The sequence below is a fragment of the Diospyros lotus genome, chromosome 8 (genome assembly GCF_014633365.1).
Source record: "Diospyros lotus cultivar Yz01 chromosome 8, ASM1463336v1, whole genome shotgun sequence".
Taxonomy (NCBI): domain Eukaryota; kingdom Viridiplantae; phylum Streptophyta; class Magnoliopsida; order Ericales; family Ebenaceae; genus Diospyros; species Diospyros lotus.
Window position 1 is genome coordinate 6,070,128 of NC_068345.1, and position 144,179 is coordinate 6,214,306.

General features: G+C 36.6%; 5 protein-coding genes and 1 pseudogene across 11 annotated transcripts; 3 read left to right on the top strand and 3 right to left on the bottom strand.

The window, feature by feature from the left end:
• The first annotated feature begins 3,443 nt into the window (after positions 1-3,443).
• Positions 3,444-64,833, top strand: LOC127808852 (uncharacterized). Of its 3 annotated transcripts, none has more exons than XR_008024988.1 (18): positions 3,444-3,783; positions 3,917-3,959; positions 4,380-4,501; positions 26,893-27,000; positions 30,008-30,152; positions 30,246-30,337; positions 32,553-32,646; positions 32,751-33,243; positions 33,852-33,994; positions 34,186-34,529; positions 47,291-47,458; positions 62,551-62,841; positions 62,930-63,346; positions 63,427-63,471; positions 63,563-63,648; positions 63,951-64,041; positions 64,234-64,365; positions 64,469-64,833. XR_008024988.1 is itself a non-coding variant. In XM_052347517.1 (18 exons), exons 1-17 carry the CDS (start codon positions 3,526-3,528, stop codon positions 64,309-64,311), a joined length of 3,018 nt encoding a protein of 1,005 aa, XP_052203477.1. In that variant the 5' UTR covers positions 3,444-3,525; the 3' UTR covers positions 64,312-64,320; positions 64,469-64,833. The 3 variants fall into 3 exon arrangements, 1 of the variants encoding a protein (XP_052203477.1); XM_052347517.1 differs by having other exon boundaries at positions 64,234-64,320; XR_008024989.1 differs by lacking the exons at positions 63,427-63,471; positions 64,469-64,833 and having other exon boundaries at positions 63,558-63,648; positions 64,234-64,291.
• A 455-nt stretch (positions 64,834-65,288) lies between these two features.
• Positions 65,289-83,269, bottom strand: LOC127808853 (auxilin-related protein 2-like). Its single transcript, XM_052347520.1, has 7 exons — positions 82,902-83,269; positions 82,683-82,818; positions 82,443-82,543; positions 71,650-71,715; positions 71,253-71,342; positions 68,785-68,961; positions 65,289-65,702 (listed from the first exon to the last, which is right to left on the bottom strand). Exons 1-7 carry the CDS (start codon positions 83,046-83,048, stop codon positions 65,655-65,657), a joined length of 765 nt encoding a protein of 254 aa, XP_052203480.1. The 5' UTR covers positions 83,049-83,269; the 3' UTR covers positions 65,289-65,654.
• Positions 83,270-85,041: 1,772 nt separating this feature from the next.
• On the bottom strand, positions 85,042-87,674 carry LOC127807742 (auxilin-related protein 2-like). The gene is made up of 2 exons (XM_052345796.1): positions 86,697-87,674; positions 85,042-85,076 (listed from the first exon to the last, which is right to left on the bottom strand). Exons 1-2 carry the CDS (start codon positions 87,337-87,339, stop codon positions 85,042-85,044), a joined length of 678 nt encoding a protein of 225 aa, XP_052201756.1. The 5' UTR covers positions 87,340-87,674.
• A 4,690-nt stretch (positions 87,675-92,364) lies between these two features.
• On the top strand, positions 92,365-102,489 carry LOC127807743 (receptor-like protein kinase 5; annotated as a pseudogene).
• A 1,873-nt stretch (positions 102,490-104,362) lies between these two features.
• Positions 104,363-108,799, top strand: LOC127807150 (pentatricopeptide repeat-containing protein At1g77360, mitochondrial). 5 transcript variants are annotated; one of them, XM_052344800.1, is made up of 6 exons: positions 104,363-104,469; positions 105,083-105,220; positions 105,640-105,709; positions 105,785-107,265; positions 108,069-108,145; positions 108,477-108,799. In XM_052344800.1, exon 4 carries the CDS (start codon positions 105,849-105,851, stop codon positions 107,166-107,168), a length of 1,320 nt encoding a protein of 439 aa, XP_052200760.1. In that variant the 5' UTR covers positions 104,363-104,469; positions 105,083-105,220; positions 105,640-105,709; positions 105,785-105,848; the 3' UTR covers positions 107,169-107,265; positions 108,069-108,145; positions 108,477-108,799. The 5 variants fall into 5 exon arrangements, with proteins under 5 accessions (XP_052200760.1, XP_052200756.1, XP_052200758.1 ...); XM_052344796.1 differs by having other exon boundaries at positions 105,640-107,265; XM_052344801.1 differs by lacking the exon at positions 105,083-105,220 and having other exon boundaries at positions 104,455-104,469.
• A 1,132-nt stretch (positions 108,800-109,931) lies between these two features.
• LOC127808151 (uncharacterized) lies at positions 109,932-124,171 on the bottom strand. The gene is made up of 5 exons (XM_052346556.1): positions 124,044-124,171; positions 123,170-123,328; positions 116,631-116,682; positions 115,004-115,070; positions 109,932-110,467 (listed from the first exon to the last, which is right to left on the bottom strand). The coding sequence occupies exons 2-5, from the start codon at positions 123,323-123,325 to the stop codon at positions 110,377-110,379; spliced, it is 366 nt and encodes a 121-aa protein (XP_052202516.1). The 5' UTR covers positions 123,326-123,328; positions 124,044-124,171; the 3' UTR covers positions 109,932-110,376.
• Between the last annotated feature and the right edge of the window lie 20,008 nt (positions 124,172-144,179).

Below are 144,179 nucleotides of genomic sequence, written 5' to 3' on the forward strand. Positions count from 1 at the left end.
CAGCTCCTGTACCTATGCGGTAAGGCTATGTTTCCTAATCTTGGATTATGATGCTTTTTATTTAATTTTCATTGGCATGCATTTCAAATAGATTATAATGAAGTAAGATTACTGTTAAAAGGCATGCCTACTGTTAGTTCTACTGTGATCTGTTCCAATGGCTATGGGTGAAATTTCTCAAGAAAACAGCAACCATGCCTTTTGCCTCGTGTTTAAATGCTGCCCAAGTTACTGTTTCTTTATGGGCATCTGAGATTATGTCCCTCATTGCATTAAACACAGCCATTGCAACTGTTTTTGGTTAGAAGGCATAGTCACTGAATTTCATCGTCTATTAGATCATTACACTTTGATGGAATGCTCGCAAGCTAGTAATACATGTGCCATTGATGTGTTTCACCATACGATTAATTGGATGCATTACACCATGGTTTTGGTGCTGCATTTGGCATGTAAAGATTTAAGCATTTCATCCACTGTTTGATCTGATATGATATGTGCTTTTGAAGATTTTTCCTTTTTTTAACTCCTAAGTAATAATTGTTGGTCCAACTATTTTTTTTTTTTTTGTTTTATGTTTTTTTTAAAAACCGCTAGTTAAAATTGCGACTTTATATTAACGTTATTAATAACTACTATTGGTTCAACCTGTGATTTTATATTAATGTAGAATTATTAAATAAGCGAGTATTATAAATTTAGAAATTTTTCATAACTAGATTTAGTTTAAAAAAATCAACTTTGGATTAGGAATATTTTGAAATATAAATATTCAAAATATAAAAATATTTCAAATATATTTTATTTTTTAAATATAAAAATAAATAGTGTCTTCACTAAAATACACATTGTTAGTTATACACTCCCATTAAATTTTTTTTCTATTTGTATTCAAAATATATACATTTAAGCAATATATCTCATTATTTGGTAAGCATATTTTTGCTTAAGGAATATTTTATGTATTTTTAAGTAGATAAATAACGAAATAACAAAAGACCTAATACTATAATGGATACATATGATTTTATGTCAAAATTAACTTCCATACTCAAACTAAAAATGACTTGGCAAAGTTTTCTAAATAACCTTTTAATGTGAACGTGTATGTTGAAAAAATAATTTTTTTATCTAAATATCAAAAATATATAAGACTGTGTTTTTTTTACTTTTTAATTTTCAGTTTTGAGTTTTGAATTCATTTTCAATTTTCTGTTTTAGTAGTCAGATTTTAAAAAATTGAAAACGCGTTCTCTTTATCATTTTAAAAAATTATTTTTCAAAACAGAAAATTAGAAAACGCGTTTTTTTTAAAATTTTGAAAATATTTTTTTAATAATATTTTATTCAATAAATTTGATTATTAAGTAAATTATAAATATTTAATATTAATATATTATTAAAAAAATATATACATTTTAAAGTCAATAAATTTTATAATATTTTTTTCATTACAATAATAAAATATGAATAAATAAATAAATAAATATGTTTTGAATTTTGAGTTTGTTTTGGATAAAAACACTCAAAATAATTTTTTTTTTATTTTTAGTTCTCTTTACAATTTTTTTTTTATTTTTAAAAACAGTAAAGAGAACGCGTTTTTAATATTTTAAAAAATTAAAAACTAAAATGACTTGAAAAGAGTAAAGAGAACATAACTTAATATTTTATATGAAAATAAATAAATCCTTTTAAAATAATAGTAATAACTTCATAAATCTGTTTTAATGGCATCAATTTAGTATATTTTTGATAAAAATGACAAAACATTTATACTAGTATCATTTGCATTAAAGTCTATGTTATCAAGTAACATTTTTATCACCGATTACACTAAAAATTTAGAAATGTGGCACTTTTAAGAAAATGACACTAAAAAGTGAGTAATTCTCATCATTTAGTGACGTTTTTATAAAATTAGAATTAGTGATATTTTTCAAGAAAATGACATTAAATAATATAGTCAATTATTTAAAAAATGAAATTATAAAATGGGTAACTTTCTAATGGCATGCCTAAGAAAACGCCTCTATAATTTTTTCAAAACATATAAAAAAATGTTTTCTTATCTAATTTATAAAATTTTATTTTTTATGAGTTTCTCTGAGAATATTTTTTCATAAAGATAAATATCATTTTTTCTGTAAATTATAAATATCATTTTTAAGGTCAGACCATGGATATATATTCTTTTAGCAAATTTATTTAATCAAATGTTCGGAAATATCTTATATCTATTTTTGAAAATATTAATAAGGATAATAATTTTAAAATTGTCAATTATGATATAAAACAGTAATTTCAAAACTATCAATTTAGCGTATGAAATAAAATCATAAAAGCAATTTTACCAATAATAATTTACAATAAGCTGGGGCTTTTCTTATAAACCAAAAATGTCAAAAGTTATTAAGATATACAATATTCAAATGATTAGATCATATAAATTAATATAATGAAAAATATAGATGAAATATGACGTATTTGTGTTTGCCATTAAATTGGATTTTGTACTATTTGATTTTACATTGAATCACAATCACGACAACTGATATCAAATTAAAATGATTTTAGACCCTAAGATTTTCTTCTTATATGGGTAGCTATTCAATGGGACAAGCATATAACGCATAAGATAAAAAATAAATAAAAAATTTGACGCCATTGTTTAAAGTAGTGGAGGGAATATATTGGTAAAAAAAATATTTGCCTAATAATCTTTGTATTACAAGTTAACAAGATAATGACTTACACTCTAGTTTAATGTCAGGCCTAAATTTAAAACCTCATATGCACATTTCACTAATAATTAATTAAATCACAAAAAATAACAACAAGGTTGTGCATGTTTCTTAGAAGATAATTGACCATATTATTAGAGATGTCATTGTCTTTTTTAGTATTTTAACTGTTGAGACATTTTTATTTTTTTAACTATGGTGCGAATAAATATAATAGCATCTAGGAGCATATTATTTGATGAAAAATGTTATTGATACACCTTTGTGTGCATCTTGGGCTACATAAAAGTGTACCAATGACAAAAAAGTCCTTCGTGAAGCGTATAGAGGCGCGTGAGGTGCATGTGAGGCAGAGCCAGTCCTAGGTGTTTTAGGGCCCTGGGCAAATTTTTTTTAAGTGTGCCATTTAGCAATGAAATTTTATTTTGATAAGATTTCTTTTATTAATTTTTTATACCCATATACATATACCTTAAAAAAAATTTGGGCCCCCCTCAATTGTGGGCCTTGGGCTGGACCCTGATAGCCCTAGGACAGGACCGGTTCTGATATGAGGTGAGGGATATTTTGATCATAATACTCTCTTATATAATTCAAGAGGTACAAAAAATCATGTATCTAAGCATTATTCTTATTTTATATTGATGTGATGAAATTCGCTATAGTAAATAAATGTGTTAGGAATTGTGCCAACGCTCCAATGGCTAGTCTTCAGTCTCCACTTGCCCTTGTGTGTTGTTTTTCCGGGTAAATGGCATAGGGATGCAAAGTGGGGAATTTGATGCGCTTGCGCTTCCCGCTTCCATCTTCCTCTTTCCAAATACAAAACCTAGCGTCTCTCTCTCTCCCCAACATCATGATGATGATGTCGAAGACGTTCAAAGGATCGAACGTGTTCCTGTCCCGGAGCCTGGTTCCGCCGGAGATCTTCGACACCCTTCACGACGCTCTCAAGCACAATGGCGCCGACGTTTTCCTCTGCTGCGACCCTTCCAGAAACGGCCCCAACGATTTCCATGTCATCTCCTCCAACCAACACGTAATCCCGCTCGTCCATCTGTTCCTTCAATTCTACTCCCTTCAATTCCAGTTATTTCAGTCCAATTTTCCAGTTCCAGTTTAATTTCCCATTAAGTTCTCTCTCTACAACTCGCGTTCTTTTTTCCTTGCAGGAAAAGTTCGACGATCTCCAGAAAAAGGGCTGTCGTTTGCTTGGTACCCTTCCAGTCTGCTCGCTGATTTTCTATATACTAGTGAACTTCTGTTTCGTTAAAGTGAATGTGTGTATGAGTTCTTAATATTGCAATAACCGATTTTAGCCGCTTGCAATTTTCGTATGTATGGGCTGGTTAGTCTAAAAAATCTCCATGGATTCCAGTCAATTGTTTTATTATTTAAGCTTGGGATATAATTTCTTATTCATATGGGTGGTCCTCTCTTGTCAATTTGGTGCAGAAACATAAATTAAAATGGACAACTGACTTTAGATGGGAATTTTAGTTGTCTGAGTGGACAACATTTTCATGTTATCACGGTATATGCGACCGTGATTCTGCAATTTGGTCATAGAAAAAAACAAGTTATTGATGTTCATATCTAAGACATTGAGTTTAATTTCTAATTATGAGTTCTCAGGTCCTCAATGCGTGCTTTCTTGTGCAAAAGAACACAGACCTCTTCCTACTCATGGGTTCTCTTGTTGCCTTGCATTGGATGGGGTCAAAGTACTGGCATCTGGTTTTGAGATGGATGAAAAGGTATTGGCTTGCATTGCATAAAATTTATTTTATGTTATTTCTGCTACCTTGGAAAATGCCTGGAAAAACATTCTGAAAATACGAGCAGAAGAACAGACAAGTTGGAAGTGTCAAAATATTTGTAAGATGATGTCTATGTCTATGTTTCTACAGTTTGTATATGTCTTGATAGCTACACCTCTCTTTGCATGAGGGGGCAAGTATGTACTTTGGAAGTAAATTTACCGTGCGCTATCTCATTATAACGTAGTCAATTTACCAAGTACAATATATACAATTTTGAATATGCATTAGGTTTCAAGCAAATAAGCCTCACAAGATTACAAATACATCAATATCTAATTCAAGTTTTCCAATTTCTGGGGTTCACCTCCTTGAATTGCCTTTCTTCAAAATCACTAATTATCATTTGTAAAAGGGATCATAACATGGGGGAAGTCCTTTGTGCAAAATGAATATACTCCATGTTTCCCTGAGACTAGTTCTTAGTCATGTTTGATGCACAATTTCCTTTTATTGTTTTTGTTATAACAAATTCACACAAAAAATATAACATTTCAGTTATATTCTTCAGCTCATTCAGTAATTTCATAAAATATATTGTTTAATATCTATTTCAGCTTAATTTAACTTAATATGTTAACATATTTATTCTACATGTTCCACTTTTGTTCATCCATGGAAGCAAAATAGACTTTGCAATAATATACCAATGAAGGAGTAGGGTGACTCAATACATGGAAGCTTTATTATTGGCATGAATAAAGTACTAATGGAAAAGGTTTTTTTCTATAAGTGAGAGATTCATAGAATACAAATCAAAGCTGAAACGGCTACAAGCCAATGCCAAGGCATACCCCAGACCGACAAAAAACTAGGGGCATGAACATAACAACGATCACCCACTGGGCCAAAAGAAGAAAAATAAGCTAAAAATAAGAAAAACATAGGAAGAAGCAAAATAAAAGACAATATGTACAGAAAATAAACAAAAGCCTGGAAGTGATCGAAAGCAACAGTCCATCACGGAAGAACAAGCCTGCTGACTGTCGTACTAATCACGAGCATGAAAACTGCAAACGAAGCGAGCCCCAACTGGAGAGGCAGCATCAAACACAAGGCACCGAAGGGATTGGCGCTGAACAAGATCACAAAAGCCAACCTTCAGCAACAAGCAAGCAGCAACTCAATGGGGAGGGAGAACTTGGGCCTATGCCAATGGACTCTGACGACCACATGAGCTAGAATACACTCTGAGCTAGAATACACTCTGACGACCACATGAGCCTATGCCAATGGACCCAGGGGCGCTGATCTTGGAAGTCCTTAAGAGCAGCCCTAACTGAAAAAATACTGTTCGCAGCTGGGAGCCAAGAATTCTCGTCTCGGCGTTGAACGTAGGGGAGACTAGGAAGGTGATTCCTAATAAGATCGTACGCCAGACAAGGGAAAAGGTCAGGCCAATTCCAAGAGCCATTCTCAATGAAATCAGAGACTTTGGCCAAGGTATGGATGCCTAATTGTCGAGGCAATTGGCGAGAGAAACGATTAATGAGTACACCCAAAGGGTGCCATTGATCATGCCAAAGGAACACGTTACGACCGTCCCCAATTTTGCACCCCACTCTAGGATGCACAACTCCCCTGAGCGAGAGCGTCTTCCTCCAGTACCATGGACAAGTGTACGACACTTTAAAGAGCCAGAAACACGCCCCCTTAACTCGATAGGTATGCACCCACTTCACCTAGAAAGACTCCCCATTGCCTGAGAGCAAATGCTAGATTAGCTTGGCGACAAGGGCTTGATTCCAGACAGAAAGGCTTGAGACCCAGACCCCCTTGCACCTTGGGGCAACATATCTCCTGCCAAGCCACTTTAGCTCTATGGGGGTTAGCGTTATCACCACTCCATAAGAAATTACGAATTTGATTGCTCAATCTCATGGATCACCTATTTCGGCAAAATAAACATAGATGCCCAATACACATAGATAGTGGAAAGAACATGATGAGCTAACTGAAGGCGACCCCCAAAGGACAGCAACCTACTCCGCCAAGAGCAAATCTTATTCTTAACCTGATCAATGATAGGCCGGCAATCCCCATAAGATAACTTGGTCGAAAGAAGAGGCATCCCTAAGTATCGCATAGGCAACACACCTCTCTGGAAACCCGCAACAGTCAAAATATTCTCCCTTAAGGACTCATCTCTACAAGAGACGAAGCAACTGCTTTTTAAGGCATTGGCCTTGAGGCCAAACAAACTAGAAAATCTCTCCAAGCAAGATTTCAAGATACCCATCGAAGCAGGATCGCCATGGGAGAACAAAAGGAGATCGTCTGCAAACATGAGCATCACTAGCCGAGTCTGCTCACATTTCTAGTGAAACTGAAAATCTGGAGACCTTGTCTGGTGGCTAACAATGCCATGCAGGATCTGCATCACAAGGACGAAGAGATAAGGAGATAGAGGGTCCCCTTGCCTAAGGTCTCGACCACCAGGGAAGAATCCGTTTAACTACCCATTGATTTTAACTACCCGTTTAACTTTACTAGTTACCCATCCGTTTAACTGCCCACTGATTTATGTTCATACTTAGTGTTTGTAATTTGTTATGAAAACACTGTAGTAAAGTTTTGTGCCTTTAGAATCTTAGGAATTTGGATTGCAATACAATTGTATGGTGCTTGGCTGGCTAGGAGAAAGCTTCAAGAAAATGGAGTGAAACACTGAATTTGAGACAGCTTCAGTGTTCTGGCCAAGGATTTGCACTTTAATACGTGATTGAACATATTATTATTCTGTTGAAAAGAAAAGTTAAAGATCTACAACCTTGTGTTCCCTGAAGATTTCAAAATTCTAATATCTTCTAGGTTAGAGATGGTTACATAGATATTATGAATGATCTTGGACTTTGTACAACAATTTGTTTTATGCTTTTTTTGAAGTTTGGGAGTTACACTTGTCTGTATAAAGGAAGATGTCTAAGGCATATCTTGCATTTGGTAATTGGTCATCACCAAAAACTAATTCATATAGAGTTTTACAAAGATCATCAAACTACATGTGATGCGGTCACCAATCAAGACTCGGCCCAAGGCTGACCCAACTAAATCGGAATAGTATCACCAAAATAGTAGTGCCATAATGTTATTTTAATACTTCTTAAGTTTTAGAATTCTACTTGATTTAGGATTCTATTTTATATTTCTACTTGATTTAGGATTCTATTTCATGTTTCTACTTGATTTAGGATTCTACTTCATGTTTGATTAGAATTTTATTTTTATTAGGATTCTAGTTGACTTTTATTTAGGATTTATTTCTATTAGAATTTTAGTTGGATTTTGTTTTTCAAATATTAGATGGATTTGGATTAGCCAAACACTATAAATATACCTAGGATCTAGAGATTGTAATCAAGTTTTTCTTAATCAAATTTCAACAACCTATTTGGGTTTTCTTAGCAAAACAGTCTTGTTTTTGCGTCTTCTTGAAAGCCAAGCTTCGGCCATTGAAGTTTGCTCTTTCAAGTGTTTATTTTGGTGTGTTTTCTTCACACTCGCGCTACACGCTGCGTCAGGTGGTATCAAAGCGGTTAATCAACCAATCAGATGGCCAATCTTGAAGGTAACGGTAGCAACCAGCCTCGTGACGATGATTAGGGGTTGTCCGCAGTTTGGAGAGCAATCGAAGAACAGCGGGAAGTAACTCGTACTATCCAGCAACGATTGGAGCAACATAGCAACCAATTGGGTACCTTACTACGAGTTGATGATGACAGGAACCTGAATAATGGGGTGAATCAAGCCGGAGCGGGAAGACCACCCATTAATCATGTCCTTGTTAATCCTAGAAGACCAATGATTGAAGATAGCGATGAAGAGGATGATTTTGGTCGAGCAATAGCTAACCCTGGTGGTAGAGGGGTTAGGAGGAATGCGCATCAGCACAACCACTGGGGCAATGATGAGTATAAACTAAAAGTTGATATTCCCACCTTTAGTGGAGATCTTGATATTGAGGGGTTCCTGGATTGGATCACTAAGGTTGACCGTTTTTTCGAATACATGGAGATCCCAGATGAACGACAAGTAAAGTTAGTGGCTTACAGATTGAAGGGCGGTGCATCTGTTTGGTGGGAGTGATTAAGAGAAACGAGATCGAGGGAAGGCCGACAACCAATTCAGACATGGAGACGAATGAAACAACTGTTAAGAGGTAGGTTTTTGCCGTCTGACTATGAACAATATATGTTTGAAGCTTATCAAAGATGTGCACAGGGAATGAAGAGTGTGAATGAATATACCTCTGAGTTTTTACGATTAGCGGAGAGAAACCAATTGTCAGAAAGTGACAATCAACAAGCAGCTCGTTACTTGAATGGATTGAAGCCTGCTATTCATGATAAAATTGGGGTTCAGATGGTTCTGAGTGTGCAAGAAGCAAGGAACTTAGCTTTAAAGGCTGAGTTAATGTTGAGTGAGAGATCTCGTAATGACAACTATCGTCGGTATAGTGGGAATGGAAATAAACAATCAGCTTTTGATAAAGGCAAGTCGGTTCAAGGAGCGCAACCCTCAAATCCACCCCATACAATCAACCCTAATAAGGCTACAATGGGGGGAAACATTCGAGGTACTACTTCTAATCTTCCAATATCCCCTAATCCTTATGCAAAGCCTATTCTTTTAAAATGTTTCAAGTGCAATGAGGTTGGGCATCGATCTAGTGATTGTCTAAGGAGGAAAACAGTTAACATTGTAGAAAAGGAAGAGGAAGTATATTGCGGGCTTGATGGGGAGGATGACGAAGAAGATTATGGACATGGGCAATATATTTGTGTAGTGAGGAAGTTAATGCTATCTCAAAAGAATGAAGATACTACTCAACGGCATAAGCTTTTTCGCACAAGGTGTACGGTGAAAGGAAAAATCTTTGAGTTGATTATTGATAGTGGAAGTCAGGAGAACATTATAGAAAGAGACGTGGTGGCAAAGATGCAGTTAACTCCTGAAAAACATCCAAGCCCTTACATGATTGGATGAATCAAAGAAGTTGGTGGCATACATGTGGATGAACGTTGCAGGGTGCCTTTCTCTATTGGTAAGTACTCCGACGAAGTCTATTGTGATATTGTTGATATGGATGCTTGCCATATTTTATTTGGGAGGCCTTGGCAATTTGATGTGGATGCTACGCACTCGGGTAGGAAGAACACATATCAGCTTGAGAAAGAAGGTGTGCGTTATACTTTGTTACCCATAGTGGAAAAGAATCAAACCAAAGCTTCTAAAGTGGAGCTTGATTTCGAAGATTATGTTGTCCCAGCAACCTTAACGTTTGCAAACTCAGGTCTGATTTATGTTGCTAACATGATAGAAACTCCAAGGTTATCGACTCATACTGGGGTATTTTCTAGTCCCGATGGCTCAAGCATTGCTTCGCAACCCAATGATGGTGGTGTTTCCTCTGATTGACTTGCTACTGTAAACGAGATGGAGGTCATGGTAGCAAATCCTTCTACAGTTTATTCAAGATCTGGCATGGTTGAATCGAAGGCAATAAGATCTACTAGATTAGAGAAGCGCTCAAGATGGAAGGTTCAACGTCCTCAATCTAACAGTAATAATGCAATGGAGGCAGAAGGCAACAAACATGGCGATGATTGGACCCATGCCAATGTTGATATGGCTAAGAAGGGGAGGAATGTCTTTGCTCATGTTCCCTTAGCAGAAAAGTTCAAGCGGTTCAGGAAGATGTCAAGCAAAAGTTACACAAATAAGAAATACAAGGCGACAACTGACAAGCATAGGAAGCACAAGGTATTTGAGGTTGGAGATGAAGTCATGATATTCTTGAAGAATGAACAAATTCCAGCAGGAAAGCAGAACAAGTTCAAGCCAAAGAAGTATGGTCCTTACAAGATTCAAAGAAGACCAATGACAATGCTTATGTGGTGGATTTGCCTAATCATATGGGTATTTCTAAACATTCAAAGTGGCTAATCTCTCTTCGTACTTATCGGATGTGGATTTGTCCAAACAGGATCAAAATTCGAGGTCGAATTTTTTTTCAAGTGAAGGTGAATGATGCGGTCACCAATCAAGACTCGGTCCAAGGCTGACCCAACTAAACCGGAATAGTATCACCAAAATAGTAGTGCCATAATGTTATTTTAATACTTCTTAAGTTTTAGAATTCTACTTGATTTAGGATTCTATTTTATATTTCTACTTGATTTAGGATTCTATTTCATGTTTCTACTTGATTTAGGATTCTACTTCATGTTTGATTAGAATTTTATTTTTATTAGGATTCTAGTTGACTTTTATTTAGGATTTATTTCTATTAGAATTTTAGTTGGATTTTGTTTTCCAAATATTAGATGGATTTGGATTAGCCAAACACTATAAATATACCTAGGATCTAGAGATTGTAATCAGGTTTTTCTTAATCAAATTTCAACAACCTATTTGGGTTTTCTTAGCAAAACAGTCTTGTTTTTGCGTCTTCTTGAAAGCCAAGTTTCGGCCATTGAAGTTTGCTCTTTCAAGTGTTTATTTTGGTGTGTTTTCTTCACACTCGCGCTATACGCTGCGTCAACATGCCAGGCTTGTAGGTAGGATAAGGGACAAGCACAATGCTTGGGGCTCTCCTGTGCTTGCGTAGGGGTAGGTAGCACTACTTTACATATTTACTTGTCCTGCATCAGGAATTTATCATCTTGTATAAGGGGCTGATGCCTATAAATAATCCACTTGCTTGTAAACTAATTGATACTTGCCACATAAAAGAGCTATATTTCAGCATACTCTGTGTGTGTGCACGTGCGCGTGTTCGTGCGTGTGTCTTTTCTTTTAGTTATTCTTTGAGGCTCCCTTCCTAGTTAAGGGGAATACACTTATTGGTAAATATATAGTAAATTGACTTAGACTTGTCTTGAGTAATTTGGGTTCCTAAAGTCACTTAGATTGGGGCCTAATGTCACAAACCCAAATGTGATAATGTAATCCGCTCTCTAATTCAATATGAATTAGAGAGGTCGGTCAGGAATCTTAGAAGAAGATGAAGAAGGTAAGAGAGATTAGAAAGGGAGGAAGAAGAGAGAGAGAGAGAACAGAGAGAAGATGACAGAGAAAGGATAGAATTCGTTTATGATATTTTGTGCCGTTACAAGTTGAGTCTAGGGTATATAAATCTCTAGCAAGGGTGTTGCCATAGCAGATCCCACCCCCAATAACCAACTCTTTTGTCTTTTTTTCCAGACCCTTTTACACGTGGACCTCCCCTTAAAATATCCTATCCCCTTGTAGCTGTAATATCCAAACTAATACCAATGCATAAAGTAAATAAAACATAACAATATAACATAAAGGAAATGATTAAGAAGCAGTTCAAATTTGCCAATAAACGGTCGATGTCGCGCCAAGACCATAATGTGTGACAATTGCCCCTCCCTTGAAACATTTATTGTCCTCAAGAAATGCCGAGGAGGTTGGCTGCCCTTGGGAATCGCTGAAGGAGGCTTGGCAAATATTTCGAGGTGCTACTCCCCTTGTCCTCGTCTTGCCACTTGACAAGTACCTGAATAAGAGGGACCCCATGGTTATGGATCACCCTCCGATCCAATATTGCTTCTAGTTCTTCTGCCCTTTTCTTTTCCTTAGACAATGATGGTAGCTCGGGATTGACTTGCTCCTTTCCTGATGACTTTTTAGGAGAGACACATGGAAGATGGGATGCATTTAGGATCCTTCTGGGAGTTGCAACTGGTAGGCTACCTTTCCAACCTTAGCTATGATAGGGAACGAACCAAAATACTGGGGGGTTAGCTTAGTAACCGATCCTTGAGTAATGGACTTCAAATGGGGTTGCCTCAGCCTCAAATAAACCTTCTCCCCAACCTCCAATTCTCTGTCACTTCTCCTCAAGTCTGCATATTGCTTTATTCTATTTTGGGCCGAGTCAATTCCTGTTTGAGCTGTCTAAGTACCTCCCTCCTTTGCTGCAAATACTCTTCTATTGAGGCAGCTGTAGCCTGCCCTCCGATGGTTGGTAACCACCATTTCTTAGAGTATAACCACCAGTTCCTTGTGATCCCACAGCCAGTCCTTGTATGGGTTCCTGCACCCTCTCATCCCCTTCATAACTATCCACCACTTCCTTACACCACTCCGGTACTATCATGGTAATGGCTGCCAAATTCTCATCCTCTTGACACCTTGAGAGGGCATCTGCTGCCACATTCTCCTTGCCCTTCCGATATTGTATTGAATAATCCAATCCCATTAATTTAGCCATCCCCTTCTTTTGTAGTTGAGTTTGCAATTTTTGTTGTAACAAAAATTTCAAACTCTCATGATCTACCTTAATTATAAATTTCCCTCATTCCAAGTAATGACGCCATTTATCCACTGCCATCAAAACTGCTAAGAATTCATTTTCATATATACTTAGGCCCATATGTCTACCACTTAGAGCTTGGCTTAAGAAGGCTAAGGGTCTTCCTTTCTGGGACAATACCGCCCCAATGCCACTCCCACAAGCATCTATTTCTACCACAAATGGTTGGCTAAAGTCGAGTAGCCCCAAAACTAGAACCTTACCCACTGCCTTCTTTAACTTTTCAAAGGATGTCTCAGCCTCCTGCCCCTAACTAAAGCTTCCCTTTTTTAAGAGATCTGTTAGAGGTTTACTTATGGTCCCATATCCTTTAACAAATCGACGATAATAGCCCATTAGCCCAAGGAATCCTCTCAAGGCCCTCACTATGGTGGGTTTGGGCCAAGCCAACATGGCTTCCACTTTTTAGGGTCTGTGCTAACCCTTGCCCCAGAAATTAAATGCCCTAAATACTTCACTTGATTCTGTTGAAATGCATATTTTGACTTTTTGATGAAAAGTTAGTTAGCTCTAAGCACCTCAAGGGTGGTTTTAAGATGAGATATATGTTGGTCCAAGGTGGGGTTATATGCAAGGATGTCATCAAAGAACACCAGGACAAATTTCCTTAGGTAAGGCTAAAAAATCTGGTTCATTAGGGATTGAAATATAGTTGGGGCATTGGTGAGCCCGAATGGCATCACCAAAAATTCAAAATGGCTGTGGTGTGTCCTAAAAGCGGTTTTATGGACATCTTTGAGCTTCATTTTGATATGATGGTAGTCGGACCTAAGGTCAAGTCCTCTACTAAGGGTATAGGGAATTTATCTTTAATGGTCAAGGTATTCAATTTACGGTAGTCAATACAAAAACGTCAAGATCTATCTTTCTTTTTAACTAGGAGGATTGGCGAGGCAAAAGGGCTTTGGCTATGTCTTATAAAAGATTGGTTTAACATATCCTTCACCATCTTTTCAATTTCGGTTTTCTGGGTTGGGGAGTACCTATAGGACCTGATGTTGATGGGTTCAGCATTAGGCTTCAGGTTTAAGGAGTGATCAAAGGTTTGGGTAGGAGGTGAGGTTGTGGGTTCAACAAATAAGTCCTTGTAATTATCCAACAGTTCATCAATTAGGTGCTGAGAATGTACTTGGTCAAGCTTTCGGGGCTGAGATGTGACTATCAAGTGCACCTCCCCTTGCAGCTCTTTCTCGAGCCCTCCCTCCATTGTCATAAGTGAACCTTCCCCCACAGCCACCAATAAGAACAATTGGGACAATTGACACCATTTGTTCTCGAGCATTTTGTGCAATTTTTTTCCCGAAATCATCTTGCAGGATCTTGCTTCCCTTTCCCCAATTAGTGTCATTTTCCTTCCTCCCTTGTCAAAGGAAACCTTCATTCTATTGAAGTCAAAATTGATGGGGCTTACCCCCCCAACACCACATCACATCCCCCTAATTGTAGTAGCCTTAAATCCGCCTCAAATTTCTCTCCTTGCATCTCCCACGTAAACTCGTGGCCTACTGATTTGCTAAGCACCCTATTGCTATTTGCTACTATTACACTTAGGGGTTGAGTTCCCTGAAGCAGGCATTTTAGCCTCTTAGTTGTCCCTTCATCAAGGAAGCTATGTGTGCTTCCACTATCTATTAGGATCAATAAGTTATGATTCTTCATACTCCCTGCTACCTTAATTATCTTGTTGTTAGTCATTCTTTTGAGTGCATGCAATGAAATTTCTCCATTGTTTTCTTCTTTTGATTCACCACTCTCTACTACTTCCTCTTTTGACCTCTTAGCTTCATCCTCCTCTTCTCCTTCCAGTAATAAAATTTGCCTCCTACATTGATGCCCGAATTGGTACTTATCCCCACATCTAAAACAAAGGTAGGCCAATCTTCTTTGCTCTCTTAATTACTCCCCATAAGGCACTGTGTTAGGCCTTGTCCCCTGTTTCGTACTTCCTCTACTCTTGCCAACTTCTCTGTTAACATACTTGACTCCCCCATTGGCTGATCCCACCGTTAACCCCTTGTGTTGTTGCCTATGCTTTTTCATAAGTGCTTCTACAATCATTTCTTGTAACCTTGCATTTTCAGCCGCTTGTTCTACGGTTTGGGGCCTAATTATCTTTACCATTGGCCTTATGTCCTTGCTAAGCCCACTCAAGAAGCTTGATACGAAATAAGCTTCAGTAAGGTGTGGGTTTTCTTGAGTCATATAGGACTTCAATTCCTCAAATCTCTTTAAGTACATTTCTACACTTCCAGCTTGTTTTAGCTTGTTGAACTCCTCAATGGTGTCTACCCTATTTCTTTCTCCAAATCTTTCACATAATTTGGCCACAAACTCATCCCAGGTGAATTCGTTCTACATGCTTACACACCCCTGGAACCAGGCATCAACAACCTCATTAAAGTAGGTTGCAGCGAGTGTTACTCGCTACCTCACTGGTATATTGTTCCACACGAAGACCCTCTCACATTTCCTTATCCACCACCGGGGGTTGACCCCCTCGAAGATAGGAATTTCCATTTGGGGCATGGTGAACCCCGGGTGTTGCCCATTAAGTGCCGCTGAGTACCGATTAGGCCATAATCCTGGCACCTCAGCGGCCACCTAGGCCGATTTTTAGAACACTGGGAAGGAGTGGTTGGACGCATGAAACGCTTGGGCTGATTATGGCCTAATCGACCGTGACGCAGCGCGTAGCGCGAGTGTGAAGAAAACACACCAAAATAAACCCTTGAAAGAACAAACTTCAATGGCAGAAACTTGGCTTTTATGAAAATGCAAAACAAGATTGTTTTGCTAAGAAAACCCAAATATGTTACTTAAATTTGTATTTAGAAAAACTTGATTACAAACTCTAGATCCTAGGCATATTTATAGTATTTTGGCTAATCCAAATTCATCTAATATTTGTAAACAAAATCCAAGTAAAATTCTAGTAGAAATAAATCCTAAGTAAAAGTTAACTAGAATTCTAATAAAAAAAAAATCTTAATCAAATATAAAGTAGAATCCTAAATCAAGTAGAAACATGAAGTAAAATCCTAAATCAAGTAGAAACATGAAGTAAAATCCTAAATCAAGTAGAATCATGAAATAGAATCCTAAATCATATGAAGTATTAAAATACTATTTTGGCGATACTGTTCCGATTTGGTTGGGTTGGCTTTGGGTCGAGTCTTGATTGGTGATCGCATCATTCACCTCCACTTGAGAAAAAATTTGACCTCGAATTTTGATTCGGGTAGGACAAATCCACGTCTGGTAAGTACAAAGAGAGATTAGCCACATTGAATGTTTGGAAATACCCATATGATTAGGCAAATCCACAACATAAGCATTATCATTGATCTTCTTTGTAATCTTGTAAGGATCATACTTCTTTGGCTTGAGCTTGTTCTGTTGTCCTGCTGGAATCCGTTCCTTTTTCAAGAATATCATGACTTCATCTCGAATCTCAAATACCTTGTGCTTCCTATGCTTGTCAGCTATCGCCTTGTACTTCTTATTTGTGCAACTTTTGCTTGGCATCTTCTTGAACCGCTTGAACTTTTTTGCTAAGAGAGCATGAGCAAAGACACTCCTCCCCCTCTTAGGCTTATCTTCGTTGGCATGGATCCAATCATCGCCATGTTTGTTGCCTTCTGCCTCCATTGTATTATTACTGTTAGATTGAGGACGTTGAACATTCCATCTTGAGCGCTTCTCTAATCTGGTAGATCTTATCACAAGTCCTCCAGTTTCATTAGCTTTCTTGATTTTGACTCCTCAACAGCTTCCGAATTCATTTGTAGATTTTTCTTGCCTAGAGAAGCATTCTTTTGCAACTGTTTCGAATAAATGCTTATTCCATGACTACCAACAGTCTCTCAATCACTTAAAATATTGATGTTTGAATCTTCCTCTAGTCTAAGCACTTGATCAGCTATAGCAACAACTGTTACAGCATTCTTAGTTTCGGAATCTAATTTCAGATTAATATCAAAAGCAGTTGCACTACCTGAGTTGACTAGCCTGGGAGATCCAACACCCTTGTCCACAAAGAGACCTTTGTGACCATCTTGCTTCTGCAATCGCAAAGGTGAATATGTTCCTATTGCCTTCGATTCAACCATGCCAGAGCTTGAATAAATTGTAGAAGGATTTGCTACCATGGTCTCCATCTTCTTTACAGTCGCAAGCCAATCAGAAAAAACATCACCATCCTTGGATTGCAAAATAATGCCTGAGCCCTCGGGACTGGAAAATACCCCAGTATGAGTCAATAACCTTAGAGTTTCTGTCATGTTAGCAGCATAAATCTGACTTGAGTTTGCAAACGTTGAGGTTGTTGGGACAACATAATGTTCAAGATCAAGCTCCAAACTCATCGAAAAGCCATTCTTTCGTTTATACTCATTGTTTCCCCAATGGTTGTGTTGCTACGCATTCCTCCTAACCCCTTTACGACTAGGGTTGACTATCATACGACTAAGATCATTCTCATTGTCGCGATTAATGAGGATAGAATTAATGGTTGGTCTTCCCAGTTTAATGTAGCCGGCTTGATTCACGCCATTAGTTCGGTTCTGATTATCCTTAACTCGTTGTAAAACGCCCAATTGGTTGCTGATTCGCTCCAATTGCTGCTGCATTGTACGAGTTATTTTTCGTTGTTCTTCGATTGCTCTCCAAACCGCGGGCAGCCCCTGATCATCGTCATGAGACTACTGTTACTTTCAAGATTGACTATCTGATTGGTTGATGAACCGCTCTAATACCACCTGACGCAGTGTGTAGCACGAGTATAAAGAAAACACACCAAAATAAACCCTTGAAAGAACAAATTTCAATGGCTGAACCTTGGCTTTCAAGAAGACGTAAAAACAAGATTATTTTGCTAAGAAAACCCAAATAAGATACTTAAATTTGTATTGAGAAAAACTTAATTACAAACTCTAGATCTTAGGCATATTTATAGTATTTGGCTAATCCAAATCCATCTAATATTTGTAAACAAAATCCAACTAAAATTCTAATAGAAATAAATCATAAGTAAAAGTCAATTAGAATTCTAATAAAAATAAAACCTTAATCAAACATGAAGTAGAATCCTAAATTAAGTAGAAACATGAAGTAGAATCCTAAATCATATGAAGTATTAAAATACTATTCTGACGCTACTATTCTGGTGATATTGTTTCGATTTGGTTGGGTTGGCCTTGGGCTGAGTCTTGATTAGTGACTGCATCAGACCGCACAATCCATTTTGTATGCTAGGTGTTAACCTAGATCTCACCCTTTATATGATCACTCAAACACTCAAATGAAATCTCTCCTTAATTCGCAAATGACCAGCAATCAGAAAACAAATCAAGAACCACACAACACACAAGAATTTACCTTGGTTCGGTCTCAAAGAAGACTTACATCCAGTTTGGCTTTCGCCCCTAATTTCTCCACTATCTTGAATGTTAATACAAGATTACAAAGCACTCAAACTCAACTCTCACCTAGCCCATAAACCTGAAAGCTATATAGAGTTGATACAAGAAAAATATACACTCTTTCTCACTGCTCAATCTTATCCCAAGACAGATCACTAATCCGAGAAAGAAAGCCACCCCTAAAAGCCTTCCCCTCCGCCTTTATATATAAGAAACTAAACAGAGAAAAGCCTCCTGACCGACTGCCCAAAACTGGCAATTACAACCAACTTGGTCAGCCCTAGAAAAATAATAAAAACCTTCTAGAAACACAGCAGAAACATTACATGAAAAATATCCCTATCATTACAAGCCCTAATCTAGAACAAATGCTTTAACAAATTCTCCACCCATTTGACTTGATTAGGCTTCTCCCAAATCCAACAAACTTCAGTTTCCTGCTTGCCCCAGCTGAAGAATCTTCAAACAATGATGAAGCTTGGCTGTTGGAACTGATTTTGTAAACATATCTGCTGCATTATTTTCACCTGCCACTTTGGATAAGAAAACGGATTTATTTTCAATCATTTCTCTTATAAAATGAAATCTAACATCTATGTGCTTTGTCCTTTCATGGTGAGCCTTATTTTTAGATAAATGTATGGCACTTTGACTGTCACATAGCAAGGTTGCTTTAACATCTAAACCTAGGAGTTCACTAACTAAACCCTTAAGCCATATAGCCTCTTTAAAAGCTTCCGAAAGGGCTATATATTCTGCCTCGGTTGTAAACAAAGCTACAACATGTTGGAGACTTGATTTCCAACTAATTGTAGAGTTCCATAATCTAAATATCCAACAAGATGTGGACCTCCTCTTGTCTATATCAGCAGCATAATCTGCATCTGAATAACCTAGAATACTAGGTTGAACTCCTACCTTAGCACCACCATATGGTAGGACATGATTTAGGGTTCCAGCTAGATATTTAAGCATCCATTTCACTGCATTCCACTGAACTTTCCCTGGATTTGCCATAAACCGGCTCACAACACTCATAGGATGAGCTAAATTTGGCCGAGTACATACCATACTATACATTAGGCTTCCTACCGCACTAGAGTATGGGATATGGCTCATTTCCTTCCTATCTTCCTCACTTTTAGGGGACTGGTCTAAAGACAATTTAAAATGAGGTGCAAAAGGCACACCAACTGCCTTTGCATTTGACATTTTAAACTTGGATAAAACCTTGGCTAAATAGGACTTTTGAGATAGGTGTATCTTCCTATGTTGAGTGTCTCTAGAAATTTCTATTCCTAGAATTTTTCTAGCTTCACCTAATTCTTTCATTTCAAATTCAGCTTTTAATCTTTGTTTTAAAAGCTGGATTTCTTGATGGGATTGACTTGCAATGAGCATGTCATCCACATATAGGAGTAAATACACTGAAATGTTAGGGGAAACATGCTTATAATACACACAACTATCATAGGAACTTCTCAAATACCCTTGGTTAATCATAACTGTGTCAAATTTTCGGTACCATTGCCTTGGGGACTGCTTAAGTCCATATAAGGACTTCTTAAGCAAACATACCTTCTCCACCTCTCCTTTAGCTTCAAAACCCTTAGGTTGATCCATTAGAATCTTCTCTTCTAAGTCCCCATGGAGGAAAGCAGTGGTAACATCCATCTGCTCTAAAATCAGATTTAAGTGGGCTGTTATGGCTAAAAGAACCCTTATAGATGTATGCCTCACAACAGGAGAGAAAACTTCATTAAAATCAATACCTTGAACTTGGGTAAACCCCCTAGCAACTAGCCTAGCCTTGTACCTAGGTTTAGGGTTCATTCCTACCCCTTCCTTGATTTTAAACAGCCACTTGCAGCCTACTATGCGCTGCCCCTTTGGTTTTTCAACCAATTCCCAAGTCTGATTCTTATTTAAAGAATCTATTTTAGACTTCATGGCTTCTTGCCATTTTCCAGCATCCTTAGAAGACATTGCCTCTTCAAAAGTGAGAGGTTCTTCCCTTCCTATTTCGATTGCACTGGTAAATGCATAAGCTACCAGATTAGAATAACCGAATCTCTTGGGAGGTTTTCGGACCCTAGGTTGCCTATCCCTAGCAACACTATATCTGTCCAAATTTGGTTTATCACCTAAGCTGGAATCTGCATCACTGTCTTCCTCATCTTCATCATGATGGGAAGGTTTTGGGGCTTGATCAATAGTCTGATCATTTTCAAGGTTACTTTCTTGAAACTCGTATGCAGTTTCAGATTGTTCTGGGGTATCTTTTGGGCTAACACCTGTGATTTCAACTTGGACAGCTTCTTTATCCTTTTCTAGACTATGCTGAGATTTAAGGTTGCTAAACTTAATGGTAGAAGACTCATCAAATGTCACATCTCTTGTGATTATAGTCCTAGGACCATCTAACTCTAGATTCCAGAGCTTATAACCCTTAACACCTAAGGGATAACTTATAAATAGGCATTTCTTGGCTCTTGGCTCTAGTTTCCCTTGTTTCACATGGGCGTATGCTAAACATCCAATGATTTTAAGGTGTGATAGGCTCGGTTTGTGTTCTGTCCACATTTCATATGGAGTTTGGAAGTTAATGGCTGTAGAGGGTGATCTATTAATGATATGGGCTGCTGTAGACAGCCTCACCCCGAAATGCTTTTGGCAAATTTGCATGAAAGAGCATACATCTTACTCTCTCTAGCAAGGTGCGGTTCATCCTCTCAGCCAACCCGTTTTATTTAGGGTTTTCGGGGGTTGTTAAATGTCTAACTATGCCTCCCTCCTTACACATTTGATCAAAGTCCCTATTGCAAAACTCTAGCCCATTATCAGTCCTAATAACTTTTACTTTTCTGCTAACTTGATTTTCTACCATTTTCCTCCAAGTCTTAAAGGATTCAAAGGTATTATCCTTAGACTTTAGAACATATACCCAAAGCATTTTTGAGAAATCGTCTATAATGGATAGGAAGTATCAGGAGCCCCCATGAGTCATGGTTTGAGCTGGGCCCCATAGGTCTGAATGAATGTAATCTAGGGGTGCCTTTGATGAGTGGATGGCTGTTTTGCTAAATTTAATCTTGGCTGCCTTCCCATAAATGCAGGATTCAGATTTGCCTAGGTCTAGGGACTGACCTATCTCTAATATCCCTTGTTTGGCAAGTTCCTTGAGCCCTTGCTCACTAACATGTGACATCCTTAGATGCCACAACTTTGCCTTATCATGAGAATTAAAACTTACACTGGCAGCTTCACCACTTAGAGTGGTTGCCTGTAGAAAATAAATTCCATTTCTTAAAGCAGCCTTCATGCATACTAGGGAGCCTTTATGTATTTTAATTACTCCACCCTTACCCTTGTATTTATATCCGCATCTATTCAATTCCCCAAGAGAAACCAAGTTTCTCTTAAGTTTTGGGACATACCTTACTGCAGTGAGGGTTCTATGTGTCCCATCATGCATATTTAATTTCACATCTCCTACCCCTTGGACCTTACATTCAAAATCATTTCCTAACAGAACCTTTCCCCCATTAATTTCCTTGAAGTTTTGGATCCATTGCTTTCTAGGAGTCATATGGAAAGAACAGCCTGAGTCCAAGACCCAATCTTGGCTATCATAATTGTCACTAACAGTTAGTGCATCAGCACTATCATAACCGGTATCACATACATTTACCCCGCCATCAGATTTTTCCTTTTCGGCGTAGTCCTTCTTCCTCTTAGGATAATGCCTCTTAATGTGACCCTCTTGTTGACAATAATAGCACTTAATTGGCCCTTTTCCATTCTTAGATTTAGATCTCGATTTACCTTTGTTCTTAGAGTCTTTCTTAGGATTTCTAGACCTTGCAGTTAGAGCATCTGCTGGAGATGATTTACCATCCATCTTTATCCTCAAATCTTTAGAATTTAAAGCTCCTATAACATCTTCTAAAGATAGTTTATCCCTACCATGCTGAAGAATATCTACAAAATTTTCATAGGACTTGGGTAAAGAATATAGGAGAACTAAGGCTTTGTCTTCTTCTTCATACTTAACATCTATGTTCTCTAGGTCTAAACATAGCTTGTTAAAGTCATCTAAATGATCCTGGAGTTTCTGGTTTTCATGCATCTTGAAATTAAAAAACCTGGCTTTGAGAAATAACCGGTTGGAGAGGGTCTTCTTGAGGTATAGATCCTCCAATTTCTTCCAAACTTCTGCCATAGACTTTAGCCTAGATACCTCCCTGAGCACTTTATCTCCAAGGCTCAGAATAAGAAGGCTATAGGCCTTCTTCTTAATCTGCACCCGTGCCTCACTCTGTTCTGCGGTTAGGGCTTGAAGTTCTTTCCCGGTTGATTCTCCCTTTTCTGCTTCTTCTTGTTCCAGCGCCTTTTCCAGTCCGAGACTGCAGAGCAGTGCCTCCATCTTGATTCTCCATAGGCCGAAATCATTGCTTCCATCGAACTTGTCAATATCTGACCGAGAGGCAATCGGCGCCATTTCTTGATTTTCCTGAGATTGCCTTTTGCGACTTGAGATTCTTGAGGCGTTGATCCAATCCAGAGGTGACCAGCTCTGATACCAAGTTGTTAACTTAGATTTCACCCTTTATATGATCACTCAAACACTCAAATGAAATCTCTCCTTAATTCGCAAATGACCAGCAATCAGAAAACAAATCAAGAACCACACAACACACAAGAATTTACCCTGGTTCGGTCTCAAAGAAGACCTACATCCAGCTTGGCTTTCGCCCCTACTTTCTCCACTATCTTGAATGTTAATACAAGATTACAAAGCACTCAAACCCAACTCTCACCTAGCCCATAAACCTGAAAGCTATATAGAGTTGATATAAGAAAGATATACACTCTTCCTCACTGCTCAATCTTATCCCAAGACAGATCACTAATCCGAGAAAGAAAGCCACCCCTAAAAGCCTTCCCCTCCTCCTCTATGTATAAGAAACTAAACAGAGAAAAGCCTTCTGACCGACTGCCCAAAACTGGCAGTTACAACCAACTCGGTCAGCCCTAGAAAAATAATAAAAACCTTCTAGAAACACAGCAGAAACATTACATGAAAAATATCCCTATCATTACAAGCCCTAATCTAGAACAAATGCTTTAACACTAGGTTTTTTGTTTCCCCTTACCCCTTCTCTCTCTTGTCGCTTTCCCTTTCTCTCTCTCGCGCATCGTCGCCAATTGTCTCTTGCGGAGTCGTTGTAGCCGCTTGCCCTTTCTGTCTTAACCTCTCTCATCGCACGCCGCCAGTCATCTTTCTTGGCCCCTTGGCTGTTGCCGCCAGTCGTCTATCTTGGCCCCTTGGTCGCCACGGGCAAACGTCTCTCTCGCAGCTGTTCTTCCTCCGCTCTCCGGTAATAGCCATCACCCGTTTATATATATATAATATCAGTTTATAATGTATATATATATCAATTTATATATAATATAAGTTTATATATATATTAAGTTATATATATATAAACTTATATTATATATATGATCTGTTTATATATATTAAAAATTAAAAAAAAAAAAACCAGTCCGTTTAAGCGGCCTTGGCGCTAGGCTCCAACCTGGGGCCCGACTAGCGCCTAGTGTGTTTTAGAACACTGCTCCTTTCAACGTTTCTTCTAGATCAACCTCTATTTCTGCATTGGCACGACCCCTATCTCCCCCATTTCTATGCAATATAGATTTCTATCTCTAGAGGGAAAGTTTTCATCCATCCTTACCTGGTTTTGGCGTGTGAACATTACCATAAATTGCTGCATGTTATCTCACAGCCTTGCCATTGACCCATCTAGCCTTTGTCCCATTCCTTCCAGGGTGCCTTCCATCCGACTAGCCATAGCTCGAATTGCCTCTCGATTTTGGGCTTCTCCTGGCTCCATTTGGTCCATCCTATTCTAGAGCTCGGTCATCGTCGAGCTAACTTGTTGCAGTTGCGTCTCAAAATTCCTCATACGGGTTCTGTCTGCCATCCTTGCTTCTATTGTTATGCCTAGGACCGGAGCTCTGATACCAGTTGTCACAAACCCAAATGTGACAATGTAATCTGCCCTCTAATTCATCTAGTCGGGAATCTTAGAAGAAGATGAAGAAGGTAAGAGAGATTAGAAAGGGAGGAAGAAGAGAGAGAGAGAGCAGAGAGAAGATGACAGAGAAATGATAGAATTCGTTTATGATATTTGGTGTCGTTACAAGCTGAGTCTAGGGGTATATAAACCTCTAGCAGGGGTGCTGCCATAGCAGATCCCAGCCCCAATAACCAACTCTTTTGTCTTTTTCCCCAGGCCCCTTTACACGCGGACCTCCCCTTAAAATATCCTATCCCCTTACAGCTGTAATATCCAAATTAATACCAATGCATAAAGTAAATAAAACATAACAATATAACATAAAGGAAATGATTAAGAAGACAGTTCAAATTTGCCAATAAATGGTTGATGTCGTGCCAAGACCATAATGTGCGGCACCTAATTGGGGCCTAATTTTTTCGTCTGTGATGGTGTCAAAGTAGGTTTGCTTGTGGGAGTTTGAGTGTGTTTGGGGTTGTCCTAGGAGTATGGCTTCTAATATGTTAATATACTTATCTTGTGTAGTCTATAAATAGTCATGGCCATCAGTGTGTATTCATACAATCCAATTCGATACATCCTTTATTATTTGCTTTCCTGTATTTCTTCTAATAAAAATTAAATAAAAATTTGGTTCTTGCTTAATCTTGTTGCTTCTCCTTCATTAAATAACTGATGCATTGTGAAGTGGGCTAATGCACATCTTGAATGTGATGAAATTGCATAGTTTTAGCCTTTTCTCTTCATGTATTGAGATGTTCATAACTTTTGCTAGCTGATCAACTAAGTAATTCATCCACCATCAGGGTCTTGCACATTCATTGTTGAAAAATTATGCATGCATATTAAGGAAGAAACTTGGGGCACATTGAAACTCACTGGCAATTCATCCCTTACTTATCTAATCTTGTAAAATTTCACACAAATACATGAAATACTTATGTTAATTTTATTATAATCAATATGCTTTCATTTTGTTTGCATTTATTGTTTTTGGAATTGAAAAGCAGAAAACTTTCATATAATTTTCATTTTTCTCTCTCAATGATTTTTGGAATTAGTGAAAATGCATTCTTTTTTGTTCTCTAAAATGGGTTTTGTGAGACAAATTGTATGAAACAGTTTTCAGAATCCATTAACCTGCACTTTCTCCTTCATTTTATCTGGTTTCATAACTACGAAAGAGTTTAAGGAACCACAATAAAAAGATCTTTCTGAGGAAATTCTTTTTGCCATATTCCATGATGTTCTCAGTCCTCCAACCTTGTTAGGGAGTCTAGCAGTGATGCACATGCATGTCCTGTTTGATAGCTTGCAATGTTTAATGGAAAAAAGATAGGTGTGTAATTACAAGATATGCCTTTTCATAATAATAAATATTGCAAATATATCTTTTGGTGAAAAGATATAATTTTTATGTAAAGGCATCTTTTGGTGAAGTAACCTAAAGGATATCTTTTCTTGAAATAAGTGGCCACTTGTATAATATGTGTCTTTGGGCTAAATGACATGTAATAGACATGAGTCATTTCTCTTGAATCTAAAAGAGAGAGATATGTCTCTTTGATTGTAATTCAGAAGGTATGTCTCTTGACTTTTAAACAAAGGGATATAACTATTTACAAATGGTGTCTTTTGGTGGAAAGGTGTGTATAAGTTTATAACCACCCAACATCTATAGATAGATGGATTTGTGTCATTTTACACATTGTTTTTGAATTTTTCACTCTTTCTTCCAGTCTCTCATACTTTCTCTCCAAGAATTTTTGTACACATTGTTGAATCCTGGGGCAATTAAATTGCCTAAGGACAGTGTTTATCAAACACCCATCAAAGCTTTCATTCCCCATTCTTCACATTATCCTTTATAACTTGTCCTTGGTCTATTGATCACAACTATATTTTAACCCAAAAGATTCTCTAAAAAAGTTACGGAGGTAATTCTCTTTCTCCCTCTCTCATAGTTGTAACTTGTACCTTTGGTAATTTCTTGCATTTTTATGGTTTATTTTGTGAACCGTTTTATAAGTACATGTCTAAAAGAAATCCTCTACTTGAAAATCTGATTTTGTATTAATGTGCTAAATGGTGTTTTGTGGCTCTCTTCTTGTTACCTTTGTTTAAATTACTGATACATCCTATTTTCTATTTTGGGATTTACTGATCTTGCCATTTTGACATTACTATTTTTGCATTTAGATAATTATTTTAGATGATTTTAAGGGAAGACGTCTACTAGCTGGAATTGTGTTATACATGTATTGCTCATGTAATAACTAATAACTAGGAAGAGTTGCTCTGCTTCTGAAAGAACATGTATAGTATTTTAAGTAACCATCTTGGAGATGTATTAAAACATTGTTAACATCGATTACATAGAATTTCTTTATATTTGTTGATAGATGAACTAAAATGTTGCCCCACCTCTCTGGCTCTAATCTGGGTGGTAACTTTTTTGTGCTTATAAATGTATTGCAGTCTGAGATTGGAAAGATGGTGGCCGCTATGGGTGGAGTGTTACATAATAAAGCTTCCATGGATCTCAGTTTTGTTATTGTAAAGAATGTTTTGGCTGCAAAGTATAAGGTTTTAGATTTCCCTCATCCTTTTTAGGTCCAGCATTCTATTTTTCCTACTCTCTCAATTCACACTGACAGGTTATATGGGTGTTTTGGCTTTTGGTATTAGGGAAGATGGTTTCCAAATATCAGCAGTTCTCTAACATGAATTTTATTGGCTGGCATTTTGTATTCCACCTCACAATTCTGTAGTGTTACTATGTTGCCAGAAAATACAAATTTTAAAGCTGACTTTTATTGTGATTAATTGAAAAATATTACTGGACTAATGTGTTTGTAGGGTATGCCTAGGGATGTAAATGGGGCCCCATTTAACCCCACTTACGTGCATGTTTTGATAAATTTTCAAATGAGCCTTGTACCTATACTCATTTTTAAATGGGGTTAATTGGGACCCAATGGGGACCCATTTACATCCTAGGCATGCCCTCCAAAATCATCCCTTTTTCTCCTATTATCCAGTCAAGTGTTTACTGCTTAGTAGGGAAGTGTATAAAATATAAATTGTCATGGGTCCTTTTATTTTGCTGACACTCTATTTGTGTTGAAAGGATTTAACCATCATCTTTGAATATGGTTTATATTTATGTACACTTCTGCTTTGGAACAGTTCCTCAAGTTTGGCTATAAGAAATTAGTACACCATCACACCATTGGAATCTCTTGTAGACAACAGTCTTGGGACCTGGTGATGTAGCTAAGCTACAGTTTGAGAAAGAATGGTGAAAAGAGTTATGTAATACTCTGTATAACCCTCGTTAAAGCTCGAGTAAGCTTTCAATTTGAGATAAATAACTGATATATTCTGCTTCAAAAGTTGCAGTACATTAGTTTTATAGACTAAGTCAGCTATTCAACCTTCACTCATAAATGTATTCTAGCTCCAAAGGTAACTACATGGATCTGGAGCAGAATATGACCAGCACCTTAGATTCCAAAGACAGGCTTAATGTAAAACAAGCTCCACAATGCTAAGAAACTCCAACCACCACTCCAAAAGACAATAGAGAATATCTCCAGAAAATTTTAGAAATCATTCTAGAAGCTTCTAGACTGATGCATCACCTGGTCTTATGATTTTGTCATCTTGTTTTTTGTTTTCCTTTTGCTTATTGTTTTGGTAACTCCGGTCGTTGTAAGTTCCAAACAGCCTTTTTGTTTTCCTTATTAAATCTAAATTCTAGGCTGACAACTCTATTTATGTTCTTTCTTCCTCTCTGCCACCATCTTGGTTTCTCATGTTTGTTATCTCATTCATCTTCTCTTGTTATCTTCCATTGATTTTTTTCCGTTTGGTCCTCCTAAGTTCCATTTATATACTTTTTTCTCCTTAATTGAGTTCTTGTCTGATAATTCCAGCTGTTCTCATCCTCTCTGCCGGCTCCCCCAGTTGGTGCAGTTTATTGTCTGTATATGTTCTTTTCTATTTTATTTTATTTTACTTCATCTTTTTGGGGACTTTGTTTTTAAATTATATCATTTATTTGTTTATTCTTTTAACTTTATCAACTTTAGTTGTTTTTTTTTACTGTCTATATAACCTAGGACTCTCACAACTTAAAACCAACTCACATCATGGAAATGGAAGAAAAGAATACATTTATTAACCCCCCCGGCCCCAAAGTATTTCTAGATCATTACATAGAAGCTAGATGAACCATATCTTTTAGTCTGGAAGCTAAATATCATGCTAAACAAAATTAATAAAAGGTTAACCATTGAATTAAGGTTTAGCCAAAGTATATAATTCCATGAAATGTTAAAGAGTGTTTCACTGGGAAAACATTATATCATTTTCAAATGAAATTTGGATGAAGGGAATTAAACTTTATTTTAAATTTCATCCCTGGGATGCAGCTTGCATTCCTGTAGAAACTGTAATGATTTTCATATATTTACAGTATGGTCAATCACCCTTTATATACAATAGAATAATTACAGAATAGGAAAGAATAAAATAGGAAACTATGAAATAGGAAGCAAAACAACTGGAATCAAATCTGTACAAGGGTCAAACCATAATTATAGGAATAATCCCACAATCATGGGAAGCAAGATGATTAATTGATTGATTGATATGATTCTAACACTCCCCCTCAAGCTGGAGAGTATATGTTGATCATTCCCAGCTTGCATGTAATCTCCTGAAATCTTGCTGGTGGAAGACCTTTAGTTAAATATCTGCTAATTGGTTTTCTGTTGGCATGTAAGGAGTGGCATCTAACCATAGACTATCCTCTCAATATCAAGCCTTTCTTACCTCGTTGGACACTATAGAAATCCCATTCCTTACATTTATATGTACCTGGAGTAAGCCATAATAGTTTTTTGATATTAAACCAATATCTCAAAGAATGGCCATGAAGCTGGTGGTAGGAACAAGGTAGTCCAGGTGGTATAACACATGGATAAATTTGTTAATTTCCTGTGAATTGTAGGTTACTGGCACCATGCTAAGAGAATTTGTTACGACAATTATTCATATACAAGATGGTGCTTGCAGTTGTGCTGGAGCTCACAAGGTGCTGGAGGTGGAAATAGAGACCTTGTGGGCAATAGGATATTGACGTAAGCCTGGCCATTTCTTTGCTGTAGATGTTTTGGAATTAATTCTCTAAATTGGATAGCCAACCCACCTAGTGGGATGAAGGCTTGATACGATGTTGTTACTGCTCTAAATGGGAACTTAAACAAAGCACTTTGGCCTCCAAATTCCCTACATGAAATTTGAAAACCCACGAGAAACTTTCAACAATATTCTGACATCTCTAATGGTTCAAAGAAGAAATTTATATTCCCAACCTCTGAAATTTTTCCAAAAATGTATCCTAAAAATTTGACTTACAATGGTTTCTTCACCATGCAGAAAAAATACTAAGGTGTACTTGTGCATTCTATGACCTATCACCTCTATTTTACTTTTTATTTTTTTTTTCTATTTTTCATTCTTGTAAATATATGCTACCTGTTATTTATTAGGATTCACTAACTTTACATTTTTTTTGTTGCTGTAGTGGGCTTTAAATGTTCTAAAAAAACCAATTGTCACATTAAGCTGGTTACACCAGTGTTGGAAGGAACATCGTGTCGTTCCTCAGGAGTCATACAGGGTTCTTCCATTTTCTGGATTGACAATTTGTGTTACCAGAATTCCTGCAGGTTGACAATTTTGGATAATAGTTTTCAACCTATTGGTGCTGCTTAATGTATTATGCTATTTCAATCTACTGGTATGTGTTTGTTTACCCTCAGATGAGCGGAGGCAGGTGGAGAAGCTTGTGGTGCAAAATGGTGGAAAATATTCTGCTGAATTGACCAAGAAGTGTACTCATTTAATTTGTCAGATATCCTATTTTTATTTTTTTTAAGAATTACTCTTTTTCCTGTATCAGTATTTTCATACATCAACTTATTGCATTCTTGATCTTGACAGTTTGCTTCAATTGCATGTAGTTGGCTTCTATTCAGTTGTCCCCTTCATTGCTATTGAATCCCCAAGAGAGCATTTTTTACCACCATTGCTCATACTGTCGTTTCACTTTGATACTTCTTATACAAATTCATAAAGTTTTATTGTGGTACACCAAAAAAATGATTAGCTTGGTCTTAATAATTAATAAGCTCTCTGTTGGATAGTATTTACTTGTGGACCTGATCCATGAGAATTGGTTATTCTGTACCTTCTACAACAGCCAGGATGCTGCCAAATTGTAATTTGATGGCCAAACTTGGTCCTTTTCCAGTTACATATAGTTGACTGAATTTTCAAGAGACGAAATTCATTTGACTTTCTTCCATTCCTAACTACCTCTGATTCATAAACCTGGTAGTGATAACAATCCAAGGTCATTATATAAAGATCTTTTTAAAGATCTTTTTTGTTCAAGCATGTCATTTCCCCAGAGGGAAAAAGTAAATGAAAAAAAAAAAAAAAAGAAACTCTTCTGCAGTAGGGAAGTAATCTTTATGATTTCTTACTGCACCTGAATCCCCCATCTGGCATATATTTGACAAGGATATATTGATTTCCTTTATTGTGTCATGAAATATATTTGAGCTGCAATGCTATATTTTGAAAGGAATGTTACTTAAAGACAAAATTTTCTTCAGTCAAGTTTTAAAAGTTGTGGTTTGAGTGAATGATTTTGTCCTTCTGTTGTGGTCAGCATCTACTCTAGATAAATGAAATTCTAGTAAAAGTAGCCTGGATTTGCAGGCATTATAGCCCTTCTTTTAAGCAAATATGAACAGGAGTGCAATTCACATTTATTATGCTATACTTTTTATTTTCCCTGCTTGACCTAACTTGGACGGTAATGAATATTGATTTCTTAGTTGCTTTTTGGTCTGTACGTCACTTTTTGGGGAAATTTGGATGTAAATCTTAAAAAAAGTTTGCTCTTGTAAAGTGGCTATTTTGGCTTTCAAGGACAGAATGAAATTAACTTATCTTGATCACAAATTCAGGGAAGCTCAGTAAATTGTTCACACTAGTGATGAGTTTGTAGGACCCTCGCAGAATCTGAATTTCGGTATGAATGTGCTGTGGCTAGTTATCCTGTTGACAGTGTTCTGAACAATATTTCACTGTTTACAAAATTAATTTCTTTTAGAATTTCTTCTCTATTATTGATGCAGCATGTAGCGTGAGTGTGAAGAAAACACACCAAAATAAACCTTTGAAAGAACAAACTTCAATGGCCGAAGCTTGGCTTTCAAGAAAACGCAAAAACAAGATTGTTTTGCTAAGAAAACCCAAATAGGTTGCTGAAATTGTATTGAGAAAACTTTTATTACAAAATCTAGATTCTAGGCATATTTATAGTGTTTGGCTAATCCAAATCCATCTAATATTTATAAACAAAATTTAACTAGAATTCTAATAGAAATAAATCCTAAGTAAAAATCAACTAGAATCCTAATAAAAATAAAACCCTTATCAAATATGAAGTAGAATCCTAAATCAAGTAGAAACATGAAGTAGAATCCTAAATCAAGTAGAATCCTAACACATGTGAAGTATTAAAATATTGTTCTGGTGCTATTGCTCCAGTGTGGTCGGCTTGGCCTTGGCTTGGGCTGGGTCTTGATCAATGTCCGCATCAATTATATATATTTTTTGATTTTTTGTGACTATTGCTATCTCTAGTCAGGTTCACAATTGTATTATTATATTTTCACCACTTACCCGATGGCTAAGTTACTGTTTTTCCTATTCTTTTGTTATGCTGAACTTTAGATGCCCTTTTGATTTGTAGTTATATATTAAAGGATATGCATTCTTTCTAAATCTAGCACTCCTCAGATTGGCATAGGGAAAGTTGTCTGCAATTTGCTTTGCTCTTTTTGAAGTATCTTTAACTTTGTTCCCATACTAACAGCTGTCCCTCCTTAAAACAAGAATAAAAGAGAGAGAAAGTTGAAAGGAGGAAAGAGAAGTATACTTCTTAATTTTGAAGTATTGTTATTGGTCAAGTACCTACCTTTTGTAGCTGTAATGCTATGTGCTTCTGAAAGTTTATATAAATTGGACATGCATTTCTCCTTGACTGTTGGTAAGCCGCTGAAGGAGACAAATACAAAGTAGCTAGAAGATGGGGTCACATTCATATAGTTACACAGAAATGGCTTGATCAATCTGTAGCTAGAAGAGGTATTTATGGTGTTTTTGTAACATGTGGATTTACCCTTTTTTTCCCCGTAAGCAATCATGTCTGACCTTAAAATTGTTTTATTGTTTTTCCTTTGGATGAGTAGCGTGTCTTAATGAGGAGTCCTATCCTGTTCAAGGTGGGCCAACATCTTCAATCAATGGTATAAGGGTTTGTTTGTCAGCACAGCACAGTGAAGACAGAGGTGGAGGGAATTCACAGTGTGCCCCATCCTCGGTGGCTGGAGATACAAGGCTGGAAGCTGGTTTATCTGCTGGGATTACAGATCAAGATTTAGAGGCTACTCTCTCACAGAACATATCCACTGCATGTTCAGATGGTCCTGTCTGTGTGAAGGAGGAGAGTGGAGCGCCTCCTATCCAGACTGGAAGTGATACAAATTTTGATGATGGTGTTGCTGATGACTCTCAAACCGAAGACAACGATCTGTACTTGTCAGAGTGCAGAATTCTACTGGTTGGTTTTGATGCCTCTGAAATGCGTAAACTAGTCAACATGGTTCGCCGAGGTGGTGGATCTCGTTATATGTCATCCAATGAAAAATTGACCCATATAGTTGTTGGAACTCCTTCAGAGATGTAAGATCTTTTTTTCCTTTTTCTATGTTGTATTTGCATTTCAAATATTTGCCATAGGTGATTTGTGGAGTTGTTGAAACACCTTAATATGCTCATGAACTCAACATGATGTCTCTTTCATTTTTCAGTTATTCCTATTTTTGAACAAAATTCTTGGTTAATGTGTTGGATTCTTCTGCAGTTGAAATTTCTGGAAGTATGACTTTTCAGATTTCTTGTGTGTGCTTTTCTTGTTTGTGATTCACATCTAGAACTGAAATAATGGATAGCATGCCAATTGCTATATTTCTTGGTAAATTGCTTCCCGTGCTACTGCTAAATTTTGTGATCATTAGCATGGTAGAAGTTTATCTAGAATTCAATTTACCTGGTTCAATCAAATTAGCAAATACAATATGTAGTGGCCAACAATGTAGAACATAAGTTATTCCCCGAATTTATGTATTTCTGCATCTAAAATCCCCATCAAAGATTGACTCTGGATCTTCTATTATTTGTTCACAAATCTATATTTTTTTGTAACTTAGTAGTATTGTACTTGTAAATGAGATTATGTGTGCTTCTGAAGGTTAAGAAATGCTGTGTTCTTCATGATTGATATTTTGCAGTGAAAAAAAGGATATCAGGGGGCTTGCAGCTTTGGGTGTTATTTATGTGGTCCGGACCTTGTGGCTTGAAGATTGTGTTCGTGAAAAGAAAGAAGTGCCTGTACTCAGGAGGCACATGGCTTATGATTTAATTCTTCCAAATGGTTTGATTACTTTTGGTTTAATGTATCATCAGTTGGTTTGTTAAGTTGCATGATGTTTTTCCATTCACCTTCCAATTTTGCGCTGCATTTTTGTGAATAACAGTTTTGTGGCATGGAGTTGCTTGTGGTCAATAAGCCTTTAAGCCTTTCATCCAGCACTTTATCTTATTTTCAACTGCATTTCTTAACAGAACCTGTATGCTCTAATAAAGGAGTTACAATGAGCATTGCTGGCATGAAACAGTGGAAAGCTGCTAGTCCTCATTCTAGTTTACCGGGTGATCTGTTACCAGGGGCTACAAATTCAAATTTAATGGGTAAAAGCAATGAAATAGAGGTTAATATAAATGAGAAGAGCTCTTTCAGGGCAAGGACAAGAACTGATACACAAAGCCAATTTAGTGCTTTTAATGGTAAGGACAAGGATCAACAAAAGATACAACTTGATACATTCAATGAAGTTCAGGACATGAAGTCATCGAGTGTATTCAGGGGGAAGCTATTTCGGTTTGCAAGTTCCTTTCCTCATGACAGGGTAAGCTTCTTTAACCTCCTCCACGGACAGTGTGTTATTCATATCAAATTTAGTTAGCTGAAATATTAATGTGAAGCTATTCTTTATTGACACTCCTTTTACCACTTGATATCTATGGTTTTTGGAACCTTTTGAGGATTTAAAAGATATTCACGAGTTGGAAGTCAATTTTATAGGACATCAGCTTGTAATATGTGGACAAATAAAATTCTAGAATGTTAGTTCCATCTTCAATTTTTGCAAATGAAAGTTTGTGACTCTGGAGAACTGTAATTTTAGATGGCAAACATGGTTGCTTCTGGGAACTTGTGATACATCCATATATTACATTTGGATTTGGGTGTTAGTATGTGGTATATGAAGGATAGGTTTTTCCATCTATACATAATTAAGGTGTGATTTGAATATTAATATGAGAGAATACCTTCAGTTAAGCAAGCAAACAAAGAAGCAGAATAATCTAGATCTTTAATCTAGACACTAATGCCTCTATACATAATTAAGGTGTGATTTGAATATTAATATGAGAGAATACCTTCAGTTAAGCAATCAAACAAAGAAGCAGAGTAATCTAGAACTTTAACCTATACAATAATGCCTCTATATCCTTGGAGAGGGGAACTGCTACTATAGTGCACTGAATTCCATAATAATGCTTCCAAAACTGCTGGATCCAATGTGGGGGGGTGATCCTTTTTAGCATATTGCACCTTTTGCTACTACTATTATAATTATTTTCAGCATCATCATTACTAACGTTTTGTGCTTACTGTCTTCTATTTTATTGAAAGATTGGCCTTGGAGCAGCACTAAAGGTTGCTTCTGAAGAAGGGATTAATGTTGAGTAGTTTGATTTACACCAGTAATTAGTTATGCGGCTGTATTGCTATTGTATTTAGGTGACTATGTTAGTTAAGTTAAGGCAATTGTTGCAAGTTGTAATAGTTGTTAGTAAGGATAGCTGGCGTATATATATATATATATCTAGTTATGCCTCATTTCTTGATTGATTATTTGATTCTTCTAAGGTTCATTTTCACGACTTCTTCTTCTCGTTTCTTTGTGTCCCTTTTCTGTTTTACAACTTGAAGCTCTCGCTTTACACGGTATCAGAGCCCTAGACCAGCGTCCATGGCTGCTAATCTTGAATCCAGTTCTTCTTCCTTGCCTCATCCTTCCTCCTCTCTATCGTCGGAATTGCATTCTGATTTCTCCTTGGTTGCAAAGGCCTTTAACTTCATTCCGATCAAGCTGGACGCCAACAATTACCTCTTTTGGAAGGCGCAAATTTTAGCGACAAACCAGGCGTTCAACTTGTTGCCGTTCATCAACAAGTCTCCACTACCATTGAAATACATTCTAGATCCTACATGCGATGGATCTGGTTTGCCGATAGTCAATCCTGCCTACACCAATTGGATCCAATCAGATCAATTGTTGCTAGGGTGGCTCTTATAGATAAGGAGGTACTCGCATAGGTGATTCATTATGAATCATCTGCGGAGCAACGGAGGTATAGTCTTTACTTGAAAATCTCTATTTGTAGCAAACGATAGCAAAGTCTTTTTAGTTGAAGCAATAATTATGGTCAATTAAGAAGTATTCTATTTCTGTTAATGAGTATATTCTGAATGTGAAAATAATTATGAGAGAAAAACCTAAGAGATTAGCCTCTCTTAGCTTGTTATTTATAATAGGCATAATAGGCCTTAAACACCTACGGGCTTAACCTATGGGCTTAATCTAATTACAAATAAAACACACACATACAATAATTATAATACGTACAATTATACTAATAATTCTAACACTCCCCCTCAAGCTAGAGCATAGATATCATATGCACCAAGTTTGTTACAAATATATTTCACTCGAGGACCTTTTAGAGACTTAGTAAAGACATCTGCAAGTTGATCATTGGAGTTAACAAACTCTGTAATAATAACATCTCCAATTAGCTTTTCTCTAATAAAGTGACAGTTTATTTCAATATGCTTAGTTTGCTCATGTAACACTGGATTGGAAGCAATGTGTAAGGCAACCTGATTAATAGTTTATTTCAATATGCTTAGTCTGTTCATGTAACACTAGATTGGAAGCAATGTGTAAGGCAACCTGATTAATAGTTTATTTCAATATGCTTAGTCTGCTCATGTAACACTAGATTGGAAGCAATGTGTAAGGCAACCTGAATATCACAAACAAGCTTCATAGGGGACATGACACTTCACAAAAACTTGAGTTCCTGCTGGAGTTGTTTAAACTAGATAAGCTCACAAGTTGCATTAGTTATAGCTTGATACTCTGCCTCTGCACTAGATCTAACTACTACATTATGTTTCTTACTTTTTCAAGAAATCATATTTCCTCTCACAAGAACACAATACCCAGAGGTTGACTGACGATTAGAAGGAGATTTTGCCCAATCTACATCTGCATAACAACAAATATTTCCGTGTCCCTTATCCTCACAGAGTAGTCCTTTTCCTGGCGCTCTTTTGATATATCTCAGAATTCGGATAACATCCCTGTGAGAATTACATGGAGAACTGAGGAACTGACTAACTACACTCACAACAAAAGCAATGTCGGGATGAGTAACTGTGAGATAGTTCAACTTGCCTACTAGTCTCCTATACCTTCCAGGATTTGAATAAAGCTCTTCCTATCCCGGCAAGAGTCGGATATTCAGATCCATTGGGGTGTCAAGTAGTTTGCAGTTCACCATATCAGTTTCTTCTAAGATGTCAAGGGCATACTTCCTCTGAGAAATTGAGATACCATCTCCTGATTGAGCAACTTCAATAACTAAGAAATACCGAAGTCGACCTAGGTCTTTGGTCTAAAAATGTTGATGTAGATGTTCATTCAGCTTCTGTATTCCAACCTGATCACTCCCTGTGATAACAATGTCATTTACATAACAACAAGGTAGATACATAAGGAAGAATAATGGTGATAGAAAACCGAATGATCAGCTTCATTTTGAGTGAGACCAAATGCTTGAACCATAGTGCTGAACCTGCCAAACCACACATGTGGAGATTGTTTCAGATCATAGAGAGACTTCTTAAGTTTGCAGACTACATTGGACTCCCCCGGAGTAACAAAACCAGGTGGTTGCTCCATGTATACCTCTTCCTGCAAATCACTATGAAGAAAGACATTTTTAATATCGAGCTGATAGGGTGACCAATGATGTGTGGCAGCTAGAGAGAGAAAGAGGCAAACATAGGCCATGTTCGCAACAGGAGAGAAAGTATCACTATAATCCAGCCCATAGATCTGTGTAAAGCCTTTGGCAACCATGCGAGCCTTAAGACGTTCCAGTTGTCCATCAGGATCCACTTTGGGAGTGAATACCCACCGGTAACCAACGGGAGTTTTTACTGGTGGTAAAAGCACCAAATCCCAAGTACCATTTGAATGTAAGGCGTCAATCTCATCTAACATAGCCTGACGCCAACCAGGATGGGATAGAGCTTCACTTGTGGTTTTAGGAATAGAAACAAAGGAAAGACTCGAAATAAAGGCACTATACGAAGGAGAGAAACAGTCATAGCATAAAAAGTTATAAATAGGATGGGGATTATGAGTAGATCATGTACTTTTGCGAAGAGCAAGAGGGAGATTGTTGGGCTCAGGATTCGGGGCAGAAGGGACCACAAACGAAGAGAGCGAGTCAGGAGAGTCCTGGGCTGGAGGAATGCTGGCGTCAGTAGCGGGATGAGGACGACGGTGATATATAAGAAGTGGATGAGCCGTGGAAGGTGGACTAGAAAATGGTAGGGTAGGCGCCACAGAGGAGGAGACAGACGAACCCGATGAGGACAATAGAAGAAAAGAAAAAGAAACAGGCAAAACCTAGTGAAAACTCTGTGAATCAAGCTGAGCAACCGAAAAGAAAGATTGTTGTTCAAAGAATATGACATCAACAGACATAAAATAGCGGTTCAGCTCAGGAGAGTAACACCTATAACCTTTTTGCAACTGGGAATAGCTGAGGAAGATACACTTGAGAGATTTTGTAGCAAGTTTATCCTGTCCAGGTGAAAAAGAATGCACAAAACAGATACATCCAAAAACACGAAGATGAACAGAATAAAGTAGTTGTGTAGGGAACAAAAGGGAATAAGGAATTTGGTCCTATAACGCTGAAGATGGCATGTGATTTATTAAATAACATGCAGCTAGAACATCTCCCCAAAATTTGGTGGGAAGATTTGCATGCAAAAGGAGCATCCGTGCAGTCTTAATAAGATGGTGATTTTTATGCTCAACAATACCATTTTGTTGAGGTGTGTAAGGACAAGAGGATTGATGCAGAATGCCATTAGCAATCATAAAGGTAGTAAATTGAAAAGAAAAGTACTCAGGGGCATTATCACTATGTAAGGCACATATAGAAACTCCAAACTGTGTTTTTATTTCAGCAGTAAATGTCTGAAAGATAGAAAACCATTCGGACCGACTCTTCATAAGAAACAATTAGGTGCAACGAGAAAAGTCGTTAATGAAAGTAACAAAATATGAAAAACTAAGAGTATAATTGACGCGACTGGGCCCCCATACATTAGAGTGTACAAGGGAAAAGGGAGCCTCAACCCTATTATTGACCCGACGAGAAAAAGAATTACGAGTGTGTTACCACACTGACACGACTCACAATTAAACATGGACAATGACGACAAACTAGGAATTAATTTATTTACTTTGGGGAGGCTGGGATGACTGAGACGATAGTGGAGAAGATCTGGGGAAGCGGCACTGGTGCAAGCTATCGGCGAACTAGGCATAGTAAGATGATAGTGACCCTATAACTCACGCCCGACACTAATCGTCCGCCCCGTATCCTAGTCTTGAACACAAACAGAGGTAGGAGTAAAGATAACAAAACAATTAAGGGTTTTGGTGAGTTGGCTAACTAAAATCAAATTAAAAGACTATCAAGAACATATAAAACATAATTTAATGAGAAAGACGAGGTGGGTGTGATTTGACCGATCCCTTTAACTGCAGTTTTGGTACCATCAGCTAGGGTAACAGTAGGCAAGGTATCAGAACAGGTAAGTGAGGAGAAAAGAAGTTCATTACCACACATATAGTCAATGGCGCCAAAATCTATAATCCAAGGACCAACAGATGAGCCTTGAGCAACATAAGCAACGGGATTACCAGGATGAGACTGCTGGGTGGCCTGAAACTTCAGGAAGGCATCATACTCAACTGCAGACATAGGTACCAATTGCGAACTTGGTGGAGATTGAGCAGGATTAGGATCGCTCTGAAATACTTGAGCTACATTAGTAGATGATGTAGGTGGAGCAGTTGGCCAACCATGTTTTTTCCAACATTTGTCCTTAAGATGACCAAATTTCTTACAAAAGGTACATCGTGGACGTGAGCGACTATTATTGCGTCATCTATTTTATCAACTCCCGAGGATTTGACTTAGAATTCCTTCGTCCAGTGGACTGTTCGAAGGAGAAGGAATGAAGATAGGGGGAGAAATTAGGGAGGAAGAGAGAACAGAGAGAGAGAGAGAGAGAGAGAGAATGTCAGAATTCTGTTAGAATATTTCATACCCATCCGTGGCAAGGATCAGCTGAATATATAGCTGGATTCCTTGCCCATGTGCGGTTAACTGCTTACAGCTAAGGGAATGTACAACCTGCCTAAGCAGCAACAAACATGTACCCCCCTTACAGCATACTCTACTGCCTATATGCTAATAGCTATTCCTCCCTTCCTATTACATTTAATTACTCTATCTCCCCCTTCTTGCTACGGGATCATGACATATTTCCTCCTAAGGTGGAAGCCTGAGACACAAGAGCTGAAGATTCGACTTAGAGGAACAACATGAGAAGAAGAGGACATACCATGCGCACCTATCATATTCAATAACCTTTTAAAAGAGTCATTCATGGTAGGACTAGCGAAGCTGGTCAAGATTTGATGTCTGATGGTGTCAAACTCTGGTTTTAGGCTGGAGAGAGCAATAACCATAAAAAACTTCTCTCGTAGAGCAATTTGTTCAGTGCGGGTCGTAGTAAGTGGAATAAGAGCATCAAATTCTCGCATGAGAGCCCGAATCTGCCCCAAATAAGATTCCATGGGCGACTCCTGCTTGAGATTCTTGATATTAGAGAGCACAATATACAAGCGTTAGATGTCATTTGTATAACACTCTTCAGCTTTCTTCCACACATCAACACAAGTTTCAAAGGGGCAAAAGAGCTACATGATGGACGGATCAATAGATTGCCATAGGAGGCTACAAAACTAGGCATCAACTTGTTCCCATCTAGCTCGATTAGCTTCTGGCACACTGTCAACCTTTGTGGTAAGATGATTCGCTTGGTCCTTATCCTTTGAATGACATTTTGACAGAGGCTGCCCATGAGAGATAATTGACAGACCCTATCAACTTGACAGTGGTAATATTGGCTGTCTCAAAATTGGAGACAGTAAAGGATTGAGAGGCAGCAGGGGTAACAGATGCCGGAGCAGGATGTCACAACCCAAGGGTAATTAGAAGGGCAATAATGTAATTAGATACCTTAGTTTGTTAGGAGCTATTTTTGTTATTTTGTTACAGCACATGGAGCTATTATTCTAGATGTTTCTTTCAGTTGTATAGCCTATAAATAGGCTCAAGTATGTAGAGAAGAGTATACTTGAATTGATATTGAATAGTTTGATTTTCCTTCCTCTAAATTATCTCTCTCTCTCTCGATCTTTCCCTATCGCACTTTCTGTTCTTCTGATTTCCCCAATTTTTCTTCTAAATTCCCCCTTAGAATTAGTCTATTCTGATTTGTGGGACTTTCTCCTATTATTTCTACTAAAGGGTACATATATAACATAATCTTTGTTGATGCTCACACTAGGTACACATGGCTATACCTATTGAAACTCAAATCTAATGCCTTAGCCACCTTTGTAACTTTTCACAAATTTGTTGAATTACAATACAACTCCAAACTCAAAGCCCTCCAAATTGATAATGGTGGGGAATTTAAAGCCTTTTTACCTTATCTTCAAAGTTGTGGTATTCAGTGTCGTTTTGCATATCCCCATACACACCAACAAAATGATGTTGTTGAAAGAAAACACAAACATATAGCTGAGATGGGCCTTACATTATTTTCCCTTGCTCATTTGCCATTGAAGTTTTAGGTAGAAGCCTTCCAAACTGTTGTCTACACCACCAACCTTTCACCTTCTTTACCTTGGCAGTTTCATTCTCCGTTTGAACTACTTTACCATAACGGCCTAACTATATGCAGTTGCAACCCTTTGAACGTGCTTGTTTTCCCTATCGTAGACCCTATAACAAGCATAAATTTGATTTCCATTCTACCAAATGTGTGTTTCTTGGTTATAGCCATGTACAAGTAGGGTATAAATGTTTGCATCCCTCGGGCAGAATCTATGTTTCTAGACATGTACAATTCAATCCGAATGAATATCCTTATCCTCTTTTGTTTTCACCTTCCTCTTGTTCTTCCTCTCAAACTCAGTTTGTTCCCACTGGTCCTTCTACTACTCTTTTTCATTCCCTTCCTACTTTCTCTTCTAATTCCTCATCTCCTCAAGTAGCACAGTCCTCTGCTCCTATCTTATCCACTTCTATCTCTGCTGGTCCTGCTTCTTCTTCTGGTCATCCTTTAAAGCCCACTTTGGATTAGCATCCTTGTGAACCCATTCAACACTCTCTACCTAAACCTAGGGTTGCTCCAACTCCCGTAGTTCATCCTATGGTCACCAGTCCAAAGCTGAACAGCTTGTTGTTACCTCTCCTCATGCCCTAGTGAGTACCCTAGAACCTAGTTCAGTCCATGAAGCTCTCTTAGATACTTGTTGGCATAAGGCCATGGCAGAAGAGTTTTCAGCACTGCAGCGTAATCACACATGGGATCTTGTTCCTTTTTCGTTTGATATGAACATCATTGGCTGCAAGTGGGTGTTTAGAATCAAGTATAATTCTGATGGGTCGGTTCTTAAGTATAAGGTCTAGTTTGTAGCTAAGGGTTTTCTTCAAACTCCTAGGATTGATTATGCTGAGACATTTAGTCTTGTAATTAAGGCTCCTACCATTTGAGTTTTATTCTCCTTGGTTGTCACTTTTGGTTGGGACATTCAACAAGTAGATGTTAACAATGTATTTCTTAATGGAGACTTAATTGAAGAAGTTTATATGTCATAGCCTAAAGGCTTGAAAATTCTTAGTTTCCTTTCATGTGTGTAAACTAAAAAAGTCACTTTATGGCCTTAAACAAGCTCCTTGAGCTTGGTACACAAAGTTGAGAACAGCCTTGCAGAATTGGGGATTTATAAGGGCTGTTTCTAATGCATCTCTATTTATTAAAAGGATTGTTAAGTATGTGCTAATCATATTGGTATATGTTGATGATATACTTGTTACGGGTTCTGACCCTATAGCTCTTTGAGCTTGCATTCAGGATTTGGACACACATTTTGCACTCAAAACCTTGGGATCTGTCAACTATTTTCTAGGTTTTAAAGCTTATAGAGATGCTAATGGTATAAATCTCACTCAATCAAAATATACCTTAGATCTATTGAAAAAGGAAGCCATGCAAGATTGCAAACCTTGCATTACCCCTATGAACTTGGGAGTATCATTGACTAATGAGGGTGATTCCTTTTTTGATCATTCTCTTTATAGAACTATCATTAGATCTCTCCAATACCTGACATATGCTCGACCAGATATAGCTTTTGTGGTGAACAAGTTAAGTTAGTTCTTGTCATCCCCAAAATTGCAACATTGGCTAGCTTGCAAACGGTTGGTTCGGTATCTTAAGGGAACTATTGGTTTGGGATTGTTATTTGCTCTTCTAGAGATTTGTCCCTAATAATTTATATGGATGCCGACCATGCTGGTTGCAAAGTTACTAGCCTACAAGTGGGTCGTGTGTTTTTCTTAGTCAGAATTTATTGGTTTGGAGCTCACGGAAACAATCTGTAGTGGCCAGGTTTGTTGGAGAGGCTGAGTATTGAGCAATGGCATAGGGAGTGACTAAAATCTTGTGGCTCAAGTCTTTATTTTCTGAGATAGGATGTCCTTGTGGTCATATTCCCATTTTATGGTGTGATAACCTAGCAACAAAAAGTATAGCAGAGAATCCAGTATTTCATTCTTGTATTAAGCACATTGATATAGATGTGCACTTTGTTCGTGAGAAGATAGAGAATTGAGAGATTGAAATTAGATATGTTCCCACACTTCATCAGGTTGTTGATATTTTTACCAAGGGTTTGTCAAGGGACAAATTTTCCTTCTTGTGTGATAAGCTGGGACTAAAATTGTCACCTATGCACACCTTATTTACTGCAGCATCAGTTGATCCTAAACTCAAGTCTTCTACTCCTTCCAGGAGGTCTACTTTGAGGGGGAATGTAGAAGGGATTAATGTTGAGTAGTTTGATTTACACGAGTAATTAAATATGCTGCTGTATTGTTGTTGTATTTAGGTGACTATGTTAGTTAAGTTGTTAAGGCAATTGCTGCAAGTTGTAATAGTTGTTAGTAAGGATAGCTGGCATATATATATATCCAGCTATGCCTCATTTCTTGATTGATTAATTCATTCTTCTGAGGTTCATTTTCACGACTTCTTCTTCTCATTTCTTTGTTTTCCTTTTCTGTTTTACAACTTGAAGCTCTCGCTTTACAGCTTTAGTGGTACAACCTTATACACCAAGTAAATGTTACTTGGTTCATGGTTTGTTATGGTATGGGATACAAGTTTGAACTGGAAATGCAAGATTTTTCTTGGTATATGACTTGATGGGGTGGGTTTAGTTGGAGAGTTGTTTGAGGTTGCAGTTTTCGTGGAAGCAGGCTGATTGTAATGTATAGATGTCATAAATTTTTTCTAGTAATTAGAATGGGAACGAATTGGTAACTTTTCAACTTTGACCTAGCTTTATTTTGGATCCCTAGCTTAATATTGCTTTTGATTTGGGAACCTAAAATTGTCCACTTTCCTAAAATCAGGAATGGTCTCTGATCCTCTGTTGCAATTTGGTGCAAGAATGCATTGTGATTGTCAATGTGGTTCCTTTGCTGACGTTGTCACTTAAATTTAAGCAATTTCTTTGAAAAAAATGAGATAAAAGAGAACATAATAGGTAGCTAGACACTAGTGTAAGTAAAATGAGAACATGGAACAGAAGCTAGTTATTGGAGCTTGACGATTTGGTGTGAGGACAAAGTCGTTTTTGAAGATTTGTCTCAAATTGTTTTGAGAGGTAAAGGTAAAATTTTAATTTCTTTGAAGATAGGACACAATAATTCATCTCCAATGTCTAATGTGTTACTATTTTGAAATATAACATTTCAAGTCTTGGACAACTGCTTGAAGAAGGCTATGAAGCCCCAATAGTTGGACATAAGCAGTTGGTTAACAAAAAATCGTTATAAAGTTAAAAAAAAAAAAAAAAAAGATGAGAAAAAATAACTATAAGAGGAAAATAAATCTCTGAAAGAATTTGGAAGGCAGGATGAGCTGACTATCAGCTGACTCTAGCAAAGTGTTAACTCAACTTGCATTATCTTAGATTTTGCATTTTATTGAAGGCATGTCTGTGAACTATTTGAAAGGTTCAAGGCTGCTACAGATTGAATGTCAATTCTTTGGTAGCCTACTTATTACCATTGAAGTCCTTTAGAAGTTCAGTGAATTGACATGTCTCTATGTGTACAATATTGCAAATATTTAAAGTCATTGTATCCGTCTGAGCTTCTGTGCAGCACGAGATTGAACATTGTTGTATAAGGTCTTGGAGTTGCATTGAAAAACTTAATATGGAGGAAAACAAAAGGTGGGAGATTACAATAAGATCACTGTGTATGAGAATTCTTCCCTTTGAGGATTTCTAGTAACTGCTTTTTCTGATCTTAATTCAACATTTGTATGAAGCTTTAAATCTCTTCGTTGAAATCTCTATTCAATTCTTTTTCGTGTGTGAATTGGACATATGAACTTTTAATTGTTCAATGTCAAATATATTGACCTGAGAGCAGTAAATCCAAACAAATGTTGTAGATAATGTGCATTGAATTGGAAAAATCACAAATAGAAGAGAAAATAATATTAATTGTCAATACCTGAACGCCAAGTAGTTGTGGGCAAGGTTTAAGAAATATTTTTTATACAGTTTTTCATTTTCAATCAATATTGTATCACATGGTAGCTGGATAATGCTCCAAGTTGTAATAATTTTGAATTTCATGTATAGAAAATCCATCTATGACAATTACAGGCCTGCATACAGATGTGGGGTACATTGTATAGCTAGTAAAACCCCAACAAATGGCACCATTGTATGCCTCTATGTTAGGAATTGTAACCCATAGTTAAAAGGGACGTGGCATGGGAACAGTTACGGGGTATGTTAGTATGCCAATTTTATGGTTTGAAGAGGATAATCTTAATTGGTTTGGTATTTTGGGTTGCAGTACGTTTTATAGTTGTACTCGAGTTGAAATTAGTTGGATTGATGCCTCACTATTATAGAAGCTGGTTTGTTTGTTTTGTTTTGAATTCCTTTTTATGTTCTTTTACAACTTATGCATTGAAGAATCCTATGCAAACAAAGTCAGGTTTGAATATATAATTCAAAAATATAATAGAATATACAAGAAAGTGAGGCAGATGAGCTTTCTTTTCTTTGATTTTCTTTGAAAATTATTCTGACTTTAAGTTTCTTCCTAGTGTTAAATTGTTTTAACTGATTCCATGCATTGCTTGGGATCCCCATTCTTGAGGACTTCCTGGTGATCCAGAGATGCAAAAGACCACAATCTGGAACATGTTTTCTGGATCATGGTTTCAAGGGGGTAGGAAGGGAACCTGGTAACTATGTTTTAAACTCCTGGGAAAGTTGATTGAAATTCAATGCCACAAAATTTCCGAAGAATCTTGGTTTTGCATTGTTATTACATATAGGACTTCTGGTATTAAATCTCTGATTGAGGTCCAAGGGGGTAGGTGGGAACCTGGTAATGAATTTGCACACAGGGAAAGACACTTTTGATAGTAAATTTGAAAGGTAAAGAAATCAAGAGGTCAGCATGGTTGCAAGTGTTAGTGAAAAATTGGTAGCAAATCAGGCTAGGTTTTGATATAAGTGCAAGTAACCAAATCTAATAGAATTATCTTTTCTCAAGTCTATATTGCATCCTTTATTGTATTTTTTCTCTTTAACGTATTGTTATTTTGCCTATCAAAAAGGATTTTTTTTTTTTTTTTTTTCCACTTCTTGGCAGGGTGGGAGAAAAAGGGGGGGGGGGGGGGGGGGGATGCTGGGAGTTATGAGGTAATTAATTCATCATTTTTGCACAGCTATCTCAGCATCTTGACTGAACATTTGATATTTTTAACCATCAAATGTAATGATATTTGCTAGATATTAGCAATTGGATTTTGCATATCTGTTAGGATGTCTATGGATACTTGGGACACTGAATATTTGATAGTTTGATCTTAAATTCTTGAACTGGTTACTGGGCTGCCTCACTGAGTGTTTTTAAGTATATCAAGAGGATGCTGTTTCATTTTTCTATTTTGTTGTCTTACTCTCCCTTTCTCCAATACTTGTTTCACTTTTGACTGTCAGAGCATGCTGTTCCCATTTTGTCATCTTATCCCTTTCTCTCAATGGTTGGTTTTTTACTTTCTGTTTGTTATCTACTTATGTTTGAGCTGGATTCTTTATCTGGCCAGAGATCAGAAGTTATTCAATGGGTTAATCAAGGGGGAGGGGAGGTTGTGGATGTTCAGAGTGAACAGAATGTGCACTTTACTGTTGATTGCCATGGTGTGGTACCGGAACCTCGTAATGCATTGAGAACAATGAGTGTATCCAGTCACTGGATTCGATCTTGTTTAGAGGTAAAACGATCAACTCCTCACCATGCATGCTTGTCTTATATTTTTATGTCTATTTAGTGGTTTCAACTGTTTATGCAGGCTGATCACAGACATATTAGATAGCTTGCATGAAGCTTTAAATGCCTTGCTTACAGTGGGATAACCCATTTTTATGTTACCTAAGATCATCCCTATGTTTAAAGACCTTTTTATGGTTTTTAATTTTTTCTGGTTTCTGTTTCAGATATTTATACTTAAGCTGACTTTTTGGTCATTACTTATTGGCTAATGGGGACACGTTTCTTTTTTGTTTTCTCCTCTTTACTCTAGGGTTCACTATAGGCAATCCACATCTTTAGAGAATAGAAGATTTCATGTTATTGGAGTATCCATACAGTGGCATTACTGGAGTGATACCATTTTGTGGTCTTTCATGTTTTTTTATTTTTATTATCTCATTTAAGCTTCAATGTGAAAATTTGAGGTTTAAGTGTTGCATAGTTTATGTCATGCTGAAGTCACTATTCACGTGAGTCATAAATTTTCCTCTAGAAAACTCATTTTGAAGTCTTATAAACTTGACCACTGGAACTGGTTTAATTTTGAATGTCATGGACAATTAATCTGAAACTTCAAAATTTGAGAGCTCAATTTTTTTTCTTTTCTCTTTTTACTATTTTTGAGTCTTACGTCTTCTAGTGCTTATTGTTACTTTTTGGACTGAATATATTCTTAGTCAACTTTGCTTCTTTCGTGTTTCCCAGCTTGTCTTTTATGTTGCTAGTTTCTGTGGAATGAGGAGCACATGAGAAGTGATTAGTGATCTTAAGGGCCTCTTTGTTGAATGAGAAGCTTATAGAAGTACTGAAATTCCAAATGCATATGACAAACAATATTGAATAGTTACAGACCAAAGGTAATAAAATCAGTAATATGAAATGAGACCATCAAGATAGATAATTGGTGTAGATGTCCAGATTCCACAAATCATCTATTTTAGGTTATGTTTAATTAGGATACTCAATTAAGGGGGTCACAGCTAGGAGGAGATTTTCTGTTTTTTAAATTGTTTCCTTTTTATTTGATTGCTGATTCTTAGGATAATCACAATTTGTTAGAGGTGTGATTGAGGATCCCCTTGTGTATATAAATATATCAATTATGTACAGCAAGTGTGTGAATAAGATTTCAATTTTACCACATGGGTATCAGAGCCATAATCATCGGTGACCCATCTGAGATTGAGCTGCTGCTTGGTCGCGAGGTACCCCCTACTCCACTATAATGTCAGTCGCAACCTCTTCGGTCCCATCCCTCGTCGTTGTACCTGTCGTCCATCACCATAATCATCCTTATCTGAACCCAAGCCTTGTTCGTGCAAACCTAGCCTTTGTCCAGGACAACCATGGCTACTGCAGCGGATGTCATCCCGAGTCATATAGGAGCCACCAACAGCTCCTCATTCACCATCACTAGCCATAAGTTGAATGGTCACAAGTACCTCTAGTGGTCGCATCCAGTCTGGATCCTCATCTCTGGGAAAGGGCGAGATGAATACCTCATTGGTGAAGCTGCGCAACCCAAGAAGGAGGATCCAAAATATCGATCATGGAAGACGGAAAACAATCTCGTTATGTCTTGGCTTCTTAACTCCATGACAAAAGAAATTGGCAAAAACTTCCTCCTGTATGACACGGCTGCAGAAATTTGGACTGTTGCGTAGGAGGCCTATTCTCACGTGGAAAACACATCAGAATTGTTCGAGATAGAGTGCATCCTCCATGACCAGTGGCAAGGAGATTTGACGGTCACTCAGTACTTCAACACTTTTGAATTGACACTGGCAGCAGTTGGATATGTTCACAGACACACTAGTGGAAGTGCCCGGAAGATGACCAGTACTACAGGAAGATTATTGAACAGCAGCGGCTGTAAAAATTCTTGATCAGCTTAAACTCACTTGGATGATGTTCGGGGTAGAATCTTATCTACAAGACCCACTCCAAGTCTCCAAGAAGCCTTTGCTGAAGTCAGACGTGGAGAAAGTCGAAAGAAGGTTATGCTGGGAACTCAGAATTCTTCTCCTGAAACTGCTGCACTTGCTGCCCCTGGAAACCACCCCTCATCAAATCACAGCAAACAGAAGCGGGAGTGGCCAAAATGTGAATTCTGTCACAAACTTGGCCATACTGAGGATAAATGCTGGGATTTACCCCAGCAACCAGCAGACACGAAACCTTCAAACCGAAGGGAAAATAGAGGGAATGTGGTCAATTCAGAGGAACGGAATCCCTCCCCTGAACCAGCACTTTTCAGCAAAGAACAATTGGAGTTCTGCAGCAGATTTTTGGGCAGTCCCAAAGCAGTACTTCCTCCTCCGTCATTGCAGCTGGCACAATAGCTCACAAAGGTAATATCCTTCATGCTTTCGGCGTTAAAAGCAATCTTTCAAATGTACGGATTGTAGACTCCGGGGCCCCATATCATATGACCGGAAATTCATGGCTATTCTCTCAAATCTGCCCTTGTAAAGAAAGATGGACTGTTCGGATTGCTGATGGTACTCAATCCCAAGTAGCCGGTGTGGGAACAGTGAAGTTGACTGAGACTTTTCATCTACAATCTGTGTTATTTGTTCCTGATTTGAGCTGCAACTTATTATCTGTCAGCAAAATCTCTCAGGATTATAACTGCATCACTAAGTTTTCCAAAAATCTGTGTGAATTTTAGGATTTGGATACGGGGAGGACGATTGGCAGTGTTAGGCAGTACTTGGGGTTATACCTTCTCTCAAGCACTAACTCTCCACATGGCTGAAATTTGCATGTTGGTAATTTAAGTTGAAGTAGTATCTCTTTTAATGTTTCTATTCCCAGCTCTAATAATCAGGCCATGCTTTGGCATTTTCGATTAGGCCATCCGAAATTTACATATCTTGAGAAATTGTTCCCATTGTTATTCAAGAATAAAAATTCAAGCTTACTCCAATGTGAAGTGTGTCAATTATCAAAACATACTCGCAGTTCCTTTTGACCTCAACCATATAAACCATCTCGTCCATTTTCCATGTTTCATAGTGACGTATGGGGACCCTCCTGCATAAGACATGTTTTGGGATTTCGTTGGTTTGTGTCTTTCATTGATGACCACACTCACTTAAGTTGGGTATTCCTTCTAAAAGAAAAATCTAAGGTTGCTCAAGTTTTCAAAATTTTCAATACTATGATTCAAACTCAGTTTCATACCGAAATCCAAATTTTGAGAACCGACAATACCAAGGAGTACTTCAGCTTTGTCTTGGGGGATTATCTTTTACAACAAGAGATTATCCATCAAAGTTCTTGTGTTGATAGTCCTTAGCAAAATGGTATTGCTAAACGGAAAAATCATCACATCCTTGAAGTTGCCCGGTCTCTCATGTTTTCCACTAATGTTCTAGCACATTTTTGGGGGGATGCCATTCTCACAGCTACTTATCTCATTAATTGAATGCCTTCTCAAGTCTTTTAGTTCCAAACTCCTTTCCAAGCCCTCCTCATAACCCATACCCATTCTCGATTTGTGTCCATCATTCCTTTGAAAGTGTTCGGATGCTTGGTATTTGTCCATCTTCATCCTCATAATCGTGGCAAGTTTGATCTCCGGGCCATCAAGTGTATTTTATTGGGCTACTCTCCTAACCAGAAAGGGTATAAGTGATTTTCTCCTTCCATGCGCAAGTATTATTACTCAATGGACGTCACTTTCTTTGAACAATCCATTTTATCTCAATCCTTCCATTTAAGAGGAGAGTGTCTTTACCAAGGAATGTCAGTCCCCGCTCTGAATATTTTTGCGTCTAATCCGAATTCAATGAATGAAGGTAACACTATTCTTGACAATTCACCTAGTGAGGCACCTAAGAATGATCTGGATTAGCCTATTACTCTCAGGAAGGGAGTAAGATTATGCACAAAGCACCCTCTTCATAATTACATTTCATATAAGGGTCTCTCATCAAAATTCCGAGTATTTGTTACCAGTTTGGATACAATCTAGGTTCCCACCAACATCCAAGAGGCCCTGGTAGATCCCTCATGGAAGGTTGCAGTTTAGATGATATACGTGCATTAGAGAAGAACCATACATGGGAGATCACTAATCTGCCTTTAGGGAAAAATCCGGTTGGATGCAAATAGATCTTCACTGTGAAGTATAAAGAAGATGGAAGTATTACCAGGTATAAAGCCCACCTCATTGCAAAAGCTTTCGCTCAATCTTATGGCGTGAACTACCAAGAAACTTTTGCACTGGTTTCCAAACTCAATACCATTCGGGTTCTCCTATCTCTAGCAACAAACTTAGATTGGCCATTGCTTCAACTTGATGTGAAGAATGCGTTTCTAAATGGTGACTTAGAGGAAGAGGTATACATAAAGATTCCCTCGAAGTTTGAGACTCAGACTACGAAGAATCAAGTATGCATGTTGAAAAGATCTCTATATGGTCTTAAACAGTCACTAAGAGCATGGTTCAATAGGTTCACAAGAGTGGTCAAGTCTCATGGTTACTCTCAATGTCAAGCCGATCATACTCTATTTGTGAAGAGGTCGTCAGAAGGTAAAATATCTATCTTGATTGTATATGCTGATGATATCATTGTCACAGGTGATTTCATAAAAAAAATGGATGGATGGTCTAAAGAAAATCATTGCCAAAGAGTTTGAGATCAAAGATGTAGGAAATCTTTGATATTTCTTAAGAATGGAGGTGGCAAGATCTAGCAGTGGAATCTTTGTGTCTTAGAGAAAATACGTTTTGGACCTGCTAAAGGAATGTGGGATGCTTGGGTGTAAACCTATCGATACCCCAATAGAAGCCACCACCAAGCTTAGAAGGGGAGAGAAAAGTGCTCTAGTTGATAAGGGTTGATATCAAAAGTTAGTTGGAAAACTCATATATCTTTTTCACACCAGACTGGATATTGGTTTTGCAGTTAGTGTTGTGAACCAGTTCATGAGTGATCCAAGGGAAGAACATATGGAGACAGTCTACAAAGTCTTGAGATATTTAAAACTATAAAAATAGTAGCAACTAGGTTTTGAAACTGTAGGCAAAGACACCTTACCCCTTTGGATTATTCTCTATTTATCACCTCATAATTTAAAACTTAGGAATCTTAAACAAAAGGAAATAATACATAAGGAAAGAATACAAAAGGAAATAATATACAAGAATCCTCCTAATTACAACTCATATACATTCACGATTTTTTAGATTTGATTGCTTTGTTGTCTTCCTTGATAATCTCTATATAATCTTTCCTTTACAATCTTGCACCACAAAGGTCAACCTTTCCATAATAACCATATGTTTATAGCTATAATAGTTGTCTTGCCAACCCTCTTTTATCCGAAATTCCAACACTCCCCCTTAAGATGATGTATGGATATCCTCCATGCCCATCTTAGATATCAGTCATGAATTCCTTGTTGTGTAAAGCCTTGGTTAAGGTATCTGCCAACTAATGCCTTGATTGAACAAAAGAGATGCACAATTGTCCATTGACTAGTTTCTCCTTTATGAAGTATCTATCAATCTCAATGTGTTTAGTCCTATCATGTTGAACAGGATTGTTAGCAATGCTAATTGCAGCTTTGCTATCACTATATAGTAAGAGTGATTCTTTTTTATGCAATCCTAGCTCTGTCATAACCTTATTCACCCATAATAATTCACATACGCCTAGAGCCATTGCCATATACTCAGCTTCAACACTTGATCTAGCCACAACTGATTGTTTCTTACTCCTCCATGTGACTAGATTACCTCAAACAAAGGTGCAATAACCTAAGGTTGAGCTTCTATCATCTAGGGATCCAGCCCAATCTGCTTCCATGTATCCCTCTACATTCAAATGGTTATGTTTAAAAAATAGTAAACCCTTCCCAGGAGTTGTTTTTAGATACCTTAAAATCTTGTAGACAACCTCCATGTGAATTAACTTAGGGTTTTGCATGAATTAACTTACAACCCCTACTGCATACGCAATATTTGGCCTTGTATGGGACTAGTATATCAGCTTCCCGACCAGTCTTTGATACCTTCTCTTGTCGGCCTTCTCTCCTTTATCAGCTCTAAGTCTGTGATTTACTTCAATGGGTGAATCTGCAGGCTTCATCCTAGCATACCTATTTCAGTCAATAAATCTAAAACATATTCTTTTTGGGAAATAAAGATGCCTTATCTAATCTGACTACTTAAAAATTCCCAAGAATTACCTTAGCTGCCCAAGATTCTTGATCTCAAATTCTTCCCCCAAGTATTCCTTCATGGTCATTCCCTATCACCACTATGTCATCAACGTAAACAATAAGAATAGTTAGCTTGTGTTTGTTTCTTTTAAAGAACATGGTGTGATCAATATTACTTTGTTGGTAACCAAGTCTTATTACAACCCTGCTAAGCCTATCAAAGCAAGCCTTGGGGGATTGCTTAAGACCATATAGGGCCTTCTGTAACTTGCAAGCTCTCCCTTGCTTCTCTGAATTGTTGAAACTTGGTGGAATTTCCATGCATACCTCTTCTTCCAGCCCTCTATGTAGAAATGCATTCTTTACATCCAACCGATGTAAGTCCCAGTCTAGAATAGCTACACATGATAGAAGAATTCATATTGTGTTCGCTTTTGCTACTGGGGCAAAAGTTTTTTCATAGTCCACTCCATAGGTTTGAGTAAACCCCTTAGCCATCAACCTTGCCTTGTATCTTTCAATTGTTCCATTTGCCTTGTACTTAACAGTGAAAACCCACTTACATCCAACTGGTTTCTTATCAGGTGGTAGTTTAGTGATTTCCCATGTGTTATTCGTCATTACGGCTCTCATTTCCTCTTCCGTAGCATGTTTCCAACATGGTTTATTGATAGCATGCTTCCAATCTATGGGTACTGTTAGAGATTCTAAAGAGGATAGAAAATTCTTATAGGTGACAGACAAAGAATCATAAGTAACAGATTTGGAGATAAGATGTTGTGTACAACTCCTAACTCATTTTTCTAATAGGTATAGGAAGGTACAAATCAAAGAGTTTAAATGAAGAGTCTGAATCAGGTTTAGCTTAAAAAATTGTAGCATCAAGATTAGCAAGATTAGGGTTAGTCGCTGGAAATTGGAAGTTGTTCAGATTCAGTGGAGTGTTTACCTGGATCAGTGAGGTCTTGAGAATTTTCTTGGCTAGGTAGACTTTGTTAATAGGCTTGTTTTCTCCAGAAATAAGTCAAACCCTCTCTATTCCCAAGTCTGTTTGGTCCTTGTTGTCGATTAACATTTCCTGGATCTTCCTCTTGCCTGAGTTTACCAAAATTAGCTGAATTATAAAATCTATTAGCAACCTCTCCTTCTGCCCTCAAATCAACAGCAGTATCAGTCCACTGCACAAACACCTTTTCCTGTACCTTGTGATTGATATTCTCCACTTGAAGAGGTGAGAGGTTGGACTAAAAATAACCTTCATCCTCTCTAAATGTGACGTCCATACTAACAAAGAACTTTCGAGTAGGTGGATGGTAGCCCTTGTACCCTTTCTATGTAGCAGAATACCCAATGAAAATACATTTGAGAGCTTGAGGGTCTGATTTGTTGATTCTAGGAGAGTAATTTCTTACATAGTAGGTGCAACCAAACACCTTAGGAGGGATAGTATAGGAAGAAACTCCTATTAGAAGTTCCAAAGGTGTTTTGAAATTGAAAGTTGTAAGCGGCATCCTATTGATTAAATAGGCAGCAATAAGAACTGCATCACCCCAGTAAACTTTGGGAACATGCATAGCAAAGAGCATAGACCTGGTGACCTCCGAAAGATGTATGTTTTTCCTTTCTGCTACACCATTTTGAGTAGTGGTATCAACATAGCTGGTTTGGTGTATGATTCCTTGATCTTGGAGGTAGTCTTGGAAAGTAGCATCCTTATATTCTAAGCCATTATCTCTTCTGAGAACTTAGATTCTTGTATTGAATTGAGTAGTTACTAAAAGAATTAGTTAGGAGAATGGTTAATTTTTTCACCGTACCAACTTCATTGATTTAGGAAGACATATATACAGAAAAAAACCTAAAAAAGCTCCTACAAACTCTCTTATTTTACAGGAATAGATAACAACATTTAACTAATTTAATTTACAAATTTGGATTAGTATATCTTGGATATCCTTAGCTGATTCCAAGATTGCTTTCATCCTTATTCTTTTTTATTTGTTGTGATTTCTTAGTCACTCTTGATCCTTATCCATTTGGCCTCTTTCTTATCTCTTTCTTCTTCCAATAGTTACCATTTTGTGAAATGACTTGAAACAATGACCAGCCTCACTTTTATGTGTCATAAGATAAACCCAAGTTGTTCGACTAAAACAATCTATAAAGGTAATGAACCACTTGTATCTAGCAAGTGTTTTAACCCTACTAGGTTCCCAAACATTTGAATGGACAATCATGAAAGGCTTAGGACTCCTTTTATTAAGTGTAGGGTAAGTAGCTTCACAAAATATACTAGTACATTGTTTATGCACACTCGGAATAATCTTCCCTATCACTAAAAAGAAGGATGACCTAATCTTTGATGCCATTGCATTAGCTCCTTCTCAGATGAGGTTAGTTGGTTAACATTTAGGGCTTGATCTTCAGGCTAAGAGAATGATTTATTATGTAGCAAGTACAAGCCATCAACTAGTCTACTAGAGCCAATCATTTTCCTTGTGCTCACCTCCTGGAAAACACAATGGATAGGGGAAAAGGTAATTTTACAGTTTAGGGAATTTGTGATAGAACTTATAGATAACAAGTTATTTGCAAAATTAGGAACATGAAGAACAGATGACAGGTTGAGATTTTTGTTGCAGTTAATAGTCCCTTTTCCAGAAATAGGGGAGAGAGTACCATATACAATTCTAACCTTTTTCTTGCTAGAACATGGGGTGTAGGTCAAGTAGGAATTAGATAAACCAGTCATGTGGGTTGAAGCCCGCCCCAGAATCTATGATCCAAGTTGGTTGTTCTACAGAATTTGAGGAATAGAATGCTATAACAGTACCTTGAGTAGGAGCACTACCAGCGGTACCCTTCTTGGGCATAGTGTGATGCAGAAGGGGTATTTGAGTCTATCTTTATCTTATTCATCAGTTGTTGTATGAGAACTAGTTCTTCCCTTGAGAGACTAGCCTTTTCAGGTTTTGGTTGTGGCCCCCCATCAATTTGGACAGCTTTTGACAGATGACCTTGATGACATCCCTCCTGCCTTTTATCCTTTCCCTTAGTAGGTCTACCATGTAAAGACTAGCAAGTCTCCTTTGTATGCTTAGGTTTTCCACAATATTCACACCTTAGCTGATTCTTATTGATGCTTCCATGGCTAGTAGGGGTTCTATTAAGTGATGGTTTCACCATCATGGCTAATCTATTTGTTGCAGCAGGCTGGAGCATAACACTCTTTATGCTCTCTTCTTGATGAACGTAGGAATAAGCCTGCTTCAAGGTAGGAAAAGGCTCCCTTCCTAATATTTGAACCCTTATTTGGTCAAACTCTATATTTAACCCCATCTAAAAAATCAAATACCCTCTCTTTATCAATCATTTTTTGGATCTTAGAAGCATTATTAGAACATTCCGCCTAGAAATCTTGATAATAATCCAACTCTTGCTTTAGACTGTTTAATTCATCATAGTACTAAGAAATTGACCACTCACCTTGTTTAGTTTCATGTACCTTTTTTCGGATCTCGTAAATTTGTGCATCATGTCCGATTTGAAAGTAGGTTTGTGATGCAGTATTCCAGATCTTCCCTGCTATATCTAGCAGTAGATACCCCTTGGCAATGTTTGGCTGCATTGAATTGATCAGCCGAGACATCACGAGGGAGTTCTCTATCTCCCATTGTTGAGCTTGTACATCTCCAGCAGCAGGTTTTTAAGTTTTCATGCCAGTGATATAGTCTTCCAATCCTTAGGCTTTGATGATCAATTTGCAAGAGCAGGACCAGGCTAGATAGTTACTGCCATTTAGTTTTACTGGACTAATAAGCAAGGATGGATGATCTAACCTCCTTTTGGGACAATTTCGCTCAAACTATTGTCTTTTCTGTGCCTAGCCTAGTTGTGGCTTTGATACCATGTTAAAATAGTAGCAACTAGGTTTTGAAACTGTAGACAAAGACACCTCGCCCTTTTGGATTATTCTCTATTTATATCACCTCATAATTTACAACTTAGGAATCTTAAACAAAATGAAAGAATACAAAAGGAAAGAATATACAAGAATCATCCTAATTACAACTCATATACATTCACGATTTTTTTTTTTTGTCTTCTTTGATTACCCCCATAGAATTTGACCTTTACAATCTTGCACCTCAAATGTCAACCATTCCATAATAACCACATGCTTACAGCTATAAGAGTTGTCTTGATAGCCCTTTTTTACCTGAGATTCCAACAAAAACTAACTCCAGATAAATGTCTCTTCTTTAAGAAAGGTTCAAGTCAAGGGGTGGAAATCCACAATGACACAGATTGGGCCAGTTCAGTCGCATATCGAAGGTTTACCTCTAGATATTGCACCTATGTGTGGGACAACTTGTTACTTGGAGAAGCATGAAACAACCAGTGGTCTCTCTAGAGCAATGCAAAAGCAGAATTTCACGTTGTGGCTCATCGCATTTGTGAAGGGTTGTGGATAAAAAGATTACTCGACGAACTTGGAGTCAAGACCAAGGGCCTGATGAAACTCTTTTGTGACAATCAATCTACCTTCAGCATTGCCAAGAACCCTATACATCATGACATGATTAAGCATGTGGAAATTGACTGTCACTTCATCAAGGAGAAAATTGAAGGGAAGATTATCAATATAGTCTATACTCCAACAAGATTGCAAGTTGCTGATATCCTAACTAAAGCTTTGCCTCGAAAATGCTTCGAAGACCTAAGTTCAAAGGTTGAGATGATTGATATCTTCACCCTAGCTTGAGGGGGAGTGTAGATGTTCGGATTCCACAAATCATCTATTTTAGGAAGAGGGTTGTGTTAGGTAGCCGACAGCCAACGTAAAACTTAGTCGGATCCAAAACATGAACTCTAGACAAATTATGAAAAATCGTTTGGGCGTGGGTGTAACCCTTCATAGTGACGTGCTACACTACCCGTGTGTAGTGTCAAGTGAGTTAGGGCCGCTGCATCGGCGCCCGGATGTAGTGACAAATGAGCAAGGGTTCCCGCATTTGCTTGGACGGGTGTGGATAAAGAAGCTAGTCCAAAATCAAAATCAAAACCAAAACCAAAATCAAAATCAAAGTCAGGCCAAAAACAAAATCAAATTCAAAGTCAAGGCCAAAAACAAAATCATAGATTAAGGATTGGGTCATGGAACATAGGAACATTAACAGGCAAAGCTATGGAAGTGGTAGATGTGATGATTAGGAGAAAAATTAATATTATGTGCCTTCAAGAGACGAGATGGATAGGGTAAAAAGCAAAAACTTTGTCAGAAACTGGATATAAAATATGGTACACAGGAAATGATCGAGCGAAAAATGGAGTGGGGATTATTATGGATAAAAACTTAGTAGATGAGGTAGTGGATGTAAAGAGAATATGGGATATAATTATTATGATGAAGGTTAGTCTAGGAAGAATGACTATGAATATCTTTAGTACATATGCACCACAAGCAGGGTTAGGTGATGAGATAAAAGCAAAATTCTGGGAGGATCTAGAGGGACTCATACAAATGATATCAAGAGGAGAGAAGTGATTATAGGAGGTGACTTAAATGGGCACGTGGGTAGAGACGGAAACGGTTATAGAGAGGTACATGGAGGGTATGGATTCGGGGAAATTAATAATAAGAGTAAGTCTATTCTATATTTTGCTATGGCATATGGGCTCATCATAACCAATACTAGGTTCAAAAAACGGGACGAACACTTAATCACATATAAAAATATCACATCAAGCACCCAAATAGATTACTTCCTCATGAGACAAGAGGATCGGTTATGTTGTAGGGTTTGTAAGGTGATACCGAGAGAGTGTTTGACTACTCAACATAGACTTCTAATACTTGATGTCCAAGTAAGAAATTGGAAGAGAAAAAATCACATAAAACAAAATCCAAGAATTAGGTGGTGGGATTTAAAAGGGGAGAAACAACTAATCTTCAAAGAAAAATTAAGGGGTAAAAGGGAATGGAATGGAGAAGGATAGACAAACCAAATGTGTAAAGAAATGGCTAACGCCCTGAGAAGCACAGCAAAGATAGTCCTTGGAGAGACAAATGGTATAGCTCCTAACCTTAAGGAGTCTTGGTGGTGGAATGAAGAGGTACAATTGAAAATTAAAAATAAGAAAACTTACTATAAGGCTGTATATCAATGCAACAATGAAGAAAATCAAAAAAGTTATAAAGAAGCAAAAAGGCAACAAAAAGAGCTGTTAGTGAAGTAAGGTCAAAAGCATATGAGAATCTATATAAACGACTTGATACAAAAGATGGGGAAATGAATATATATAAATTAGCTAAAGCAAGAGAAAGAAAAACACGGGATTTAAATCAAGTGAAATGCATAAAAGATGAAAATCACAATGTATTAGTGAATGAGGGAGCGATTAAGGAGAGATGGAATGAGTATTTCACAAAATTATTCAATGATGGTGGCGACACAAGAGTTAGGTTGGGACATCTTAGTAACTCCGAAGGAAACGTGAGCTATACATTTTATCGACGCATAAGTTCAAATGAAATAAGGCAAGCATTAAAAAAGATAAAAAATCATAAGGCGGTGGGACCAGATAATATACCAATAGAGGCATGGAAATGCATGAGAGAAGAGGGCATCTTCTGACTAACGCAATTATTTAACGCGATCCTTAAATAAAAAAAGATGCCAGATGAGTGGATGAAGAGTACTTTGGTTCCTATATACAAGAACAAAGGAGATGTTCAAAACTGTGAAAATTACAGAGGAATTAAGTTAATGAGCCATACCATGAAACTCTGAGAGAGAGTAATAGAGCAGAGGCTCAGAAAAGAAACAAAGGTCTCGGAAAATCAGTTTGGTTTCATGCCTGGTAGGTCAACAATGGAAGCTATATACCTATTGAGCACCTACATATGGTGTTTATAGATCTAGAAAAGACCTATGATAGGGTCCCTAGAGAAGTATTATGGAGGGTTTTAGAGAAGAAAGGAGTCAGAATAGCCTATATACAAGCCCTTAAGAACATATATTACGGTGTAGAGACAAGGGTCAGAACATGCGGAGGGGATACTAAACCGTTTACAACTACAATAGGACTGCATCAAGGTTCTGCACTAAGTCCATACTTATTTGCTCTAGTAATGGATGAACTCACTAAAGATATTCAAATAGAGGTGCCATGGTGTATGCTATTTGCAGACTATATAATATTGGTGGATGAAACAAAAGGAGTGAACACTAAGTTTGAGTTGTGGAGAAACAATTTAGAATCTAAGAGATTTAAATTAAGTAGAAAGAAAACATAATATATGGAATGTAAATTTAGTAAGAATGCAAGAGTGGATGATGTTATAATAAAACTGGAAGACCAAATCTTACAAAGAAAAGACCATTTTCGATATTTGGGATCAGTGATTCAAAAAGATGGAGAAATTCACGAGGATGTCGCACATAGAATTAAGGCAGGTTGGCAAAAATGGAGAAATGCATCGAGAGTGTTATGTGATGGTAAAATCCTATTAAAACTGAAAAGAAAATTCTATAGGACAGCTATAAGACTAGTCTTGATATATGGCTTAGAATGTTGGGCAATCAAATATCAGCATGAGCAAAAGACGAGTGTAGCGGAGATGAGGATATTAAGATGGATGTGCGGCCATACAAGAAATGATAAAATTAGAAATGAAGTTATTCGTAATAAGGTAGGAGTAGTGCCAATAGAGGAGAAGATGAGAGAGACTAGACTAAGATGGTTTGGTCATGTGAGAAGGAGACCAAGAGACGCTCCTGTAAGGAAAGTTGATGAAATTGAACAATTAGTCAAAAAAAGAGGTAGAGGCAGATCTAAGAAGACTTTGGGAGAGACATTAAAGTTTGATATGAAGTGTATGGATTTAAATGAAGATATGACAAAAGACAGAAATACATGGAAGTCTAGAATTCATGTAGCCGACCCCACATAGTGGGATAAAGGCTGGATATGTTGTTATTGTTGTTGTTGTTAATTTGTTTCCTTTTTTGTTTGATTGCTGATTCTTAGGATAATCACAATCTGTTAGAGATGTGATTGAGGATCCCCTTGTGTATATAAATATATCAATTATGTACAGCAAGTGTGAATAAGATTTCAATTTTACCACAATTGGTGTTATAAGGAAAAATGGTGTAGGAATAGATGAATTATAGGAGACTGGAAGTGCAGACAAAACTTTGGAAGAACTATTTGGAATGGTATAGTCACGTGCCTCTAATATGCTGTTAGCAAGAGTATCTGACAAGATTGAGAGTGCTAAGAAATAGGACCAAGAAATATGCAAGTTGAGTTGGGTTTCCAACATATACTTGAGGTATGTCACCACTATGTCAAGTCATTATCCTTTTCTTCCACTTCTCAGTAAATTACTCAGGCTTGGAACTATTTTCTATGCTTTGTCTCTATACAATTCTGAGCCTCAAGACCTAATGAGAAAATTTTATTTCTTGGGATTCATTTGTTGTTATTGCTGGATGTATCCTGACATGCATTTGCACATTTAAACTTCCAAATGTGCATAATTTTTAAAGGTTGTAGAAGTTAATGGCTTGAGGAGAAACAGAATAAATTGTTTAAAATCGAGCTTGGGAAAATGGACTGATCCATCTTCTATCAATTTTGACATTGAAAGTAGCTTTTCAGTCTTTTGTATGCCAGCACAGGAATTATGTTTTCCTCTTAAATTGTTCTGCAATTTGGACGACCATCTAATATGACAATGACAGGCTTTTATTTTATCAATATTTTTCTACTTTGTTTATGCGTATCTTCTTTGTTTCCCCCTCTCCCCTGCATTGTACAGAAGGCTTTCCTATAGGCAAATGCTAATTGAATTATAAATTGCTATTGAAGGATGGCTGCTTGCTGGATGTTGACAGTCATATTCTCTATTCTCCACTGCCATGCCGGATTCCTTTGCCTGGATTCGAAAATTTTCGTTTCTGTGTTTCACAGTATGCTGAGAAGGACAGACTGCTACTTAGAAATTTGTGCTTTGTTCTTGGAGCCAAATTTGTTGAAAAATTGACTAAAAAAGTCACCCATTTATTATGCAAGTTTACCGGTGGTCCAAAATATGAGGCTTCTTGTAAATGGGGGATTCAGTCAGTTACATGCGAGTGGATTTATGAGTGTGTTAAGCAGGTTGGTATCTGTTTTTTCTGTATCTGAAGTTCTTCTGCTAATACTTTTGCTTCATATTCATCAAGTTTTTGTACATCTGGTGGGGCAGAATGGAGTTATTGCACCAGGTCCATTTTGTCCAAAGGAAGTTACTTCTCAAGACCAAGAGGCTGGGCTCTGTACTTCAACCCAATATCCCACCCAAGCCACTAGAATGACATCTGCAGATTGTGCATCTGAGGTTCCAAGTCAGTCTCAGGACCTGAGCAATTTACAGAATCAAGCTATTTGTAGAAGCAACAATGGCAGGGAAGACACTGTACTTTCAAGCAAAAGTTGTAAAAGGTTAAGGATTCTTGAAGGTGATGGTAGTGAGGTTCTTATATCTTCTAGATTGAATCAAACTGCTCCTACCACCACGATGGCTTCCACAAAAAACAGCTTAATTCAAAATAGCAGGGAAGTGCCTCTTCCTGTACCTGATGTAGCTGCAGCTATTGAGGATCTGTTAGAGCAAACTACAAAGGTGAATCAGACAGTTTAATTTACTGAATTAATCATAGTTAATGTTCTTTGATTTCTAACTTTTGTGCTCTGGTCTACTAGATTCACGATCTGAAGTCCCCAAGAAATACTGGATGTGATAAAAGCGTATCCTTAAATTCCTTCAAGTCTCATTTGATCTTTGCCTTGCCTATTGCTATTAGAAAGTCAATTAGTTTAATCCTTGATTGCAGAAAAGCTTTTCTCGTCTGATTGTTCAATACTTGGTCAAGAACATGCAGATCCTCACTCTGCCTTTGGGTTGGCCAAGCATTGGTTAAATAGGTTAGTTTTTTGCATTCTTTCTTCTAGTGCAACAAATGTACTGAATATTTTTTCCAAGCATTTATATGAAATTATAATTGGTATTGCCGTTTTCTCCCTCTCAACTTAAAGGAAGCAAGCTTATCTGAATTTACAATGTTTAATCCATATTTGTTCTTGGAAGTTGCCACAAGCATTATAAAAAATGAGTAACTGAACAATGAAATAATTTTGAGTGGGCATCGAGATGAGTTGTCCCAATTGATTGATGCAAACAAGTGCTTTATTCAGTGCTTTCTTAATTTGATCTTTATTTCCTTCAGGGATGACAGAAAGGAGGATATCTGCAATCCTCCTGGAGACGCAAATGTGGGCATGTATGATGGCTTTAGTGAAACACAGACGGAGTCTCAGGTTTGAACTCTTCATCCCATGCAATTGCCATCATGACTAAATTTTTGGGGTTGTCAGCCTGTTTGTATTGTTATTATTATTTGGTAATGGGTTGACTCGTGAGCTATTTAAAGCTCAACATTCAGCATTAGCTGGTTTTATCTCTACCTAAATGATGCGTTTATGATGAGCTGATGTACGCTGCAACTACAGGTTGTTGGTTATGAAGAAGATTTATCCGGCAGGCAAATGATAATAGATAGAGTCCGAACAAGGAGTAGCATGATTTGAATCAATTGGGTAGGTCCAACAACATGCTGAATTCAGGGTTCAAGAAATTGAACAGTAAATTGAGTTCTCTATCGCTCTCGACTTTGATAATTACATGCTAGTTTTGTTTCTCCAGTTGAATCCGTTCACTGGTGTTTTTTTGTGTTCATCTTGCTAGATACTGCCATACTGGATGAAGTTATCCGGTCGCCAACATGCTTGAAGTTGAGGACACCATATTGTAGAGGAAAGATGAAGATACAGCATCAGCTCTATTGCTTTTGGGTTCATGTATTTTGTATTTTGTATTTTGTAGGAACCTTAGTGTTTAAGATCTTGAAACACGTCATAATGAAAATAAACTGTAGTCCAATACCGTCCGCCCTTTGATCTTAAGCAAGTTGGAGATCGAACCATGTTAATTACTGGCTACAGATTTTCATGCACAGGCTTCATCTGGGAGGCAATCAGAGTTGTCCCCTCGATTGTGATCCTGTACAAATGGATTTCACCAAATTTAGTGCAAGACATATAATTACTAAACTATGCTTCTATCGTGCATGTGGCTTCATTTGAGATCTCAGGTGCAAGTATGGCATTCGACAATTGTTTATGCAGTAGTTTGCCGCAAGATTTAAGGGTGTTGTTTTGGATCACTTTAACAAGGGTTTTTCCAAATGTCATGGATGACTAGTATGCTGTTTTTCACTGGGTTAGGAGGCAATGCACTTGTGCATGTAATTTCAGGAAAATTGAATGTGATGTTACACTCTCTTACAACAAATGACATGATACTCTACTCGGTTACTAAAACAGAACAGATTACTGTACGGAACATGATGCCACGTGTGAGTAACACTTTTGAGAATCAATTACAAAAATAGCTTGAGAGCGACAGTGAGGGACTCAATTTAAAGTCAAAAGGTTTGGACTCGAGATGCATCGAATTAATGTCCAGCAATATGCTTCTGCCTAAGTAAGAACGTTAGACAAGGAGAGACAACAGGGAAAGCTAATTCACAGAAAGAAAGAAAAGGCAATGTACACGTGACAGGCGATTTCTGTCCTAACTACATTTAAAACACGAAGGCATAAATTCAACAAATGCAAACTATTTATATTCCGTGGCCCAGGAAACTTCTTGGGCGATTCCATTGCTATACAACAACCACTCACTCCAATACACATCTAACGGGTCATTCTACGCCGTCTGGCAGCAATGACCTCCAAGCCCCTCAATTGAAAAGAAAGACTTGACGCAACATTAAGCTCATTGCATTCGGGAGTTGCATTACGACATTTCAGCAGGCATTTCCTGCATGGCCTGGATTCAATAAAGCTTGTGGTTTGACAGTGGAAGGAGCTCAACCACTGTACTTAAGCTCCTCTGAGTTGAATTTGTTCCAAGCTTCCTGTTTCAATATCAAATAGATCAAATGTAAACAAACTATAGAAATCAGTGAAAGATAATTTTGGGGGCCCAACATAATAACATGGTACATTGTTTTCATTTTCAGGAATCCACAAAACAATACCCTAGGATGTTTGCTTCCAGAGGAAAAATCAAGACCAAAAGTGATTTATCTTAGTCCTAGAAATGCAACTCACAGAGGAAAACCTGCCAGAGAGAAGCTTTGTATTTATTGGGGTTCAAAACCTGCCATCAATCATCTCTACCCATGGCTATATAAGGCTGTTGCATCTCATTTTTTTGTCTAGAAGTTTTCTACCCAATTTTCTTTGGTCTTTCTCTACCTTTTTTGTTACTTTTTCTTTCCATCCACTCTCCTTGCAAAGGCATTTATCAGTCTTCTTCTCATGTATTAAAAATATCTTAATCACATCTTGTGCATTTCATCTTCAATAGTTTTTATCACAAATAATCTGATACCTATTTTTGCATTTTCTCATATGGCCTCGCATCTTTTCATCTCAGTTACACTCATATTTTGCACATTGTCAATGGCTACAATATTGAGTTAATTGATAGCTGTAACTGTGTTATTATTAGTCTTGATGTACTATTTCCTTATTTGGAGTAATAGCATAAATAGAAGGGGTGTAGAGTTGTAACTACCTACAACCTTTTCTTCATCATTCTTCCTTCTGCAACCTTGCTGTAAAATTTTCATTAGTTTCACTTTTCAATTTGGTACCAGAACGTTATTGATTTTATTTTCATAAAACAGTGGCATCATATTGATATCAACATGATGCTACCTTACTGATAAGCCATCTAACAACACCAATGACAGCCTCTCCTTCCTGCGACCAAGAAATCTGGAAGCCCCATCTTGATCTGACAAGGTTTCGCTGTCCTATTTTCTTTGATCAGGCTTTTTTTTCTAGCAAAAATCAAATCAGGTATTTTTTGGGGGGGGATCCAACACTCAATATCAAGCCCAAGGGTATCATATCAGTTACTTATGATTAAGAGCCTCCTTATATATATTACATGCCCTGAAGACCACCATTTGTAGGATGTTTGATTCCTTATAAACCCATGTGCAAACCCAAGAGTTTTTCTCCTTTGTTGATCCAAACCCCGTTCTTTTGATAGGTATGACTCTCCTTTGAGCCCTTTTGACATAGGACAGAAAAGTAGATACTAGGAATTAATATTTATTTGTTTTATTTCTGTTTGTTTCCTAATTTCATTTGATTCCTTTAGTTAGTAGGTTCCATTCAAACCCTAATCAGAGTGGGGATTATGCAATCCTAGTCAGAGCATAACTATAGTTATTAGTTTCCTCTATATAGGTTATAATTGAAGTTAGTTTTGATGACTGATATTGATTATTGGGTTTTCAGTTTATTCTTGTGTCCTTTGTTTGCGGTTCTGCATCAGGTAGTTATTTGACAACCATGTGCATTTGAGGATAGAGGCCTACACCAATTTTAATTGGTAAAGTTCCCCAGATAATAGGACCACAACAGGCTATTGGATGTTCATAAGCGGCAATTTGGTTTCTTGGAGAAGCAAGAAGCAACAGTGGTAGCTTGATCAAGTGTTGAGGTAGAATATAAAGTGATGGCTCATGGTGTCTGAACTTTTGTGGCTTGAGACGATCATGACAGAATTAATTAATGACAAACCTCTCATCCTATTTTGTGACAATAAGGCTAAGATGATTTTGCAAATAACCCAACTCAGGCATGATAGGACAAAACACATTGAGATTGATAGACATTTAATCAAGGAACAGTTAGATGATATTCAGCTGTGCATACCTTTTGTGAAGTCCGAAGTTGGTTGGCTGACATCTACCAAGGGTCTTAGTGGTAAATGTTCTCATTCTAGTATGCACAAGATGGGCATCAGAAATCTCTATGCACTGTCTTGAGAGGGAGTGTTGATTGCTACAAACTTGGGATGATTAATAGCTACAACTTTCATTGATTGATTTATTGATGACTATAATCTTGAGCTGATTAATAGCTGTCTATTATTGATTATGATGTAAATCTTATTTTAAATAATAGCATTGGGTGTAGAGTTGGCGACAAAATAACTACCTACAATCCTTTCTTCATCATTCTTCCTTCTAGAACCTTTCTACAAATTTTGATTAGCTTTACTTTTCAACTCACATTTTTGTACTTACAACCCAACATTCCATGTCATAAAACAAGATAGTCTTATAGCCAATTGACAAAACTTTTCTTTTAGCTTTAAAAGAATTTTACAATTACATGAAACCTTGCCATAACATTCTCAATAATTCCCCATTCATTTCAAAAAAACTAATCCAAGATATCTGAATTGATGCTCGTTAGGAATAACTCGACGTTTACGTCTCACCATGATATCATACACACTTCTATTTTTCCTAAAGTTGCATTCATGTATTTGATTCCCGGCTTGCTCAACTTGAAGCCCGTAAATTCCCAGGTATCATTCCATAATTCAAGCTTTATATTCACCAAGGGTATATCATTTGTAAATAAAATACACCAAGACACCTCTTCTTGGATTTATTTTGTGAGTTCATCCATTTTTAAGATGGCAAGTTGCTAATCTGCTCGATAGCTGAAAAGCCTTTTGGTCTGGATGGTTTTTTAGTATGCTTTCTTCAGTGAATGCAATTGGACAATGTCAAGAAAAGTTAAAAATCTTAAGTTAAAATGGGAATGTAAATGTGAAGTGAAAGAACACAAACAAAACATTCCTAGTAGGTTTTTAATGCTGGATGTAGCTTCTATATGTGTATGTGTAATCATTCTGCTTGGCCTGCCTTGCCTGACAAGCCCCAATTTATAAAAAGTAAAATGATTAGCCCATAGCATCCAGATAAAGCATTGTGAACAATGACCTAAACTATCCAATCATTTTTCCTTGAGAATTCTATTCTAACATATTTTTCATTGCAATAACTCTTTCTCATGAAACTAGAAGGTCAAGAGAATATTGGCTGTGAAGGTGGAAGACGCATTTTTAAGTCATAGGAGAAAGTCATCAATTTCATATATTACATCAGAAAGACAGCAAAATACCTTGAGAAGATCAAAAACCTTCTCAGCAATGAACTTCTGTTGAACGTTGGCACCTCTTTGTTGGACCTTATCAGGATGGACACATAAGGTAGCTTTATAATAAACCTTTTTCACAGAGACAGAAGTAATCAAATCTGTCAATGAAACTGGCTGCCAGCCGCATTCAGGCCATAAAACCTGGTCATCATTCCACAGATAAAAGAGGATTATTCCATTTTATAACAAATTGCCCACATGTAGAGACCATATGATGACAAACAAAGACAAACACAAAAAAAAAAGTTGTTTTGCGCTCCAAATTCAAAGAAGTTACTCAATGGAAAGGTGTTTGTAGAAATAAGTAAACATCTCATTTCCATACTAGAAGTAATATCTTACAAGGTCTTAAGCTAAAATGTCCAGCGCCCCAATCATGTTGAATCTCTTTCAGGCATCATCTGATCTGTGGCATGGTGCTGAGAAGGGTTTTACTTTTAAACTAATTCTTGAAACTTTTTATGCCCATGAAACTTAGCTTCAAAACTATCTGTTTCTGTTTACAATCACCCCAAACTGTAGAAGAATCCGAATTCTTCTGAGAAATATTAGAATCACTTTTTTTCGCACAATCTATCATGCTCCATTCCAAGCTACCATATCTTGTCATTGTAGATGCTCTATTCATGGTTCACTACTCTGAGATCATGTAATGCACATAATCTATTTGTCTTTTGACCAAATTTTTAAGTAATAAATAGAATGCCTTTTGTGTTATATTGTCAAGTGTGCTTCACTTTATCCATATATTCTTAAAAAAGGTGGCATTCCCAATTCTAAGGCTCCTGGCTTTACAAGGTTGGAAAAGAGTTGTTCCTGTTCATAACCTTACTCTTGTTAAAGAGATTGTTACAACTCAAACCCATGACCTCCCAGTCACTTGTTTCTTTATCTATGTTGGATTCTCAGGTAAACAGCTGGTACAGCCGTGTGTATGTGGCTATTACAGAAAGGTTGACTTTGTGGTGCAAGGCTGTAAATGGAAGATTCTACGGCATAAATCACGGAAGACAAAAAGGAAGATAGCAATCAATCTAAATGACAGTTATTGTATATTAGCTGCAATTAGGAGAATGTTTCTAAGTATATTCTTTCCTTTTCTAGATTTGTAAACTGTAAATTCTAGAGTTATAAATAAGGGAGAGCCAAAGAGGTAGGTGTCTTGTCCTACCCTTTCAAAGCCTAATTGCCTGCTGTTTTTACAATCCATTTATGCTTCTTTAAATAAAAAAGATAACTAAATTTAATTTCTTTCATATATTCCTGTTATATATATATATATGTGTGTGTGTGTGTGTGTGTGTATAAAACAAAATATTTTAAGTAGATGAAAAATAGACTATGCTAGCTTAACTCAACTAAGCTTTTCACCAACACCTTGGTTCGGTTTTATGGATCACTGTTCTCAAGTAATGGACTAATCTGGGAAAAGGAAAAATAATTGTTCTCACAAAAGGTAAATAAAGAGGATAATACTCAGTATTTGACTTTAATGAAGTGGATGACTTGATTATTTATTCATAAAATTAACTCATAAATTCTACAAATATCAAAATTTGTTGTTGACCCTAAAAAGATTCTAGGTATTCAATTCAGTTAAGGAAAGAATATATTGCAGTAAATATGAAAGTATCACAGCTGATATAAAAAATACAAGTAATATGACAGCAAAAACAGCAAGACGAGGCTAATTACACCATCTTCAGATATAATTAAGCTTTGACCTATAGAAGCACTTGTGAGATGAGCGGAAGAAATGAAGGAAATTTGTAGCAAAAAAGGGAGAGGAAGACAAAAGAAAACTTGGTAGGAAACTCCTTATACATGAACTAGGATATAATGACCTCATAGAGAATATGGCCATGGTTTTGTACATGAAATCAATCAAGATGAAATCCAGAATATTATTTACCCACCATTTCTTCAAAAACAGTCTTGAAGTCCAAGCAACAACAAACCCTATTGTTTCTCTGAAGGCTGAGTAAAGGTAATAGGTATCTATGCTGTCAACTCAATGTTTGTGACGACAACCAACAAAAAGAAAAGTTTAAATAACTAAATTGCAGCTATGAATATGTGGTCATGCAGTCACGATGAGACAACTTCTGTCAAGCATAGAGGTAAAGGTCCCTTATCATTTTGTTCATACCTTTGAATCTACCTTTATTTTTCATTCACTTCACTCAAGAAGTATCTAACTTTGGAGGTGAAATCTTTGTTTCATTGAGTAGAGTGAGTATTGAAAATAGAAAGATTAATATTCTCTTTATTCTTCATAATATTTTAAAACCAAAATTACTTTACTAAGAAAGAGAATTGAACATATGATGTAAGAAAGTAAGACTAGACTGCAACCTGATGATGTTATGCAACTCAAAATGCTACAAGAAATAAAGCAAAGAATTAAAACAGAGTAAACAGTAGAAACACACATATTGCAATGAAGACAACAGTGCACGCAAGTTCCCTTCCTTCCCTGCAGCCCAACGCTTTATATCGTCACTGAGAGTTTCAGCAATCCTCTGAAATGCAAGGGCAAAGAAAGATCAATCAACTTAAGAATTTTCAGTTGCTATTATGTCTTACTATGCCAAAAGGAGAGAATAGCACAAACAGTATATGCTCGTTATCAGAAATCAGTTACCCAAAAATTCAACATCTTGTAATCTCATAGAAAGATCAACTAACTTAAGAATCTTTCAGTTGGTACTATGTCTTACTATGCTGAAAGAAGGGGCAGAATAAGACAAACAGCAGATGCTCATTGCCACAAATCCGTGATCCAGAAATTCAATTTGTAATATCATCACTTTTAATGAAAATACTTACATGTCTCTCTTGTTGCTCCTGCTGAGTCTGATAGTCTCGTTGATTCTTTTCTGCCAACGCTTTTGCCTAATAAACAGTCCCAAAAAGGTCAGGCTGGTATTCATAACTACCAATTCTGTTGCGTACTCCTCTAAATTCTAATACTAGCAGAGTTGGACACGTGGATTGTGCAATGAGACATATCTTGACACTTTAGATGGATATGCACCAAGCAAATATGTTTAAGAAGTTACCATAAAATATAAATAAAAAGCTCTTTGTTAGTTTGTGAACACCATTTCATCTTAAACAAATGAAGTGTGTTACAAATATGAAATTAGCCCTGTCCTCGTTAGAGTGTTGTCTCAAGAAATCCAGCATATAGGCAGTAAGAATGCATCGGAATTTAGAGGGCATAGATAGGCGGTTACCAACTTGTATTTATAATTAAGTTGGGGGGTCAAAACCGGTAATGTCTATACCGGTTATAAGGGTCCTAGAAGTTAACATCCTATTATTCTATAAATAGGACAGTGGTCTAGGCATGGATGAGTATCATTCTCATGAGAAAGTAGAAGAGAAAAGGCTGTGTAATAGAATAGTCCTTTGTAATCTTTAAGGCTTGTAATCGTGAGGGTTTGTACTGATCGCATTCTGGTAACCAAAGGAGGCTGCTCTCGGGAGGTTTTAGAGGCTGGATGTAGGATTGCATATTGCAATCTGAACCAGGATAAATCTGTTGTCTTGTGTTTGTGGTTTGCGTTTCTTATTTCTATTCTGTTTTGATTGCATTTATTTTCTGTTGTGATGTTTGTGTCCAAACCAAGAGGATTGAGAGAGTGTTTAAGAATGAACATATTTGTTGGTTCTTAGGGTGATTTCTTGGACTGCCAGTGCTCCCAATTATAACAGTCCTAGTGGCAATAAAGATGATAATTTAATAAAATCCGATAGACAAAAATCCACACCCAAACAATACCATTCATGTTGCATGGACTACCATTTAGTTGTATAATTGCACTTTAGGTGAAGCAACTAAGCGTACAAAAAAACAGAAACTATTACTTGGAATTGTTTCCACTTCGGTTTATGATGCAAAACTATGGTTCTTGTAGAATAAGTAATTAATATTTACTTCTAGCAATATATATATATATATAAATATATATACATATATATTTACAGAAACCTACCTAAGATTTTCATAATATTCACTTTCCATTAAACTTACTGTAACCTTACAGAGACCTACTTGGACCATTTTTAACCTAACAAAGACCTAAAGTCTAGATCTATGTGGAGGAAAATTCGCAAAAAATAGTCCACACTTCAAAGGGTAGAGAAAACTGTCAGTAAAAGTTGAAAGTCAAGAGGGGGGGGGGGGGTGTAAAAGTCAACTACAGGGAAAGCTTTAGAGCTGTTTCAAATGAAAAAAGTTTATAAGCCAGAAGTGGTCTTAGAGGCCTCGGAAAAATCTGTGGAAGAAATCTATACAAATAGCATATAAATCTCAAATGTGATTTTAGAGCTGCTAGCATGGTTTTGTCAGGAACCTGGACCTGACAGTGTAAATTCTCAGCCAATGGCAAGAATTAGGGTAGAAAGTGGCAAGAATTAAGGCAGAAATTAGGGAGAATTTAAGAAGAAAATTGGGAGAGAGAAGAACAGAAGCATGCGAGAAAGAGAAAATGATTGAGAGAGAGAGAGAGAGAGAATAGAGAAACTAAATTTTAGTAATTCATTAAATGCCTCCGAACAGCTTGATTAGCTTTATATATAGCTAATCAATCACTGTTACAATTCAGTTACAAGTTGTAACTGTGCTCTATAGAATTAATATGCTATAACTGATATGCAAATCAAATTGCTACATCCTACAGAAACCCTACGAACTTGACATTTTTCTGCTCTTGAAAATTTTCTTGTCCTCAAGAAAAACAAAGAAGCAGAGCAGCACGGGAAACTGATTGCACAAATCTTGAAATTTCCAGCTGTAGTTAGTTGAGGTAAAGTAGAACTGGAAGTAGTAACAGGACCATTATATCAGACCAATAGAGTATGGGTTCCATGGAATTTCCCATAATTTCACACCAAAGCTGTATACGTCTGCCTTCTCATTGGATGATTCATCACGGGGAACTTCTAGAGCCATCCATTCAGGATTTTCTTGCTGTTGATTTTGTAGAAAGAAATGTGCTAGCTTTTAAGCGGAATAAGCCAAAATCACAAACCTTTACTGTATACTTCTTGTCAACCAAAAGATTTGGAGACTTCAATTCCCATGAAAAGAACAATATTTGGATAACGTCGGTGTTTCATAATTGTGACCTCCCTCAAAAATTGTCGCAATCGCTCTAGGTGGAAATCTTGATACATAAGAATCTTTACAGCAACATCCGAGCATTACCAATCAGCATGATGGACAACACCAAAGAAACCTGATCCGATTCTCTCTTTCAGAGCCAGATCACTCCTTGGGATATCCAAATCTTCCACCTCAAGTGAAAGATTTTGAGTTGGTTTAGTTGGAAAATTTTGATCTTCCTTGACAAACCTAAAATCACCTTGGGCTGTAATGTCCTATGGATAAAACATGCCTACAAGTGGCTGGACTTTTCCATGACCAAGTAAAGGGTGATGCTTTAGAGGAAGAGGATCTTTGACTATGTTCATTGAGCTTGTGACGGAGGCAAGGTCAAATGATTTGAACATATTCAAATCCTAGTCAAGAACACTTTGATGCTGCTTGAACTAGGCACCTTGCCGTATTCATCCATAGATTGAAGGACACGTCATGTTAGTAGCATCACCACCAATAACTTCCAGAATTTGATCAGCCTTCTCCTTCAACAGAAAGTCCTCCAGCAAGTTGAATTGTGGAATTCTATGAATCACTCCATTTCCTGGTAGGAGTGGATTTGGTCTTTCCTTAGGAGGAAAATCATAAGGAAGACTTACTTGATACAATTTTGAAGACATCATCATAAATTCATCTAACCTCCTATTAATTCCATCCACAGAGGCTTTCAACTTTCTGTCCAACGCACTGATGGCCTCATGGTTCTGGCTGGTCGCCTCATGATTCCAGTTGGATCCTGCTTCCAAATAAGCCACTCGAATCTGCAGATCAGAGACTGTTGCATTCATCTATTGCAACTGAGACTCAAACTGTTTTATACAAGTTCCATCCGCCATAACTAATTTCCAGAAGGAGCTAAATTGGTGGCCAAGGAACAACTCTGATACCAATTTATCAGGAACCTGGACCTAACAGTGTAAATTCTCAGCCAATGGCGAGAATTAGGGAGGAAAGTGGAGAGAATTAAGGCAGAAAATAGGGAGAATTTGAGAAGAAAATTGAGAGAGATAGAAGAATAGAAAGATGAGAGAGAGAGAGAGAGAAATAGAGAATTCCGAATTTCTGAGAGAGAGATTGAGAGAGAGAGAGAGAGAGAGAGAGAATTGAGAAACTCAAATTTTAGTAATTCATTGAATGCCTACAAACAACGTGATTAGCTTTTATATATAGCTAATCAATCACTATTACAATTCAGTTACAAGTTGTAACTGCTCTCTACATAATTAATATGCTACAGCTGATATGCAAATCAAATTGCTACGTCCTACTAAAACCCTAAGAACCTGACAGGTTTCATAATAGAAAGAATGAGGATTGACACATTAGGTAGGTCTTTATTAAATCAAAGGCAACCTGCTCCACACATCCTGTTGTTTGGACATTTTTCCCAAACACACCCTATGGTTTTCATTTTTTACTTAGACAACCCCTCTGTTAGTTTTGGCAATAACAATGTCAATTTAACTGAAGTTGGGTTAGATTTAACCAGAGTAGAGCTTAGTGTTTTAAATTTAATTGCAAAAAAAAACAGTGGCTGGCAAAGGGGGAAGAAACACAAATCTAATCAAAGAAAGCCCCAGATCAATGAAAACACAAAGACACAATAAGCTGGTGTTGAGGTCATTGGCAATGGCAGTGTAAGGAGAGAGATATTGCTACAAATTGATATTGATTAACTTAACACGAGTTGATATATACAGACATAAATGTATGTTGATAGGCCCCTGGTTCACTGGACTTATCAAAGAAGGTCCAAGGGGTAGGGGCAGGGTTGTAAATTGGCTGGTTGGCAAAACAACCAGCCATGTGCGTAGGGGTAGAAGGGAGAAATCACCGGGTTGTGTAACAACCCAACAAGTGCAAAACAAAATTCGGTTGAGGAAGAGGGAGGAGAATATGTAGAGGGGGGAGAAATTGGTAGAGGGTAAGAAAGAATTTTGCATTGAGTTCTTAGGGAGAGTTAAGAGCCTCTCAAATGCCCAATTTTTTCTTGTAACCTGATTGAAGTTGGTGAAATTGAATTCAGTCTCTGTGATTTTCTTTGGGTTCCCAGCATTTTGGTATCAAAGCATCACCGATCCTGATGGTGAACCTGACAGACTGAGTAGGTTAATTGGAAGGGAGGATGGAAGGCATGCAATGGAGAGTTGATGCCATGAGGGGTGAGGTTCAATCGGTGGAGAAGAATGTCGCGAACTTGCTGGAGCAGTTTGCGTGGATGAGAACGAGGTGGGAAGAGTAGGAACAAGAGCGGTAGAACAAGGAGAAGCTGGGAGGCCAGCCTTTGAAATTCATTCAGGATTCCGAGGCGATGCCGGAAGTAGGAGTACAGCACACCAAAACAGTTCCGAGGGGGATTGGCGATTGAAAGTCCGAGGGCGACAGTTGGAGATGCCCCTCTTCAAAGGCGAAGATCCGGATGGCTGGATATTCCGAGTCGAACGGTATTTTGCAGTGATTGGGATGACTGATGAGGAGAAGTTAGATGCAGCAGCACTGTGTTTGGAGGGTGTTGCTCTGTCATGGTTCCAATGGGAGGAAAAACGACGAAGGGTGAGGGATTGGGAGGACTTCAAGTTCCTGTTGAGAAGTCGCTTCCGACCCACCCAAGAAGACTCCGTTGAAGAGAGGTTTCTAGCCCTCCAGCAAAAGGGAATTGTCATGGAGTATCGCCAATGCTTTGAGACATTGGCATCGCCTCTTGAAAACTTGTCGGAAACCATGCTGGAAGGGCATTTCATTAATGGTTTAAAACCTAATATCAAGGTTGAGTTGAGGGTGTTGAGGCCAAGGGGTTTGGAGCAGATGATGGACTTAGCTCAACGTATAGAGGAGCGGAATCAGGTGGTTCAAGGAGGTGCAATTGGATTAGGTTTGAACAAAGGACAGGCCATGTTGAACCCAATTTCGACTTACCAGCGAGGGGGAATTCTTCCACCCTCACAACAACCCCCAAAATCGACGACGGTCAATCCTCCTAACCCATATCGACCATAGGCCAATGGGAGAGAGAGAGTAACCCACCCTTCAAACGGCTTAGCGAGGCTAAGTGGAAGGCAAAACGGGATAAGGGCCTATGTTTTCGATGTGATGAGAAGTATACCATAGGCCATAAGTGCAGAAATAAAGAGCTGCAAGCAATGATGATATATGATGAAGAGGTAGAAGAGGGAGAAACGTTGGAAGAGGTAGTAAGAGAGTCGGGGCAAGGTGGGGAGGTCATTGAGCTCTCCATGAATTTTGTAGTTGAATTGACTACACCACAAACTATGAAGCTCAAGGGAGACATAGAGGGGCAGCCGGTAGTGGTGCTTATCGATGGAGGGGCGACTCATAACTTTATAGCAACCGAGCTAGTGCAGCAATTGGCTTTACCAAGGGAGGAGAAAACGAGATATGGGGTAGTTATGGGAACTGGAATGGCAGTGCAAGGGGCTGGAATTTGCGAGTGAAGCTTAATCTCCAAAATTTACAAATTGTAGAGGATTTTTTATCTCTAGACTTGGGGAGCTCAAATGTGATTTTGGGAATGAAGTGGCTAGCAGCAGTTGGAAGAATGAATGTGGATTGGAAGGCGCCCTCACAATGAAATTTAAAATAGGAGGCATAACAGTAACATTGCAAGGGGACCCTAGCATGAGTAAGACCTTGGTGTCCTTGAAGGCGATGGTGAAGGCCTTTAAGGAGAATGGGGAAGGAATGTTGTTAGAGTTGGGAACCATGGTGGCAGAGATCAAAGAAGCTCATAAGGAAGCTCCAATGATGCTGAGGGACCGTGTTGGCTGAGTTTGAGAGGGTTTTCTCTACACTGGAGGGGCTGCCACCTTGCAGGAGGAAGGATCACACCATCAATCTTGTTTCAGGAACCACACCGGTTAGTGTAAGGCCCTATCGATACCCCTATTTGCAAAAACATGAAATTGAGAAGTTGGAGGGGGAGATGTTGGTTGCTGGAATTATATAGCCTAGTTCTAACCCATTTTCGAGTTCGATGTTGTTGGTTAAAAAAAAGGATGGAGGGTAGCGTTTTTGTGTGGACGATAAGGTCTTGAACAAAATCACTATACCGGATAAATTTTCCATTCCTGTGATAGAGGAGTTACTTGATGAGTTGCATGGTACCAAGGTCTTCTCCAAGCTCGATTTGAAATCTGGTTACCATCAGATTAGAGTCAAGTCGGAGGATGTTTCCAAGACAGCTTTCAGGACTCATGAAGGGCATTACGAGTTCCTAGTAATGCCATTCAAGTTGACGAATGCTCCAACCACCTTCCAATCATTGATGAATGATGTTTTCAGAGAATATTTGCGGTGTTTTGTGTTGGTGTTCTTCGATAACATATTGGTGTATAGTAGGGATTTTGAACAGCACACACAACATTTATATTGTGTCTTAAATGTACTAGCAAACACCAGGCTCTTTGCCAACGGGAAGAAGCATTGTTGTTAAAATCCCGATTTTACTCGTACGATTTTACGCTTCGGAGACCCCCAAACAATTCAAATCCCATGTAAAATCTTATTTGGGATAAAATCCTATAAAATCCCGATTTTAGGTGTACAATTTTACAATTTTACGCTTCAGAGACCCCCAAACAATTTTACGCTTAAAGTATAAATTGCAACTTAAATCTAATGGAGAATATTGGAATCATCCTCTAAAGAATTTTAAGCTATATTTTGCCTCTAAATTGCCTATACCAACATGTTTGTTTTGAGTTATATTTTGGAAGCATCATCTTTTGAGTTATAATAAGGAATAATCAGATTATTAAATGATATTAATTTATTTTTTATAAAATTATGTTATTATAAACATATTTATAAAAATTAGATGATATTTTTAATTGTCTCTAAAATCTTACGATTTTACGATTCGATTTTATGATCTGATTTTATGAACCTTTTTTCGATCCCTTTTAAAATCTCGATTTTAACTACCTTGGGAAGAAGTGTGTTTGGACAGCTGGAAATTAAATATCTAGGCCACATTATATCTCATCATGGGGTTTCAGCCAATCGAAGTAAGGTACAAGCTATGTTAGAGTAGCCTACTCCTACATCGGTAAAGGAATTGAGGGGATTCCTTGGCCTTATGGGGTATTATAGACATTTTGTGAGGGATTATGGCAAGTTAGCAAGGCCTCTAACGGAGAGATTAAGGAAGAACAACTTCTTTTGGGATGTGGCAGCTGAACAGGCCTTCCAGCAACTTAAGGCTAAAATGGTATCCCTACCCGTTTTATCTTTGTCGAACTTTGGGAAGCCCTTTGTCATTGAGATTGATGCCTCAAGACAAGGTATGGGGGCTATATTAATGCAAGAGCAAAGGCCTATTGCTTATTTCAGTCATGCTTTCAGTTAGTTAAGGAGGAAAAAATCTGTTTATGAGAGAGAATTGATGGCTAGTGTTTGCTATGCAAAAAATGGAGACATTATTTGTTAGGCAGGAAGTTTGTGGTTCGAACAGATCAAAGGAGTCTCAAACACTTGATGGAACAGCAGGTGGTGAGTCCGGAATACTTGAAATGGACGGTGAAATTGATGGGGTTCCAATTTGAGATACAATATCGGCAAGGTTTGGAGAATAAAGCTGCTGATGGGCTGTCACGAATTTGCCACTCAGCAATAATAATGGCCTTAACAATGCCTAAAGTGGTCCAAATGGATAAGTTAGCCAGTGAGGTAAAGGCAGATGCAAGATTGCAAGGAATTATCAAGGAGCTCCAAGCTGATCCTACTTCACACCCTAACTTCCAGCTGGTGGACAGCCATCTCCTTTACAAGGGCAAGTTGTATTTACCCAAGGAATCCACTCTCATTGCATTGTTACTTTGTGAGGGGCACGATGGGAGTATAGGAGGACACTCAGGATTCTTAAAAACCTACAAAAGGGTGGTAGCAAATGTCTGTTGGCAGGGAATGAAGAGGGATATATACAAGTATGTAAGTGATTGCTCAGTTTGCTAACAAAATAAATATATGGCTTTAGCATCGGGGGGACTCTTGTAGCCTCTTCCTATCCCAAACCAAATTTGGGACGACATTGCTATGAACTTCATTGAGGGATTGCCAAAGTCGGGCAAGATGGATTCAATTTTGGTGGTGGTGGACAGACTTAGTAAGTACGGGCATTTCATTGGCCTTAAATACCCGTTTACAGCTGGGGAGGTGGCATGAATTTTTATTAAGTGGTGAGGCTTCATGGAATGTCACGGTCCATCATATCGGATAGAGACAAAATTTTCATGAGCAAATTTTGGGAGGAGATGTTCTGACTATAAGGTACCAAACTCAACAGAAGCACAGTCCATCAACCTCAAACGGATGGGCAAACTAAGGTACTTAATCGGACTTTAGAAACCTACCTACGTTGTTTTGCTTCCTCAAAACCGAAGGCATGGTACCTGTGGCTACCTTGGGCTGAATTATAGTATAACACCTCCTACCACACTGCTACCAAGGTGACTCTATTTCAAGAAATGTATGGGCAAGAACCACCACCCTTATTGAGGTTTGAGAAGGGAATTACCCCTGTTTCAATGGTGGAGCAGCAACTGATTGAGAAAGATTTAATCCTTGAGGAATTAAAGGCCCAGCTGATGAGAGCACAAGCAGTGATGAAGAAAGGAGCTGATCTGAAAAGAAGGGAAGTGAAGTACAAAGAAGGAGACTTGGTTTATTTGAAGTTAAGGCCATATCGGCAAAAATCATTGATTGCCCGTGCAAATGAAAAGTTGGCTGCCCACTATTATGGTCCATTTGAAATTGAGAAAGAAGTAGGTCCAGTAGCTTATAAGCTGATCCTGCCATCTCATTGCCCAATCCATCATGTATTTCACGTGTCCCAACTACGGGAGGCAAGAGAGGCATTTGAAGCTAATGTGGAGCTTCCTCGACAGCTGAATGAAAACCTTGAGATGTTGGTGGAACTGGAGGCAGTGCTGGGAGTACGGCCAGGAACCGGGAAGAACTTACGAGGATTAGAGGTGCTTATACAATGGAAAGGGCTACCCCCATTGGAAGCTACTTGAGAACCTTACCACTTGATCCAACAACAATTTCCATTTTTCCACCTTGAGAACAAGGTGAAAGTTGGGGGGGGGGGGGGGGGTAATGATAGGTCCCCAGTTCACTGGACTTATCAAAGAAGGTCCAAGGGGCAGGGGCAAGGTTGTAAAATGGCTGGCTGGCATAACAACCAGCCATGTGCATAGAGGTAGAGTGGGGAAATCGCTGGGTTGTGTAACAACCCAACAAGTGCAAAACAAAATTCGGTTGAGGAGGGAGGAGAATATGTAGAGGGGGGAGAAATTGATAGAGGCTAGGAAAGAATTTTGCATTGAATTCTTAGGGAGAGTTAAGGGCCTTTCGAATGCCCAATTTTTTTTTGTAACCTGATTGAAGTTGGCGAAATTGAATTCAGTCTCTGTGATTTTCTTTGGGTTCTCATCATATGTATATATATGTACTGACATTGTTATGACCAACGATTTGGGCATATACAACTACTGTTTTCCAGCAAATCCTCCATACCTTCTCAGACAAATTGTCCAACCAATGGTGGTGGGTCTCACCTCCTCCCTTTAATTGTCGCAAACCCCATTCTCTTGCTCAGTTGCCAATGATTTATGGCAAGCAGAATTGGATTTAGGGTGAACAACAGCACTGTCGCTGTTGCCTTTTCCATCGCTGTCGCCAACCCCACTCTTCCTCGTCTTTGTTGGCCCAGTGGGATTGATTAGCAAATCGCCAGCCAACAGATGCACTGCTGCTGCTGCCTTCTTCATCACAACCCTGCTCCTCTGCAACTTCGCAGGCCCAGTGAGATTGATTGGGGAATCACCAGCAACCACATGCTCATCTTCTTTTTGTTTTCCCCCATTAGCTTTAACCCAATGGCTTAAGTATGGTTAAGATCAAAATCAAAACGTCTTTTTGTACCATCGCATTGACGCAGTCAGGGTCAAAACTAACGGAGGGGGTGCCTGAGCAAAAAACAAAAAAAAACTACAGGGGACCTCTAGGGAAATTATCCTTAAAGTGAACACATTTCAAGTAGGTTTCTGTAAGGTAATAAGGTGACAGTTTAATAGAAAGTGACTATTATGACAAACCTTAAGTAGGTTTTTTGTAATTATCACATAATTAAAAAATGACAGTAACAAAAGTTAAAGAAATGTCACTTTCTCAAGGCACTCGTCTAGAGAAAATAGAGATGCAGCATCACATGTTTAATCCAAACAATAACAATATTCCTATTCCCAATATTTTGCATATGTACCTTCCAATAAGGTCTATTCTAAGCCTTCCTTTTTTTATAAATTTACTTAAATATACATTGTGATTATAGTGAAAGAAAACATTCTTAAGAATTAAGAGTATAATTTACGTTGCTGTGGTGCACTGAAATGACTGTTCAAAAAATATAGAGGAGGGAGGGGAGAACACATACCATTCGCTTTTGAGTTCTCATGTGATGGTTTAATCTGGATTTTCGTCTTTCTTCACTTTCACCTTCAATTTCCTGAAATTCCCCAGATGAAGGGGAGGCTTCTGGAAACAAAAAAAGATTAAGTAATTAGCAACATTAGCAATGATGCGCAGTATGCAGGAGTCTCATTCACTAAGGTAACCATTCAAAGAGAACATATGTGGCGCTAAAATAAAAACCGAACTCCAGCGATGACACTACCTCCAAAAAGGAAAGAGAAGTCATTAACAACATTTGTTGCAGAAGAAGACTTCTTTATCTTGGATGAGGTCCCAGAAGAAGTTGGCTTCACTCCAGAACCTCCTCTGCTTTGAAACAGTGAATCAATCACTGGGTCCTGCATGATAAGCACAAAATAGTAGCTTTAATCTTCTGATTTCGATTGACTCCTAATATAAGAATAAATTTGTAAGGTCTTACTGATGTTGTGGCCTTGGGTCTTGACCCACTGCTTGGTTGAGTACCCATACTGAAAAAGGAGTCCAGATCATGCGGAGCAGTCTCAACTCTTTCTTTCTGGAAGAAATCTGATTTTTCTTTTGCCTTATTAGTCTGCATCCCACCCATGACAAAATCCTCAAAGTCATCAACTGAATGTAAAACAGAGCCATCTGCACTTTGTTCAAATGGTTCTGAGAACAGCCCAGAAGATGTATTTGCTTTGGAAGAAGATTGGTCTAAAACCACAAATGGATCTTCTGCTGAGATGGAGGCTGTTTTAGCAGAATTACCCTTTGTATTTTTTCCTGCACACCAAGCAAGGAACGAGTAGAAATTGAGAAGACAAGTTTGTGCATGGGTTCAATAAAACCCAATGCTAAACTGGAATAAGTTATGACTCTTCTAGTTAGAAGATAATTTGCAGATAAGATTCTAGGTAGGTTGTTTTAGTTCAAAAGAATATTATATCAAACAATTCAAACCAATGATAAGCTTCAAGTGATCATGTGAATGAGAGAGTTTTGAAGGAACCTACCCTCAGGAGGCAAAATCAATTCTTCTGTGTTCCATATGCAGGGAATTTGGAAATGACTTTTTGTCATGGTGAAATCAGAAATGGCAATTATGGCATTCAAACTATTTCTACTTGGGTTGGTTGAAAACACATGGATCTAATTATAGTCATATTAGGGACAGATTAGCAGTTATACAGTCACTAATCAAACAAAAAAAGCACAGTTTTACCGTAGTTAGATGTTTGACCAAGTAAATGTTTGTTTTGGGTGGTTAATTCTCAAATATTTTTGATTCTCAAGGTGTTTTTAAACTTAAAATGTTTCTATTGTAGGTCAACCATGCCTCTTCATAAGAAAGTTTGTAAACACCATTCAGTGCATCTACCACTTACATAAAATGCGATTTTTTAAGTACTTCTACTCCCATACAAATCAATTCAAAGCATGTCTAACAGAAACTATATGCATGGTTTGGAATTCAGAAATGGTGATACACAAGCACAGCATTTTCTCTTCAGTATGTTCATGCAAAAGTAACATACATATAGATGCATACCCATGGTAATTAGCAACACCTGTAACAATGATAGGATGCACAGATTGAATAAGGTATATAAATATGTTCATACACAATCTTGGACCCAGAAAATAAGATAGTATCACCAGCAAAGAGAAGGTGGAGCACAGAAACCAACCCTTCTCTTGGTCCCCACAGAAAAGCCCCTAATCTCTCTACTTTCTTATTTTTGCAAATTTGATTGTGCAATAGATGGAAGAGGGTCGATTTAGGTTCTTTATTTATGGTGCAGGTGTTTACTGGACATCTCATTGCTGTTATTGCATGGTTGGTAGGGTAAGAAAGCATAAGGTGGAATTCTGGTTTGATTTCCAACAAAAATAGTTCTTTTGTATTTGTGGAGAATAATTTGGAATCAGAAAAGTAGGACTCTACAAAAGGTAGAAGAACCATATTATGAACCCTTTTTAGATATATAAGATTGTTTGACTAAGATGTTCCCATATTTGAACAATTTGCAGTTTTTGTCATTAGCCTTAACAGTGAGGTGCTTTCAAGTTTTCTTAATGTATAAATATAGGAGAAATCAAGGAGAAAGAAGAGAGCAGTGATGTGGAATGGGCCTTGACAGACAGTGTTCAACGACAGAAAAGAATGAGAGACCATGTTTATTTCAGGTTTTAACAGAAAAGAATGATAGAGATAGAGAGAGAGAGAATGAGAGACCATGTTCATTTCAGGTTTTAACAGAAAAGAATGAGAGAGAGAGAGAGAGAGAGAGAGAAGATAAAGGAGATAGGCAGCAGCAATTGGAGAGAACTCAGAAGAGGAAGATGAAGATTTTAAGGAAAGAGAGACATCACAGCAACTTTATTTAAAAGGGTTAAATTGGTCTTTTTACACCATTGGACAGTTCAATTGGACACCCCTGCCAGACACAATATCATTATCCATATACTTTAGTAAAGCTAGAAGCGTGGATGATGTCATGAACTTGAAGATCAAGTTATTCCTAAAAAAAATAGTTTAAATATCTCTAGATCATTGTCCACAGAGAGAGAGAGAGAGAGAGTATTGAAGATGTTACTCACAGAACCAATGCAGGATCGTTAAAATGAATAACTGCATCCAGCATAAAATCCCATTAAAGTTAAATGAAAAGTTTTATCAAATGGCTATAAGACCATCTTAAGATATGGCTCATAATATTGGGCAGTTAAGTACTAATATGTATAAAATTGTATAACTGACATCAGGATATTATGGTGGGTGTACAGCCATACAAGAAAAGAGAGAATTAGAGGCATGATTATCCATAATAAGGTTAGAGTAGTGACTAAAGGTTAGATGTGCTGAAGCACAGTTAAAATGGGTTGGATATGTGAGAAAAAGATTAGTAGATGTGCGTGTGGGACATGTAGATCAAATGAAAAAGTTTGTAGCAAAAAAGATAGAAGACAGCCAAAGAAAACTTTGGTAAAAGATCCTTAGAAATACATAATATATGATGAGCTTACAAAAGACATGCCCATAGACAAAGATGATTAGAAAACTAGAATTGCATGACCTAGTCTAGCTTCCATTTTATTTAAAAATCACATTAAACAATTTTGTTAACCAAAAAATGCCTTCTTCTCCCATGCATTTCCATGCTTAGATTGGGCTATTATATGGTTAGATTGCTTTACCATTCTTTATCATTTTTTTAACTTTATTTCATTTAGAATAATAATTCTACAAAATATGTATTTTCCATCTTTTTCAAAGTTAGTAAGATGCATCAACACAACACTTGTTTCTCCATTTTCACTACATAACTTCGAGAAATACTCCTTCCATCTCTCTTTTATTGTCCCCTTATCTATTAGCACCTTTTGATTTTTGTCTTTTACACATTTCACTTGGTTCAAAATATCTTATTTTTCTTTCTCTAGCTTTAGCTAATGTATATGTACATATATGCATATATGTTTGCCCATCTTTGCATCAAGTCAGTGGTGCAAATATGAGTGGGCCATGCAGGTTATTGATCCAATGTCCAACTTAGTTATCAAGATAATTCTACAATTTTAATTGATTTCTATGTCATTGATTGATATCTCACTAACCAGCCAACAATATCACAGTGAAAAGAATTTCTAACCTAATTATTAAAGATGTTACGACTAGCCCATACATGACACCTCTGAAAAACCACCAGCAATGTGCCATTAAGAGGCTCTAGCATCCCATCACTATAATTAGGAATCTAAAATAACTCATCTTCAGCAATTCGACCTTATCCTAACCAAGTTAGGGTCGGTGGCACGATTCATAATGTCAATTGTCTTCTAAAAGTCAATTGACAATACAAATCAATGCAAAAGAATGGTGTGACAATATTTTACAGCAGATGCCCTTCTTGATGCAGCCCTCTAGTGAGGGAATGATAAGATAAAATTCTAACACCATCTTCATATGAAAAAGTTTCATGAGATGGCAGTGAATGAAGATAATTCTCAAATTTTCCAAATTCAGTCAAATTCTCAATTTTTTAATTGATTTTTCAGCAAAAACCCTTTGGAACTTCCCAAGCACTGAAAAAACTATTTCACCGGGTCAATATTCATCAATTCCCTAAATTTTCAAAAAAGTCAGCAATATTCTTCAAGAATTCAAATTTCTCTATTGATTTACATATAAAATAAACTGAAATTCTCTGCAAAAAAATGTTGGCATATATAACTGATAAAACCAACAAACGGATTAGCACATACCCATTCCTTGAAGGGCTGGTTCCACCAAAACCTGGTATCAAATCATCGAATTCCTGGGCATTCTTCTTCACATCTTGTGATTTCCTCCTAGAACCATTTGATCCCAACCCCATTCCACCAAAATCCCCTAACAAGTCATCAACTGGAACACTCTGGCTAGACGGCGATGCCATAGACCCAAACACATCATCAGACCCAGCCAATCCCGAGCTCTTCAACCCGGGCATCACACCAAATAAGTCATCATTATCGTCATTATATATAGAAGATGACTGCGAACCATAATTGTTCGAACCCTTGAAGAAGGAATCCAGATCAAAACCATCACCGCTCGATGGCTTCGGAGGTCCACCAAATACGTCGTCAAACCCATCGTAATTCTTCTGTTGCCGATTACTACCGGATTGGAAAATTCCGTCGAGATCACCACTATGGAAGGACCCATTGGCGGAACTCGACTTATGCACCGATTTCGGCCGATTCACTGCCGAGGATTTCGCGTGAAAACCCGCGAAATTTCGGGAAACACCACCGTTGACGTCGGTTTTGCTCTTCAAATCGGCCATTGGGGCCGATTTCCCCTGCGATTTGAATCCGATACTTTCAACCAAAACACCAAATTCGTCCATGTTCCTTCACGTATATTGCGACGACTCGAATGGATACCCAATAAGAGAGGGTGTATTGAGACCCAAAAAAAAAGTGTAAAGAAAATGAAATGTCGTAAGACGAGTGAGCGGCAAATTGGAAGAAAGCGAACAAGATGATCTACCCAAAGAAAGGTGTACGAACGAACGAACGAACGAACGAAGCGCCCTATCTCTCTCCAAGAAGGGTTCGGTGGAATGGAGGAAGGCCGGTCGGTTGCGAAGACACAGCGAGGATGAAAGAGGGGGCAGGGGTCAACGGTGGAGCTCCATCTGGGTTGTGGGCCACCATTTGGCTGGACTGGTTTGAACGTCCAAGCTATTCTTATTCTTTCTTGTGCTTGTTGTTTATAATTACTTATAAAATAGCTACGTCATATATAATGCAAAAATTTCGTGATTTATTGCTCTGTTTGCTCCTCAAAGTATTGGTTGAGCACTTGAACGAGCAATATGTAAATATCAATTTAGTAGATTACGAGTTCGATTCTCGTTCATAAGGGTCAAAGGCTCAATCTGTAATTTATTTTTCTTGACGTAATCGAAGACACGAGCATCAAGAGTCTCGCAAGAACAAATTTAGTATTTTATTACAAAAAATTATTCTCATAATTATTTAGACATTTAAAAAGTGTTCAAATAATTAATTGTCTAAATAACTATTTATTTAGACATTTAAAAGTGGTATTTAGTGTGATGTTTTTATATTAATATATTACGTATTTGTATTAATTAATCACACAATGCAATATACCAATACAGTAATGTTATTTCTAAGTGTCTAAGAACTATTTCCCTAAGCTTATATCCCTATAATTATTAATTAGAGTTCAGTCCATGCTCTCTCTGTCCATTGAATTCTCTGCCGGTGTCCTAAAATAGAGGTTCTTAGTTATCTGCATTGCTGCTATATTTGATTATAAAGAAGAAGAATGGTTGAAAAATATAATTGAAGGAGAATGAATCTGAATGGCAGCTCACACCTTGCAATCAAAGAGCTGGAATGCACACTCACACTAAGAGGAGCTTGATTTGATCACTTTACAACCAGCCGGCCCCATCTTAATGAATGAATGGGTCATCTGATTCTGTCGGTGTGAACGATTACACAATAATCTTGGCGACCTCCCTCTCCATATCCCCTCCTTTCCTCATGACCCAAGTCACCCAGATTGTCCATAGTGAAAAACCTTAGGTTGCTTGGTCTTCTTTCTCTTTCTACTCCCCTCATCAAATTCTTTTCTTATTTCTTTCTCCAGTAGAGATAATATTTGACCTTCTCTTTCTTCTCTTTTGTCCTAATCAAAAAACTTAAAACCCAGGTAAGATAGGTTCTTTTAATAAGGATTCCCAGTCTCAATTGGGTCCCTTGCTATTTTAAGAAATGATCTAAGCATGTGACATCTCTCCATTTGACTACTCATTGAGCTTATAACTTTATATTCATCAGTCAAATTTTTTATGGACCTGCTCCAGCCCATTGGCCTTCCGTGAGGCCACAGCTCCCTGTACTATGCGCCCTTAAATGCTTCCCATAAAATTATTTTTTTATGTTTAACAGATTACATGTTTGAATTAGGAATACATCCTCCTATTACTTGTAAAAATAAATAAATAGTCACTTTGTGTATTGATGCTTCCTAATTTAAATTTAAATGACATTTGAATAATCCGTTCATGGATATTCAACTTTCAGCTTCCAATTTGGAAATTGGGATATAAATAATAATATTATTATAAGCTGCTAATTTTGACCACCAAGAGCACACATATACCTCAGAAACGAATAATGCTAATTAGTCCGAAGTGGTGCCCAAAGAAGTGGCATCCCAGAAATATCACGAAATTATCTTCAAAATATCGTGATATTTTCAATGAAGAGAGGATAGTCGAAATTTCAAATTTTAAATTCTTCTCTCTTTCTCTTATATTCTTTGTCTGACCCATTTTCCTCTCATTATAGCCTTCTCTCTCTCTTTCTCTCTTATATTCTCTACTTGTTCCTCCCTTTCTCTCATTAAGGCCATCTCTCTCTCTTTCTCTCTTGCGCGTCCAACCGAGCATCTGGCCTCTCTTGGGCTCATTTCGACCATTTCTCTCTCTCTAGCCCCATGCGATAGTATCTCCAACATCCCTTGACTCGATCCGAGTCCGATCTACAAGGAGGTATGTCTTTAGTTTTATTAGCAATGATTTTCAGCAAAGGTATATGCGAGTGTTAGGTTTGACCGAAAGTTTAAACTTAGATCTATGGAGATTCGAGCGTTGGATCTTGTTGGTTTTTGGGTATGTTGGTCAATGGGGATAAGGGTATTGGGTGATTGCCTCGGATCGCTGGAAACCACCGGCCACGGTGGTCGGTTGCGACTGACAGTGTGTTTAAATGGGTTTAGGCTTTGGCCGAGACTTTAATGTTTGATCTAGGGAGTTTCGACCGTTGGATTTTGCTGATTTTTGGATATGTTGGTTGTTGGGCCCTTGGGTATTGGATGGTTATCTCTAATCGTCAAAAACCATCGGCTACTATGGCTGATGGTGGTTGGCAGTGCATTTTTAAGTTTGGCCGAAAATTAAAATTCAAATCTATTAAAATCTAACTGTTAAATTTGTCCCATTTTTTTGTATGTTAACTCTCTTGACTTAGTGTTTCTGATGGTAGGCTCTGATCGTGAGAAGTTTCAACCGACGATAGTGGCTGGAGGCGTTGGTGGCGGCGGTTACATATATACATATATTTATATATATTTACATATTTTCTTTTCTCTTTTGTAATTATTTTAATTTATATTATAAATGTTAATATTTGATTATCAATTTGTATGGAAGATGTTGAAGTTAATATTGAATTTCTATTGAATTGGTGATATTTGAATATTGTGAAAGTTAAAATTAAATTGAATTGGATGAAATTTAAATGTTAATAAATTAAATTAGTTTGTATTTGTTTTGTGAATTTTTAAATTAAAATTATTAAGTTTAGTTAAGAATTGAATGGTAAGTGGTTATTGTTAATTTTATTTGAATTTAGATATTTATTAATGTTTATATATATTTTAAATTTATATTAAATAAAATTTAAAAAAATAATCAAATAATTTCATATGATGCATAGAGATTGAGTTGTACCTTTTTAATTTTTTTTAACTAAATGTACAAACACCACGAGAAATACTAATCATTCAAAAATTTGTTCATTTGAGTTTAGTTTTACTATAATTTATCAAACAAATTATGCATTTCTCTTAATTAAAATTTTTATTCTTTTAAAAATTTTATTTAATACTAAGATTCATAAATTATATATAGATATACATAATGAGTTATTAAATCATAAAAGTTATAAGATGAAAGACACTTTTTGTAAATAAAGGACCAGAAAATTATTTTTAAAAATGAAAAAAAAAATAATGAATCCAATGGGTGGATGTGAACATGAATTAAGCCGTGTTAGTGACTTTTTTTTTTTACGAGTAAAGAATTAATTTTCTTTTTAATAAAATGTATAATACATTAAGTGTTAATTTACTGTATAATTATTACATCATTTACAAAGAATCGTTTTTACTGTTAATTTTCAGATTAATATAAATTTAAAATAAACTTATATTAAATAAATTTAAATTTTACTTCATACACATTAATAAATATAAATTTAAATTTGATATTGAGCTAATTTTAAAATATATATGCACATTAATAAATATTTAAATTTAAATAAAATTAGCAATAACTACTTAGCATTCAATTCTTAAATAAACTTAATAATTTCAATTCAAATATTCACAAAACAAATACAAACCAATTGAATTTATTAACATTTAAATTTCAACCTTCACAATATTCCAATGTCACCAATTCAATACAAATTCAATATTAACTTCAACATCTTCGATACAAATTCATAATTAAATATTAACATTTACAATATAAATTAAAATAATTACAAAAAAAAAATGTAAATATATATAAATATATGTATATATGTAACATCCGCCACCAACGCCTCCGGTGACCACCACCGACCGAATCTCCCATGATTAGAGCCTACTATCAAAAACACCAAGACAAGAGAGTTAACATATAAAAAAATGGGACAAATTTAACGATTAGATTTTAGTAGATCTGAGTTTTAATTTTCGACTAAACTTAAAAATGCACTGCTAGCCACCATCGGGCACCGTAGCCGATGGTTTCTGGCAATCAGAGATAACCACCCGACACCCAAGGGCCATCAACTAACATACCCAAAAATTAGCAAGATCCAACGGTCCAATCTCCCTAGATCTAACATTAAAGTCTCGGCTAAAGCCAAAAAACGCGTATATACGTATATAGGATGGATGTGTGCTGATGACTAAAATGTTTAAAAGACTTACCTCCCTCCTTGTAGATCGGAGCCAATGGAGACGTCAGAGTGCCTCAGAGTGAAAGAGACTGAAAGAGGGCCGAAGATGAAGTCATACGGGAGGAAGACGACGACCCTTATTCGATCTGAGAAGAACTGATGCTATTTGGCCGGTTTCCCTTTGAGTGATGGGGAAGGTCAAACTAGAGAGAACAAGAGAGAGTAAGTGAGAGAGAAGATAGTGAGAAAAGTGAGAGATTTCGCGATAGATAGGGGGTCGAACAAGAGAGAACACAAAGAGAGAGTATGAGTGAGAGAGAAGAGAAAAGAGAGTGAGAGATTGAGCGTTGGAGGGAAGGACTATTATTTTAACAGGGGTATTTTTGTCAATTGGACCAAGGGTGAAATTGTAATTCCATTTGGGGTGGCACTTCTTCTAGCACCACTTCGGGCCGAATAACATTATTCTCTCAAAAACAATTTCAAAACCAAACTCCTGTGTTTTGATCAAAACGTGCAATTTGACCATAGACCACCAACATTGATACTTTTTACCACTCAAAAGTCAAAACCCACCAACAACCCCCCCTCCCCCAAAAAAAAAAAAAAACAACTCGTTATATATAGCACAAACATTTCTTCAAACTATTTGGCTTGGCAAAATGGGCAAGCCCCATATCTTTCTTCTTCCCATTCTCTTCATCTTCTTCTGCTACTTCATCTTCTCCAATATTGATTTTGTGACTTGCTCATGCCCTATAGATTTTGGCTATGTCCAGAGCTTTGCATGGGACACTTCATCCTGCCATGGCCTTATTGATAAAACTTGTTGCCAGACGCTGCTTAGTCTCTTTGGCCTAGGACTAGCCAAACACCTCAAGCAAGCATCCATGTTCTATCTCCCAAACGCTTTTCTTCATCCTCCTACTTGTTTGATTCCCAAGCCAAGCCTACAGTCATGTCTCTTCCTCAGTCCTTGGTCCCACGATGCCTTGGCAACTCATCTCAGTATGTTGTGAAGCCTTCAAGTTGTGCTGGGATTGCCACAATCCGTGATTGGATTGCAAAGGTTGGTCCAACAAGCCTGCTAGATTCTTCTTGTAATGGGGACATGGCGGGGCTAACCTGGTGCAGCATGTGCCTTGATGCCGGTATGAAGGTGAATTCCCAGTTGGTTTCTCTGCACAAGAATGCTACCAAATGCTTCTACTATGCTATATTATATGTTGCCAGTGTTGTCAATAAGTTTAGCCCCGAGGACACGAGGACTGCAACCTGCATCCTTAGCCTACCCTTGGCTAAGTCAGCAACTAGGAAACCCTCAAACCAATTCAGTAAAAAAAGTTTGTACAAAGTGATTTTTGGCTCATTGGGAGCATTAATAGGTATAGTAGCTATTAGGCATCTACCACATGCTTGGTGGATCAAAGTAGTGTGAATTCTCCAAATTCAAACAAGGTAGGCAGTTTGAATTCTCCTTGATTGCAAATTCAAATGAGGTAAGCAGCCTAACACTCCTTGGTTGCAAATTCAAAGGAGGTAGGCAACCTAACACTCCTTGGTGGCAACCTATATATATAGGAGGGATTGGATTTGCAGAAGGTAGCAAGCCATAGGAGAAAACAGAGAGGAAAAATCGAGAGCAACAGTGAGCAGATTTTCTGGGCAGCTTGCGCAGTCATCAGTTAATCCCCAATATCTCTGCATCCCGTGGTCCGATCATCGTGATTTTTGGACATCATCTTCACAACTTACTAATCTTCAAATCCAACGGCTAAGATCGAGATCTGACAGTCTATTTGGGAGAAACAGTGTTCGAACGGTAGCAGTTTTGGTGAGATCTTACCTTGTTTGTTTTTGAAAAGTATTCCAAGAATCTTTATTCTTGAGAGAGTTGTGGTTGGATTAATTGTTGCGTTGCTCTTAGGATTATTCTAGTGTGCCAAGAATTATTGAATTCTTGAGGATTATGTGATGTGCCTCTAGTACTATCTAGAGAAGATTTGTTGTACCCATTATTTGTTGATAGTGGAAGATTTTGGGTGGACTCCGGTCCCGTGGTTTTTACTCCTCACTTTGAGGGGGTTTTTCACATAAAATTTTAGTGTTCTTGTTGCTAGACTTATTACTCCATATTTGCTTGATTTGACTCCTACTAGATTCGCACAAGAAGGGAAAATTATTTATATCTGCTGTGTTTATTTGATTTAACGTGTTTTTCTCCCATCAAGTGGTATCATAGCTTGGTTAGTTGTCTTGTGTTTTGAATAATGGATGTTAATACAAGCAGAATGATCAACCTGAATGGTTCTAATTATGCAATATGGAAAGAAAAAATGGAAGATCTTCTTTATGTGAAAGGTTTCCATATTCCTGTATTTGGAACTAACAAACCTGCAGATACAATTGATGAAGATTGAACTTTACTTCATAGGTAGGTATGTGGGTATATAAGACAATGGGTTGATGATAATGTGTTAAACCATATTTGTGGGAAGACATATGCACGGACTTTATGGAGTAAGCTCGAGCAATTGTATGCTCGAAAGATTGAAAATAACAAGCTTTTCTTGATAAAACAAATGATGGCTTTACAGTATTGAGATGGAACTCCTTTGACAAATCATTTGAATGTTTTTCAGGGCATTATAAATCAATTGACTGCAATGGGTATTACTTTTGAAGACGAGATACAAGGATTGTGGCTCCTTGGTACTTTGCCAGATTCTCGGGAAACATTCAGGACATCGTTGTTTAACTCAGCTTTGAATGGCGTGATCTCCATGAACTTGGCAAAAAGTAGTGTCTTGAACGAGGAGATGAGAAGAAAGACGAACGGAAGTTCTTCGAAGTCAGATGCTTTAATTTTTGAAAAACAGAGGAGGAGTCCAAATTGAGGTTCTAAGAACAGAGGCAAAAGTCGAGGTAAATCCAACAAATTTGCCAATGTTAAATGCTATAATTGTGGTAAAAAGGGACATATTAAGAAACATTGTCGATTGCTGAAAAGAGACAACAAAAGTGACAAAGGTAAAGAAAAGAAGAAAGATGACGAAGCTGATGGTGATCAAGTAGCTATTGTCTCAGGTGATTTCTACCTTGTCTATGATACTGATGTTGTCAATTTAGCTTATTATAATATCTCTTGGGTAGTTGATAGTGGTGCTACCATTCACGCTACATCTCGTAGAGATTTCTTCACATCTTACAAAGCCGGTGATTAATGGAGTTGTAAAGATGGGAAATGATGGTTTGGCAAAAGTTGTGGGTATTAGAGATGTATGTTTGGAGATTGACAATGGTATGAGATGAATTCTTAGAGATGTAAAACATGTTCCTAACATGAGATTGAATTTGATCTCTACTGGTAGACTCGATGATGATGGGTACTACAATACATTTGGTAGTGGTAAATGGAAACTCAATAAAGGTTCTATGATAGTAGCGAGTGGTGAAAAACAATTATCATCATTATACTTGTTGCAAGCAAAGTTCTCCAAAGACATAATTAATGTAATGGAGAATGACAGTGTTGTTGAGATGTGGCATAAAAGGCTCGGTCACATAAGTGAAAAGGGAATGAAATTGTTGGCTAAGAAGAATTTTCTATCTGGGATGAAGAGTATAGAATTGAAAAAGTGTGCTCATTGTATGGCAAGAAAGCAAACAAGAGTTAGCTTCAAGAATCTCTCTTCTTCAGAAGCGACAGGTATACTTGATTTGGTCCACTCCGATTTGTGTGGTTCTATGAAAATGAGGACAATTGGAGGTGCTCTCTATTTTGTGACCCTCATCGACGATCATTCAAGGAAGACGTGGTTCTCTACCTTAAGGATAAAAGATCAGGTGTTGGATGTGTTCAAGCAATTTCAGGCTGAAGTTGAGAGACAAACTGGAAAGAAATTAAAGTGCATTCAAACGGATAATGGAGGTGAATATTTAGGACCGTTTGATGAGTATTGCAGAAAACATGGCATTCGACATTAGAAAACACCACCAAAAACCCCTCAGTTGAATGGTGTGGCTGAAAGAATGAACAGGACATTAGTCGAAAGATTCATATGCTTACTTTCGCACACTGGGTTGCCGAATTATTTTTGGGGTGAAGCATTGAATACAACTGTCTATTTGTTGAATATTTCACCACGTGTTCCATTAAACTCGGAAGTGCCAAATAAAGTTTGGACAGGTAAAGATGTATCTTATGATCATCTGCGTGTGTTTGGATGTAAGGCATTCGTGCATATTCCTAAAAATGAAAGGTCCAAACTTGATGTTAAAACACGACAGTGTATATTTGTGGGCAATGGTCAAGATGAGTTCGGCTATAGGTTATATGATCCAATTGAGAAAAAGATCATTAGAAGTCGAGATGTTGTGTTTATTAAAGACCATACCATTGAGCATATTGATAGAACTAGTATCAGATTCTTCTGATGATTTAGTAAACTTGGATCCAATTCCTTTGACACCGACACCGACTCAAATTGAAGAAGTTCATGATAATCGACAGGGTACTGATGAGGCAAATAATCTTGTTCAATTTGAAACAGATGATGATGCTTATGAGCAGTCACCAGAAATTCTAACAGCTATTCCTCCAAGAAGGTCAATTAGAGACAAGCAACCTTCTACTCGATATTCTCCTAATGAATATGTATTGTTGACTGACGAGGGAGAACCATAGAGCTTTGAGGAAGCTATGGCAGATGAACATAAGGAGGAGTGGCTCAGTGCAATGAAAGAAGAGATGAAGTCAGTGCATGATAATCATACTTTTGAATTGGTAAAGTTACCCAAAGAAAAGAAAGCTTTGAAAAATCGATGGGTATACAGAGTGAAAGAAAATGAACACTGTAATAGCCCACTTCTTCAGGGCGTGTTATGCCTTAGGAAATTTGGACTATATATATATTTTTTTATTACATTATCCCGAAATTCCCTAAGACCGTAACTAGTGCTAGATGAGATATCTACACTAGAAAATAAATACAAAGCGGAAGCTGAATCGAACCTGCTCATATAATAATAACTAGACATGACATTCACTACAAAGTTAATTCATAAGCGTCTGACAATACAATGTACATAATTCTTAAACTACTCATATTACAACATAACATGATACATTTACTCGCTTCTTGACGTCTCACATCACTACATATCACCATTCTCGGAATCATCTCTGCAAGTCCCAACTGGAACATTGAATGTTCCAAGGGCGAACCCAAGTTAGATGATGAACCATCTAAGTAAGGGTACATAATGCTATGTTATGAGTGTATGCAATGTCTTTCATCATAGGTGTCAACTGCACCCCTCATACTACCTACCATTTTAGTGGCCACCTCTTTCGAAGCCGGGGTGTATGGGTGCACCCTTGGTAAGACAGCGGTGCCAGTTCGTACTCCCTACGGCCTCATATGCGTGTGATCAATGATATCAACGTGTATTCATGCATTTCATAGTCATGTATGCATTTTACGTGATAGATACATATCAGGGCATGTCAATATGATGAAAACATTTTCGATGAAGTACTACTTACCTTCTAGAGTTTATCGGGCTACCTCGATATCTGTGTCTTGCCTCGATTTGCGTGCCAACCTCAAAATTTACGCGAGTCTTTTCAAATTCAGCCTCAACGTATCCTAATCACCATAATTATTTAAATAAATATTAAAACCTATTTTTCCATAATTTCTGACATTTTCTATAATTTTCTCTCTATTTCTTCCTATTTTTCCTCAATAAATCCAGATTAAATATTTCTAAAATATTTTCTCAAATATTTCACTACGATAATTCATAAAATAATATTCTTGAATTTATGAAATTTTCTAAGGAATTTTACTCACCTTAACTTAGCATCTCGAATTTTCTTGGTATGCGTGCCCTAACCTTGAAACGTGTGCCCAGACTGTTTTTCTCACCAAAATCTCCGGGATATCACCAAAATATAATTCCCTATTTTCTATAATTTTTCTAACATTTTCTCTATTTTTTCCTAATTTTTTTTCTTCTTTTCTTTTCCTTTTCCTTTTCTTTTTCTTTTTCTTTTCTCCTCCCTTCTTCTTCTTCCTCCTTTTCCCGCCTCCCGCGCCTACAACTTCTTCTTTCTTCTCTTCTTCTTCTTCTTCTTCTTCTTCTTCTTCTCTTTTCCTTCTTCCTTCTCTTTTTCTTCTTCTTCTTCTTCTTCTTCTTCTTCTTCTCTTCCTCTGTTTCTTCTTTCCTCCATGGCCAAGCCAGCACCGCTCGCGGCCGTCGCTGCTAGCCGCTTCCAGCCCCACCGTGCCTTACTTCCACCGTCGCTGCTCTCGGATCAGCCACCATCGCCCGACAACACCGCTCGCGTCGCCTCCCCATCCTCCCGCGAACTCCCAATCGCGGCCTGCTGTTGCTGCGAGCTTCCATGGGAGCTGCTCGCTTCGCCGGCCGCCTCCTTACGGCCTTCGCTGGCCTTGCCAATCGCTTCAACGACCACTGGCACCGGCTCGAGTCGCCACCAGCAAGCTGCCTCTTGCCACGAACCACCCGCTCGCTGCCCACTTTCTCTGGCCGCAGCTGCCATGGCCGAAACTCAGCCTTGCTTCAATGCGCTCTCTCTCCCCTCTCCCTCTCTCTCTCTCGCCTTCTTTCTCGAGCTCCCTCTTGGTGCTTCTCCATCGCCCAAATCGCTGCCTATTTATAGGCAGCCATGCTTGCTTCCCAACGAGCGCGCGCGCGCACACACACACACATATATATATATATTATACATTACATTAATAACATAATCCCTTAAATCTTGCTGCCAACCTCCTTAAATCCCTCTGTAATCATTTTCCTCAAATCCTGCTGGCATGATCATCCAATTGCAGCCCAAAATCGCGGCCATTAATGCTTCTGCTGGCCACGCACATGCGTATATATGGCTATTATATAATACACCAACAAAAGGAAAATTACACTTTTAATTAAGAGAAATTATACATTAAACCCTAATTTTATCATGATATCACTTGGATAATTTTCTTATTGCAACTATGCCCTCAAACACTGATTAAACTTGCATTTTAATACTGAAAATTCATAATTAATAACTTAAATTTTACTCGATATAGATGATTTTGCTCCAATGTCTTTACCGGGCTGTCGTTTCATCTTAAGACCACCGAAAGGTTGCTCATTACACAAAAGCGGAGCCCCCCTAGGGTTTCGTTGATTTTTATTCGGGAGCCTACTGTAATAATTCGGTTAAGCAGCTTAAATAACAGCTGTATTTTAGCTGTACCGAAAACTGTTCCCTATCCGATTTCTTTTGATACCATAAATCTTATCTCGGAATGCTTGTCGAGACCATATAATTTTCTTTAGACAATTTTACTCCGAGGCATTTCCTGTAGTTGATTCGGTACCTGAAATTGCTATAAAATCCATTTTTTTCGGTATTCTAAACTTATTAAAATTACGTGGCAGCTTTATCTAAACATGGGGTATTACAAACACAGTTCACGTCCGAGGTACAAAGATAGATTGGTTGTAAAAGGATTCACTCAGAAAAAGGGAATCGATTTTGATGAGATATTTTCTCCGGTTGTGAAAATGTCTTCTATTCGTGTGGTTCTCGGTTTGACAACCAGTCTTAACTTAGAAGTTGAACAGATGGATGTGAAAATAGCCTTCCTTCACGGTGAGTTAGAAGAAGAAATATATATGGAGCAGCCAGAGGGTTTTGAAGTAAAAGGAAAGGAGAACTATGTTTGCAGATTGAGAAATAGTTTATACGGCCTAAAGCAAGCTCCAAGACAATGGTACAAAAAGTTTGAATCAATTATGGGGGAGCAAGGCTTTAGAAAAACTACTTCAGACTATTGTGTATTCGTGTAAAAATTCTCCGATGATGACTTTGTTATTCTCTTACTCTATGTTAATGACATGTTGATTGTTGGCAGGAGTACCTCGAGGATCGAGAAGTTAAAGTAGCAATTGAGTCAGTCTTTTGCTATGAAAGACTTGGGGCTAGCAAAGCAGATTTTTGGCATCCGAATCATTCGAGACAGAAAGGCTAAGAATTTATATTTGTCATAAGAGAAGTACATTAAGAAGATACTCTAGAAGTTCAACATGGATAAGAGTAAAACGGTTAGTTCTCCTCTTGTTACTCATCAAATTGAGCATTAAACATAGTCCTTCAATAAATGAAGATAAAGAAGATATGGAACGAGTTCCATATGCCTCTGCAATGGGAAGTTTGATGTATGTCATGGTGTGTACAAGACCGGATATAGATTATGCAGTTGGAAGTGTTAGTCGTTTTCTTGCTAATCCAGGAAGAGAGCATTGGAATGTTGTCAAGTGAATTATGCGATACCTTCATGGCACTTCTGATCTGAGACTTGGTTTTGGGAGCAAAAAACCAATGTTAGTTGGCTATACTAATGCAGACATGGTTGGAGATGTTGATTCTTGTAAGTCTACTTCTGGTTACTTGATTATTTTCTCAGGAGGGGCAGTGTCATGGTAGTTGAGGTTACATAAATGTGTTGCACTTTCAATCACAGAAGCAGAGTTCATTGTAGCAACCAAAGCCAGTAAAGAGTTGTTGTGGATGAAAAATTTTGTTAGAGAGCTTGGGTTTAAGTAGGAGAAATATGTATTATTTTGTGACAGTCAGAGTGCAATTCACCTTGGCAAGAATGCTACATTTCATGCAAGATCGAAGCATATTGATGTGAGGTATCATTGGATTAGAGATGCATTAAATTCTAAGTCATTATAACTTGAGAAGATTCATACAGATCATAATGGCTCAGACATGATGACGAAGGCCTTACCAATTGAAAAGCTTGATGTTTGTCACTCCATCGCTGGGATGGCAACTCCTTCCACTACATGAGGCAGAGGGGGAGATTTGGTAGGCATCTGCCACATGCTTAGTGGATCAAAGTAGTGTGAATTCTCCAAATTCAAAAAAGATGGGCAATTTGAATTCTCCTTGGTTGCAAATTCAAAGGAGGTAGGCAACCTAACACTCCTTGGTGGCAGCCTATATGTATAGGAGGGATTGGATTTGCAGAAGGTAGCAAGCCATAGGAGAAAACAGTGAGTAGAATTTCTAGGCAGCTTGCGCAGTCGTCGGTTAATCCCCAATATCTCTACATCCCGTGGTCCGATCATCGTGATTTTCGAAAAACATCTTCACAACTTACTGATCTTCAAATCCAACGGTTAAGATCGAGATTTGACGATCCATCTGGGAGAAACAGTGTTCAAATAGTGGTGGTTTTGGTGAGATCTTACCTTGCTTGTTTTTGAAAAGTATTCCAAGAATCTTTATTCTTGAGAGAGTTGTGGTTGGATTAATTGTTGCATTGCTCTTAGGATTATTCTAGTGTGCCAAGAATTATTAAATTCTTGAGGATTATGTGATGTGCCTATAGTACTATCTAGAGAAGATTTGTTGTACCCATTATTTATTGATAGTGGAAGATTTTGGGTGCACTCCGATCCCGTGGTTTTTACTCCTCACTTTGAGGGGGTTTTCCACGTAAAATTTTGGTGTTCTTGTTGCTAGACTTATTACTCCATATTTGTTTGATTTGACTCCTACTAGATTCACATAAGAAGGGAGAATTATTTATATCCGCTATGTTTATTTGATTTAACGTTTTTTTCTCCCATTAGTAGCTACCGTGGGACTGATTATGCTGGGTATAATGAGGGCTAAGAAGAAGAAGCAAGATGCCTTGCACGACAAATATGTGATCGATGTCAAGGCCCGAGGTTTGCCCAACACTACAAGCAAATGGTTCCAACTAACCGAGCTTGAACATGCCACGAATGGGTTCCCACAAAGGAACATGATAGGGCAAGGTGGATATGGGATTGTGTACAAGGGAATCCTTTCGGATGGCTTTGTAGTGGCTGTGAAAGAACTCATCAATTTGGACTCGAAAGGGGATGAATAGTTTGTGAATGAAGTGGAGATCATAAGCAAAATCAGGCATAGGAATCTCATCTCCCTTAGAGGTTGGTGCGTTTCAAGTGACAATTCGACAAGTAAAAGAAGGTTTCTTGTTTATGATTTCATGCCAAATGGTAGCCTTAACGATCACCTCTTTACCCAAGAACCAAACCAGCTAACTTGGCCTTGGCATAAGAACATAATCCTCGATATCGCCACAGGGCTAGCTTACTTACATTATGGCATCCAGCCAGCAATATACCATAGAGACATCAAGCCCACAAACATTCTTTTAAACCTTGAAATGAGAGCAAGAATGGCCAATTTTGGGTTAGCAAAGCAAAACACATAAGGCAAGTCACATCTCACAACCAGAGTTGCTGGCACATATGGATATCTAACCCTAGAATATGGCCTATATGGGTAGTTGACAAAAAAGAGTGATGTCTATAGCTTTGGGATTTTGCTTCTTGAGATTATGAACGGAAGAAAGGTGCTTGATTCAATGAGTTCTTCTTCGACGATTCTAATCACAGACTGGGCTTGGATGCTTGTGAAATGAGGCAATGTGAAAGGTGTTTTAGATGAGGCCATAAGGGAGAAGGGTCCAAAGGCTGTGATGGAGAGGTTTGTTCTTGTTGGGATACTTTGTGCCCATGTTATGGTGTATTTGAGGCCTTCCATTGTTGATGCTTTAAAGATGATGGAAGGTGATATTGACATCCCAACATTGCCCGATAGGCCCTTACCTCTCAGCCATGAATCATTTCATTCCTTTTTGTACTATAGCATGTCGCTAAGCCACAAATCAAGAGCTGCATTGAGCATTAGCAACATTTGAATTTGCTTCAATGAATTCTCTAGTTAGCCTTTTAATGGTGCCTGTTTCCCTCTTCTTCTTTCTTTTCTTGAAAATTTTTCCTAGAATGTATATATGTATTGATTACTCAATGTCATGACCCAACTCTTCCCAATGCAAGAGGCAACCGTACACCAAGAGTGGTCTCCAATTCCTGAAAGTTACTAGCATATACCAGTTGTGATTGCATTGCAGGTACATGTTACAAGAACACTTATTTGTGTTAGTTATTGCTCTTTTAGGGTTTAATATTATTTCTGTTCATTATCGTTCTCTTAAAAGAAAGAAATTGTGGTTGGCATTATTCAAATTTAAGTCAATCTTATATTTATGCCACTTCCTTGGCAGTTATGCTATCTCTTATAATAGATTAGAAAGTTACAAGTTAGAGTTACGAAAATAACCTATTTACATAATAGGAAGGGTAAGGATACATAAGAAACAAGCCTCTCTAATTTTGGAAGCAAATTGGTTTAATTATCTCAATAAATTATGAATTTGCACAATTTTTTAAGATTACACTATATCTAATTTTTATAGATTTTAGCTTAAGTATGAAGCACAAACCTCTTTGGGGGTGAGATCACATATAATTAAATTTCTATTATCTAGTCCTAGTACACATAGTTTATGGGCTATTGTAATTTATACATGTCTGATAAATTTACATAATGCACATTTGAAAGATAATAATGTGAGTTCTCATCAATAAAAAAAAAGAAAAGTACCAAAACTATAAACTTAGTAGGAGACGAAACCAATAATGTGTGTGATTTTATTTTTCATATATAAAATTTAGTTGTCGAAATGGGGTGACTATAAGTGATAGAGGAAATGCAAACATATCCATTGATTCAAGGGTAAATTTCACCTAGCATTTTTGAGGTTTGGCAAAAAGGCATTTTATCACCCCTATGTCTTAGAAATAAAACTGACCTCCCTTTGATTTTCATGACCGCAACTCAATTTTCTTTTATTATTAAAAAATAACTCTTTACTTTTTTTTAAATATCTAAAATACCTTCAAATTTCTTTCTCTCTCATCTCCATCTCATTGGAGGCCTTCCCAAATTCGAAGAAATGGTTTTGACAACCATGACTCCTCTCTCTAGGGCCTACTAGTTGGCAAGCAACCCCGTCCCGAGAGAAATAGGGTTACAAAAGAGATTGATAGGCTATAATATCATATTCTAATAAATAAATAGTAAGAGAAAAAAAATATATATACCTTACTTTTTCATCTCTTCTCTTCCTTATATCACTACCTTCTTCATCTCCTTGATTACTTCTTATCGATCAATTACTTTTTCATCATCATCACCATAAGCATAACGCATTAAAATTGCTTTTTCTTTAAGAATCAACTTTTGCTAAAGTAATGCAATGATTGTCTATAAAGCTTTTCTATTTTTGATTAAAGAAGTACATTTTCTTGCGTTTTTAGAGAAGTCAAATGAACGACATTGAGTTAGTTCATGTTTAGATTGATTGCAACCCAATGATGAATGATGGTGGATTCACTTCAATTATGATCGGAATGAGAGTCAGTCACCTAATAATTTTATTTATTCTTGAATTTAGTCGCATCAGGACATAAGAGAGAGGAAAAAAATAAATATAGTAAAAGTGTAGTCTTTTAGAAAATTTAATTATTTTTAAAATTATAAAATTAATTTGTATCAATTTATTAAACCTTGAAAATTCTCTCATAAATCTTCATTTCATTTGGTGTTTGCTATTCTATTTTATTTGTTTAATTTTTATGTAAAAAAAAAAAACTAAAGATGTTTAATTTTATTGTTTGTTATCAAAAAATTGAAAAGAGAAGTCAAAAACGAATATATATATATATATAGGGAGATAGAGATAGATAGAGAGAGAGAGAGAGAGAGAGGAGAGGAGAGGACGACGACAACGGACCGTGGACGGCTATGGACGGACTGGTCGCCGACGATGCGTCAGGTGCGTTTCTCGTGCGAGAGTTCAATTTGATCGAGAGAGGGAAGCTGTTGATACTTTGAGAGTGTTGAAATGGGTTTTGTATTTGGTTGGCTGAAACTGAAAATGAGAAGGCTTTTTGATAGCTTTCATTTTTTCCATTTGTTTCCATTCTGTTTTCATTTTTTTGGACTGGAAAATGAAAATCAAACAGACGAAGAAGTGCCTAACATGATAGTATGTTGGCTCATTCTGCTATGTTCGGCTTAGCCTGCGATCCACCCGTTTGAAGAAATGCCTAACTTGATAATATGTTTGATTAATTTCAAGAAAATGAATAAGATGATTAGTGGGTTTTGCATTGAGTAGTTTAGTGGGTTCATACATGATTAGTAATTTATGTGTTTCAATGTCAAACCCTTTCATATTTTCTTCTGTTTTCAACTCCACTAACTTCTGCTAAGATTCTATCTTACTGTCCAAAATCACTTTTTTTTTTCCCCCTAAATGAAGATTCAGTTCTCTACGATACAGAAGTTATAAGCCCATTATTGTACTCCCAATATATTTGCAATAATATTGAGGTATGCCCTATTTTCGTAACTTTCTAAAACTGAATTTGGTTCTCTTTCTGCAGTTCACTGGAAGTTGCATGCATTATCCAATTCTTTATGTGACTATGAAGTGGAAATCCGAATTGTTGGCCTTGAAAGCTTTGTCATTTAGATTGAGCCTGATTTGTCTTCTTTGTGGAAGTTCTATTATCTAAACTCAGGTAATTCTTCAATTACCAAATATCTACAGCCATCCCCAGTTCTATTATGTGCCATATCACAGAACGACAAAATTTCCCCTGTACAATTACTGTATTACAAGAAAAACATCATATCAAGCCTTGATTCCACTATGTGGGGTTAGCTTGTACAATTAGTACATTATTCAAAAAAAAAAAGGTAAGAGAAAAAAGTTGAGAATGTAGAGGAACACCTCTACTGCTAGGATTGCGACTTCAAAATAACACCTTGCATGTTTAGGAGTACTTTTCAATTTGCTTCAAGCTGTAATTAGGCATCCAAAGGTTTGCATGGAAAATGTGTACAAGGTTGAAAAAGGTTTCTGTCCCCAGTAGAATGAAGTTGGGTTTATATAGATTACGGATCAATTTGTTTATTCTTCTGTTTCTTGTTTACTCAGTGGGATGACAAGAAAGCAGAAGTGATTAAGATTCAAGAACAGATAAAAGAATTGGAAGTCAAGTAAGAAGGTAAATGACTAAGATGCCGTTCAAAGTTCACTTTTGTCGCAACAAACTAAACTCAGGAAGGGTGATGCTGACCAGATTGTACTGTTCAAGTGAAGCAATAGAAGAAGTTTCTGATACCACTAAAAGAATATGCAAAATAATGATCTCTTGCCCAAAATTAGGGCTTGATACCCTCCTTGACCAGAGTGGGGTAAGGGTTTCACCAGATGTTGTTGAAGAAGTACTCAAAAGATTTGAAAATGCTGGAATGCTGACATATCGGTTCTTTGAATGGGCTGGGAAACAACATAAGTATGAGCACAGCATCAGAGCTTACCACTCTATGATTGAGTCTCTGGCCAAGATAAGGCAATATAAAATTGTGTGGGATCTTGTGAACAGTATGAGGAGCAAGAGAATACTGAACATTGAGACATTTTGTATTATTATGAGAAAGTATGCCAGGGCCCAGAAGATAGAGGAGGCAATATACACATTCAACATAATGGAAAAATATGATGTGCCACCAACTTTAGCAGCATTTAATGGCTTGTTGAGTGCTCTGTGTAAAGCCAAGAACGTGAGGAAAGCCCAAGAGATTTTTGATCAAATGAAAGATCGATACATTCCTGATTTAAAAACCTACAGTATATTGATAGAGGGGTGGGGAAGGGCTCCAAATTTGCCAAAGGCAAGGGAAATTTTCAGGGAGATGATTGACATGGGTTGCAATCCCGATGAAGTAACCTACAGCATTATTGTTGACATTCTCTGTAAAGCTGGAAGGGTCGATGAAGCTGTTGAACTTGTTAAGAATATGTGTGCTGAGGGTTGTAGGCCAACGACATTTATTTATAGTGTTCTAATTCATACTTATGGAGTTGAGAATCGGATTGAAGATGCTGTTGATACATTCTTTAAAATGGAAAGTAATGGAGTCAAGGCTGATGTGGCTGTGTACAATGCTTTGATAAGTGCTTTCTGTAAAGTAAACAAGTTCCAGAATGCATTTAGGGTTTTGCATGACATGGATACCAAGGGGGTCACACCCAATTCAAGGACTTGCAATATCATTCTAAACAGCTTCATAGGCCGTGGTGAGACTGATGAAGCTTTTAGTTTCTTCCGTCGTATGATCAAGATTTGTGAGCCAGATGCAGACACCTATACGATGATGATAAAGATATTTTGTGAAGCAGATGAACTCGAGATGGCTCATAAGGTCTGGAAGTACATGAAGTCAAAACATTTTGTTCCAAGCATGCACATGTTTTCTGCACTAATAAACGGATTGTGTGAGAAGGGTGATGTTTCAAGGGCTTGTGTTTTAATGGAAGAGATGATAGAGAAAGGAATGCGGCCATCAAGGGTGACATTTGGGAGGCTAAGACAATTGCTCATAAAAGAAGGAAGACAAGACGTGCTTGAATTTCTGAACGACAAATTGAATCTTCTGGTCAAGGAACCCTTATGTGATTGAGGGCACCCTGTACTAAACGTGCTAATGAATAGTCAAGACTGTTTTTTGCATGGATCACTAGCAGCAGGAAATCAGAGACTGGTGTTTACAATGACAGGTCACCATCCATCTTTCTCCTTTTATCGGCCTACACGGTCACCTTGTGCGATTGTTCCACATTAACCATTTTTATTTAATAATTGTAAATTTTATTTTCATGTCTATACGAAAAAGGATGGTGTAGTGCAATGACCTCCCTGCGAACCCTGCTTTAGGAGATTGATTGCCCTCATTTAAAAATATACAAGGACCCCTAGGTTGGCCATTAAAGTTATCGGGAGAGCAGTGCAACATTCAATTTTGTTGAAATGAAAAATAAAATCCGTTGATTACGTTTGTTGGATGTATATCTCGTTTTTCTTAACAGATTTATAGTTTTGTTTCTACTTAGTTAGGAACCTCCAATGATCTTTAGATAACACGAAAGCAAGTTGAAGTGCTACTTGTGTTCACAAATATCCCACCATGCTAAGCTTCATAAGCACTCATCCAAAATCCGACCTCCTTGATCACTGAGTCCCATGTTTGTTTGCCAAAAGTCAATTTATATTGTTGAGAATGTGCCATTTTCAATGATCAACTTGCTAGAGGCACAACTGAAATAACCCAACCTGATGTGCTGTAATCACATATGAAATTCTGCAAAGTGGCTTCTTAAGTTTTTGAACCCATTAACAAGCTGCTGAACTACAATTCCAGCCTGGACACTCATCATTGTCCTCTTTTATCAGCCTTCAAAATCTATCCATTATGGATGTTGAAATGCTAGTAAGGGTAAATCACTTCTGTGGGGTGAATTTCTCAACTGTGTATACAGCTTCTATAATCTCAACGAAACGATTCCTCACTTTGTTGGTGCAGGCAAAATATAAAAGCAATAGTGAAAGAACTAAAAAAGCGAGGGCCATAAAAGAAGGCAGGCACTATCTACTTTTAAGGTAAAATCTAAAATGCGAGGTAGTCTTTTCTACTTGCCCTTTATTTTGTAATCAGATCAATTTTTGGTGAACTCTAGGGTTGATGTGTGAAGTTAAATATTTGCCTAAGGGCGAAGAGTGGCTGCTATATCCTCTTCTCAATATCTGATATTAATTGGTGAAAAAAGATTGTAAAAATTTCATTTGCTAGCTAATTTGTTTCTGGCTTTCTTAGAAGTCAAAGTTATAGCATCTTTGCTTGTTCTAGGTAGCTTTCGTTCTTTCTATTTATAAACCTCTCAAAGCGCCCTAATTCAAGTTTGTGTTGTTTTTGTTGTGAGCTGTGCATCAGACATTCTTGTGGTGTTAATTTCATTGAAAATCGGGGCAGCATCTGGTCTCGCCGGGGGGGCATTCGGGGAAAAAAAAAGTCCTAAGCTTCAGGTGGATGCAGTGTCAAGAGGAGGGTGCTTGGTGTTCTATGATTCTTTCATTTGTGTATGTTTGGTTCTGTTGTTAACAGTTTTGAGTAGCCACTTTGTGCAAAAGATATGGTTGCTTCCATCTCTGTTCTTAATTTATATGCTTTGTGTTAGAACTTTGAAGCATTATTATGGACTTTGTTGATTGTTTCTCATCATAGAAAATCTTCCTTCTATGGATTTTCTTGTTTTATCTTTCAGGCGCGTCGAGGGGAAGAACAATAATTTGGGGCATCATAAGGAACTGCCCTAGTCCAATGTAATTTGATCGTGCAACAAGCTATCTGTAATTTGCATAATAATATAATCCTTGCGGGTTTCTTGCGTCCAATTATAGCCTAGATTTTTAAATAAATCCACCGGACTTTATTTCTTTCGTATCAAATAAATCTTAATTATTATTATTATTATTTTTAATTTTTCTGTTTAATCTTTGAACTAAAACAATCAATGATATTTACTCCTATTTTTGTTATTAATTTATGTTTGACTTACACATTTCGAAATAAATAGTATTTTGTTTTTGTTTCATTCCTAATGAATTGGACTACATGACTCCAACGTAACTTTGATAAAAATATTAGGTTGTTTTCTCGTTACATTATTTAGTTTTTTGTTTGATAGTTTTGTTTTTAAAAATTTGAAAATATGTTCTTTTTATTATTTTAAAAAATATTTTTGAAAATAAAAAATTAGAAAATGAAAAAAATTATTTTATGATATTTTTTAAATAAGTTTAATTATTAAATGATAAAATTAATTATTTTTAATAACATTTTATTTTTAAAATAAAATAATAAATTATTGATAATTTATATTAAATATTATTATATATTTTTAATTATAATATAAATATATTATATTTTTTAAATTTTAAATAAATATATAATTTTATTTTTAAAATTTAAGATTTTTTTTTTCTTTTTTAAAGCCAAAACATGAAAAATAAATTATGTTTTTCATATTTTGAATTTAAAGATTGTTTTGACTGAAAACAATTAAAATAATATTTTATTATTTTAAATTTGTTTTACAATTTTTTATTTTATTTTAAAAAATTAAAAATTAGAAATAATCTAAAAACAATAAAGAGAACAAGCCTTAAATATTATCACTTAGATCTTAGAGAAAATATTAACACTTGATCTTAATAATTGGAGAAAAATTAACGGTCTACACGTGAGCATAACATTCATTAACAACCAAATATCATTTACGCACAGTGAAGGGCTTGACTTGTTAGGCGAGTTAACAATGGAATGGGAACAAGGGAAATGGAATGCATAAACATTAAACCTTGTTTGGTATAAATAAGGAATGAAAAGTAATGCAAAAGCTTTTTCCTTACCGTGAAAACAATGAAAATAAATAGATGTCTCACACACTGGTGATTAATTTTTTTGGGCAAAATAAGACCACGCACTATCTTTCTTATTGCCAAGGCACTCCCCCCCTTGTTAGATTTGGCATCAAGACTCCTTCACCTACAATGACGTCAACCTGAAAGGTCTGCAATGAAAAGCTTCTTCTTCCCTCCTAACAAACAAACAAGAAAAAGAAAAAGCTTCTCCCTGGTTTCTCTTCTGGGGTTCAGAATGCCAACCAAATGTGTCATCGATGTCTCCTTGGCTGGTGTTCCCATTACAATACAGTGTCATGCGATAAATAGATAATTGTCAACAATCTACTTGAACTCACGATAATGTTTTTAAGTCACAAATTTAAACTTGGAGAAACTTAACAAAATCTCCGAAAGACCGATTGTGCTCCTCAGTGTCTCCTCATTTTAGATTCACTTCTTGAAAGCATCGTCCCAGAAAGCTTGTTGGTCTCATAGAGGAGTCCAGCAGAAAACAAGAAGCTGCAGTAGAATACAAAAGCATCATAGAGCAAGGCAAGCATTTCCATTTTTTAAGTTTCTATTTTGCTGTTCTGGAGGCATTTGAATTTGTTGCCGTAATAATTTTTTTGTTGTTTTCCAAAGGATGGTCAGGTGGTTATAGACAGCATAATGCATCTCACCCACTTAACAAAACTGCAAAGCAACAATGAAATGCTGTACAGTGTCATTTTCTTTTCATTAAGTCAAGAGTATGACATTAAAAGGGTCCCATAACCTTGTAACAAAAAGAATAAAACAAAACAGAAGATCATATACGGACAGGCAAGAACTCATCCATGAACACAAAAAATATGTAGATGAAAATGGATTTCATTACCCCTCAAGGGCTGGGTCCAGGAGTAGGAAGTTATAACGCCCTCCTTTATAACTAGGACTCATACCTCCTTTTGTGCTTACTTGGCGCATATAGTTTGTGGGGTATTGCATGTTCCCGATATATTTATCCAATGTACACTAACGGCTGTGAGTTCTCATCTATAACAAAAAAAAAAAAAAAAAAAAAAAAGAACAACTACTACAGAGGCATTTCGTGCGTCTCATTTTCTATTTTTTGCTTCCAAGATTATAAGTCAGGTGTGTGGTTTGATCACCATGAATCAGGTGCTTGGTTAGTCCCTCATTTTGGTTTTCCAGAAAACAAGTTCCATAAAGACACCTTTTAGAAAAATTTGAAGTTCATTTCATGTGGTTCTGTACCAAAACAGAGGAATGGAGTGAAAACACAGGCTTAAATTTACTGTACACATAAACCTGCCTTTTTAAGCACCAATTTCTCTGTCATCAATCATCATCGTCATCACTAGCCTTAGTCTCACTAAGCAGGTTAATTACAGGAATTTGAACTCTCCAATTAACTCCATTCTTGACCATATCTTCTGCATGGACATTATATCCATGTCATGTCAAATGTTTTCCACCAAATTTTCTTCGGTCTTTCTATTGTACCTCTTTCACTATGAATGCTAGTTTATTTGTTCTTTTATCACATGTCCAAACTATTTTAATTGCACCCTTCACATCTTATCTTAAATATACACCACTCCAACCTAATTAGAAACAATATAAATTTCTCTATCTACTGATTTATCAAAATACATAAGGCAAGGCTTAGGTCTTCTACAAGACTACTAGGGGCTAGCAGATCATAAGCTAGACTTAAAGATTTTTGTCAAGACCCTCACTCATTACTCAGTCAGATTCTAGCTTAGGCTCTCCATTATAAATCAAGGCCATCAATCATTGGGAGAAGAGAAACAACATTAGCATATCAAGCTTCTACAGTCTCCTTCAGAATACTCAAAAACTCTCTATCCACCACAACTCTCTCTAGTGAATCCCAGCTCTCTCCCTTCCTATCTGTTTGTGTTTAATGCCTACCATAATTCCCAACAAGCTTCCTTTCAGTAGCTCACTGCCAACTCCCCATATTATACTCCACTGAGGAAGAAAACTAGACTTACGGAGCACATGTGCCAGTTCAGAGCCAGCTATATCCTCCCAAGACTTTGGCAGTGTACTAGGCACAGGCCCCCAGACAAGTCTATGGTCAATTTGCTTCTATCAACATAGTACAACGTGTGAATATAATGGTAGTGGAGGGGAGGCGAGGGGTGGGGTGGGGAGCTGATCCCTGTATCTTGCATAGAGTAAACACCTAAAGATGTACTCTAAGAAGAAAGACATTCTGCCTCTCTAGGAAGTATATGTTTTTGAGCCATAACAAATGACACAAGATAAAATTTTGACCTACAGTGCAAGGAATTTGCTCAAATCAATTTACACACGCGTGGGACCCTAAACTTATTTGTTTCTTATATAAGGTCACTGAGTTTTTAATTCTTTGTATGCTTATATTGTTGTTAGGTGTTAACATTTCATCTCAGATTGATAAAGAATATGACATTTTCTCCCACCCAATCATGTAATGCTCCCATCACATTGTCACATTGTTGGGAGAGGGAGAAAGAGGGAGGGGGGGTGGGGGGGGAATTTTGGGTGTTTTTCAAAAAATTTAACTGTATTAACTACTGGCAAGGGGAAAGTGCAACAAGGTTTCCACAGCAAGAATAGATGTTGTAATTTCTCGTGTAAGGGCTATCATCTGTTTTTAGGACAAACCTCAAGAGTGTTGACCGTCGAGTGCATTTTACCCACAGTTTTGGCAAAAGATTGTTTGTGCTCATAGACCTCTTTGTGCAACTTTTCCTTGAAATATTTGATATTACTAGAGATAAATTAGTTTTAACTTAATTGCTTCTCATCTTTTGAAAGGCTTAGTGCGATGCCTCCTTTTAGGAGCAATCTTTAAGACGAAGTTGACTCTTAGTCATCTTTTTTTCCCTTGACTTCTTGAAGCACCATTATCAATTGAGTGGGGAGGACAAATGCCTTTGGTGCTTTCCTAGAGGTGATTTCTTCTTCTAGTGCATTCTTGCTATAATTCCCTTTGCAAGCATGATGAGTCAACTTTCTTAGAAAGTTTTCAACTCACCTTGGAAAGTTCTTTGGTATTCAAAAGCTCCTCTTGAGGGTTTTTCTCTTTTTTGGTTATTTAGTTAGTAGATGGTGAACCTTGGTAACAAGGGTAAGGTTGCTTCTTTATGAGTAGGTCACAGGTTCAACTTATAAAAACAATCTCTTTGCAAAGCAAGGGTAAGGCTGCATATAAAAATGACCCTTGCTTCACATTTGTAGAGTGTGGGACCTTGTGCAATAGGGATATCTTTTTTTTTGTCACTGCGGTTCTCCTTGTGCGTGAGCCTTGGTTGCAATGGTAAGGTTACTTGCTTCTTTATGATTGAAAGACAATGAGTTTTAATTGTGGAAACCTCTTTGTAAAGTAAGAGTGAGGTTACATATAAAAAATGACCCTTCCCCAACTATCGCAAAACAAAAAGCCTCATGCATTGAAGATGTCTTTATTTAGAATAGCCTTACATAAGGATACATCCATGGATAGAAATGATTGGAGAGCTAAAATCAATGGATTAAGGCTTGTAACTGTTGTTGTTGTGTAGTTTCAGTTAGCCTCTCATGGCTCAAATCTCACTTCTAATAGCTCAAGGACTAGAAGCAATATGTTGGTATATTAGTGCTTTTTACACCAAAAAAAGAAAAAGGATAGGAATTCTGTTGGCCATTTCCTTTTACATTGGATAGTAGAGTGAGATATTTAGTGTTTTTATTTTTTATTTTTTGTGTGTGGTCTATTTTGATGTTTAGTGGGTTATGCCAACTATGATTCCAGAGGTCGTTAGACCTTGGAGAATGGCTTGCCACAAGAGGAGCTTGAGATGCACTTGGATCATTTAGCTTGAATTTAATTGTAGAGCTTTTTAGGATAGAGAATAATTTGAAGGGATGTTTTTGTTGGTGAAGGAGAGCATTCCCTTTCCCTTATGGGGTGTTTGGTACAAGAGAAGTTCTTAGATTTCTAATATTCATGATTTCTGAGAATGCTCTTCAGAATCTTTAATTCCCAAAATTTATGTAATTCTATATTTAGTTAGGTTTAAACGTTTTCAGGAATGTTGGGTATTTTTTTTCTAAAAATCTTACATTCCTATGTTTGGTTTAAATACAACATTCCTGAAAATCCATGTTATTTTTTCAAAATTACCTTTATTTGATTTTTTTTTAAAAAATGATAAATTCCTTCTAGTATATAAAATATTGGGCTATAGGGTTATAAGAGGGCAAGGGACATGGAGTACGGGGTTATAAAAGGGTAATGGGTGTCTTAGTTTTTTTATTGGTTAAAAACTTCCCCTAGTCCATGGGAATTCAAGATTCCCAACCCTCCCATGGAAATCTTTTTGTGGGAAAGTTGATTAAAAATAAATCTTGGGAATGCTATTTTCCCAGGATTTTTTTTTTTTAAAAAGTTGTACTAAAAATTGGAATGTAGATTCCCAACCTAAAATTTCTAAGAATCTAAAAACTTCTCTTGTACCAAATGCCCCTTAGACCTTTTGGTCTTTGATTTTGGTCTTTTGTTTAGGCTCACCCTCTTTTAGTACTGATTTTCTAATAATATCTTTTTTTTTTTTCTTTTTTCTCATGGAAAAACAAGGAAAAGTAAAAAGAAAAAAAAAAGCCTCAAAAAATAAGACTGATAGAAATAACTGGAGAATTAGAATTCACGTAGCTGACCCCACATAGATAAAGGCTTGAAATGCTATTTTTGTTGTTATGGAAAAGCATGAAAAAGATTTCATAAAAAGCAAGGCTTTATATCATGGCTCTCATAAAGAGCAATATAGCTTGATGTGGTTTCCTTTCATTTGAAGACCAAAACTTCATTAGGGCTTGCATCTATTTTCTCACCACATCCATCAAAAACTAAGACAATTAATCAAGATATCACAAGTTATCAAAAAGAAAAAGGTCAAGATACCATTTAACTCCTGTTCAAATATCATATCTTTCCATGTTTTAATTGAAAAACGAAACCATATAGTCAAAAGTTATAAGGAAAGAACTCATAAGCATTACCATGTTGTGATACAGACTCGATGAACAGTGCTAGCAGCAATAAGTGCAACTGCCTCTGAGAAAATAACTGCAAAGGGAGAAAAGCCATTATTTTAATTAAAGTGCTTTATTACTTCATCAGAGTAAGCAATGCTGGAAAGCAACTACCTATACCTCATTATTTCTTAGGCAGAAACTAATTCAGAATAAACCTAATCTAGTTTGAGCTAAGAAAACAGTTTTATATTAGAAGGTAATAATCATTACATGCAAAAATAAAAGCTAACAAAATAATTGCAATGCACCTAGATGTACCAAAAAAGGAATGCCTTTCTTTTCCCTATATCACTAAACCTTTCAACTTCAGAAATGAGTAGTAACAATAAGATATTTATGATAACAATCACAGGAATCTTGAATGACAGATCAGAAATTTATGACGTGCGGCGGAGTAATCAGTTATAAACAGAGACTTATCATAGGATAAAATTTTTAGCTGCTTAGTTCAATCCCAAAACTCATTGTCCTCATTTTTCTTCAACCAAGTACAACTAAATGTTCTGTACCACAGCCAATACATATTGCTTGATCTGAAAAAAGATCCTGAAGAAGGTTTGGGTAAAACTTCTTCTCAAATATATTGGCATTGGCATTGGCCATAGCTTTTTTTCTTTTTTTTTTTCTTTTGATACATTTGGTCAAAACTTTTGTAGGAAGTATGCTTCATGAAAAAGGTTTACACCTGATCGAGAACGAATATGGTGCCCGTGATGCATCTGAAAATGTGAAATAAACAGTGACTTTATTACAATGACATAACACAGATTACTCATCTCACAAGTAGCCTATCTGGCTCAAATGCATAATAAAGTAAGAAGCTCTAAAGCATCTTACCATGGTTCTAGAAAATCCAGGAGGAAAAAAATAGCTCATCAAATACAAATTCAAATTGCATATGATGAATCTAGCATGTCTCTGACTGATCTACTTGGAAACAACAACTAATATAAAGAATTAAGGAATCACTCCACAATATTAGCCTAGAAAAAATAAACATAAAAAAAATGAATTTCATTCCCCCCCGCCAAAAACAAAAAAAAAAAAGTTTCAACAGTCAAGAAGCAGTGCTGTAGCAGCAATTTAAACAAGTAACTTTAAGGTTAAAGTCAATATCAAGTTTGAAATTTCTTTTCTACGTAGGTTGTGGGCCATTGCTGCTTGTCCAAGAATTGTGGAATCATGCCCATGGGCATTGAATTGGTACTCACCTATTATGAACTTTAAGCTTTGAACTTTAATGATCCCCCAAACTCATCTATGAAATAGAGGTATATACTTTAACCAAAAAGATTGATGGCCAATCCAAGGGGTCAAAACACCATAGGTCTTAACACAAAGCTATACATAGGCGTAACCTCATCAATGCACTATGCACATTTTTGTCCATTTCTGCCTCCACTAGACAGTCTACAGGCATAATGTTAAGAACATATCAAGAATTTCAAGAGAAACTAATAATAGTAAGAAAACTATGAAGGACTAGGGATACAGACAATTTATAAATGCTTCCCTTATTCTTGTTTCACTAAACTAATCTACAATCATCACATTGAGAATTCTGAAAAAGGAAAAAATGAAATTAGCTTACCGGCCCCCCACCCAGTCTTGACGCCAATAGTTTCTTGATAATTCCCAATGAACTGCAAAAAATGAAGTTAAGTGAGTGCACAGTACCATGACCAACTCTATACACATCACTATCATGCCAAGTCATTGAAACATGTGAGTCATGTCCAAAATAAAATGATAAATTACAACCAGAGAGAGAGAGAGAGAGAGAGAGAGAGAGAGAGAAGAAAAAAGATGCAACAAGTAATGCCTCTAAAGAAACTAACTGTAGTCATGAACATCAACTCAGTGCATGCGTTTTCAGGTATCAACACTTATTTGACACAGGCCAATATGTGTCGGACAAGTGTCTAAATATTCCTATTACTTGATGAACTTTAAAATATTTAAATGGGGCGCATTTGCCCACCATCTATACACACATTTCAGTAAATTAGATAAAAAGAAGAAAGAAGCATAAAATTAAAATAGAAAACAAATATGTATAACAACAATCACTCGACTTAATCCCACTAGATAGGGTTGCATACATGAATTCTAGTCTTCTATCCATTCATGAATTCTAGCTAGGTTTTCAAGAGGTTCCCACCAAGTTTTCTTTGGTCTTCTTCTACTAACATCCTCTTTTTCATCCACCCGCCTTATCAGTGTCTTCTCTACAGACTTCCTCTTTTCTTTGTTGTTGCATCTTTTCGCATCTTACCTTTAGTAGGCACTACTCCTACCTCACTGCATATAATACCATTTTTTCTTTTTTCTTTTTGTATGGCCATGTCACAACCCGGGGGTAATCTTGTAATCGGGTACATATGATTAGCGGGGGAGTTACACAATTGTATCTAGAGACTATGTGTAGGCGATTAGAGCCAAGTGCACATGGCCACTTGAGCTGTTTTAGAAACTATAATAACCGTCTCTCCTATAAATAAGATAATACCAACGAGAACCTATCTGTCAAATCAGAGATATGACATTTTGGTATCAGAGCCAGCAACCTATAAACTACAAAAATGGCAAAAGAAAAACAAGCAGAGCAGACAGAATCATAGATAGATGCCCTGGAAATGGGGATGCGTCAGTATTAGGAGTAGGTAGAGGATCGCCTAGATCTCTTAGAATTGGACATCAGGAACATGAACAAGGACATTAACTGGAGTGTGAATCGGGCAACGAGCGGACTTCGAGAAGAGATTGCTAGATTAAGCTAGCAATTCAACCAACAATTGAGTGCTGCCTTGAGCATCTTTGCTTGGCAACCTCATACCAGCCTCCCGACTGACTTTCCCCCCCGGGCCTCATCGGCGCCAATTCTCTAATGACGCCGCGGGTGAGGCAGAGGCCCAACAATCAAGGGGAGACAGGGGAACAAGCAGAAGCATAAGAGGACAATCCGAACCGTGGGATTGGAGGTAACCAATTCACCATCCCAGGGCCAAGGATTGACATCCCTCCATTCGAGAAGGACTGACCTCGTTTGTGGATCCGGTAGTGTGAAAGGGTGTTTTACTAGTACCGAGTGGTAGAGAGAGATAAGGTGAACACGATGACCGCTTACTTGGATGATGTCGCAGAAGCTTGGTTCTAGAATTGGAGCCGAGGAAGGACGGAGTGGAGTTGGCCGGAGTTCGTTAATGGCCTCTGCAACAGGTTTGGAGAGAAGACAAGGGCTGATGTCATTGAGGAGTTCAATAAGTTAAAACAAAGGGGAACGATGGAGGGGAGATTCGAAGAGCTTAGATCCTTGCTCTCCCCTTACACACCCCTCATTAGATGAAGACTATTTCGTGTCCAGCTTCATCAGTGGGCTGGACGATTTGATTTGACCAATGGTGAAAATGCTCTATCCAACATCAGTTGGACAAGCAGCAGAGCAAGCTCGCCTTCACAAACTATCCTTGGAGACCTTAGCTAAGAGGCATAGGCTAACCTCCAAAGGCAGTAGAGAGGAGACTCCCTACGGTGGGATGAGTAGAGGGAGTAGTTAACCCTAGCAGAGAAATGGATCAATGGGAAGGAACCCCCTTGCCCCAACCCCAACCAAGGCATTGACTATAGATTAGAAGAGACAATTGGGGCTTTGCTTTAGGTGTGGGGAGACGTATGGTCAGGGGCATCAGTGTAAGAGGTTGTTGTTAACAATGGAATGCCAGGGAGAAGAAGAAGGGGAACCCGTTGAAGGTGAAGAGGGTGGAGAAATATCAATGCACGCCCTGCAAGCCCAGGCCTCGGGCAGGGTACTAGAGGTGAAGGGAGTAGTTGGGAAGAGGAAGCTTGTAGTACTCATTGACAATGGCAGTACTCATAGTTTCCTAGACGAGGAAACAACCACAATCCTCCAATGCAACGTACAAGAGACTCCTCCCCTATCGGTCTTGATAGCTAATGGGAGTTGGACGGTGAGCCAATTCAAGTGTGTTAGGTTCAAGTGGATGATGGATGGGCATGAATTTTCTACTGATTTGCAGATCCTAAGATTGGGGGGATGCCACATTGTGTTGGGGGTCGATAGGATGCGGACAGTGAGCCCCCTTGTATTAGACTTCAATATTTTAGAAATCATGTTTGATAAGGAGGGCCGGAAGGTGACCCTAGAGGTGCCAGGAAGTAGAGGAGTGCAACGCTATAACGGGGAAAAGGTTGCAAAGACTATTAGAGCATGGGGGCACATCAATAGGGCAATTACACTCCCCATATGCCCGGGAGATAGAGGAAGAAGAGGAATATGTTGTAGGCGAGTAGAGGAGTGGAGGGCAGACCATAAACCAGGCCCTAACACCAACGACCACTCAAGTACACCCTCATGGCCCAATTCACACACTGTTAATGGAGTTTGAGGATTTATTTACCACACCTTCCACCCTTCCCCCTCCCAGATTCCTTGATCACTCCATCCATCTCAAACCAGATAGTGAACCCATCAACCTCAGAACCTATAGATATTCTCCTTTCCAAAAGGCAGAAATCGAAAAACTAATCAAGGAAATGTTAGCCAAATCCTTGACCCAACCAAGCCAAAGCCCATTCACTTCCTTGATTCTTTTAGTAAAGAAAAAGGATGGTTCATGGAGGTTCTACATTGACTACAAGCAGCTCAACTCTATAACCATCAAGAATGAGTTTCCCATTCCCATTATCAAGGACCTCCTAGATGAACTAGTCGGAGCCTCTATTTTTTCCAAATTGGACCTCACCTCAAGGTACCACCAAATCAAAATGAACCCTGAGGATAGCCTTAAAACAACCTTCCGTACCCACCAAGGACACTATGAGTTCTTGGTCATGCCTTTTGGTTTTATAAACACACCTGCAACCTTCCAAGCCCTCATGAACCGCATCTTTACTCCTTGTCACGACCTAAGGGTCCATTTTGTAATTTTTCAAAACCTTTACAAGTAGGCAGTAGCTAACTGATTCAGTTATGTTGTAATGACCCTTAGACCCTCACGAGATGGCTATAACCGCTAGAGGCATGAGGATGAGAATTCATTCACGGAAATAATATTGAATTCTCTCTCTCCAATTTCCTCTCTCAATTCTCCCTCCAATTTCTATCTCTCTTTCCCCCCCCCCCCCCCTTTTTCTCTCTTCCTCAATTCTTTTATATGTTCGGAAATTCAAGTCTCGATCCAGAGACTTGTCACTCCCTACCTTCGCAAGTTTGTGCTAGTATTCTTCGATGACATTCTAATCTACAACACAAACCTAGACTAACACCTAATCCATCTAAGGAAGGCCTTTGAAATCCTCAAACTCCATCAACTCTATGTGAAGAGGTCCAAACGTACGTTTGCAGAGGCTAGAGTGGAGTATCTTAGCCATATCATCTCTGGCTAGGGTGTTAAGCACTGATCCCCAAAAGATTCCAGCTATGAAACAGTGGTCAGTCCTGAGACCCTAAAGGAGTTGAGAGGGTTCCAAGGGCTCACGGGCTACTACCGGAGGTTTATCAAAGGGTATGGAATGATTAGTAAGCCCTTCACTAGTTTGCTAAAGAAGAATAGCTTCCAATGGGGTGTAAAGGCTGAGGATGCTTTTAAGTCCCTCAAGGAGGCCAAAACTCAAGCTCCATTCTGGCATTGCTGGATTTCTCTAAAGAGTTCGTATTGGAAATGGATGCCTGAGTCACAGGGGTAGGGGCAATCTTAATTTAAGAAGGCAAGCCAATAGTTTATCTAAGTCAAGCTCTGGCCCCCGGGCATCCTGGCCTTAGTATCTATGACAAAGAGCTGTTGACCGTCCTAATGGCTGTGGATAAGTGGAGATATTACTTGGAGGGTAGGCCATTCACAATCAGGATAGACCATGAGAGCTTGAAATTCCTATCACAGTAGATGGCTCACAATCAGCTACAAAGTAAGGGAATTACCAAGCTCAGGGGGTTTGACTACGATATCCAATACAGAAGGGGGAAGGAGAATCTAGTGGCAAATGCTTTGTCAAGAAGGTAGGACGAGGAGAGGTGCCACGCAATTTCAGCTTTGGTGCCTGATTGGATGCAAGGCATAGCTAATAGCTATGAGCAGACTAGTTGGATCAAAGAGGTTCTGGCTCGCTTATCTTATCCATACAACCCCAAGATGACTCGGGATATGTTCTAAAAGGAGGATTGCTTAGATATAATGGAAGGGTGGTGATCGGAGAGGACGAGAAACTGAAGGAGCAGATATTATAGCCCCTACATGACTCTCCCATTGGAGGGCATTTGGGGTTGAATGTAACCTACCACCAAGTTAGGCAACTATTCTACTGGCCAGGGCTCAAGAGGGACGTAACAAGGTATGTTTTAAAGTGCAGTACCTGCCAAAGATGCAAGTATGAGCAGGTACCTCACCCGGGTCTTCTCCAACCCTTGGAGATACCCTCCCAGGCGTGAGAACAAGTTACCATGGACTTCATCGAAGGACTGCCCAAGTCAGAAAGTTTTGACACTATTTTGGTAGTGATGGACCGAGTGACAAAGTTCAGCCACTTCATTGCCTTAGCACACCCTTTTATTGCTACAAAGGTGGCAAGGAGACTAATGGATAATGTGTTCAAACTGCATGGGTTGCCACGAGCTGTGATTTTAGATAGGGACAAGGTATTTACCAGTCAATTCTGGAAAACATTATTCCGAGGGCTGGGGATAGGATTGCATTTGTCACCAGCTTACCACTCAAAAATCGATGGGTAAACTGAACGGGTGAATCAATGCTTATAGACATACCTAAAGTGTATGTGCTCTACTAAGCAAAGGAGTTAGAATCAATGGTTGGCTTTGGCACAATGGTGGTGCAACACCAATTATCACATTGCCCACAAGAGGACTCCCTATTTGAGACCACGGCAAACCAGTATTTGCAGGACATACAAGAGGCCCTATAGGTGATCAAGATTGACACCTTACATATATTGCATATATTGAAAGAACAAATTACCCTCAAATGTTGCATATATTGGTACTTAGCTGAAGATTTTGAACCATACAATGAGGAGAATTTTATAGTTGTTATACCTAGGGTCACTGGATCAGATTTCTTAGACGAAAATTATGCCACTCTCAACCGCACACACTCACGAACGAAATTGAAAGAACAAATTAAAGAATGAAAATGAAATGATAAACAGAACAGGAAGTAATAACTCCTAAGTTGCAAAGAATGCAATTAGTGAAATAAAGTCAAAAGCTCATGAAAATTTATTCCACCAACTCAACTCAAATAAGTTTGCTAACGCTAGAGATGAAAAAACAATGGGTTTGGGCAAGTGAAGTGCATAAAAGACAAAAAATTAAAAAGTGCTACTAAACACAAAGAGATAAACTGTCACTTTGTGAGACAAATGTTGATTGCTAAAGAAACTAGTGGCTCATTCGTTGGCTCTAATGACCAGTTGTTGATCTTCTTATAAAGACATTACGGGGCCCCACGATTTGACTACATTTGTACCAAGCTAGGCACATATGATGCGTATGCGCCTACTTGAGGGGGAATGTTAGCTTTATATATTGTACATGCTTAGACTTGTGCATAGTGATTCCTAAGTTGTACCTAGTAAAGTGTATACATACCTAACACACATGAATAAAATATTTTAACTTTTTGTCTCTTTCTCAAAACTCTTAACATTTTATATCATTCTCCCCAATCAATGCCCCCCCCCCCCCCCCCCCCCCTCCCCTTTATAGTAGAAGTTTCAAAAAGAAACCTAAAACTTATTATTTATTGCATAAAGGAAATTCTATAACCAAAGCTTTAATTTCAACAATAGAAAATACCACGAAAAACACTGAGCTGTAGAGTATTTAATGCAAAATGTTTAAGAAGAAAATTAACTAGGAGAGAAAGGATAATGCACATCAAAAAGGAGGCAAAACAAAAGTAGTATTTGGCCGGAATAACCAGCCCATGTAAAGATATAATTCAATAAGGATAAGAACATATAGGAATAATAAATCAATGCATATAAAGTTTGTACAGTAATGCATATAAATCAATGCAAGAATCACATATAGGAATAATCAGGTGATTGTGAGGCACTCTAGAAAGAATCAAGAAAAAAGATGCATTTTTTACTCACAGTCAGCAATGTAAGAAAGACAAGCGAACTGGAAAAGCCTCCAAGTATGGTGAATAACTCGGTGGATGCTAACTTCCCTCTATACATTTCTTGCAGCGAGAGAATGACAATGAGCAGAAGAAGAGAATACAACATGGAACTCCCAGTTCCTGCCATGGCCTTCAGGTTGCATGGAGAAGGTAAAAATAAATAAATAAATAGTTCGAACAGGTAATTACTAAGAACAATAATAACAACTAATGCGTAGCCATTTATATTCACAAGCCCGTGGCAGGACCCCAAAGAGAAAACTACAAAAGAATAATGCACTTCAGCAAAGTTTATTTTGATATAAAAAAAAAAAAAATGCTCCAACCATGCATTAACCCACAGTTTGAGACATTGAAATTTTATGTACAGCTGAAAAGTTTAACCCTTTTAGGAGGGCACCAAACGAGCCATTCATTTTAAACTACAACAATTTGTTTCACAGTTTATATTGTTCATCTCTTGTCAGAATGCGAGATACTCGAGCAAAGTAACAACCAACACATCACTGCTCGAAACGAAACCCTAACTTCATTTAGTTGCATACAAAACAGAGCAAAAAAGGCGAAGACTACTGAAATCAAGAGGCTTGCAGTCATTCAAGCCCCTTGATTTCTGTTCTCGTTTCTAGTTTCTAGACACATTACTGAAAATCGAAGTCATCGAGGATCATATGATCAGCGCTGGAACAAAAACAAATTCATCTCGATTGCTCCCTCCTTCCCCCCGTATTCAGAGTAATCAAACGAATACTAGATAATTCCCTAGATTTGATCCGCAGAGCCATAAAATTTTTGCGAATACATATTCATATGCACATAAGAAATTGAGAAGATCACGATCTTACCTCCGTAAACCCTAGTCAGGTCGAATCGCTGCTCTAGTGGGATCCGATCTTCTTCGGGATAAATTGGGGCTTTATGGCAGTGACAAGATCAAGCTGGGGCACAGTTTTGATAATATTGTGAATGTAAAGGGTATATATGTCAAAAAAACGTTCCATAAAACAATCTTTCCAAGTTTTATTCTCAGTCACATTTGAAGAGTCATATTTTAATATACCTAACATACCTTCTTTTGAAAACTTATTTTTACTCTCAAAGTGATTTTTTCCATCAATCAATTACCAATCGATCATACGTAGCCACCCACCGATTCATAATAAAAATAATACAACAAAAAAACACACCTGATCCTATGCAGTCGAAAACGAAAAAATAGATAAACATATAAAAGTAAAAGAACACACATATATACACAAACACATACATATATATATACATATATACATTGAAAGTCACATATACACCCAATACACAAACATAAATATATGTATATATACACACACAGAGAGACACACACATATATACACGCAGGAAGCCGTGACCATGGGACAGTCATGGTCGCAGGAGATGAACCCCAAACCCTAACACACATGTGTATATATATGTGTGTGTTTGTATTGTATATGTGTGTATATATGTGTCTATGTATGTATATATGTGTTTTTTATTTTGCAATTTATGAAAGTCATGACCAGAAAAGATGAACACTGATTTCTAATGAAGATGAACACGAATTTCTAATAAAAGTATATGCATTTTGGTTATAATTTGTGAATCGAAATTGTTAAGGTTTGAAAATATGTTATACAGATGAATGTGTGTGAATGGTTATGGCTTTGTAAAAGAGGGTATTTTTGAAAAATATTAGTTGCAAAGAGTTATTAAAGTGATAGCAAAAAGTAAAAGAATAAAAATAAATTTTTAATGACTGCAAAGAACAAAAAAGTGGTGCGAATATAATCTCCCTTGAAGAAAGGAAAATTCCCTCCGAACCCGCGAAGTTTAACTTAAATACGTTTGATACTTCTAACATTTGAAAAAACACACAATAACTATTTTTACAAGGTTAGTCTCAATTAATTGTTTAAAAAAACTAAAATGTCATTGTATTTTAAAATTCTCTCTTTCTTGCTCCTTTTTGTGTAGAAGAAAACTTTCGTCAATAAAAAAATAATCAGATCTCTTTTATTTCTATCTCTTAATAGTTGTAACATTAATGTCAACACTATACTTTCTTACCTCAAGTGACTACATCTCCACTTATTTGTTTTTTGGAAAGTCGCTAAACTCATTAACAACGAGGTTTAAGAGTAAAAAAAGTTTTTAAATATAAATATATTTTAGTTAGTTTAAAATATTTAATTAATATTAACTAACGACACGGAAAAAATTGTAACATAGTATTAAAATTTAACTCTACTTGTTGGCATTTGCTAATAACATAGTAGTTGTATTTTCTCAAATTTTGATTATTTTTATAATTATCCTAAACTTTAGATATATTATGGGTAAATTTTAATGAAAACAAGAGCACTCAATCTTGATCCATTTGTAAATGCAACTATTTATTTTAAAATTATGATCGATGATGATAATTAAAGTTTCAACACATCTAAACTTATTTAGATCAAACCTTAGTAATATTATCATTTTATATTATTTTTTAATCATTTTTATCCCGTCAAAGGCTTAAGAGACTCTCAATTTTTTTTTTTAATATGATTGTTATTCAGCATTCCCTAGAAGTTAGGTATTTAAATTACACAGATCATCATCAAAATTCAAGTAAAATCAACTTCAAAGGATATTATGTAATGGCCCACCTCCCAGAGCCCCTACCGCGGATAGAAGATTCCTGAGAGTGTCATTATTTAAATGATATCGAACAATCACATAAACTAAACCTCTCAAACAACTCTTTTAGAAACCATAATTTTTCTTTATTATAACATCTCATCATGATCTTTACAAAACCATTCATCACTTGGGCCCACCTGGACCTACTTAACATATATCTATATCACAATTTTAAAACAATACACAACGACACCCAGGACCTAGGTTCGGGAGAGCTTTGCACTTGCTAATATGACTCAACGATCTGGACTTAACTCCGCGCGTACACACCTGCAGTCTCAAAATGCTTTTACCTGGAATCATAGAAAGCAAATGTGAGTCGTAAGACTCAGCAAGCTCATGAAATGAAGGCTATAGGTTTAAAATTGGACTCTTCTCATAACACCCCATACAATTCATGCCAATGCAACGTCATGTCATGCCATGCTCAATACCTGTTTTACTTCTAGATGCATAAACATACAATAAACTTTACATAAACGGTCATTGGGGCTCACATAAAACACACACTAGCGCCCAAGTCCCACATACATACCTGTTGGTAGCCTTCTATAGGCTACCATTTCATTTCCCTTGCACATCCATTTCCTTGTCACTATCATTTTATCCTGCCGTTGCCGTGGGACTCTAACCCCCGGTCTTACCGTGGCCACATCCACCACCCATACTCAACATTTAAAACCGCACATTCTCACCATACAATGCAACAAATAAGAAATGCAACGGCTTTTGTAGCATAAACGTGATGGCAAAGCCCCCATAAACCAAGCATGTAATATCCCGAAATTTGAAAATAATTAATAATTATTTAAGGCGGTGTTTGAGGATATTATTGAATAATTGAGAATTTAAGATGAAGTATTTATTTATGTGGGTTTGAGGAAAATAAGGAAAATATTAATTTATTTGGGTATTTAGAGATTTAAGAAATATATTTATTTATGTTATTTATTTAATTTGGAGAAGTCTTAGGGTGTGAGTGAAATAAGAAGAAAATAGAAGTTGGGGCGTATGAGTAATTACGGGAAATTGTGGGTTTAAGTATAAATTTCTGGAATGGACTGAGAGTCACTTTAAAATTAATTTAGAGCGCATATGGTATAAAGATGCGGCTGGAACAAGCGGTTGCGCGCGCGTGGGAGGTAGGCGAGGTCGCGGGTTCGAGGCTGGTCTCGCGCGCGCGGAACGGAGATTTTGCTGGAATTTTTCCAGCCCAAGGACGCCAAAACGGCGTCGTTTCAGCAAGGCGGTGGGCAGCCACCTGCGGCCACGTGGCGCGCGCTGGTGCGACCGCGCTGCTGCTCCTTCGCCTTCTATTTTGCACGCTTTTTAAGGCCAAATTGGCCATATTTTTCTGCTGACTTAGCTACTTTAACTTGCCTCAATTAAAGGTAAAACTGAGATTAAGTTGGGAGGAAATCAATGAGCGAGCAGGTAGCATCTGGAAGAAGAAAATGGTGCGTTGAGACTGGAAAGGGCGAGAAAAATTGAGAGAAGTTGGAAATTAAGTCAAGTTTAATTGTGATTTAATTACTCTGGTAAGTAGATAATTATGTATTATTAATTTGTATGATTAGAATTTAATTATAAGTTTAATTTTATTAAGTTTGGGTGATTAAGTTTGGTGTGTAAGTATATAAATACACTGGCGCTATGTGCGTGAGAGTGTATAATATTTTGTCTGTGAGCATGGGTGTAAGTATATGTATATACGTGGAGGGTGTGTTTTGGCGACCATTTAATCGTGGAAAGTGAGCAGTAATTGAGTTGAGCTTGATGTGGTGATAAGCAAAGGAATATTATATATGTAGATAAATATGTTATGGTTGAGGTAGCAGTGAATTGTGGGTGGTCGTGAATATAGGAGAATGGTTTTAATAATATATATAAGTGGAGTATATGTTTGTTGATAATACATAATTGGAATTTATGATTTCATTAATTATCAGGAAATACTACTTCACAGTGAGACGATAGGAAAGGCAAGAAATAGTCGCATAAAGGCAAGCTCCTAACTCTCTCCTCACGTTATTTATTTCCCGCGAAAGTCTTCGAGGTTTCTTATACTCTAAACCCTCCCTCACCGTGACTCGGTTCTACACACAAATAATAATAATCCGCGTAGTAACCATTTTATGACTTTTATTTTATTAATGAGTTCATTGTTAATGGGATAAGCTAAGTAAGGATTTTTAATGGCATCTTTTATATCGACCGCCACGGAGCTTCGTATCGCTCCGCCTCCCTTGGGAATGATGCCGAACCTGTTGGGGTTAGGTTCTTAAAGAAATTGGTTATGGTCAGAATTAGGAGAATGTGCTAAAGAGTCTATTATGTATGTTGAGATGGTTTTTATGAATGAGGAAGAATGAGAATGATATCATGATGTTATGTGGTTATGTACATGAAGAGTTTTGGAGAAATGTTGTGTAATGTTAAGTTTATAGGCTATAAAAGTTAATAGTGTCGGTAAGTGTGTCTAAGGGTATGGGTACAAAGCCACTGACTGTCGACCGTGGGTCGTGGCAGTTGATGGCTGGATGTATGGGCGCTAGTCATCGGTTGTTACGATAAGCGCTAGACGGCCAGAAGAGCTGGTACTCCAGATTCCCGCATTGGTTTGTGCATTTCATGATGTGTGTGCCACAAGGGGCTGGGTTGCATTCACGTGGGGACATGCTTTGTGTGTGATGGGATGTGTGAGCATTTACATGATCCGATTGGTTTAAGAGCCAATTTGGGTACCCTAGGTGAGCATATGCATTTAGAGACATCTCGCATGTGTGAATTCTTATGTGGGCGTTAGCATGGCCTGATGCTTGGTTTATGGGGGCCTTGTCATCACGTTTATACTACAAAAGCCATTGCATTTCTTATTTGTTGCATGGTGAGAATGTGCGTTTTAGGTGATAAGTATGGGTGGTAGACGTGGTCACGGTAAGATCTTGGGGTGAGACCCACGGCGGCGTGGTCCATGATAAGACTTTGGGGTGAGACCCACGGCAACAGTAAGACCTTGGGGTGAGACCCACAACAACAGATTATGATGTGAGCGACAGGAATGAGCATGTAAGGGAAATGGAATGGTAGCCTATAAAAGGCTGCCAATAGGTATGTATGCGGGACTCGGGTGTCAATGTATGACTTATGTGGGCCCTTGGTTCCTTATGTGCAGTTAACTTTATATTAGTAAGGTACATGTGGATTATGGCATGGTGTGGTTACATTAGCATGAGTTATATGGGCTGTCATGGGAAGAGTCCTATCCTAAACCTGTAACCTTTCTTTCATGAGCTTGCTGAGTCTCGCGACTCATGTTGTTTTACATCATTCTAGGTAAGTTCATCGAGGTTTGGGTCCAGGCCGTCAAGTTATGGTAGTAAGTGGAGAGCTCTCTCGAAACTAGATCCTGGGTGTCGTTGTACTTCTGTTAAGGGTAAAGTTTACATTTTTGGGTTCGTCGTATGTTATGAAAGCCCAGGTGGGCCCAAAAGATGAGTGATTTGTAAAGATGTTTATGAGATGTTATAATAAAAAAAGATTATGATTTTAATAAGGGTCGTGTATGGGTTATAGTTATATTATTGTTCGGTATCATTTTAGTAATGACCCTCTCACGGATCCTCTTGGTGCTCGAGGAGGCTCCGGGAGGCGGGCCGTTACAAAGCATCAGGCCATGCTACGTCCACACATAAAAATTCACACATGTGAAATGCCTTTAAATGCACCGGCTCACCTAGAGAACCCATGTTAGCTCTTATATCAACCGGGTCGTGTAGATGCTCACACATTCCATCACACACAAAGCATGTCCCCAAGTGAATGCAACACAAGCCCTATGCAGCACACATATCATGATATGCACAGGCCAAAACGAGAATCTGGTAGTACTAGCTCTTATGGCCTGTCTAACGCTTATCGTAACAGCTGATAACTGACGTCCATACATACAGCTGTCAACTACCATGACCTACGGTCGACAGTCAGTGACTTTGTATCCTATACCCTTAAGACACACATAGACAACATTATACTTATACACTTCCAATTTATCATTTAAACCCATCATTTCGTACACTTAATCCATGACAACTTAAACACCCTCATGACATTCACGATCTCATTACTTCTCATACATAGGGAACCATCTCAATACACATGTTACCACACACTACACTTTTCTTAGTAAGATTCTTCACATATCCTAATTAAACCATAGTTTCAATCTTCTAAGAACCTAGCCCAATAGGTTCGGTATCATTCCCAAAGGAAGCGGAGCGGTACAAAGCTCCGTGACGGAGAGAAATAATGACACCAAATCATCATTTTCTTAACTCATTCCATTAACAATAATCTCATTTAATAAAATATAAGTTATAGGATGGTTGCTAGGCAGATTATAATTATTAATGCGTAGAACCGAGTCTCAGTAAGGGAGGGTTTAAAATATGAGAAATAATGAGGACTCTCGCAGGAAATGAAGAACACGAGGAGAGGGTTAGGACCTTACCTGTAGATGGCCAATCATAGCTTCTCTCATACTCCCGCTACGAAGTAAAATGTTTAATAAAAAATAATAAGTTTACGGTCTATATTAATCAAATCTAACCGTATAAAATCCGTGATTTAAATGTATAATACTTATAATAATTTTACCCACTTATTTGGATATTTTAAACACTGATTAATCCACAAAATTCTTTAATTTTTCTCACTTTTCCTTCCATTTTTAGTCGCGGAGCGCCTGTTGCTCTCTTCCCTCAATTTCTTTCTCTCTCTCCCTCTCTGTTTCTCGGCGACAAAAGTGGCTGAATTGGTCTTCAAATTGGCTTTGATGCTTGCTGCCTAAGATTATCCTATTTATACACAATTCAAGTGGCTTTTAAGCCACAAAAAGATATGGCCAAGATAAGGCCACGCCATGCATACACACACACATATATATATATACATTAAGTAATTAATTTAATTTAATTTAATTTGATTTACTTTATTATTATTATTATAATTTCTATTATTATTGTTATTATTTTTATTATATTTTATTTTATTATTTTTATTATATTTTATTTTATTATTTTCATAAATACTTTCAATTAATTTAATTAATCACCTTAATTTCCTATTTCTTCAAAATATCATAAATAAGTATTTTTTTAAAAATTTCTAAATATTCTAAAATATTCTCAAACATTCAAATTAATTATTTTTACTTGTCTGCAAATTCTTGGAATGCTACATATTATTTGGCCATTCGAAAAATTATATAAAGTTAACTATTCATAATTTTGCTCCTACTATGACACACTTTTGTATCCAAAGTATTTGAATGACCAAACCTCCACATTTTCATGCAATCCAAACACCATTCCAAAACTCACTAAATGGGATACAACATATAAAAAATTAATTTTATTTTATTAAGGTTTGACTTTGTTGAATTTGATTCAACAGCTATTATCAAATTGGGCATATCTTTTTTCACCAAAATTTAAGGGACGTGAAACCAAGTTTAATAGAAACTAGACGTCTTTGATCTCATTTAAAATTTTATTATAATTTAGTACATTGTCTATTTTTTCCCAAAAAGTTGTTAAAATAGATGGATTTGTAGTAGTGTTCTATTTTACATCATTTGGGTAGGTTTCATGAAAAAATTCATAACTAAATATAGAAAAATCACTTTTCAATGATTATTATTGTCCCTTTCTGCCCGACAGGGTTGGCAAGATTGGCTGTGATGGTGGCGGAATGTCGTGATTCGGCAAAGATGACTGGCACTTGCAAGCACTCCGATGCTCAAGTCAATGGGATTTTATGATGACAAAATATAGGTAAGGTTTGGAAAGAACATATCTTGACTTACGATCAAGCTGGTTTATATAGAGACGAGAGTGCCTTGCGTGTCGTCGGCCGTAATGGGAGGATAAAAAGCCTTGATACACAGTAGTGATAGGGGACAACTCTGAAGATCTCGGATTCGATGAAGATTAAGGGTTGATTGAGGATTAGCATGTGAGTTGCTCAGAGTCGATAAGATCTGTTATTGACGTCAGGATCTCGGTTCAGATAGAAAGGTTATCCAAACTTCTTGGGCTGAGATCTAGTTCAGGGTCGGGCTCGGTGCCAGATTGTGGGTCCTTGGCCCAATGGATTAGTACAGTCCAATTATGCAAAAAGTTCAACAACTCATTCTCATTTTTGAAAAAAAAAATGTCTATAATTAAAGAAATAACCATACATTAGGAACTCAATTTAAACTAAAATAGTATATGTTATTGAAGATAGACATATGTTAATTTCTTATTCCAAATATATGACAAAGTTACATTACGTCTCAATCTTTGAATGGTTTACAAATTACTACACAAGGATTCACTTTCATATCAAATCCTACCAAAATAAAATATACATAGTTTAAAAGCTTACGAAAATATAGACTTACAACATGTAGCCAAAACTAAATAAGATGTCCATCTATGCCCCGTATTCAAAAAATACTTCCTTTTATTCAACAATTTTCTCTTTGAAATTGGAAAATTCTCTTACGCATCTATATATATATATACATTTTGTAGAAAAAAAAAATAGTTGGGGGTGAACTATACACTTATTAAACTTTTGCTAAACTATTCGATATATATCTCATTTTCGATGTATTTCAAATGTATTAAACATTTACATATAGCATTTTTTTTTCCAAAAAATACCTAACAAGTATATGTAGAGTATGGTTGAACATTTTCCATAACATATTCAAAATGGTATTTTTGAAATCAAATCATCAAATAATGCAAGAAAAGTTTATTAATACTCCTTATCTGGATAATGTATTTGAAGAAGACTGATTTTGCATATTGGATATCCCTTCTCCCTTAGCTAAGTTCTTCCTCTCCTTAGTTAATTAAGCTCTTTCTAAAGTTTTTCTCGTATCTCTTCTTCATCCCCTCCTCACTATCTTATCTCAAGCTTCACACTGTGTTTTTTCCAAAAAAAAAAAAAATAGTGGGAGGCCACACCTTTTTCCCTTTTTGTATTAACGCCCATTTTTATCCTAATTTTCCCCATTCAGAAACCAATTAATTTGAAAAACTTTTATTTTTTTAAATTTTTTTTTGTCTTTTTTAATCAATTCCTTTAATTTAAATTAAGATCCATTTTAAAGAAAAAAAAGGATACCATGGGAAAGTGAGTTGGCTACAATCTGCCCCTCCCATGTAAAATTTGAAAGGACCATTCTGGCCTTTAACTCACAATCACCTTCCTAGTTATGGCTAAGTTTGCCTTCTTTTTGAATTGCACCCATCTAGGGATTTTCTCACCACTAAAACCACTAACATAGGAAAGTAAAACAAAAAGTAACAAAGCTCTCAGAGGTGTCTCAGCGATTTTTACAGGGGATGAAAAAGTCTGGAACTCAAATTTAAATCTCCTTGCAGTCACTTGTCTGAGTATGTTGAATTTATCTCCTCTCCTCAGAATGAGGCATTAGAAGAAGGGCGCTCGTGATGGTATATAATAAAAATAATAATAATAATAATAATAATAATAAGAGAAAATTTTAAACACAATCTACTATTATCTTCAACTAATCTAATAACAACCAAAAAAGTCAAGAAACTTTCAAAATTGTCGCCACAATCTTTCATATAGCATGGGGAATCATGCCACCTTGTGTGGTAGATATTTTATTGAATCCTCTGAAATTATAACATACAAGCTACTTATCATATTCATGTGTCTAATTATCTATATTCTCGTAGCACATCTAATCAATGTCTAGTCAAACTCTTGATCTGTCCTAATCATCAATTCGTCACATCCCACTCATTGAATCATTCATGGGACACCTTATCATTGTCAAAGCCTCGTTTCCTAAAAAAAATGAAAGTCTCTAATTCGGTGGGACAAAACAAGTTTTATCACCTGTACCCTATTGCAATATGTAGGCCAAAGCCTCATTTCCTAAAGAAATGAAAATCTCTAATTCAGTGGGACGAAATAAGTTTACCGCCTGTACCTGTTGTAATATGTACGGCGGCATGCAAGCTTTGCAATAAATTTTTTTATTTACTTTATTTTTAATGAACTTAAATTAGTAAATAAATAAAAATAAAATAAATATACATACCTAAAGGGCGTGTGATGTCCCTGTTTCATGCTGCCTTGAGCAGCTTATTATTTCTATTGTTTTATTTATTCTTTCTCTTATCTTTTTTTTTCTTTTATGCATTATATATACATATATTATCGATATAGAAGGAAGAAATATACAGTAATGCTATTTGTACGCTAATTTTTTATCATCAATTTTGAAACTTATAGAATTATAAATACATCTTTAAAGAACTAATTACATTTTTTCATAAATTATCAACTAATTTTCAAAAGTTATAAAGACTTTTACATAATAACAAATATTTATTTTTTAGAAAACTATAAATACCTTTTACATAGCTACTTATAATTTTTAAAAAATAGTTAATAATTTATGAAGAAGTGTTGTTAAGTCCTTAAATAAATACTTATAGTTAAAGTAAGTATCAAAAGTTAGTGTACAAATAACATTACCATTTTTCCTGATACCGTCAATGATTCTTGTCAAGTATGCATATGCCCAAGGTCTCCTTTAAGTTATTTTACTCTTAAACCTCATTTAAAAATAACAAGTGATTAATTGAATTTTTATCTTCGAGACTTTTAATCTCATTCGAGCTTAACTTTTGCTAACTTACCATTTTCAGTGGCAAAATTGTTTGAGTTGCTTCTCAATAAGAAAATTAATTATATTGTTATATTATTTTAATTATCTTTATATCTTTATATACATAAAAGTAGGATAGTCTGAATTTTTTTTTTCTCCAAAACTTGCATTATTAATTTGCATTTAATACTTATTACATTAATAATTTAAAATTTTCAATTGGTTTAAAATAATAAGTACTAATTACTGTAAAATTAATAATAAATTTTAAATAAATGAGTTTTTCGATGCTAATCATGAATTTTTCAATACATTATTATGTGAATATTAAATATTTAATTAATCCGTCAATCAATAAAAAATAAATACTATTTATGAAGAATATGAATAGATATTTAAAGTATTAATTAAGTCACATAAAATTATTCATTAAATAAAATATTATCTTTATATAATATAATAATATATAATATCTTTATATATATAAAAGTAGGATAGTTTGAAAAAAAAAAAATTTCTCCCCAAAACTTGCATTAATAATTTGCATTTAGTACTTATTGCATTAATAATTTAAAATTTTTAATTGTTTTGAAATAATAAGTACTAATTACTATAAAATTAATAATAGATTTTAAATACATGAGTTTTTCAATGCAAATCATGGGTTTTTCAATACATTATTATGTGAATATTAAATATTTAATTAATCTATTTATCAATAAAAAATAAATACTATTTATGAGGAATATGAATAGACACTTAAAGTATTAATTAAGTCACAAAAAATTATCTATTAAATAAAATCTTATTTTTATATAATATAATAATATATAATATCTTTATATTTATATATATAAAAGTGGGATAGTAATTGCTAATAGTTGACTTCTATAGTTTCTTGCCTAAACTATGCTAATTTATTTTTTTCCAAACTATTATTCTGCCTACATTTAATTTATTGAATACAACATATTTCAATGTACCAAAAAATAAATTATTCGATTTATTAAATACAACAGGTTCCAATGCACCAAAAAATGAATTATTCAATTTATTGAATGCAACAATTACAATGCATCAAAAAATAAATAATTTAATTTATTGAATACAGTAGATAAATATTTAAGAATTAAAAACTAAAAAAATATATCTTAGACACATTAAACAACAGATAAATATGATTAATGACGGTTTCAACGTTAATTCTTCAAGTAGATAAATATTATTGAATGTACGATTATCAATTAATCTTAGGAATGTGGAGACTTAATAAGTTGACTATGCTAGTTTATTTATTTTTTTCCCAAGCTATTACTCAGCCTATATTCAATTTATTGAATACAGTAGATTCCAATGCACAAAAAAAAAAAAAAAAAATTAATAATGATTTATTCAATTTATTGAATACAACAAGTTCCAATGCACCAAAAAATGAATTATTCAATTTATTGAATACAACACTTCCAATGTATCAAAAAATAAATTATTCAATTTATTGAATATAAAAGATAAATATTTAGGAATAAAAAAATAAAAAAATATATTTTAGACACATTAAACAACAGATAAATATGGTTAATGATGGTTTCAACGTTAATTCTTCAAGTAGATAAATATTACCGAATGTGCCTACATTCAATTTATTGAATACAACTGGTTCCAATGCACCAAAACATGAATTATTCAATTTATTGAATACAACAAATAAATATTTAGGAATTAAAAAATAAAAAAATATATCTTAGACACATTAAACAACAGATAAATATGGTAATGATGGTTTCAATGTTAATTTTTCAATCAGATAAATATTACCGAATGTACAACTATCAATTAAAGCTAAGAAGACAGAGATTTAATTAGTTGACTATGCTAATTTATTTATTTTTCCCAAGTTATTACTCTGCCTACATTCAATTTATTGAATACAATAGGTTTTAATACACCAAAAAATGAATTATTTAATTTATTAAATACAATAGTTCCAATACATTCAAAAAGAGGGTTAAAGATGCTAATATGTGATAAAGAGAGTGAACAAATAACTTCGACTACAAATGTTGTATACAAATAAGTTTTTCAAAATTTACTTTAATCATAATAAAATAAAATTGTTGTTTCTTCACTAATTCATTTAGTAAATTAAATTTTTTGTAATGTGCATTGCATATTTTGAATTATTATTTTATACATATTTTTGTTGGATATTGTATCCTGTGCATCGCACGAGTCGAGAACTAGTATAAATTAAAAATAAAATATTAGTTTTGATAATCATTACATTTTAAAACTTTTATATCTATAGTTTTATATGTTATGTCATTAATTGTATCATTTATTTATTTTCTATCATCAATTGTATAAGTATTTCCTTATAATGCAAAAATAATAGAGTTTTTTTATTTCTTTATATTTCGATTTAGAAACATTGTATTATTTTTAAGCTAAATTTTTTAAGATAAATTACTCCAACACCCCCAAACACTTTGGATATTTTGGCCAAACACCACTTCTATGTTGTTTTTTTGCCAAATAAGTTCTTGTACTTTTTCAAAATTGCTAGAACATCTCTTTCGTTAGAAATATTGTTAACACTTAAATTAATTAAGGTAAACTAAGTAAAATTTTTGCTAAGTTTTAAAAAAATAAAAAAAAAATTCAAAAACTTGGTTGATGAGTTTGGACCAAACTTAAAGATAGAGAAAAAGAACAGCAGATGGGTTTGAAATCTTTTCCACAAAGAAGAAAAAAATAAGAAGGAAGACCCCGAGCCAACTTCTCCTTTAAACTCATTACTTCTCCTTTAAACTCATTATCAATCAATTGGTTCCATCGACTAACAAATTAAGGGCACCATCACCAAAACAAGTTTTAAATGTAAAGAAAACATCACTCATCGTGCAAGGATCTCAATATATCTCAACTCGATGTGTAGCGACCCGTAAATGACAAATTAATTTAGTTATTGAGTTAATTTAAATTAAAAAAATATTAAAATAATTTGTTGTTATAAATAATATTAGATTATGTGATTTTAAGAAAATAAGAAATTAAGGTAATTAATTAATTATTTTAGAATATTTTTTGGAATAAGAAAAAAATTAAAATAAATTAAATTGTGGGATTTTTAGAAGTTTCAGACGTTAGTGTAATTAATTAAGGGGGTGTGTGTGTGAATAATGGAAGTTGGAGGGTGCTGGTGTGAATTTCAGAAGGGGCCGAAAAGTCACCTTAAATATAATGTAAGGTGTATTATATGTTGAAGGTGGCGTGCTGGCGCGAGCGGTCGCGCGCGAGGTGGCCAGGCAGCGGATATGGGTTCGAAACGCGGGGGCTGCGGGCGCAAGGGCTGGATTTTTGGCTGATTTTAATAAGACAAAGGCGTCCGAAATGATGCTGTTTCGGTTAAGGCGGTGGCCTCCCCGCATTGGCTCCGCGGTTGCCACGTGGCCACGCCTCCTCCGCTCATTTTGCTTTAATTTAAACTCGATTTCGGGCATTCCTTTTGCAATAGAAACAGCAAAAATTTTGGGAGAAAAGCAACGTGAGTGCGAGAGAAAAATTGGGAGATTTTGGTGGAAAAATTTGGATTAAATCAAGTTTAATTGAAGATTTAATTTGTCAGGTATGTAGAGAATCTAGTAATTAATATTCTGTATAGTCGAAATTTCGTTTAAAGTCCAAATTTGTTAATTTTGGCAAATAATTTGGATGTTGCAGTTTGTATAAATTTTACCGTGTTGGGTCAAATCGAGCCTAAGGATATCTTCGTAAAGGCAAGTTCTTTATATTCTCCTCGTCGATTCTTTCATTATCAATTTATTTGACCTCCCTTCGTTTGTTTCGGCGGTTAATAAATTATGGAATTTTAAACGGCTTATTTTAAAATTTAATTTATTAAACTGGTCTCGAGGATTTTATTCGTTGGTTGCCTACGGGGGTTTGTGCCACCCCCAAACCTGTGGGAATGATGTCGTACTCACTCGGGGCTAGGTTCTTAGCTGTTCGAGCATTATTATGGATTTTGGTTGTTTATAGGCTAGAGCGGTTGGGCAGTGGGGGCAATGATCGGCTGTTCGGTGACGGGGTGACTGTCGTACGGTTTATCTTAGGCCGTCGACTGGTCTCTCCTATCCATTGACCGTTGACCGGTGCCAAGCACTGTTAACTGATTCTACCGTTACGTGATTATAGCATAACTGGTATCATTTATTCCTTGTTGCATGTTTTGATGTGCACATGGGTACGAGCTGCATGTTGGGGTTTTCATGATCTGGTTATGCTTGGTCACGAACATCCTAGCTTGGTTATGATGCATCCAGCACGAGCATATGCATCGCGTGTGGTTTACTATATGGGCGGAGTATGGTCTGATGCTTGGATGTATGGGCGCCAATGTATCACGTTGATGCTCAATACGCCATTGCATTTTTATGTGCATTGCATGGTTACTGGTAGCTATTAGTTCTCGGACGGAAGTACTGTTCCGAGGGAACCTATGGCTCGAGTGTCGGGAGTACCGACATGGATACGGGTGACGGGAATACCGACCCGGGACAGTGCACACAAGTTTGTTGGAAATCTTTGTTGCCTTTCAGGGCAGCGGAAGGTTGGTATGGGACTTGGGTGCTAGGTGTCTTATGTGGGCCCCAAGGACCGGTATGTGCTTTTATTATGCTGCACTATTGTATTATTGCGTCACATGGATTGTGTGTACGTGCGAGACTGTGTTGGGGTGATCTCCTCTATTTACTGTACAGTCTTGATTTTCTTATAACTTGCTAAGTCTTGCGACTCACCTTGCTTTCCATCATTCCAGGTAAGGGTAAAGCGAAGGCCGAGGGCGAGGATCGTTCCACCTAGCAGCTAGCCGTGTCGGTAGGGTGTATATTTAGTTTAACCCCGTTGTCTCTGATGTTTTGTTATGAGTTCTGTCTCTCATTTTTTACTGTGCTGGGTTATTCCTTGTATCTTTTATTTGTTGGCACAGGTGTCTGTATATTTTTATATACTCCTTGATCGCTGTTCCAGCGGGGTACTTGTGGGCGTGCATGTATATCACTTTGCTTCTACTGTTGTATTTTTTTTATATATATATGCATGTCAGGGAATTTTTATCTTGTATTTATTTCTCTTTCCTTATGTAAGCACTTTCGTTCGGATAGACCAGGTAGTTGGGATATCTAAGCGGAGATACTTACACGATGAGTCAAGTTCATGGACACTATGCTCACCTTTTCAAATCTCATCATGCATACCCCATATTTGTTAATTTTAAAAGAATAATGATGTTTTTTCTCAAAAAAGAGAAAGGAACACGGGATGTTAAAACGAAAAGACAATTTCATTCGTCGACTTATTTTACATGTTAAAAGCAAATCAATGGGTGAAATTATCATATTGTGTCTCCACATCTGGCTTTAATTTATTGTAAAGATGTTAAATAAGTTTGCTTAACTTGTTTTTTGAAAGAAGTGCCAAGATTGTGAAACTTACTTGCCAACCAAAAAAAAAAAATGCATATCAACATGCTTGTTGATGTGAAATTTAAATATTTACATCTATTTAGTATCTACGTATACATTTAAATAATAAATTTGGAATTATATACATTTTTTATAATTGAAGTATACGTTTACAAGGGTAGTGATTAAGTAGTCTACCTACATTTTTGTAGACCTTTTTAACTTAATACTTAAACTTATTTTTAATTTGAAATGAATTTAAAGAATTTGTTAATTGAATTAGATTTTGATTATATTGTAATTCTAAAAAAATTTACGGAATTTTGGAATGTTAGTTTATGAGGAAAATTTATTAAAATAGAACCGATTGATAAATAAATTAACATTTCTGATACTAGTGAGATTAATTACCCCAAACGTCTTTATGATTTCAAAGTAACAAATTTTGAAAGTTAACTTTTTAAGAAAAATATCAAAATTTCCAAGTATTTGTATGATCGTTCAAAATTTTAATATTTGAGTGGTTTGATAAAATAATTCGTGTGACAAATAATTTTTAGAATTATTTCCTAACTAAAGGTTGTAAAAATTGCACTCAGAGTAAGTTAATTGATAATTAAATATTATTTAATTTTTCCAATAATGGACCTCGAAGATTTATCTGATTTAATGTCTACATATGAATAAAATTAAATTAGTATGAGATCAAAGTCAAGGTTGAAAGAATAGAGAAGAAAGAAAGGTTTGTCGAAAAAGAAAAAAAAGAAGAAGAAGAAAGGAGGTAGAAAGTTTATAAATCTTTTTTTTCAAGTAAATTAAGGTAAGGGGTACGAATAAAATTTTTGTATTATTTGACATGACGATTTAACTTCACATATGTTATTTTAAATACTTTATAAAAAAAAAGTTAAAAATGACTATTTATATTCTTCTTACAAATTCTTTAAAAAAATACATGCTATATGTGAAGTTTTTTGCATTTAAAGTTTGTTGATGATACAATACATGTTGAATACTTATGCAATACGTGATAAATGTATAAGTCATTCCAATTTTTTTTCTACAATATATATATATATATATATAGATGTGGAAATGAATCTTGCAATGACAACGAAGATTGTGAAACAAAGAATATGACCAATTTAAGGAGTTTTGGTTACATATTGTCAAAACTGATCTATTGTCTGCATCGATCAACAATTATATTGTCTAATACTGATCTGGTAACAGATTATTGGGGTCCTACCCCCCTTCCCAATAATCAAGGCCCACATCCCAATGATCTGTTGTCACGTCAGTATTATGCAATATAATTATTGTCCGATGTGAGTAACAGATCAGGACTCTACATATTATAAGGTTATGTTCTTGTGAGTTTTTAAACTATATATATGTTTCACTTATGTAGGGTTTTGTATGAAAATAAATTCATATGTATTAATATATATACCATTGACGGCCGGGTTGAAATGTAAATTAACTTTATTATAAATGTTTAAAATAAAAAATCAGAATTTGACTATGTCAGTAACACTTACATGTTTTGCCTTAAAACAGAGTTCTTAGTACTTGGTTATGTGTTTTAAGTATATTTTTTCTATAAACTATAATGAATTTCAAAACTTTTGGTATAAGAATAATTAAAAAATGATTATTTTTTTATATTCAATTAGGAATTATCCTATGAAACTTGTCTAAATAGTTTAAAATAGAAGGAACTAGTCCGTTTTGTCTTCTACCTGGTACTGGTAAATATTGTATTAAATTACAATAAAATTTCATATAATAGTCAAATTTAATTTTCCATCCACTCAATTTTTTTGAAAACGATATGCCCAATTTGGTAACGATTGCGCAATTAGTTGCTTAGTCAAACTAGTTGACTTAGACTCAAATTGAGAAATTCAAACCTTAATAAAATTAAATAATTTTTGGATATATTATATTCCATCAAGTGAGTTTTCTAACAGTGTATGACTCATACGACAATATGGAGATTTGGTTAGGTAAAAACTCAAGATGTGTTTGTTGTTGGTCCTTAGGGTAACCAGTTAAGAGAGGGAATGAATTGAATAATTAAATTTTTTATTTTAATAAATATTTTTGATTAATGATTTTACTTAAGAATGTATATTTGATAAATATAATAAATTATATTTGAGATTAATAATTAATATAAGTCACAAAATATAATAAGAATAAATAATATGAGGCACAATATAATTATAATAGTTCAGTATTTTCACAGACACCTAATTCACTCTTTCAAGGTGTAATCATCATTGGGATTCCACTAAATCAAAATCACCAAAGTTTTCACACTTGCTCATCTTGAAAACTAGATACACATCTAGATTACAATGGGTTTTAAGCAACTACTACACCAAAGTTTTCTCCCTAACTTACTTTAAAAACTAGATTTACCTAGATTTTAATGGTTATAGGAAAGCTATATAATTCTCAATAATAATTTAAATATTTATAAATAATTTGTCCACACTTGGACACAAATAAGCAATTAAGAATGAATTATAGAAGACAATAATATTTAAATAAATTTGTAACTTTAAATAGATAAGTTTGGATTTGTTGTAAAAAACTTGAAGAACTTTTCTCCTTTTACCTTGTGGTTTTTCGGTGGATGTGCAATAATACTTTAAGAAGCTCGGATTATTCGGATGCTTTGCTTGAGAGCGTTTGAGAGCTTTTGAGTGCTTTTGATATGCAATAAAAATACTTGGATACTTAAAAAATGAGTTTGGAGGGTATTTATAGGTATTTTAGCCACTTTTTCAATAGTCAAAAATTTGATCGTCATAACAAAAAAAGTTTAGTATAACTTAATTTTAATATATGCACTTAACTAATTAAGAAAGTTTGTAGATCAGTTGGCAAAGGAGAGACTTGGCTAAGTAGAGGTCTTGGGTTCAAATTTAAGCAACCTAGCTGTTAAAATATTTTTTGAGATACATATGTAATAAAAATATTATATAAATTAATATTAAAAATATATTTAATAAAAAATAATATTATTGATAACGCATATGCTATGAAAATATTTTATAAATTAATCTAAAAAATATTTAAAAATATTTTTAACAAGAAATAATATTTTTGGTAATACATATGTTAGAAAAAAATATTTTATAAATTAATAAAAAATAATTCAATACTACAATTAATATATTTAAGAAAAATATTCTTTTTGTTAATCACTAAAAATACTATAATTTGTATATTAAAAATTCTTTTTTTGTTAATCATCAAAACTTAATTAGTATAAGCAAGTTGGTTCAACACACTACAAGAAATTCGGGATTTAGTGATGGAAATTTCCTTCGCTATTTTGCAACGAAACATCAACGTTTTAAAAACAGGATCGGAGAGCGAATTGTGCTATTAATTGGGTCACGGGTCAGTTGGTCAGACCGGAATGGTCCGACCGGATGACATTATATATATATTTTATAATTAAATAATATATATTAAATATATATTTAAAATACTAATATTCTATATATTATTATGAGAAATGTTATTATTAACTAATATATAACTAATATTTTATATATAATTGTTATATATGTTATTATAGAATTAATTAATAATTAAAATTTTAAAAATGAGTGGGGTGAAAAAAATCAGGGTCAATCCAATTTCCGATTCACCGATCCAACCGGATTTTAACCGAATTGAAAGACATTTGATTTTTTAAGTTAAATCGGACAGGATAGGCCACTGGTTCTCGATTAAACTGGTCCGACCGGTCAGTCTAGTCCGATTTTTAAAACATTGCGAAACATTGATGGAATTGCGACGGATTGTGGAAATTTTTTTTTTTTGGTCAGGATTAGCAAAGGAATTTAGCTACGAAAACAATTTAAGTCGCTAAAAAATAAAAGAAATAAAAAAAAATTTTAGCTACAGAAAAAATAATCCTTCGCTAAAATTAGTGACGAAACGTTATTTTCGTTGCTAAATTTTAATAATAAAAAAAATTAAATTTTTGCATAGCAACGAAATTTATTTTATGTCGCTACTTTTAGCGATGGAATTTATATTTTTTTTGCAAATATTAGCTACGGAAAATAAATTTCGTGGCTAAATTT

Excerpts from the sequence above, each read along its gene's own strand:
- LOC127808852 (XM_052347517.1), top strand. The coding sequence starts at position 3,526 with ATGCGCTTGCGCTTCCCGCTTCCATCTTCCTCTTTCCAAATACAAAAC. Across the intron at positions 4,502-26,892 it reads GTTTTGAGATGGATGAAAAG|TCTGAGATTGGAAAGATGGT; the intron begins GTATTGGCTTGC and ends AATGTATTGCAG. Across the intron at positions 30,153-30,245 it reads TGTTACCAGAATTCCTGCAG|ATGAGCGGAGGCAGGTGGAG; the intron begins GTTGACAATTTT and ends GTTTACCCTCAG.
- LOC127808853 (XM_052347520.1), bottom strand. The coding sequence starts at position 83,048 with ATGGGTGGGATGCAGACTAATAAGGCAAAAGAAAAATCAGATTTCTTC. Across the intron at positions 82,819-82,901 it reads GACCCAAGGCCACAACATCA|GACCCAGTGATTGATTCACT; the intron begins GTAAGACCTTAC and ends CTTATCATGCAG. Across the intron at positions 71,343-71,649 it reads AGGAGCAACAAGAGAGACAT|AGGATTGCTGAAACTCTCAG; the intron begins GTAAGTATTTTC and ends CTTGCATTTCAG.
- LOC127807742 (XM_052345796.1), bottom strand. The coding sequence starts at position 87,339 with ATGGACGAATTTGGTGTTTTGGTTGAAAGTATCGGATTCAAATCGCAG. Across the intron at positions 85,077-86,696 it reads GAATGGGTATGTGCTAATCC|TTATTCATTTTAACGATCCT; the intron begins GTTTGTTGGTTT and ends TGCTGGATGCAG.
- LOC127807150 (XM_052344796.1), top strand. The coding sequence starts at position 105,714 with ATGACTAAGATGCCGTTCAAAGTTCACTTTTGTCGCAACAAACTAAAC.
- LOC127808151 (XM_052346556.1), bottom strand. The coding sequence starts at position 123,325 with ATGGCAGGAACTGGGAGTTCCATGTTGTATTCTCTTCTTCTGCTCATT. Across the intron at positions 116,683-123,169 it reads TCTTTCTTACATTGCTGACT|TTCATTGGGAATTATCAAGA; the intron begins GTGAGTAAAAAA and ends CATTTTTTGCAG. Across the intron at positions 110,468-115,003 it reads CGAGTCTGTATCACAACATG|CTTCTTGTTTTCTGCTGGAC; the intron begins GTAATGCTTATG and ends ATTCTACTGCAG.